A 117,194-nucleotide genomic window follows, 5' to 3' on the forward strand; every position below is an offset into this window, starting at 1 on the left:
TTGCGTGAGGAGGTCGTACTTTACGCAAAGAAGATGGTGCATGGCGTTTGAGGTGTCTACATTACGCGGTGAGGTAGCCGCTCTACTTGGATGGTAGCATCGTTGCAGAAGAGGTTCATACTCTACGCAACGAGGTAAGTTTAAGATTTTTCATACTCGTAATTCATTCGGTGTTGCCAATGTTTTTGTTAGTATTTGTTTTTGGTTTTGTTTTGTCTTTTGGTTGAAGTAATGCAATCCATTCAAGTTTCAATTTGCAGAAGAAGAATAGTTTACTTTCGCAACACGAAATGACTATCGCAACGCGGAAATGGCTATCGCAATGCGAAATGAAATCGCAACGACAAAATCGCAACGCGAAATGAAATCGCAACGACAAATCGCAACGCGAAATGAAAATCGCAATGCGATTTGTGTTTCGTGTTGCGATTTTGTCGTTGCGATTTCATTTCGCGTTGCGATTTTCATTTCGCATTGCGATAGCCATTTCCGCGTTGCGATAGTCATTTCGCGTTGCGATTTTAAGTTTGTGTTGCGAAAGTAAACTATTCTTCTTCTGGAATGTTTATATGTTGTCCTTTTAATGTTTATATAGTGCTTACTTCTGGAATGTTATCTGAGCATTTTGTGAACTATGATAGAATAATGATTTGGGTGAATACAATGCTAGTTGAAACATATTTGTCTTTGTTTAATATCATGTCTGTTTATTTACTGATTTATGTATTAATTTTTTTTAGGGCCCGATAAGGTGGATGCTTTACGTCGGGTTTTCCTTGCACAACGGAGTTCATGCATTAGACGGCGTGGACGTGCTATTACGTCTCGTTCACCCCCAATGTGCGAAGACTCCGCAAGAAGAAGCCCGACTCACCGGTCATCCCTCAAGAGTCCCCTCCAATCGTTCAAGAGGCCCCTATTCTCACTCAAGATTCCCCCCCCCACCGTTCAAGAGCCATTGTCATCGTTGAAGAGGTCCCTCCCACCATTCCAGAGCCCGATTCACATGGGGTAATATATCGAAGTATTAAGAAACCCCCACCAGTTCCGGACATGATGGATGAGAGTGGCTCTCGTATGAGTTACCGGCTAGTACCCTTCCGGTATCTGAAGTGGAGAGGAGACAACTACCGGAAACAATTGTGGATAATACCCTTTGGGCTAAGACCGCAGTTGATTTTTATCTACATGAGCGGAGCCAAGGGTGTTACACTGACATCAGTAAACTCAACGATGAAATATTTTTGTTGCTTGATCGGTCTTGGTGGGTGTGCTATTAGGGGTTGAAGACAGTGGCTATTTGGATGGGAGGTAAGACTATATTTGTCTTATATATGATTTTGATTAATTTGTTTAAAAATTAATGTAATTCACTAATATATGTATTTTTTGTAAAAAGCATATCGATGCGTGGGTGTCACGTCTACTAATAATAAGGAAGCTTAGGAAAAATAAAAAAAAATTCGCTATATACAATAATGCCGACGGCTTTTCACGCAGTTCACTTGAAGAATCAACGAGATGAATCATTTTTGTTGGGCAATGGACAAGCTAAACTTTATCCTGCATGGTGGGAGGTCGATAAGGTTAGTGTTTATTTTTTTAAATTTTTTAAAGGTGTTAATAAATAATGCGCAAATAAATGAATTATACTTATGATCGCAGGTGTTTATCCCTGTTTTGGAACGTCGTCACTGGCTTCTCGTCCAACTTCAGCTCTCATCCCTGAAGATAATAGTGTATGACAGCATGATCAATTACATATCACTGTCTGATTTGAGAGATATTTTCAAGGGATGGAGCCTCTCATTTGGCTAAATTCTTGGATGGATTAAGTATTGGAGTCATTCTGGACACAAGAAGCCAAAGAAGTTCAATGTCACAGTTGTCAGAGACGAGACCGCGCCACAGCAATCGCCGGGAGCCAAGGGGATTGTGGTCCTCTCGTATGCCTTTGCTTGGCGCGTTTGACGACGGAAGCACAGAGTTTTTACCTCCCCCACCGATAGAGATAAAGCTGCAGTAGGCTTGTGGTTTCGGCATTATATGGCTAGAGCAATATATCGAACGTTGCCTACCTGCATCCGCCTTATGAAAGTGTCCATTGTTAATTGGTAAGTCAAATGCAAGTTTTGTTAACATATATACTCCTTTTGGTTTGAAAATGTTTGGTTAAGTACCTAGAATTCAATAATTGCTGTTTGTAGGTTTTAGATGTGTAGGAAGTCTTGTTTGAGCAAATGTTTTTCTGCAGGTTAATCCTTAAGTGAGCTGCGTGAAATGGATGTACGGGGTCACAAAGTTGTTGATTCATTGATTCAATAATTGATGAAGAAATAAGAATAATATTATTTTTTGATTGTTTAATTGATTTGTAAAAGATGATTTGTAAATCTTGATTTGTTTAATGATGTGTACATATTTGTGTTGAAATGTAATAGTTGATTGTGATTTTCAATCTGCTTTATGTTGAAGGCAAAACAGACTATCGCAACGCGAAATGGAAATCGCAATGCGAAATGAAATCGCAATGCAAATGAAAATCGCAATGCGAAATGAAATCGCAACGAGAAAATCGCAATGCGATTTTCATTTCGCATTGCGATTTTCTCGTTGCGATAACCATTTCGCGTTGCGATAGCCATTTTCGCGTTGCGATAGTCAAATGAATGTCTAATGTGATGACAACTGAACAGATCATAGCAATGTTCAAACTCAAGTTACTAATACATGCCTAACTGAAAATGTTAAAAGTGCACACATAAATACACATAATGCAAGTTTTGTTAACATATATCTCCTTTTGGTTTGAAAATGTTTGGTTAAGTACCTAGAATTCAATAATAATTGTTAAAAGTTTATGCATGTTAATCCTCGTTGCCTTTTTCATTTCGCATTGCGATTCTATCGTTGCGATTTGCATTTCGCATTGCAATGGTCAAATGATTGCCTTCGCAACGCGATTCTGACTTTCGCAACGAGATAATACAGAATCGCAATGCGAGTTTCAAAGTTCGCAACAGTTTTAGTTTCGCAAGCCAAATTTTGAGTGTATATATACGCAGCAGCAACAACTCATAACCTAAATCCCTAAATCGCAACTCATTCCTCTCCATCTATCACTCTCTCCGGTGACATTCGTCAAATATCCAACGACATCCTTCCCCATCCGACAACAGGTCTAGTTTCGCATCTCGTTTGTTTAGTTACAACCATGAAATCATCTAATGTTGATCATGTTTGGATAGATTTGTGTTTTGGAGGGTCATGGAGAATGTTCATGGTGTTTTACAATATATGCCTTTACCCATGAATCTTCAACTAAAACTGTCATTAAAGAAGTTAACTTATGAAACCCTAATGTTACGTGTTTCAAAGAAATTGAATTTAGAGCCCCTAAGTGGATTTAGGCTATCTTATCAGAGAAATGGTAAAGTTTATTTGTTACCGACAATGAAGATATTGAACGATTCATTGCTTATATTAATGTTTCAAGTGATGATGTTACATTGTATGTTGTTGAACCTAGAAGTAGTATTGTTGGGTCAGTAGCGGGTAGTAATCAACTAAGTGGGTCAAAAAACCCACAGCCTTTCTCTAATCCAATCCAAATCAACTTTCAGCACCAAATTCCGTTTTCGTATTGACCAATTAGACGATGATGAGCCAAGAGAAAAAATTGTGAGTACTAGTCAGTATTCGAAATTTGATCTTGGTCAATACCCGGACTTTGATATTGGTCAATACACGGATTTTGATGATGTTTCAGAAGAAGAAACAGACCCTGCGTGTAATGATTTTGATATTGGTCAATACCCGAATTTTGATGATGAAACACCCGTTGCTGAGGAAGATGTTGTTGATGATAATGAGGAGAAGTTACGACTGTGAATGAACATGTTGAACATCCATTCTGTAATTCATATAATCCTGAAGAAGAAAGAAGAAGAAAAAGTCCCCGAAGAAAAAAATGCCACGGAGTATAACTGGAATATGCAAATTACTTCAGTTACCAGAAGAAGAGTTGGCAAAGAAAGCAGTTGATTGTTACACAAAGTTATTCGTATCAAGAAAGATGATTGTTTTGATACAAAGGAAGACTTGAAGATAGCTTTGTATACGAAATGTGTGGAAGATGGCTATCAACTAAAAGTTAACAAATCAAGCAAGATCGTTTCGAAACAAGGTGTACGATTGACAAAAACTGTACGTGTCGTATGATTGCAAAGAGGATAAAAGATTGCGCAATGTTTCAAGTTAGGACTTTTATTGATAAACATACATGTTCAAGAACCCCAGTTTTTCCTCACCATAGACGGCAAACAAAAAGGTGTTGGGTGGTTTTCTGGTTGAGTTAATGTTTTTGAATGGCAGGGTATATCGGGGACATGAAATTATGACTGACATGAATGCTCGTTCAAGATTAGTATATCATATTCTCAGCTTGGAGAGCCAAATGTTATGCCTTGGAATTGTTGAGGGGTCTCCAGAAGCATCGTTTGCCCACTGCCGGCTTATTGTCACAATTTAAAGCTGAAAAATCCTGGGTCGGTAACTCATATCAAAACAGATAGAGATGGACGCTTTGAGTTGCTGTTTATCGCCATTGGTGCTGCGGTTAGTAATCAATATAATTCTGTTGACTCATTTCTGTTAGTTACTGCATTTCACATTTAAATGATTATATTTCTTGTGTATATTATTTGTAGATTCGTTCGTTTATTACTTGCATGCGCCCAGTTATTATAGTTGACGGAGCACATTTGAAAGGTCGATACCTTGGAGTAAACTTATTAGCAGTAGCCATGGATGCTAACAATGGGATATTGCCAATAGCTTACGGGTTGGCAAATCTGAAACCTCTGATTCATGGACATGGTTTATGGGGCATCTTAGGGATTGCATAGGTCCTATTAGCAATCTGACAATCATATCCGATAGGGCAAACTCAAGTTAGATATACCAAAAATTACACTGTCAAGATATACCAAAAACAAAACAATAAACATAAATAGTAGTTTATTCTTGAAACTAAAATTTGCAACACTGTTTTTGTCTTTTGGTTGAAATGAAAATCGCAACGAGATAATGAGAATCGCAACGCGGAAATGACTATCGCAACGAGAGAATCGCAACGCGAAATGACTATCGCGACCAGACAATCGCAACGCGAAATGAAAATCGCAACCGCGAAATAAAATCGCAACGCGAAATGAAAATCGCAATGCGATTTTGGTTTCGCGTTGCGATTTTTATTTCGCGTTGCGATAGTTATTTCCGCGTTGCGATTTTCATTCTCGAAACTATTCTTCTTCTGCATTACTTCAACCAAAGACAAAGCAAAGACAAATACTAACTTCACAGGCTAAACAGTTTAGCATTATTGGCAGCAATCGAATAATTTAATAAGAAATCTAAGTGAAATGGTTAATCTATTATTGAAATTACCAGTAAACTTATCATCAATCTCAATAGAAAAACCTAAAATATGCAAAAATTTCAAAATAAAATAAATAAAAAAACTAACCCTCGGAGGTTGATTTTCCATTTCTGAATGATTGTGAGGGATTTTTGACTGTGAATGGTTGTGAGGGATTTCGCCGCGATGAGACGGAAATCTTCGGAGATGGGTACGGATTTCGCCGTAGAGTGAGAGATGGAGATGGGACTGAGTGTTGTTTTTGGGTTTGAGGTTATGAGTTGCGATTACTGTGGACGTTCATTTTTCGATTTATTAAGAAAAAATACGTGTTTGGAATTTGAAAAAAAAAATACGCGTTAATACGAATGGCGCTATGTAAATCGCGTTGCGAAAGTCAGTATCGCGTTGCGAAAGTAAGTATCTCGTTGCGATTTTTTATTATCGCATTGCGATAGTAAGTATCGCATTGCGATTTTTCCAATTCGCGTTGCGATTTACTTATTCGCATTGCGATTTTTCCAATTCGCGTTGCGATTTACTTATTCGCATTGCGAATTGGGAAAATCGCAACGATACTGTAGACCATCGCAACGCGATTTTCAACTATCGCATTGCGAAAATGCAACGCGAATTTGCGATAATGGAGATCGCGTTGCGAATTAGCGATCGCATTGCGATTTTGTTGGTCATTTTGGCAAATCCGGAAAAAGTTGGTTAAAATCGTATATTATATGGGATTTTTGGTCACTGAGGTTATTTTCTCTTTAAAGTATTCAATCTTTTTCATTTAAGTTCTAAAAAAGTTGACATGTAACATTGATTAAAGAATACTTTAGGTACTTATATGGAAAAATTGAATACTTTAGGTATTTATTTTGACCAAAAATATTTTAGGTACATATTTTGACCAAAAAGATAAGTTTAGATACTTGCTTTGATAAAAAAAATACTTTAAGTACTTAAATGAAAAAGATGATATATTTTAATTATCTGTTGTAAATGAAAAATAAGCCTTTTACAATGAAAAATAAATAAGATATATAATCCATGTAAAAATTTAGTAGTGAAAAAAATATTATTTTTGAATATACTGATAATGGAAATACAAGATATATGATTGTTAGTGCATCATATTTTAACTTTTACAATACACGAATTATTGCATAAATTTAAAAATAGTTTATCAATACATTAAAAAAAACGGGTACAACTGTAAACTCGATATTAGAAAAATAGTAAAAACTTAAGTAAATAATAATGCATATTCAAAATAAGCAATAATACTTACTCCACTTTGTTCAAACTAAACTATATCCATGTGTAGTATTAGTGGTGTATATCGATGTATGACATTTACGGTAAATTCATCCTTATTTTATGAGATAGAAAAGCAAAATATATTGCATTTCATGTAAATATTAGACCGAAAATATACACAATACACGTATCTTACGAATCTACATCTAATTAAATACATATAGTTCAGATCTACAAATTAAGAAAGGTCACACTCGGTGACTCGTGTTGCTAAACAGATTCAATGCCAAATCCTAGTTGAGAGCAATGACTCACATTGAGTGACGGGCATCTGCCCTCTCTTTTCTTGTTTGCTCCTCTTGAATCTCTTCGTGATCCTCCTCCTCTCCAATCCTACCAGCTTGCTCCTTCCAATATACAACCAACTTTTTCAATCGAGCCACCTCTTTCGAGCTAACATTCTTGCTTGCGTCGTTCACGATGGACCGGACTCTTGATGCATATCTAAAGTAACAAGAAAAACAAAATAAAGATAACAGTATGCACCTTTGAAACAGTACCTTATTATTAGCAACAACATAGCCAATTATTTCCGTTTAATATCATATAACTACTTGGAAACTCAAGTACTTTAATCTAGAGGAGTTGTGAAGAAAGCATACGTTAGAGAGTTGTATGTCTCATCCAAATTCGATTCAGATGGAGACACGTTAACAAACATGAGTGTTTTGGCATTTCCACCGAGGGAATCGCTCATTAACATCGTTAGCTTGTGATTCCTGTAAGGAATATGTTGGCCTCCAGAAGATAAAGCACTAATGACATCCCCAAGTGCAGAAAGTGACTTGTTAATACTCTGTGCTTCTTTAAGTTGACCACCAACAGAACCGGACTTTTTCACCCTCTCAGAACCAGCAAGATCCACAAAACTTAGCTGCACATGAGATCATTAGATTGTCCCTTATTTTATATCAAGCAATAACAAAAAACAAGAGTTGTTACTCGTGTTAATGTCCAAACACTCAAACGTGGCAAGATACTTGGAACTTCATAAGATTCAAATAAGTGCAAACTAATTATGTGCTTAAAATTAATAATACCTTTCCCCTGGCAACCGACTGTGTTTGAAGATTGGTACTCTCAATAACAACTGAAGTATTAGATGAGATCTTGAACTTTCCTCATTCATTTGTGTCCCAGATGTGTGTCTTCGTTCTGATCCTCTCTGAATAATGTTTTTTAACTCCTCGAAAGTTGAAATAGGCAAAACCGTTGCATTTTCCACAGCAACCATACCCTGAAAATCAAACCAAAAGAAATAAAAGCTATACAAACAGACATCATATTAAGCACACAATTAAACTAAACTAAACGAGATCAATAATCATAAAATATTATATAGCAAAAAATTGCATAAGATATATAAATTCTTCAATAATCATCATCACTGAAGTTAAACCCAGAGCCTATCCACTTTAAGCAATAATACCTTTGCATCTTTCTTTATATCAAGCTTCAGACGCTTAGCATTCTTTGGCAATAACAAGTCAACATGTATCCTGGTATAGCTCCACCATATACGCCTGTCATGTCATGATGAATGTTAATAGTTAGTTGATGGGATACAATATTTGTTGTTCAAAACTTATTAGCAGGAGAGGAAAAGACTGTATCTTGAAAGAATTGTGAGAGCAACCTTACAGTTTTAAACTATATGGATTGAATGTAATATCATATTCAGATTAGTCATCCAACCTCATAAAAGCTAGTAAAAAGGCTTGTGAATTACATATTTAGTACACAAGTTATTTGGGAAAAGAAAGACAGTCATGCATGTAAATTATTTTATCAAAATAATTACCTTTAATGAAATGAGAATTTGTTGCCATCACGTCTCAAAAATTTGAAAAGTTCTGCAATAGCTCGAGGTGTTAATCCAGGATTGTTATCTGATCCATATATAGTAAATGTCTTCCCAGAACCAGTTTGACCATAAGCAAATATGCAAACGTTGTACCCATCAACAGCTGATTGAACCAAGTACTGCATCATAAGAACCATGAACAGAAAAGTTGAAGGAGATATAGGAACCTAAACAAACTACAAAAGTCAAATGTCACATAACTAGTTAATTTGAAATAAACAACACCGTAGCTTACCTTTGTATCCTCAAAAACATCTTCTTGTGTAGCATTGTCTTCAAAGACACGATCATACATGTGTTGTTTTGCTTTATCATCCTTCCATGGATGTTCGACAGTGAATTCATCCAAGCCCATTAGCACTTTTCTTTCCTTTTCTACCATCTCTTTCTCATTTAAAGGCCTCACACGACAAAAAACTCTAATCTTGCCTTTCATATCTGAAGTTTAAACAAAGGTTAATCATGTATTGATCATTTAAAATAAAAATATAATGAAATAAACTGGAACTATGTTCCTCCTTATGTGGATTAAGGAACTATTTTTAAGTTCCGTTAACCACCAAGGGGGTTTTTTGAGGCCTTTTATTCCTATCAAAAAAAATAAACTGGAACTATGTTCTATATATGCTGACATATACAATGTCCTAAAACAGATTAAACATAATATCTCCAAAATAAATTGAATTTATCAGTCCTTTCAAACCTTCTATAGTATTAAAATAGCGCTTTCTTAAACTTGTTCTTCCTTATAAGCGCATCTAATTCAGCAAGTTGAGCCCCTTGCATCTTCAAGATAGCAGCAGTTTGCTCATTCTTTCTATCAATATCCTGAAAACACAACAAAACAAATAGTCTGTAATAAGATATAAATGTTGCATTTCAAAATTTTCAGACTAGAAAAGACAAGTACCTCTTTCATTTCCCTCAATTCCTCTAATTCTTTTAAGTTATTCTGCAGGGAAGAAATATCTGCATTTCTAATTGCAAGGGTTGACTCTGAAACAGCCAACTCATTGGTAACCACCTTCAACTTCTTTTCAAGTTCAGACACCTGAAGCTTTAAGGCTTTGCATTCTTGATCATAGCTCTTCGTCAGAATTTTCACCTATATTTTGACTCCACTCGATGGTCAATTCATCAATCCGATTACTATGTAAAATCAATTGCTTGTTTCTAATACTACAACATTACCTCTTCTTCTTTCTTCCTTTCTAGTTCAGTAATCCTCTGCTCCAAACTGACCTTCTCATTTGTTAATCTTTTTCCCTTTTCCTCAGACATATGCAACTCCTCATTACGAAGTTTCAACTCAGCTTGGAGCTTGTGCACTGACTGTACAACAAAGCATAGTGCAAAAGGGTTCATTAACTAAAACCAAACAATTATATCATTATTATATAAAATTGAAAGATGAAAAAGTTATTTAATAGCATCATACTTCTTTGTACAAGTCTTACCTCATTTACTGCTACAGTCTTGTTCCCTTTGGCATTGTTTTCTGAAGCTAGATTACTTAACGTAGCCAACCTAACTTCCACTGTATCCTTCTCTAATAGAGCAGCCTACAATATTCAAATGTAAAATCATGTAACGTACAATAAAATTTATATAAATACCAATTTTAAAAGATTAAATATACCACTAACCTGAAGAGAAGCATCTTTTTCTTCACATAATGATCTAATTCTATCCCGGTCCAACTTAACCTCCATTAAGTCTTCATTCTCTTTCCTCAAGGCATTTTTAAGACACTCCAATTCTTCTTGTGTTTTCAACTCTTGCTTTTGCTTCTCATGCAGTTCTCCCAACAACTAATTCAAGTACATAACTCATTAATTCCAAATGTAGTTTCCACGAAAAAGAAAGATGTGATAAGCACTTTAGAAAGTGGCGAGGAAATATTATGAATTCAATATCATCCAATAAATCTCCTTTCATGCTTACTTGATTTGTGTTCTTTTGAGATTCTTCAACAGCTTTTGATAAATCTTGAACACGTTTCTCATACATTTCTAGACTAGGAGGCTTAAAATTGTTAGAAACGTCTCCATTTACAGATCCATTATCAACAGACCGAGCTTTTGAGTAACGGCGTAACATGACATCGTTTATGTGAGTTTGAAGAGCAACACAAATTTCTTCACCCTGCATCAAATGAAAAAAAGAAATTTCTTATCAAAAAATACAAAATAAAAAAAATAAAAAGCATTATTGTGTCTTAGCACCTCATACTCCATTTCTTAGTAGAGATACTCATCACCCAACCACCTGAGTCTGAACCCAAGATCTACCAGTTAAACGCCTCAAAATTTACCCACTATAGTGTCTTCTTGAAGACTTGGACTACATATTATTCATCTATTTGATGGAATCTTAATTGCATTCGTCTAAAAACAAAAAGGAAAATAGATGACAGAGAGTTGTCTGAACCTGTTTAGTTTCAAATTGGAATATGTGAAGAACACCAGCAACTCGCATCTTGAAAAATACAGCAGTATTGCTGCTGCCAAACTGCATTATGTCTCTTAATTCAGCTGAATGTAAATACTCTTTGGGAACAGGACGAAAAAAGTGAACCTACATAAATAAGCGCATGCATTAATGTTTAACAATAAAAAACTGAAGAGTAAAAACAAAAAACATGACCCCGAACATTTTGCATTTGTGACAACAAATTTTAAAAAAGATAAAAATAAAAACTAACCCCACGTTTGTTTATGCCCAAAATTATCCGTCCAGGCAAAAGTCCAATTGGATCATCAATTTTATGAACAGTGAAGAAAATTGAACTCCCATAGGGAAGTGTCCTCAATATTCGTAGAAATTGTTGTCCTGCATCATCTTTGGTAAGATGTTCCTTGATTGTCAAAATAATTTATAATCAGACAAATTATACCACAACATCATGGATGTATGAATAAGGAATTTAAAACTGAGGTTCTGACCATTGAACGGTAACGAGAAAGAATATCCAATTCCCACTCTCGTCTTGCTCGAGTAATTGCAATTTGTCTAGGAAGGAATCTTTCTAGAAGAGTATTCCAATCACTAAAATGATATTACATCGGTCAGGAATTTTTTTCATAATGTTGATGGAACTAAGAACATTGGGGGATGAAAAGATTATGAATCATTATATGTATTGGAAGTTCAAAAGGTTAAACAGAAAGTAACCCGTATGAGAAAACTTACGTGCATGATTCAGGACTACCAACAAATCCAATCTCAGCCAAGATCTGTAATGCAGACAGTTGAACAGCATCATCTCTTCCAACAGGATAATTGCCCAAAATGTAATCATGTTGTAACTGTGTAAAGCATAAAAATTAAAAATCCGCCATTTTTTTAAAGCTGTTGAAGACAATTCAAACCAGATTACATACTTGAAAATAACAAAGCTGTACAAACATTGGATCCATCACAGCTTCATCAGACTCCCGAAATAGCTTCTTTTTAAATATGAGTTTGCAGTGTAATATTTCCCCTTTACTTCGCTCCTTAGCAGCCTTGACTTCCGCCAGCAGGTCCCCAATATACTTATTATCATCTAAGCCAATGTATTCCTCTATGTGACATCAAGTAAGCATTAGATTGTGTTAGAAATCTTTATGTAGGAAAATCATCAAAAACTAAAATAGATACCATTAGCAGGGTCAGGAGACTTGGAGCCAGTAACAACTTTACGACATTCAAACAGGCTGAAGCTAGAATATGCTGATAGCTTAATTATACTCGCAAGCTCCTGATAAAAAAAATGAGACAAACAATGAGCTGAAATTGAAGAAAAGCACACCCATGAACCACATCCAAATGAAGAAACCTTCTTAAGAAAATCATCTAGCATTCCAGGGAATGAAACACACAATCTAAATTCTAAGTAGGGAAACACACTGGAAGATTTAATAAGTGAATCTCCCATCCAACCATAAAATTCATACAACTAAACCTGGACTAAACAGATTCAGTTTTTTCAATCTGCTAGCAAATAGGCAAAACGACAGTAACAAATTTGTCTTTAACTTGTAAAACATTCGAAGCGAATTCCTTTTCCACTAAAAATAGATAGAAAATGTTTTTTTTTAATTCTTTCTCCCTAGCTCAATAAATACTCGATAATAAAGTGTATATGTTTGTCCTAAGTTTTAAGTAATGTATTCAGAATATGACAGCAAACTCTTTTGTCTTTAACCATCATATATGGTTAGTTGGCCTTTATAAATGATTGATCTTGACTAAAAAATGTGAAAATTTATTTTCTTATAACAAAACTACACCTATATTGATGATACAGATATCATTACCTCTACTGCATCAGACACAGTTGTTGCCATGTCGTATGTAATTTCTTCAAAAGTTTCATCCAAGAAAAACACGATATGTTTCATCTTTCGATTAGTTAAAACAGCTTCAATTTCCTCACGTGCTGGTATTGTATTGCGGGGGCCAGCTTTTACAGAACGCTTCAAAGCATTTAATGTATTTAATGCAAGGGTTTGGAGCGCAGAATCATTGCTTGCACTGTGAGCTACATTTTGGATGTACTCAGATAAATATCCACCAATGTCTTTGCTAGGAGGCATGGCGGATGCACATAAATACATTAGTTCCCAATCAAGTTTTGCAAATCCAAACCAATGACAAGCATATAAAGAAAAAAGGCATATCTTAGAAAGGAGAAGCATACCTATCAGGGTTGTTCCTTGTTTGTTTGGAAATCTGAACAAATAATTCATCTCGAAGCGCTGCACGTTTCAAAGTTTGCTTATATAATTTAGAAAGTAGCTCAATCTGCTCGTCGAAGCTGACTGAAGTTACTTGTTCAGATGAATCAACTCCCATGTACTTCAAAATCATATGGAACATTTTTGTTGCTCGGCTCACTAGATCACTATTAATTTTAAGTAACGAAGTTGGGATAGGTTCCTGTAATAGTAAATTCTTCTAATTTAAATGTTCTTGAGTTTAGTATACAGAGATATTTTTCTGGAAATAATTGTATTATTACCTTTTGAAAACACAACATATCCTCAAATGTAAATTTTTCTCGAACTTGAGTGGATACAGACTTTTTTGAGAAAAAACTACGCTTTCCAGAAGCATTAATCTGTTTCTGCATCATTCTTAAGAATGCCTCCACCTATGCAGTTGATTGCAAATTAGAATTTCAAAAAGCAATAATACAAAATTATAAACATGACATGAATTCTGATAACGTTTTTTATGCATAATCAACAAAATGCGATGTCTTTTGTATTGAATATATTCACTAGAAGATACAGTCGAATACCTGAAATCTATCAATCAAGGGTATTGCACCAGCAAGTTCTGGAGGAATTGACGCTGACAATGTACTTGGTGTACTGTTTTAAACAAGCAGCAAAATGAAAACAATTAGAAGTGAAAAATATCCATCACATGCAAAGAATATGCATAAATGTGTGTTTGATAGCGGTAAACAACAAAGGAAGATCTCCAATTGGGGGCAAAAAGAAATGAATACAACATTTTGTTAAGTTGGCAACTTGCTTAATGTGTGCATATTGGAGTATCAGATAAACTGATATGTCAATATTTAAGATAAAAAAAGGGTCAAAACCCGACCCAATAAATTGATTCATTGTAATATATAGTTTGGTATAAATATTAAAGAGGAAGGTATAATGTGAGGAGCTTACGGAGGTGCGAAGTTAGAGCCATCACTGTCGTAATCATCGCCATTTGAAACAGAAGCAGCGCCGGAATAATGAACCTCGTCATGCCCATTGCTAGAGCTAAAGGAAGACCTACTTGCTTTCATACTTTGGCTCATTGTTGGCAGCCAGCCAATGGGCATTTGACGGTATCTGCCCGACTAAAGCCAAGGATGCTCTGCTCCTTCCTTTGAGCTCCTCGATTATATAAGGACTACAGAAGAAGAAAAAGCTGACTTCCGAGTAGGGATTACACTAATCAGGCCTAACTACAATATTTTCCCAAATCAGCAATAGTCTGCTGCAAAACGATAAATGGGGTTTTAAAAAATATAAACAAAAAACAAAAATATCGGAGATCCGCCCATAAAAAGTGCATATAAATGAGGAATCTGCAAACTCCTACTGCAGTAAAAGCTTACACAGAACAATGAACTCTTGGATCGATTAAACAAATTCACTAAAAATGATTGATAACAACAATCGGATTCACAATGGGTAGAACAAATAGAATGGTAACTGGCAATGGCATTGCACTGCAACCGAAGGGAAAGGAGCAGACAACAGAAAAGGAGAAAGAGAGATCTACCGGTGAGCAGCACTGTGGTGAGCTGGGACAGGGCGGGGGAGGCCGAAGAAGAAGAAATGGGGAAGGAAGGACAAAGGTGAGAGTCACGAGAGTATTATAAATGGACAATTATGATATATAAATGAATAAATAAATATATACGGCCATAAATCTCCTAACAACAACCACTTTGAATGGGTGTAGAAGCTAACTAGTTTTCTTCTTTTTGCCGCTGCCGTCCTCAAAAATCAAATTTCAAATTTAACAAATCTATTTATTTTTTGTTTTGGTACTGAGATTACTGGGATGCTCTTATCACTCGCACAAATTAAACAAAAAAATAGATAACTTATACATCACCCAAACGAAACTAAATTAACCTAGAAATTATAATTAATATTACATAAATTTTAAAATTTATATTATAATTATTAACGTTATACACCGGTCTTAAAATAATCATTTCATTATTAATAAAAGATTAATATTTTAAAAATCATCTAAATTATTTATTTTTTTCCTTTTACAAATCAATGATTATATTTATCATATCTCTGGTAAGAGTACTATTCAGTTAAAATTTTACTATCAAATAAAAACTTATCCTTTTTTATACGTTTAATATATTATTGATATTTTCAAACTATGACTCATATTTTAAATTAATTTTAAAATTTTAAAATATTTTATATTATTATTTAAACTGTAATTTATTTTTAAATTAGTCATTAAATTTTAAATTGTTTCATATCAATCCTCGAACTAGTAATATCATTTCAAATTTATATTTCTATCCAATGTATCATTAATTCTATTGCTTAAAAAATATTATGTTCTTGAAAGTCTTAAGAATTGAACTCGCGGCCTTCTAAAAAAATTTAGAGCCCTTCAAAATTAGATTAATTTTTTTAGAAGGTTATGAATTCAATTTCCAAGATTTTCAAAAACTAGTAGAGTTGACAAATCGTTAACGAAATGATTAAAAGGAAATGATACTAATTGTTTGATGATTGATTTAGACTTTTTAAATTTTAGGGACGAAATTAAAATGAGGTTATAGTTTGGTGATCGATATAGAACATTTTAAAATTTAAGGATTAGTTTAAAATTAACATCATAATTTGGGGACATGTTGTACAATTAACTATTTAAAGTGGAACTCAGTGGTTCGTTATAATCTGTTTGTTGAATGTTGGAGTGATTTGAGTGAAAATAAACCAGCAGCAATGCCTCCTGTAATTTCGGGTAGTTCTTTTTAAGCAAATTCCAACAAATGCCTTTAGTACTTTTCTCCCCAAATGAATAGGGGTTAATTTTCGGGAAAAGTCGAAGAAAAGACAGTTAAATTTAAGGTTAAAATATAACGAAAACAAACAAACGTGATTAGAAATGTGATAAAAATATAATAAATTTGATTGAACGTGATCAGAAATATGATTTTATTTTTAATATTTTAGATTGCAACCATTAAAAAGAAAAAAGAATAGTAGAACCGAGAAACTCATAATATCGATAAGTATTTGATACTTAGTTACAAGTATTAATGTATTGATACTTGTTATGAAATAAGTATTAAATCATGTTGAGTTAATCGATCGACGAAATAACCAAGAGGGGGTGAATTGGCAATAAAAATTTTAGTGGAAGCTTTTGCAGAAAATTAAAAATATTTGCACAACGATTTAGAGTGGTTCGACTTTCTCAACCAAAGTCTACGTCCACTACCTTAGCTATCCACACTAAGGATTTTCCAACAAATTCACTAATTTGTTCTTTCTTTTGAGGACAAAGAGTAATCTTACAATTCCCTCAAGAATTATACCCCAAATTATTGAGAATACTCTCTCCCAAAGAGAAATACACAAATTTGCAAACTTACAGAAAAACCTCATAAGACAATATGTTTGCACAATTTTAGAACAAAAAAAAGAACACTCAAAAATGAATACAATTGAGCACAATAAGTGTTCTTGAAAGCAAAATGAAAATTGAATGAAAATTTGGCTTGAAATGCTCAAACTTGAGGTTTGATGCTTTCTCTTTGATTCTCTAGCTTCTATTCTTAATTGTTGTTGATCAATGACTCCTAAACTTGTTTAAATACACCTTGGATCACTTCTGAGCATTGGGGATCATTGGTGAAGTCAATAGAGTTGTTATTGTGTAATTATCATTTAAAAATCTGGTGGAAGCGTGGGGTGTATCGATGCATAGTCAAGGTGCATCGGTACACTATGTGTAAAATTCAAATATTTCGACCGTTAAAAGACTTAGTGCATCGGTACACTAGGGGTGCATCGATACACTAATTACATTCGATGTTTCAAAGAGCCAGGAGTGCATCGATGCATGGTTTGTGCATCGGTACACAAAATGCATTCGATGTTTCAAAATATTCAAGAGTGCATCGATGCATGGCTTGTGCATCGGTACACAAAATGCATTCGAAATGGGTGTGCATTGATGCATCATGTAGTGCATCGGTACATCACTTTGTAAATTTGATTTTTGGCTCGATTTTGGTTCGAAATACTTTGTAAAATTGTTTCAAAAAAATATTTTAAGTTTAAAACACAATTTTACACTTTCGTAAGGATTGAAATTGATCTTTGAAAAACTTGGAGTAATATTTTGATATTCGAGTAATTGAATCGAATATACTTTAAAAATGATTTATAAATCTTAAAATTCATTTATACTTAATTTGTTATATCGAAACATCAAAATGTTTTCAACAATCTCCCCTTTTTTTATATAACAAAACATTTGAGTAATTTTAAGATTTTCTTTGAAGAAAATATTTTGAAATCAATTTTGTAAAATTACTCCCTCATTACTCCCCCTTACTATAACATTTATTCTCCCCCTTTTTGTTAAATCAAAAAGACTCTATAAAATATTTGTTCAAAACAAGACTTTTGAAATTTAGTCAATTGATTTTAAATAAATATAGATTAAAATGCTAAGATCACAATCAAGAGAAAGGTTAGCCATTAGTTTCATAAATCAATATTCATAAATAATGTGTAATGGTAATTGGTCATATGTGTCTAAATGATGTAAATGATGCAAAATTAAAAAAAAATCATACAAACCATATATATATATATATATATATATATATATATTAAGTTCAATCATTCAAAGCATTCAAGTTTAAACATCTAACATCCATAACAAATTCAATCATCCAAAATAAAACAATCCAAAAACATCAAAATGTTTAACAATAGGTTCGAAATCCAATCCAAGAAAACTAAAGCAATGCAAGGTTTAGTCCATAGGAGGATCGGGAGGAGGAGTATAACGTGTTCGTATCTCGAGTGTGAGCGTATCTAAACGTTCGTTCATCTCTCGTTATTGAGTCCCCAAAGCAGTTAGATGGGACTCTATGAATGCGAACCTTAGATCAAATGACTCAAAAAAACGATCGAAAATATGGAGGCATTTGATCCTCTTGTTGTGCCGACTCATCCTCGGGTGCTTCATCGTTAATATCGTCGATATATTGCATAAGTTGCTGAAACTCTGGATCATCGTCCGCTGCCGGAGGAGGTGGAGGTCGTGAAGAACTTGCTCCCGGTGTTTTCTCAGAGGTTCGAACCCATTGATCAGTTTCATTATCCTTTTTCCATCCCGATTTCTTTAAGGATGTGAGATTGATTTGGTTCTGAAGAGGGATGAGAATATCAATCGAAACCTTAAGCCCTAGTTTGATAAACAGATAGAAAAAAAGACAACCATAAACTAAAGTTTCTATATTTTTGGATGGGATAACTATTACAATATCTACTAGCTCACCAAAAATAATCTGTGGCATATTTATTTTCTTGTTATGTTGGATACAATGTATCCACCATAAATCTATGACCCTAAGAGAGGAGTACCTTCCTCCGGATGGTCTAAACCACCAAGAGATCATTAAATGAAGGAATCACTCATGATGAGTTCGTAGGGCACTTACACTACCCTTAGATTGATAGGGTGTAGCCAAAATGTCTCTTTCATTATCTATATCGTCATTGCCTAAACCAAAGGCAATAGTTATTGTGTCTGAATTGATATAAATAAATTCACCTAATAGATAGGATCGAATACCTACGGTTTCGGTTCTACGCACGTTTTGGACACTGACTGCATTAGAGTAGAAAATGTGGACTAATTGGTGATAGACAATGGGCTTAATTTGACACAATTTATCAAACTTCCAGGTACGAAGGATATGAAGATATTCGAAGTTCATATCCACCATTGCTTGAATGGAAGGGATATGTACTTCCCGAATTTTGTATGATTGGAAAGAATTAACGAATCTATGATATAATTCATCTCGACGACGACCGGATTGGTTAAAGCAAGAATTAAGAATGGTTAATTCGGGTTCGTTTGGATTTGGATTTTGTGGTGGATGAGGAATGAGAGGTCGATTTTGACTCGAACGACTCGATGACGACGCGTTTAGGATTAGACATGGTTTAAGAAATCGAAATAAGATGGATAACCTGCAAATTTGAAACACATGTATGCAATATAATCAATCCCAAAACTCAATTGAGTCCACAATATTCAAGGTTCTCTAAACCGAATCGTAATGGGCAAAGTTTTGAAAACTATTTGGAAAACAAAGTTTGAAAATCCTAATACATATAGTTTTCATGAAAACAACATAATTGAATCAAAAACACATCAATTAAAAAATTCAAAAATCATTTTTTTTATTTCGAAATTTAATTTTTTAAAAAAAATTGTGTTTTTTTTTTATAAAAATGATTGTAAAAACTAATTTCTAAACATTAAACAATCAATGCCTAATATTTTGTTCAACCTAGAACTAATCAAAACTAGTCATAAGTTCAAAAATCAATAAAACATAGGTTTTTGAAATATTACCTTGAAAATTCGGATTTTATGAGAATGTGATGTTGTTTGCACGGATTTAATGAATGTAGCAGGTTTAGGAGATGAAAAATGAGTGGATTTTGACTTGAAATTGTTGATTTGAAGTAAAATAGAGATTATGGGTTAAGAGGAAGCGTATGGCGACTAAAGAGTTTGAAGATGGGTTTTGAGAAAATAAGAGAATTTTAGGGATTATATGCCTAAAACCCGATGGGTGTATCGATGTACAACAAAGTGCATCGATGCACATTCAAGGAATGCATCAGTGCACCTTCATGGTGTAATGATGCACATTCAAGGGATGCATCGATGCACTGTCTAGTGTATCGATGCATAGTGCACAAAAATGTTAAAAATCCGTTTTAAACACTTAAAATGTTAAATTAATTACCTCTAGTGGTATTGGAAACTCATATCACGAAAATTAGCAATATTCAAACAATCAAATCTATTCTTAAACATTATTTGAATATATAATTAATTTTCACTAAGAATCATAAACTCCCCCTAACTAATAGCAAATAATGCAATAAAAAAAATATTATTTTTATAAGCATTTTTCAATTTTAATTAAAAGTGTTAAACTTATTTTAAACACTAAGTGAAGATAAGTCAGTTAAACCTAATTCTCTCCTAAGTGTCCAAAATCTTTCTTTATCTAAAGGTTTTGTAAAAATATCCGCTAATTGATGCAAAGTATTAACAAATTCTAGAACTACATCTTCTTTAGCGACATGATATCTAATGAAATGGTGTCTAATTTCAATGTGTTTAGTTCTAGAGTGTTGGATGAGATTTTTAGTGAGACAAATAGCGCTAGTATTGTCACACTTGATAGGTATGATACCTACTTTAATTCCATAATCTAAAAGTTGTTGTTTCATCCATAAAACTTGTGCACAACAACTACCCGCTGGAATGTATTCCGCTTCAGTGGTAGATAATGCAACACAATTTTGTTTCTTTGAAAACCATTAAATCAACATATTTCCTAGGAATTGACAAGTACCGGAGGTGCTTTTCCTATCTATTTTGTATCCTCCATAATCCGCATCAGAGAAGGCATGCAAGATAAAGCTAGAGTCTCTAGGATACCAAAGTCATAAACTAGGAGTGTCCTTAAGGTATCTAAAGATTTTCTTAACAACTAGTAAATGGGATTCCTTAGGGCATGACTAAAATCTAGCACATAAGCAAACACTAAACATAATGTCTGGTCTACTTGTGGTTAGATAAAGCAAAGAGCCAATCATTAACCTATACAATTTAACATCCACACATTTACCTCTTTCATCTTTTTCAAGCTTTGTAGAAGAACTCATTGGAGTGGCATGAGGTTTCCCATTTTCCAGTCCAAAGTTCTTGAGCATATCCTTGACGTACTTAGCTTGATTGATGAAGATGCCATCTTTTCTTTGCTTGATTTGGAGTCCCAAGAAATATGAGAGCTCCTCCATCATGCTCATCTCGAATTCACTCTGCATTAGCTTAGAAAATTCTTGGCAAAAAACATCATTAGTAGAACCAAATATTATATCATCAACATAAATTTGAACTACTAATAAATCTTTACCTTTATGCTTTAAAAATAATGTAGTGTCAACTTTCCCTTTTGAAAAATCTTTTTCAATTAAAAAGTTTGACAATCTTTCATACCAAGCTCTAGGAGTTTGTTTTAAACCATAAAGTGTTTTTGTCAATTTAAAAGCATGATCTGGAAATTTTGAATCTTCAAACCATGAGTTTGCTCCACATACACTTCTTATTTTATAAAACCATTTAAAAATGTACTTTTAACATCCATTTGATATAATTTAAATTCATTGAAACATGCAAATGCTAATAACATTCTAATTGTTTCCATCCTAGCTATGGGAGCATATGTTTCATCATAGTCTATGCCCTATTCTTGAGTATAGCCTTGAGCAACAAGTCTAGCCTTGTTTCTCACTATATTACCACTTTCATCAAGCTTATTCCTAAATACACATCTAGTACCTACAATAGATTTATTACTAGGCCTATCAACTAATGTCCATACTTTACTTCTCTCAAATTGATTTAACTCTTCTTGCACAGCCATAATCCAATGTTCATCATTTAATGCTTCTTTAATATTCTTAGGCTCTATGCATGAGATAAATGCAACATAATTACATATATTTCTAAGATAATATCGAGTTATTACCCATTTTGATGGATCACCTATTATCTCACCATCCTTGACATAGTTGTATTCTCTTGGGTAAGAGACTTCCCTTTCTTCAATGATTGGATTCTCGAGAACATCATGAGTTTCTTTTTGTTTCTTCCTTTAATGATGGTTCACCAACGTCATGTCTAACGTCATTTGTGTTTACAATACCTACATCATCATTCACACAAGAATCCTTCCTCAGAAGGGGATTATCATCAAAAACAACATGTATAGACTCTTCTACAACTAAAGTTCTTTTATTAAATGCCCGATAAGCTTTAGAATTTAAGGAATAACCTAGAAAAATTCCTTCATCACTTTTAGCATCAAATTTGCCAAGGTTTTTTACCGTTGTTTAAAACAAAACATTTGCATCCAAAAGGATGAAAATAGCTAATGTTAGGCTTTTTATTTTTGAAAAGTTCATATGAAGTTTTCTTCAAAATTGGCCTAATCATTACTCGATTTATAACATAACAAGCGGTATTTGTGGCTTCAGCCCAAAAATATTTTGGCAAATTATTTTCACAAAGCATGGTTCTAACCATTTCTTCTAAAGTTTGATTTTTCCTCTCAACAACTCCATTTTGTTGAGAGGTTCTTGGTGCTGAAAAATTATGGTTAATACCATTAGAATTACAAAAATCATTAAATCCAAGATTTTCAAATTCAGTACCATGATCACTCCTAACGCTAGTTATAGAGTAACCTTTTTTATTTTGGATTACTTTTGAAAACGTTATGAATTTTTCTAATGCTTCATCCTTAGTACTTAAGAATAAAACCCAAGTATATCTAGAATAGTCATTTACCAATACAAAGCAATATTGTTTTCCACCCAAGATAATAGTTTTAATTGGCCCAAAAAGATCTATATGGATCAATTGTAATACTCTGCTAGTTGATACATCATTAATGAACGTAAACGAAACTCTTTGATGTTTTCCTTTAGGACAAGCATCACAGATTTCATCTTTATCAAATTTTAGCTTTGACAACCCTCTTACTAAATTTCCTTGAATTAGTCTTTGTAGAACGCTCATGCTAGTATGTCCTAGTCTCCTATGCCATAACCAACTATCATGCTCATCCTTACCAACTAGGCATAAATTAGTCATATTAATATAATCTAAATGCACCATATAAATGTTTCATATTCTATGACCAACAAGCATAATTTGATTAGATGCAATGTCAATGACTTTACAACCATTTGTTTCAAACAAGACATTGTATCCTTTATCACAAAATTGACTATTACTCAATATATTATGCTTTAACCCATTCACATATAAAACATTTTGAATTTGTATGGAAGAGGTATTACCTATAGTACCTATACCTTCAATGTGACCTTTTGAATTATCACCAAAAGTCATCTCTCCTCCATTTTTGTCATTAAGCTTGATGAACCGGCTCTTGTCTCCGGTCATATGTCTTGAGCATCCACTATCAAGGTACCATGAGTTTGAATTTGTTTCTCGTGCCTTGTAGCAATGCTCCTTTTCCTACAAACATAGATTAATTTTTTATTTTTGGTACCCAATTTCTTTTGGGTCCATATTCATTAGTCTCCAAAATTATAGTCCCATTGGGTATCCATTTGTGTAGGATATCCTTATCTTTAGGAACCCATATACTTCTAACGATTTTTCCATTAGAGGTTCTTCAGGGACCTCTATGATTGTAGTTTTTAAATTTTTTTCTAACAAAGTTGGATTTTGAACTTTCTTCATTTTCAAAACGTTTTATTCCAACTTTATCAAAAGAAGCTTTAAGATCATCAATTTTCTTTTTATGATCATCATTTACTCTTGAAAGTAAATTATGCAAATCAATATTTTTCTTTTCAAACTCGTCTAGTTTGATTTGCAAATCTTTGATTTTACTTTCAAGATCATTGTTGGTCTTGGATATGAGATTATTTTCATTTTTCAATTTTGAAATATCATTTTTGTATTTTAAAAATAATTTCTCATAATCCGAAGCCAACCCAGTATATTCATCTAATAGCTCATCAAAAGAATAATCTACGAAATTAAATGAGCTAGAGGTTACCTGAGAGCTTTCCCCGATGGTCATCAAGCACAAGTTTGCTACATCCCGTTCCTCTTAATCGGAACCTTCATCATCGCTCCATGTAGCCACGTGAACCTTGTGTTTTTTCTTCGATTGACCATTCTTCTTCAATTGTGGGCAATCGTATTTGACATGACCTGACTTTTTGCATTCGTATCAAATAATAAGGTCTTTTTTAATCGATTTGTTTTTGAAGCTTTCATTTCATTTAAATTTTCTTCATCGGTTGGGCCTCATCAATTTTCTGAACCGTTTGAAAAATAATGTTATTTCCTCATCATCGCCATCTTCATTTGAATCACTCTCATCTTTTGTGGATTTAAGAGCTATTCCAGAATTTTTCTTCTTCTCTGTCGCATTCTTTGGCTCGTCCCTTTTTTCGAGTTCTACCTCATCTTGAAGCATCATTTCATGCGTGAGGAGAGAACCAATAAGCTCATCGAGGGCTAAGGATTTTAAGTTTTTAGCCTCGATGATTGTTGTCTTCTTTGATTGCCAAGATTTTGGAAGAGAGTAAACTAACTTCTTTACAAGCTTTTCGTTTGGAATGATCTCTCTATATGATTTGAGACCATTAACAATCGTGAAAAATATATCCGTCATAGCTTTGATATCTTTATTCGGATTCATCCTGAAATTTTTATAGCTATGAGTTAGAAGACTAATTTTAGATTCTTTTACCTCATTTGTGCCTTCATGAGTGACTTGAAGTTTATCCCATATCTCATTGGCGGTTGTACAAGATGAAACTCTTCCGTATTCATCCGGTCCAATAGCACAAAAAATAATATGGATAACCTTTGAGTTGAGCTGGAACATTATTGTCTCTGCTTCATTCTACAATCTTGAATAAGTGGAAGGAATGAAGTATCCGTATTCTATGATATTGCATGCTCCCATGTCACTTGCTTGAATGAAGTATCTCATTCTATTCTTCTAATAAGCATAATTAACTCAATTGAAGAAAGGATGCTTGTTGAGTGACATTGAATGAAGACCAAGGTCGGAGTTTGAAGTGGAGGCCATTGATGACTTGAATATCGATATAACTCTTCCCGAATCGACTCAATGGGCTATTAAACCTACAAATGAGTGAGGCTCTGATACCAATTGTTGAGTTAATCGATCGATGAAATAGCCAAGAGGGGGTGAATTGGCAATAAAAATTTTGGTGGAAACTTTTGCAGAAAATTAAAAAAAATTACACAGTGATTTAGAGTGGTTCGATTTTCTCAACCAAAGTCTACGTCCACTACCTTAGCTATCTACACTAAGGATTTTCCAACAATTTCACTAATTTGTTCTTTCTTTTGAAAACAAAGAGTAACCTTACAATTCACTCAAGAGTTATACCCCGAATTTTTGAGAACACTCTCTCCCAAAGAGAAATACACAAATTTACAAATTTACAGAAAAACCTCATAAGGTAATATGTTTGCACAATTCTAGAACAAAGAAAGAACACTAAAAATGAATACAATTGAGCACAATAAGTGTTCTTGAAAGTAAAATGAATATTGAATGAAAATTTGGCTTGAAATGCTCAAACTTGAGGTTTGATGTTTTCTCTTTGATTTTCTAGCTTTTCTTCTTAATTGTTGTTGATCAATGGCTCATAAGCTTGTTTAAATACACCTTGGATCACTTTTTAACGTTGGGGATCATTGGTGAAGTCAATAGAGTTGTTATTGTGTAATTATCATTTAAAAATCTGGTGGGAGTATAGGGTGCATCGATGCATAGTCAAGGTGCATCGGTACATTATGTGTAAAATTTAAATATTTCGACCGTTATAAGACTTAGTGCATCGATACACTAATTGCATTCGATGTTTCAAAGAGCCAGGAGTGCATCGATGCATGGTCTGTGTATCGGTACCCAAAATGCATTCGATGTTTCAAAATATTCAAGAGTGCATCGATGCATGGCTTGTGCTTCGGTACACAAAATGCATTTGAAATAGGTATGCATCGATACATCATGTAGTGCATTGATACATCACTTTATAAATTTTATTTTTGGCTCAATTTTGGTTCGAAATACATTGTAAAATTGTTTCAAAAAAATATTTTAAGTTTAAAACACAATTTTACACTTTAGTAAGGATTGAAATTGATCTTTGAAAAACTTGGAGTAATATTTTGATATTCGAGTAACTAAATCGAATATACTTTAAAATGATTTATAAATCTTAAAATTGATTTATAGTTAATTTGTTATGTCAAAACATCAAAATGTTTTCAATAAACCATATTTAACGTTTTAGGTTATAATAAAAAATGTTACCAAATATATAACATTTTAGGTTGAACTGAATAACATTTTAGGTTGTAACTAAGTATTGATACTTATCGTGAAATAAGTACTGAACTACATTAAACATTTTAGGTTGCAATCGAAAATGTTACCAAAAATATAACATTTTATGTTGGACTGGATAACATTTTAGGACGTAACTAAGTATCGATACTTAGTTACAAGTATTAATACTTGTCGTGAAATAAGTATTATATAACATTTAACGTTGCAATCGAAAATGTTACCAAATATATAACATTTTATGTTTGACTCGATTACATTTTAGGTTATAAGTAAGTATCAATATTTAGTTACAAGTACCGATACTTATCGTGAAACGATAATTATCATATCACATTTAACATTTTAAGTTGCAACTTCATAAATATAGTTGTGAAAATATAGTCGATATGGAACGTTTAAACATAAAAATCTCATAATTTTCTTTTTTAATCTCCCAAAATCAGATTTTCACCCATCAACTTATTTTGTTACCGTATTTTGTTACCGTCTTATTATTTTCCTAAATCCATTTTCTAAACTTTTGTTACATTTTCGGTCGAGACCAGATTTGTTAAAGCAATTTATTACAACTTAATCTCAACCTAGTTTCTTATCGACCGCTAACATTAATGGGCGCAACCAAATTTCTTACCACAATTGATAACATTTTCAATTTTCAACTGATTTTGATGAACTCGTTTGTTAAACTTATGTAATATTTTCAGTCAAAACTGAAGTTGATAAAGCAACTTATAATAAACACGATCTCAACTTAATTTCTTATTAAACACTAATAATCATGAGTGTAATCGAATTTCTTACCATGTTTGATAACATTTCCATCTTTCAATTTATTTTGTTACCATCCTTGTTTTGATGAACCCATTTGGTAAAGTCTGGTATCATCTTCGGTCCAAACTGGATTTGTTAAAGCAACTTATAACAAACCCGATCTCAACTTACTTTCTTACTGAAAGCTAACAATCATGGGAGCAACCGGATTTCTTACCACAATTGATAACATTTTCAGCTTTCAATTTATTTTGTTATCGTCCGAATTTTGATGAACTCATTTGCTAAACTCTGGTAACATTTTTGGTCGAAATCAGATTTGTTAAAGCAACTTATGACAAACCCAATCTCAATTTACTTTCTTATCAAACACTAACAATTATTGGCGCAACTGGATTTCTCACCACGATTGATAACATTTTGAGCTTTCAACTTATTTGTCAACATATAACGTGTATATATGGGATATGATCTTGTTACACAACACAATGTATGTAACATCCTAAAAACTAGGTAGTGACTAGATTGTAAGATTCTATAAATTCGGGTCTAATTTTGAAAACTTTGGAAAGTTCAGGGATTTATTTGGAAATAAATTGAGTAGAATTGATTAGTAAATATTGGAAGTTGAAAGGGAATTATGGTCATTTAACAAGTAAATGAATTAAAAATTTATGTATGGTGTGTTATTTATCCACATGGATGTGAGGGGAAGAAAATATCAGACAACTCTAGATTTTTTTTTCATCTTTTCTTTCTTCTTCCCGAGAGCTCCATAGCAAGGTAAGAATTTTTCTAATGGATTGTTCCTTGCATTTTAGTAATATATTTTATCCTTGAGGTGTTAAGAAAGATTAAGGAAAGCTTAAAATGGTTTAAAACTAAAAAGATGGACAAATTATGAGTGATTTAGGAAAAGGAGTTTTTAAGTGAATTTGTGGAAAAAAATGAGTTAAGAAATTTTGAAGATATATTTGACTTGTCATAAGTTGAGATAAGAAGTATCAAGTGTTAGAAATGAATTTAGAACATGTTAAAAGTTTAGTAAAATTCTTAATTGCAAGAGTTATGTTGAGATATTGAAGATGATGTTGTATTATAGTGTTAAAGATAGTTTAAGTATGTATAGTTGAGTTTAATAGCATGAAGGGAGTTAAGTAAAGGGAGTTTAAGTGAAGTATTAGTAAATTTCATGTTTAAGAAATATATTATGGATTAGTAGTATCGGTGCTGGTTGAGTTAATACCAATACTATAAGGAAAATTATGTGATAATTATGTGTGGGGTATCGATATTGTATGAACAATATCGATACCATAAGGAAGAAAAGGGATAAATCTTCATGAGGTATCGATACTGAAGTGATAATATTGGTACCAGGGGTATCGATACCAATAGGGAGGTATCATTAGCATTTTTGCAAGAAAATTACAGAATCGAGAATGGGTATCGATACCGTGGAAGTATTTCAATACTACCAGCATAGAGGTATCTGTATTGTTCTTGTAGTATCGATACTACTTAAGTTGGAAATTAGAAATTTATGTTTTATTTAGTTTGCATTGGCAATAATCTTTTCTAGTAATTTGAATTCTGATATTCATTGGATTATATATTCGTGTAGATATCGATCGAAAGCAAAGTTTGAACAGGCTATCAGAGTAAGATTTACGAGAGAGAGATAAGAGATTTGTATTGGCAAGTAAGACCAAGGTGAGTACATGATATTAAGTACAAATTATGTTAGGGAATTAAGACTTGCGATGAGTCTAATTCTGATATTAGGTATACATGAGTATATGTAAATGTCTAGATGTTAAGTACATCTATATATTTAATCTATGTGAATGCATGTATGTGTGATAAAGTATGTGACTATGAGTTATATGATAATAAATTATATGATTATATGATCATAAAAGATAAGAAATATGAGTATCTGTTTATATGAATACAAGAATATGTGATATGAGATATATGATAATAAGATATGAGACTCCACGAGAACATTACATGATATATATGATAAAAATCCATGAGTTATATGCCTATGTGATATGAATGTGTGAATGTGTGATAAACATAAATGATAATGCTCATGTTATGTGATATGAGAGCTAGGGGTATAGTTGGCATGCCAAGAGTCGAGGGTTTTATGTGGTCTTTCGGGATATATATGTAATCCTTTGGAACATCTATGCGGTTCTTCAGGACACATATTTGGTCCTTTGGAATATATATGTGATCCTTAAAGAGTGGTCCTTCGGGATATATATGTGGTCATTCAGGATATTTCTACGTGGTCATTCGGGAAATTTCTACGTGGTCCTTCGGGACAAAATATGTGTGCCCCTAGTGGGAATTTATACGAGTTGTGGTGACAACATATGTGCACAACCTCAATGTACTCACATATCTTTAGTTCTCAAAAGTATACATGAGCTAATAAAGAAATAAAATAAATACACTGAATGTGATATATATATATATGTGTGTGTGTGTGTGTGTGTGTGTGTGTGTGATGTTGTGTGTATTACTTGGTTAATGTATAATATGATGATTACGTACGAATGTTATGTATAAGAGTATATAATTTTAAGTACTAATGATAATATTGGTAATAATGAAAATGATTGTACATGAGCATGTAAGAATGTGTATATGATTTAGTATGATATTATGGTATTTAATGTACATTCATTTTTAAATAGTGAGAGTTTCCATTATTCATTTATATGTATCACTAAGTCTATGACTTAGCGTGTGAGTGTTTCACACGTAGGATCCGAGAAGTTCCAAAGAGAAGATAGGCAGCGGAGATAACGTAACTTCTGCAAAGATCATATCAGAAGAATTAACAGTAGGTTTCCCTGTTGTGTTATATAGTGTTGGCATATATTTAAAGGATTAAATTGTATAAGCTCTGAACAGTTTTTGTAAACATTTTGAGTTGATATATGTAAATTATTCAGTATGTTTAAATATAATCTAATTTTTCCTCTATTTTATATAAGAAATGATTAGAAAAGTTGATGTGACATATCGAACTCCTATTTGGGTTGGATACGGGTTGGGGGTGTTACAGTGTAAAACTCTTTTAGTTTTACACAGATTTAGGACCGTTGTATGAATGCAAATAAAGTATTGAGATTAACAGTAAGAAATGAGAATATATTCATTGGAAAAAAGAGTTAATCTCAGTCATCTATTTTCACTCATCTAACAGTCTTAAATATGTGTAAAACTAAAGATTTTTTCATTGTGCAAGTGAATCATAACTATTATATATATATATATATATATATAATTAGGCTTAATACTCAAATGAGTGTCCAAACTATACCATTTTTGCCCGAATAAGTGCTTATAATATTTTTTGGATCATCCAGGTGCCTAATGTTACAAACGTGACCACTTTAGGTGCCCGAAACGTAACGACCGTTAGTTTTCTCCGTTAAGTGACACATGTCACAATCTGGTAATTTTGATTTTTTTTAAATTAAAAATATTATTATATTTATAAAAAACCCTAATTTCTTTTAAATTAAAAAAAAACCTTAAATCCCTAAAATCCCAAAATCATAACATTAACCCGTCGTTGCCGCCCTCTCTACCCATGACCACCGTCGCTGACGTAGTCTTTGCCATCATCCTAATTATATGCCGTCGTAGTTGCCGCCTATTAGTTGTCGGAATCGCGTGGTTTCACGATTTTCATCATAGAGTTCGTGGGGGTATAAAACGTTGATTCAGCGTCGATCGGTCACGATTTTATAGGGGTTTTGGTCATCGGAGGGAGGTGAGGTCGAGTGGAGCTTCGTCAACGGCAAAGGGTGGCAGTTGGCTGTTGGCGTGGGTTTAGGGTTTGAAATAAAGGTTTTTAAAGATTTGGGGTTATTTTGAAATTTGTGTTTTCTTTTTTTTTTAAATATATATCCTTTTATATTTTTAATTTTATATAATTTTTTAAAATTATTAGATTGTGACACGTGTCACTTAACAGAGGAAATTAACGCCGTTGACGTTCTGAGCACCTAAAGCATTAAAATTTGTAACATTAGGCACCTAAATGATCCAATATAAGCAACTATTCAGAAAAAAGGGTAAAGTTTGGACACTTATTTAGGTATTAAGCCATATAATTATCCAGATTCAAAAAAGAAAAAGAAAGAAAATATTACAGGAAAATTGGTCTTGTGGAAATAAAAAGAGAGATGTTTTATTTGGACGTGGGAGTGGGAACCAATTCAATTTTGGATGTATCTTTGCACTTTGAACTTAGATATTGTGGTCCTTACTTGTTGGTTAATTTACTTCTTTTTTAACTAAACCTTTATTCAGATACTTTGTTGAATATATATTTACGAGTTTTTCCAAACATTTGATATTAATCTTTGTTGGGCTGTTAGCTTGTGTGAAGAATGAAAGAAAAATAAGTTTTATTTGGTTGAAAAAAATAAATAAAAGGATAAAATATATCACTATGAGTCATTCAATTTGAAAACGTTATAAATAAGTCACTCAATTGATGGATTATTACAAATAGGTCACCGGACCATTAAAAATGAAATGGGCGTTAGAAGGCGTCGCTAGGAAATAACTTTTAATGACTTTTATAGGATAAATTACACCATAGGTCAACCAATTATTGGTAAGATTACAAATGGGTCACCTACTTTCCAAAAGTCACACACGAATCACTCAAATAAGCGGAAAAGAAGACACATTTTGGGTTTTAGGATTCTCTAAAATCAAGGGATTCAGTTGATGATGCAAACGGTGGAGATGTTATCATTGATAAGAGGAAGAACATATCCTAAGACAGGGCCTATTTGATTGTTGACAATATAGATCGAGATTTAAGAAGTTTGAAAGTTTTGGGGTGATTCCATGAGTTTTAAGAGAGATTTCATAGAATCTAATGTGATGAATTGAATGAGGAAATTAAGGTGAATGTTATGATAAATTTGTGATTCATTTGCCACCATATACAACGACCAACGACAGGTCGACATAGTGGCACATGACTTAATTATAACAATTAATTAATCGAGTGACTTGATTGTAAGTCTTTGAACTCTAATATTTTTAATGAATAAAATATTCCACGTCAAAAAGCCACCTAATGTTTAACAACTCAATGATCTAGTTGTAATAATCGATTAATTGAGAGACTTATCTCTAACTTTTAAAAACTGTGTGATATTTTTATAATGTTATCAATAATTGACATATGATAAAATATAATCTTAAAAATTATTAAAGGACCAAATTGGTGTTTTAGCTTATAGTTTAAGGATCAAATAAATATCAACATTTTTATTAATGTCATCAATTTAACGAAAACTGATAACAGGGTGATCATCTTGTAAATTTATATATTAATAAAAAAATATGAGGCAATTAAAGTTGAGATATCAGGAAATTATATTTAAAGGATTGTTCCATTAGACGAGACTACAAAGATATGCCCGACATAATACAAGAAAAATTGACGATCTCACGAAGAAATGGACCGATGAAGCAAATATGATCAGATATTAAGAAAATTTGTATTTACTATTTTCAGAAGTATTTTTCGAATCACATAATTAAAAATTACTTTTCAATTATGACGATAATGTTTTGCTTGCATTTGTCAATCGTGTGCCATCAATATCCATCAAAACTGAAACATTCAATGCAATTAAAGAATGGTAGCCGGCCAGGCCAGTCTCTTCTTTACGCTACACACCAGATAAACAATTTTCATAAAAAATAACAGAGCATGAGCAACAATGGACCTAAAATGATCTCAACATCTCCCCTACCTAGAAAAAATGTTCTTTCAATTCCACGGAAAAACTTAAAAAACAAAATTCACAAGGGGGGAAGGCTCCCCGAGCTATTGTTGTACCTAAGCTCTGATAGTGTTTTTATAATTCACTATTATTTAAAAATGTTTTTTCTATAAAAAAAAAAAGCCTATTTTAAGAAACTTTTACCCAAACTTCGTAACTTCTCCATGGCAGTTTGTATTTGCTCTGAAATAGTTGAGTAGAGGCATCTCTGTGCAGCTTCATCTAAAGCCAGTCCATGAGGGGAGATAGCAGGCCATCTTCTTGATGTTGTTTCTGTTGAAGAAAGTACTGGATCATCACGAGACTTTGAAATCGCTGACTGCATCATTTTATGAATATCAAATTCTAAAGGCTCTCCAATCATAATTCTTATTTTCTTATTGTATAATGGAAAAGGAGGCCTTCTGTTGAGAAAATACTTCTCCGGCATCACCTGTTGGAAACCCCCCAACCAAAACCAAACAACCAATCAATCAGGAATTAGTTTGGAATTTATTTCAACATGCAATGCAATCTAACTTTCAAAGAGCCACTACATGAAAACCACCAGTATCATGCTTCTGCTCATTGGTCTAACTATTGCATGTAAAAGACACCATCCACAAATCTGTTGCTTATTGATCTAAATGTAAAGACGTCATAGAACTGATTTCTACCGACATTCGCCCATTTTTGAATAAAATGATTATACTGGGTTGAATGAATCAAATGAATTTAGCACGGTCACTAACCATGTCTGTACTCTTCACTGATATTGGCATATGGACTGGCTTACAGTCTGCCTGTAGCATAGAGAATGTTTTATAGTACTTAATCAATTCTAGGATTCCAACTGTCAGAACGAGTGTTTCGTCTTCAGTGATGAGATTTTCCAAAAACAAGGACAATAACAGTACACAAGAACATCAATATGGTGCTTTCAACCAACAACTCTAGGCTCTATGCGGCTATGCCAAAATAAAAAACGTAAAAATGTAGCATTGGCATGAATTGAAAGAGAGAGAAAAACTGTTTTGTTTTATAAGGGGTAAACCTCAAATTTACACAAGCACTTTGATCCATATAAAATTTAATATGATCATTAATTTGGTGCAATCATACACGTGAAACTTTGATTGTGGTTCAAGTGTACACATTTAAAGAAATAAATACATCCCTTTATTTTCATATTAGATAAATGTAATTATTTGTGTATACAATTTGTAAAACATAAAATGGTGCTACGCTAGTAGTGGCATTAATGGTTTGTTTGTTTTTTTTATAGAATAGGGAGACCTCATTAAAAAAAAACCCTCATACTCAACGAAATATGAAAGTTTCGTCGAGCATTGGAAGGAGGAAAAGAGTGTCTCATAAATTTTATTGAACCATTGAAAATTACAACTTAGATTACATCAGAAGCTTACAACCACAAGAAACCAAACGATACAAAACCCCCCATATCTAAACCATAAGGCCTACACACAACCCCACTCATCCAATGCCTTCTTTAGCCAACTTATCTGCCTCCCAATTTGCCCCTCTAGGAATATGCCTGATCATCACATCTTTATCCCTAATAAACTCTAATATTCCATTCAACAACAAACACAACTGATTCGGACAACCCCCAAATTATTAATCCAATTAACCACAACAAGACAATCACACTCAACAATAAGTCTTCCTTTGCCACCCCACTGAGAATCAAAGAAAAGATTCAAACCCCATTGAGAATCAAAGAAAAGATTCAAACCCTTTATAATGCCCCTCTAGGCATTAGTGGTTTGTTAAAATAGAATGAAACCAAATTTTCAAGTATAAAATTACACAAAATCAAAGTTCATGTATCACCCACTGCAATTTTGAGATTTATCCCTTGTAATTAATATCTCATTGTTCTCGCCTACTAAGTTTCAATAAAATCCTTTTATTTTCGAGTCATGCTTTTGCAGTAAATTTCATTTGGTCGACAACTATAGTAACATATCAATAGATTAGGTAAAAGCCCTATCTTTTTTTATGCATAAAAGGATTTTATGAGAAAGAAAGAAATGTCCATAGACCCAGGAAATTAATCCTTTAATCTAATCTTGTTACTATGAATCTCCCAGTGCCTGCTATTACTGCATCAAAACAAGACCCAAATTAGGAAACCAATTTTCGGAGAGAGTTTTGGTCAAACTGGCAAATGTAGATCAGATATCACAGTTGGTTCATTTATGCAGAATATTCACAATCAAAGTCCAAACAATGTCCCTCCATAGGTTAGGTAAAGACATCTTTTTCATGCATAAAAAGAGTTCATGAGAAAGAAAGAAACGTCTACAACCCAGGAAACTAATTCTACAAGCTCCGCAAACAGAATTCATTCAGATGAAACTGAATCTGGAAGGCAAATGTCAACTTATGAACGATATCTAACCTCTTGAAAACCACTATGAACCATAGGAAGAACTATAGGAGTCACATGGGAACGAACAATCAGACTAGCAGTTCCCCATTTTAATCGTCTTATGGGTGCATCTTCTTGGCATACTTTACCTTCAGGAAATGTATGTAACTGCCAATTAATAATAGAAAAAAATTAGGAAGCTTAAAGCCATGATGTAGTCATATTTAAGAAAGGAATCTCAATACAGCAACACAAAACTATTTATAAGGTTTAAAACCACTCTTCAAACAAAATAGTGTACTCATCAATGAAGGTACAGAAGCTCAAGTAATTCTTGATCTCTTAGGAGTTTTCTGGTAACATACTTTAATTCAAGGGGTGAACACAGCAAAGTCAATCCAAGTTCAAACCGCATATGGAATCCAAACCTTAAACCACATCTGTAAGCCATCTAAAAATCAATCACTAAGAAGTTCTCAATTTCAAATGTTTAGATCTGAAGTAATATTTTATATCTTTCAACAGGTACTACTGCCTAATACTAACAGTATACCCAAAATGTAACAACTTACTGGCACTAGTACCATTTCAAGAACTACTTATATGCTTAAAAGTTAAAACTACCTTGAGCAAGAGATAGAGTAAAAACAAAATAAGGCACCGGGTCAAAATTGATCAGCAGAAAATGCAAGTTGCTTCCTTAACAGCTAGTCCGTTGTGCTACCACATCTAGAAAACCAAAACCAATGTTCTAAACAAACTGCAGTGAGACACTAAACAAGTCCCCCTTGTCTTTCAACTAAACAAACATACATAGTAATATCATTCATCACTTCAAGCTATATCCTTTGTCTATGGGTTCAGTTCCTTTTAAAGTTAACTTCTTGATTTATTCCCTTGTGAAAAGGCTCTATATCTTCTTCTGATCTCAACTATTAAAGAGCTGAGAAAAATTCAACAATCTCATGATATAAAAGATTGACCAAAATTTCAAAATAACAATAGTACAAATTTAGGTGAAATACCCAGGCTCCATTGTTTAAGCATTGAAGAGCTTCATTCATGTGTTCCTGATAAATTCCACCACCCCTTGTAATAGGTATGCATTTACCTGTACAATTTACTATTTCAGAGTAAACCCTTACTTTATAACTATCAGGTCTTTCAAAAACCAAACCAAGTTGACAGAAGATTTCTTCATGTGCATAAAAGAAGGTTTTAGTTAGTAGTATTAATGATGAAAATTCACAACTCAAAAGGAATTTCCAACAAGACCTAAGATAAGTAACTATAATATGTGAAAGAATGATTGCTAAACACGGATCAGTAAGTACAGCCAGACGAAAAAGTAAAATTTATGTGCAAGTGCTAGAATTGGTTATATTTTGAACAAGATCATACCCATGAAAGAGTAAATCAAACCAATATCTTTCGACCAAAGCCTGTCAAACTCGACTGTCCTGGAGGTGAACTGAGCATTCACTAAGTAAAGGGAATCTGCAGAGTGGTGGTAGACAGAGAACCTGAATTGTTGTCTTTCTTAGCTTATGCTAACTTATCTTTCCAGCCTAAATGGTAACTTACGAATCTAAATAATATTCTTGAACTTAAGATGGATTTATATGTAAATTCAATAATAATAACTAATTTGTAGTGTTATGATAAATGACAATAGATTTTCTTAAGAAGAAAGATAGATAAGTAGATGAGTTGCAACACCGGTGGGAAAGAAGGCATACCAAGTCTAAAAAAATAAGTGAATAAAGAATTCTTAAAACAAATGTCTTCAGCAGCAAGTGCCCATCGTGCCAATTTGGCATCCACGGAGGGGAAGCCTTTGAACCCCCAAAGAAGTGGATCATCCAAGCTGCAAACCAAAGCAAAACAGATGACAATATGATTGCTGATCCACATTAAAATAAAATAAAATCACATTCGTAAATGATGAAGAGAGAAGGATTTAAGGGTGGGTGCACCCACGTAGACATGTGATTGCTGACGGTGAGAAGTGGAATGCCAGGGGGTCGAGAGCGGACGAGACGAAGGAGCGTATCGACATTATGAACGGAGGTGGTGTTGAGAAGATTTGCAACCGCCTTGGCGAATGCACCCACCGCCAAAAACACCATCTTCCTTGGTATTCCTCCCATGTGCTTCTCCCTGCCCGCCCATTCCATTTTCCTTCCCATTAATTTCGGAGCAGACTGCAACCGCCACAGCAGCCGCAGTCGCAGGTCTTAGGTTTCCTTTTCGCTTACCTCTTCTAGAAGCCAATCTCTGTGGAAAAATTGTAGAAGAAAAGAACGGTCAGGTCGATTTTCATCTGGAAATCCAATTGCAAAGTAGGATTGGGCTTGCAGGCCCATAAGCTTATGGATTTCTTAATTGATATATGAATCAAGTTTAGGTTTACCGAGGAATAAGAATAATGGGTAAATTTGTTCTTTCATTTTCGTGTAAATCAAATTTACGTTTTCATCGAATAAAAATATTAATAGTTAAGCATTAAAAATTAAAAGTAATAATATAAAATTAAAATTACTAATATAAAAAATTAAAATATTTATTTAAACATAATATTCTAAGTAAAATATATTTTTAAATTTATAAAATATATAATTTAAATTAATTTAAAATCGCTTAGCATTACAATATGAAATAAAAAATCTAAGTAATTTTAAATTGTTAATATAAATTATTTATAATATTCAATTTGGATATATTTAACATATTTCAGATATTATAAAATAAATTTAAAAAATAAAATTATGGTATATCCAAATAAACATTACAATAACTTATATATTTTAACTTTGTAATTTAGAATAAATCATACTAGATTTTATCACACCTATAATATAGGTGAAACTATATTTGATGTAAAAATATATATTTTTTAAAATTTATTTAACGAATAATTATATATCGGGTAATAAAAAGTTTTATTTGTATTTTTAATAGTTTTGTGTTTAAATTTTAAGCAATAAATTTTAGTTATTTTATTTAAAAGTTAATTGTCTAAATTGTACTTACTTTTTATTTATATATATATATATATATATATATATATATATATATATATTTTATGTTAAATTAGATACCTAACGTTTTATTACGTAATAGTTCTCAGGTTAATTTGTTATGCTTATTAAAAATAATTGTTATCTCAACATGGGGAAAACTGACCCTCCAGCTCGGAACCTTTCGAAATACACCGTGGTTATTCTAAAGGTTGACGCAACAAATAACTCACCCCAATGTTTGATGATCCCTCAAAAGCCTCCTGATAGTGCCGGACGTACCCGTGACCACAATATGTCCGATTCACCTCTCTATCAAGTCATGCAGACCTCTGTGGTGGTTTTTCATCGTGCTTCAGAGCAGGTTGCTTCAACTGCAACCTTCTATGTTGTTGGACTGATTCTCAGGTCTGCTCTTTCATTTTATCTTTTAATGATTAAGTTTCTTGTATGGAATGTTCAGGGTTGTGGCGACCCTAAATTTCTGGCTACAGCTAAACAGTTTCTTCGTGACAATAAGCCTGATGTTGTTGGTTTTGTGGAGCCACGAATTAACGGTTTCAAAGCTGTTCCTGTTATTACTTCTCTGGGGTTTCCAAACTCTCATCGAATTGAAGCTTTAGGTTTCTCTGGTGGTAGATGGCTCTGTTGGCATAAAATGGTTTGCATTGATGTTCTTTCGAATCATTTCCAGTTCATTCATTTTCATGTTCTTCACAAAGGAAGTCAGCTTTCCTCTCTTGCCACTCTTGTTTATGGTAGCCCGTCTGCTTCTAAGAGGAAATTTCTCTGGCATCATCTTATTAGTTTGGCTTCCTCTATCAACTCCCATGGGTAGAGCAGCAGAAGAATGAACTGATATAATGAATCCGAGTGCACCACACCGAACCAGACTGCAGTCTTTATGATGGCAATGCCCAGAAATGGGAGGATAACATACCGGAAAACGATTACTCCGATCACCAGTGACTTGCTGATACCAGCTTGTCCTTTCAAACCTGATCGATATCACTCAAAATTTCAAGTTAAACTGCGATATCGATATAGACCAAGCCTAACATAAACACTTACCTCTTAAGGTTTCCTCCGACTATCAGGGTCACAATAGGGATGGCTGCGTCCCTGCGAATAGAACGTTCAAACCGAAACCGGATAAGGTGAATGTAATCGGCTTAGTGAATGATGGAAATTATAGATGATGGCATCATGAATACCCCAAGAGATAAGCAGATTCTTGAACCACATGGAGGGGAGCATTGCCACCGATTACTAGATTTCGAGTTTGGGGAACTAAACCTATAGCGAACCCGACAAACTGCACAAGGAAAGCAACAAGGCCGGTAAGTTAGTTGGTCACAAGTCGTAATGTTTATGTTTGTTGTTAGTAGCAATTAGCATGAACAAGTAATTAAAGCGTCCAAGGAGAATACCGCGGCGGTAGTTGAAGGTGCGAATACAGCCTTCAAATTGAGTTTTTGAGAAATTATCCTTTATACTGCCAGGCCTTGTCGAAATCTGATACCTGCAACAGAAACACACAAAGAAATCAAATTGTGATCCAAGATGAAGATGTGCAGCAAGGGAGATCTTCCAGATATATATATATATAGGAGCAAGCATGTAACCTTGACGGTTCCCTTTGATTTGGCGCATGCTAATGACAATTCATGTGTATACAAAGAGATGGAGCAATCTTTGGACGGAAGAAGCGTGTCAGAGTAATTCTATTGATCACGTGAAGTCGGCAACGGCGAGCCCCCAGGGCTATTAGACTTGATAACTCTAGTTGAATTGTCTCCGTTAACTCCATTGTTGATCTTTGCTGAGGAAACTCGGATTATGTTGTATACGAAGGACCATAAGTAAACAGCTCCAATCTGAAGTATCATCAGATGACAAGCTGTTTGAGACAATTAATGGCTTCGGCTATGGCCAAATTAGCTAAAGATGTTAATCAAAAGCAGGTAATTAAACATATATAATATGAAATAAATGATTTAGTTATTATACCGCCATTCCATACGTATGGCAAATGTCAGGAGCTCCAAAGGGGCCCTTCTCCGCACAGATTGCTGGAACTACAATTAAGGGTATGTGTCCCACGTTCCCTGTTTTAAGTAAAAAATTAACCCAAAAGATAGTTATTTGGGACTGACATTCCGTACATGTTCTGTTTGTATGACTTAATATGCATATACGGTATACCTGCTGCACAGCAACTCAATATAAGACCTCTTAGATGTTGAGGAGCTTTTGTGGTTTTTATTAGTACCCATCCTATTGCTGTGCCAAGAACAAACGTCATCAAGATATTGAATGGCATGAACCACCTGCATATTACGATATCGAATCGAAAGAAGAAAGATCACCCTAAACCCGAAACAGAACACTTATGCTACTAAAAAAAATGATTTGAGTGCTGATCAGAATGAACTCACAACATAACAATGCTGTCAAGGGTAACTGTTTTGGCCAAGTTGCTTGAGACCAATGCAGGATTGAACACGAAAAAAACAACCTGATCATCCAAAATTCTCAGTTATGAAGTTCCTCAGATTAACATAATCATTTCCATGTTAATTTTCTTACATTATTCAGTTGCTTCATTGCGTTCTCCCCCAAAACATCTATACAATCCAAGGCGAGAAATGAACCGAGTACTGTAACCAGGAGCACCTTCAGAATCGGCATAGAAGCAACCACGAACAAGTCTAGGATCCTCATCGTATCGAACGCCTTTCTTCTTCAGTCCTTCAAAATTTCATGGGAGACAACAAGAGTCGTAGGAACAATATTCGAAAGTAAAGTTAACGAGTTTGAAGGTGAAAGAGGAAGAGAATGGAGTCACCGGCAGCTGGTGTGGCCCAGTGGGGCAGTGGCTCAAGTACGAGAAAATGTAATGTTAGTTTATCTTCATCGATCCGTGTCGTTCAAAGATAATTAAGCCCTCCTTCCTGTCACCTTCCTCGTGTTTTAACTTTTTAAACTCTGCCTTGTACTGATCTGCTCATCTCTGGTCCACAGCTGCTCATTTCGCACTGCAATTTGCATGGAGATGGCATCTCTTAGTTCCTCACTTTCACGTGACAAACATATACTTTTCAGATTGTAATGTTTCAACTGTATTAGACCTTTTGTATAACCATCATATTCCTATTGCATGTATCAGCCAAACTTTTAAAATTTTAGAAGGGGACGGACTTGTATAATTTTAACGACGAATACAAAGAAAATATCAAAAATATATATTAATTTAAAAATGTTAAAGGAACGACTATCCTCACTCACCCTTCGATCTCATCCCTTTTGTATCTTTTTCTTCCTAAAGAAAAAGGAAAGTTCGCATTCCCGTCCCGGTTTCATGATCCACCCCCCTACTTGCAAAAATATCACATACTCAGTTACGGTATGTATAGCCATAACAGCATCCTGGCCGCCTTCAGAACAGTTAAGAAACCTCTACTTGATATATATCATTCGTCAGTTGATTGCCAGTTAGCCATTTGCCTGGTCTAATCATATAATGCTAAAAGTTGATTTCAAACCTTATCCATCTCACTTTCGTACAGGATGCATTATTTTATGTTAAATAATGAATTTATAAAATTTTAAGGGACGAAAACATATTATCAATAAAAAAGTTAAAATAAATTAAAATTATATAAAAAATTAAAAAATTTTTAAAAAAATACCGCCTCATCGATCCTCTCGGTCTATCCCCAGCTATGATAGAAATTGTCCATGGTTGTGAAAAAGATTTGTATGGGGATGGACAGATACATATCTATGTTATAGGTGGAAGGAGGCAAGAACCTCTCAAATTTTAATGGTTTAATTACCTCTTACGTCACTAGTATTTTTAAAATCACTATAATTAAATTTTTACTCCGCCTAGAGTTTTCTAATATAATTGTATTATAATAACTTTTAAGATCATAGTAATATTATAATACTACAATATAATAAAAAAAATTATATTACGATTTTTACAATTTAAAACTATTTGATAATATTGCAATATGTTATATATTGCACCGCAAACGCTACAACAAGCTTCTGAATAATTCAAAGCGTGAACTCTCATAAATAAACATTCAAATATTTTTAATATAGCAAAAACAAAAAATTGATGTTGAATATTAATAAACAATAAAGTGGTAGCATTTGATAATCTATAATATTAGTTTTTTTTAAATTAAATAAAACACATAAAAGAGTATATTAATATTAGAATATTAAAATATTATTGCAAAAATATAAAAGTGGTAATTTGAGGGTGTTACCGAAGCAAATAAATTGAGGGGGTATTATTGGGTTGGGGCTTAGGCCAATAGTTGCTTAAAGGTTCGATGCATGGACGTTGTTGTTTATTAATAATATTAATTTGATATTATTTTTATAAATTATTTTAGATTGTTTGGTTTAAAGTTTGAATATTTTGTTGTTAAAAATATATTATTAAAGAAATAAAATACTTATTTTAGATATTATTTTTAAAATATAAAGAATTGATGATATATATGAAGATAAAAGAATAATGTTATTTAAAGTTGTCTTTGTTAAAATTGAAAATTATTTATATATTTTTTAAAATAATTCTCACCCATTAACTGAAAAAAATTTCTTTAAAAAAGTCGCAGTAGAAGAGAGCATTAGAGAAGTTACAATCAACATGTATTAGTTTGCAATAGGAAAATCTAAAATCTATTTGAATAGTAACGTTTAATTTAATTTTGGTTCAATTTTATTAAACTCCTGATTTATTTTATTTTGTATACAAATAGAAAACGTTAATTTATTAAAAAAATAAATGTTTAAAATTATAATAAATATTTTTATTATAAGCGTAAATTAAACACATAAGTAGGACATATTTCTACAAGGATTGGCACAAAAAATTAACCACTTGATATCATACAAAGATTATTCAAAGAAAATGTTAAGAAGTCATTCAACAAATTCAAACAAACGATAAATATGAATAGATTTGATTGCATCGGTAAACGAATTGCAATAGAAGATTAAACTACTGAAAGATATCTACAATCATAAATCATAATCGATCATCAAGAGAAATTTATTTTCGAACACAAATCATGTATCTAAATCCAATCGAAGTTCTAAAATAGAAAATATCAACATGATAACAAATAAATATCATCTTGATCGATCGAAGAGATATCAAATCCAACCATGAGGGAAAATAATATTAAAAAAGTCAAATAATCGATAAAGGAGATCGAAAACGTAATAAAAAAGAAAAAGCGTGCATGAAGATAAAATTATTAAAAATTTTAAAAACAAATAAAAAGTAAAGATATAATATGAAATAATATAGGAAAAAATAAAGAACATAAACACGACTGGTAATTAACACTAAAATAGATACTACACTAAGGAGCAAGCGAAGAAAAAACTTCTTTAAGATTGTTGTAATGATTTATTTTAGTTTTTAGTTTACAAGTTAAGAGATTAAAATGGTAAAAATTTATTTTAATTTAATTTAAAAATATTTTTTATTTTTATGATATATAAATAAGTATTTGATATATTAAATCAATAAATTAACAGAATATTATATATTTAAAAAATAAAAAACATTGAACCAAACCGATATAGCTAATGAAATTAGATTTGAACCGAACCAATATGACTACATATGCTGTTGTGGCATTGGCATTGAATTGAATGCGGAAATTTTGAAGTCCAAAGTTCTAGGACCGAACGGAGCAAAGATAAAGGTCCTAAACATCACACGAAGAATAGAAAGAGGGGTTAGGGTGACTGAAGCTGTAGGAGTGCGTTTATGAAACCAATTTCTAATGGCAGTAGTAGTAGCAGCAGCTAAATCCAATAATCAACTCTTGGATTCTATTAAAAGACAATATAGTTAGGGTTTTTTAGATTAGGGTTCAGGATTCGTTCAAGCTACCAAGCAGGCAAGTCTTCGTTTCATCCTTCCTCGTTGCTCTTTTCTTATTTAATAATTGCATTATCTTTATGTAACTGCAATAATTTCGTAGATATTGGTCTTTTGTTATTGGGACTTGTCTTTCGAGTCGTTCTCCTTCTAATTTTTAAGGGAACCAAAACCCGATGCTAAATCTGGGGCTTTTTTTCTCTCCTTTTCGTTTAGCTGTCACTCTGATTCCTCATTCGCATTCAATTTTCTTATTACGATTTCGTTGTTCACCTCATCTATGGTTATGGTTTTCTAATCATAATTGATTCGCTTTCATTAAAAAAAGGACTGCTCAGTTGTTGACTCAAAACTGTTTTAAAAGTAAATGTAACATGGATGTGTAGGAAGAGTTTTCAACCTTTTATTGATGGAATCCGAGACATGCGATACCAAGGGAACTGAATACCAGGAGACCGAACTAGCTGTTCCTGTATCAGGTGCTTCTAACATGAATGATGGAGACAATCCCATTAATCCGCCACTTCAGCAAAATCCTTCTTCCACTTCCTCCGTGCCCTTGGAGGCTAACTCCATAACCGATCACACACCGCATTCAAATGCTGATAGCAACATACAACCACATTATACTCCGAGCTCACTTCCTGTTCCCGATGATCAATCTTCGCTGAAGCCTGCTATAGAAACCCCTAGCAGTATGATACCGGAGTCCTCTGCTATTTCTGATTTCAAGACCCACACTGATTCTAAAACTGACTCCCCTTCTTCCTCCAATCATATTCATGCTGCTGAAGCTATAACTGATGTCAAAACTGAAACCTCCTCAGTATCCCCTCCTAAACTCACAGAAAATGCCAAAACTGAAACTTCTGCATTACCTCAGAGTGAAATTAATCACGATAGTGACCCCACACCAACCAGCCTTAATGAACCTAAACCGCTTGCGCCTTCTCAATCATTTCCTGATAAGGAGAAAGCAGAAGACGTGAAGAATGGGGTTAATAAACTGGAGTTACCTACAACACCTGCTAATGGGAACACCAATTCTGAGCTCTCATTTTTCTTGGATGACAATGGCAATGAGTCAGGAACAGAAGAGGAGCAATCAGCCTTCATGATGCAACTGGAAATTTTCTTCAAACAGAGAGGCATGGAGTTTAAGCCCCCTAAATTTTATGGTGAAGGGCTGAATTGCCTTAAGTAAGTTTATTGGTACTTGCACTACTGTTTTCTTTTTGCAACTATGATGTGTTTGGAAATTTCTATTTGACTGACATTTATACACTTTTATGGGGATAAGGTTGTGGAGAGCTGTTATTAAATTGGGTGGCTATGACAAGGTATGCATATTTGCCATTGTTTCGTTTAAATTTATAGATTATCAGATGCATAGTACTATTCTACTTTATGAATTGTATATGGTTTTAGGGTAGCCAAGTTAAGGAATGCAGTCTGATTATACCTGGAAAATACCATATTTTAAGTAATTTCAAGTGTAATAAATCTAATTTACATTGAGCATGAAATATTCAGTCTTGTCTTCAATTCATTTCCTCCCGCAAACTTCTTTTCTGTTTGGATCTTTTTCCATTTTTTGTATACGAACTGTCTTTTCTTTAACATCACTTTATGCTAGGTCTTTGTTTGTTTATCTAAAATACAAAATTTCTACTCATATAAGCTTTTACCTTTTGAGAACTTAGAGTAGAAAAGTGAATGCAAATTTCAGCATGGTTTATTGTACAGCATATTCATTCTGAACTTTATTCTATTGTAAAACTCTTTCTCCCTCTCTCACAGACACACATACATACACTCTCATATTTTTAGAGAACTCTTAAACTATTTAGTATGTATATCATGCTACTGTTTGTTTTGTAGAACTATGTACTGCTCGGATGATTATATTCTGTAAATTTAACTCTTTATGTGCAATCTTTTTCTGTTGCAAACGTGGATTAAATGACCTTTTGACTCTGGGTAGGTAACTTCATGTAAATTGTGGCGGCAAGTTGGAGAGTCTTTCAAGCCCCCAAAGTAAGGAGTAAGATTAAAAGTTACTTTTAGTCTTGGGTTTTACTGGCTTATGTAAATATCCTTATTTAAGAGATTGATAATGTGGTTAAATTGGTTACTTTTGAAATAATTTATGAACTGTAGTTCTTAATATGTTGCTCATTTAAGAAGTGAAGATGTTGCATTTGCTATATTGATTTCTCTCTCTTCCTATCCCCAACCCTAAGGATCAATGATGTTTATATCTTTTCTGTTTCTATTTGGGCAGAACCTGTACCACTGTTTCATGGACATTTCGTGGTTTCTATGAGAAGGTATTTACATTGTGAATCATGCATGCTTGGAAAAACAGTATGGTGTCTCATTTTTTGTTTGTTATCGCTTGGGTCTGCAGTCTGCATCTTTAGTTACCTCCTGTGTTTAAAAAAGCGCCGCTTAAGCGCGATTAAAGTGCTAACCGACTCGAGCGAGGCCCCTGGCGCTTCAGCATAGCAAAAGCACTACGAATTCATTAAGCGGTAGTAATCGGCGCTTAATCGTGAGTTTAGAAGATACGATTTTGGGCTTTAGCAGATACGATTTTTGGGCTTGTTTAGGGTTTAGCGGGCTATTAGATTATCAGGCTTAGATCGGCTTTTAGTTTAGGCGGGCTAGGGTAAAAAATGCGATTGAAATAGGCGGTAATCGAAGAATTTACAGAGAACGATTGAGGTTGAGCGATTAAAAATTCATAGAGAGCGATCATCTTCCACGCCTGTCGCCTCTAGCCTCACGCTCACGACTCAAGTTTTGATCATCTCAATTTGATGAAGATGAGATGGAAAAAGATATTGGAGTGTCTAGTGATGAAGGAGATGGTGTTATCCGAGTTGATGACGATGACGATTTAGAGGATTTTTAGTTATAAGGAATTGAGGGTTTAGAAAAATACTTTTGTTCATCTCACTTTAGACTACTTTTGGTGTAGACCATCTTTTGAGATTAATATGATCGTGTAGTCGTATGGTTAATGGTATATAAGTATTTAAGTGTTTATAACTTATAAGTAAATTGAGAATTATATTTTGGTGTTTAAGTACTTATAAGTTTTGAATATATGCATTGACACTTTGATATTTAAGTATTTATAAGATAATTTATAAATATTTTGTATTTTTTTGTGAATTTCGGCCTTTCTGGCGCTTCGTGTAGATAAAGCGAGCACTTTCGCTTAGCGCTTCGGCGTCTAGGACCCTAGGCGCTTTACGCTTTTTAAAACCAAGGTTACCTCTATACTATGCAAATTGTGTTGCATAGAACAAAAGAAAAGGGGGCGGGGGGAACTCAACTTCCTGTCAATATCTTCCTGCCGCCATTACTGGCACTTCAAATGGTGGGCCTTTTTGGTAGCAGAGATTGCCGTGATATACCATGTCATAAGTGGCTGTGTAACTTTGTAATTTACTTTTTGTTCCCCCACATATTCCATGCAAAATTGGTGTGGTTTGTAACGTGTGTTTCCTTCATATGATAGGGACTAATCTATGCCTTATTTTTGTGTTTGTTCAGGCACTCCTTGATTATGAAAGGCATAAGATATCTGGAGGTGAGCTTAATATGCCTATTTCATCGCAATCAGAGGCTATGAATGTTGAGAATCAGGTAATATGGAACAATTTCAATTGTCAGATTTTTTTTATAGAAAAGCAAAGAATTTAAGATTGTGGTAAGTTTGTGTCTTTAAGAGTATTAACTTCACACAATCATGTTTCCCCAACCTTATCTTTTTAAAAGTTGTGTGGTGATATTCATAGTATCACAAGTTTGTTACGCTTTGCACCCCTAGTTAGAATGTGTGTAATGAGTTTTATCTTTTTTATTTCTTTCGAACATTCTTTTTGATGCTGTTTGTAATTAGGCTTCAGGATCTGGTAGAGCACGAAGGGATGCAGCTGCTCGTGCTATGAAGGGTTGGCACTCACGTCATTTCCGTAATGGTGAAGTCAGTGACCCAATAATTAAGGTGTGTATGAAAATCTAGTGAGCAATTTATCCTTATTTTTCCATCCTATTCATCTGTAATGTGGGAAAAAGACAAATGGAAGAGCTGTGCCTCTCCTAGTTATGTGCATTTTCAGGTGTAATCTTTTGATATTCTATTGCAATTTATCCTTCTTTTGTAGGATAAGAATTCTATTTCTCAACAAAAACGTGAAAAACAGCTTAAAAGCCTGGGTACATTATCTAAGTCCTTTAAACCAATTTTCTTTCTGGTTGCTTCAAAAGCTGATGAAGATCCATGAAGCAGGTTTGCTTAAACGAAAGAAACCATCATATTTGGATAGTGCTGTCAAGGCTTCACCTACCAAAGTATCGAAGGCACAGTTAAGATCCGTGTTATATTTTTTCTGGGATTTTACTATGAGCATTAACAATTTGTTTGACTTAATTCTTAATTGGCTAGTGTGGAGACAGCAGTGGTTGACATTGGATCCCCAGCAGATTGGGTTAAGATCAATGTGCAGAAAACTGTAAGTTTCTTTGCCCCTGATCTCCAGAAATGACATGATTTTTGGTTTTTTGAAAGTTTGACTTGTTTTGATTTTGCAGAAAGATTGTTTTGAGGTCTATGCTTTAGTTCCAGGCCTTCTTCGTGAGGAGGTCGGTGAACAATCTTGTAAAACTATGTATAGTTTTCATTTCCTTCTAGCATGCATGGTTCGAACCAATTTGCACAAAGGCGCCTTGCATTGAAATGATCATCAATCAAAATCGGCCTTAAAATGCAGCTTTAGTAAGCCTTAAAATCAACTGTCTATTGATGTTCTTATGTAGTTATTTGCAATTTTAGGTGCGTGTTCAATCTGATCCCGCGGGACGCCTAGTAATAAGCGGTGAACCTGAGCATCCAGATAATCCTTGGGGTGTCACACCATTCAAAAAGGTGCGGTACTAACTAGAATAAACTTTCGTTGTCTTTATCTAGATTTCATATGTTTTGTTCTTCTGTTAGTTTCACATCCATGATAATTATTTTTCTCCAAATAATGATTAAGTAAACGAGAAGACTTTAAAGTTGACTGATACCGTTAATTTCATATAAAGTTGCATTTTAAAGATGTCCTTGTTTCCTGTTTGCTTGTTCGATCCAGTAAAACTAATTTTAACTAATCCTTGAAATGCTTCTAATCTGAAAGATCCTTTGAACTTTCCAACAGCACTACTATATTTTGGTTCATCCGCATAACGGCATAAGCATCTTTGTCTCATTAAATAAGCTTTTATTTGAAATAATTTGATTGTATGTTCAGCTAGTAAAATGCCAGTTAAGAAATTAATCACTATTGTAGCAAATCTTAAGGAAGGGACAGTCTAGAACATTATTGCCAAATTCTTTTGGTCAGTTCACATTCTAATTCTCCGATGCACTACCCCAGTCATTCAGTACTGCTACTATTCTACCTGTAACTTGCATCAAACCATCCAACAATTGTTACTTTGCGGACCATAACCTAGCACCCTGATATTCTGTGTTTTCCACATCTTCGTTTCACTTTTTCTATTTGCCTCGTTTTTATGGTGTCATACTGAAAAGTGTGTTTTGGGGTGTTAGGTTGTCAGCTTGCCCTCAAGGATTGATCCGCATCAAACATCGGCGGTTGTAACCCTTCATGGACAGTTGTTTGTACGTGTTCCATTCGAGCAAAGCTGACCAGTGGATCGATTAAAACCCGGGGGCTAATCTTTGCTTCTGCCTTTAGTTATTCATTTCCACTAGTGGTCTATGTAGTGTTTAATTTTGGTTTTCAATTTAGTGCAGCAGTTTAACTTGTGCCGTCATTTAGTTGAAGCCCTTTCCTTTGACTGTATGCGAGATATGCATGGTATGATTTTGGGGGCTTTGATTCACGGAGTTGGACATGTGAAAATAAGATTAACCCTCACAAAGTTCCCGTCTAATCGACTGTAACTTAAATTTCACATTGGTCTAATTTATCTTTCGACGTTGAAATGGTTTTTAATATCAAACAATTTCTACATGTATGATTTATTTTTTTATTTTAACTAATAGGAGCAATTAGTTTTATAAAAGGAAATATAATAATATTACAAATTAAAAAAAAAAAGAAACACACACAAAAATGATAAAAGAAACCGTATCACAAGTGCTAGCAGGAGCAACGGGATGCTCAAAAGTCTCTTAAAAAACAACCGCGCTTTGGCGGGCTTGCCACCCCTTCCGTTGCTGTTAGCTATCCCACCTCACCATCCTTTTTCCAACTCTGCCTTTGCATCCATGGACTTTCCCGAGGACCAAGCTCTACATAATTGGACTGGTGACTAAATTTTTTTTAAAACAAGTTCGAGTTATAAAATAAGATTCATTAATTCAAATAACTCGAATTTTTTTTACTTGACTCGATTGAATGTTCACCCTTAGTTTGTTATAATTAATAATGTAATACATTTCTCAATTGGCTTAATTTACAATTTAGTATCTAAAGAATATATTTTTTTTCATTTTATACCTTACATTATTTTTATCCCAGTTTCTCCTTATACTATTATTGTCGTCATATTCTACTCTAAAAATTATCAGTGTCTAATAGTAATGTGCCATGTGTTGTTCTTGTTGGCGGCTTTTGATTTTAGGGTAAACTGAAATGAAAGTAATATTTTAGGGGTAAATTGGGACAAAGTTAGTTTCGGGTGTAAAGCAGAGATCATGGGCAAATTTGTGGATTAAACCTTTTCAGTTTTCCTATTTCTTCGGGTTTGGGCTGCTTTCCTTCTCTTGATCGACATTCTTTCAAAGCTCATAGAATGTTATCTTAAACCTGAAATCATTCCACGACACAGGTACTCTGATCTTACTCCTACTGATCTTATAGTCATAGCATAGTATTTGATTGATCAGCTAATCACCCAAAAGATAGTGCCTTTCAGTTGAATCTGTTTGTTAAATCTGTTCCATATCTTTATCTCTATAAAAGGGTTTTCGGGGTTTCCTTTTTTGTTCTTGCGTTTCTAATCAATGTCTTATTTGATTTTAGATGTAAATAACTATGTCTATGCGTTTAAACTTTAAGAGAATCGTTTTTTCAGTGATGGGTTTGTTTGCTTACTTGCTTTAGTTTTGTAGTTCTGAACAGCTGGAAAATTGTTAGTATAGTATTGAATAGTTCAGCAGTGAGCCTCATATAAGTTTCTAAGCCTTCATGTTTTTCTTCATGCCGCTTCCATGTTGTTTAAATAATCCTGTGTCTTCCAGGATAGCACTTTTACCAGCAAAAAAGTGGCTTGTCATATTCAGTTAATAAACAACTGGTTTTCTCAGATTTTGTGTAGTTCATATTTTTACCAGCAAAGAAGATGCTGCTTCCTTTTCGCAGTAAGTTATTTAAGTAACATTGAGTTCTATTTAATCAGCTTATCAGTTGCAACTGCACGATAAGAAATGTACTCAATTCGTCGGCCGTATTCATTTGCATTAGCAGCCAAACTTAATAGGATTGCAGCTGCCAAAAGGGGAAGGAACTTGCAAATTGTGTATCCATTGATGTTAATGACTGGTTTTTCCATTGTATTAGCTTATATGAATTTGTGTCTTTGAACAATCTTCTTGTGGTGTTTTGCGATCCATTCAAAGTTTGTGCCAATCAGAGGATTGTAGTTGATATATATTTGATTAGGACTATGGAAAAACAAGTTTATATATGCTCCAATTTTCTGACCATCAGCTTTTAGGCATGTAGGGGAAGGCTACTCTCTGTTAAGTTTAACAAGGATAAATTTAATCTTGAGTTTTCAATTATCTGAACTTTTATTCAATATCTGCTCTTGTATTTCATTTATGGTTCATTTGTTTTTCTTCTCTTTCAAGAAAGTGAGCATCATCTCATAAACACCCAACCTTGTTCGCTAAGCTCTTGTTATTTTGGTTATTTTATTTCCCCCTCAAGTTGTTTCTATATCACCTGTACTGATAGAAGAAGCACTAAATGCAGCCAAGAGTTGAAGCTGCCCTATGATATCTGCTTGTGTAGGTCATAACTCATGTGCTAATCTTCCGGTTTTGGAGGTCTCATGTTGCTTCCATATCTCAACAACTCGTGCAACCTCTCGTGTTATGTTTTAGCTCTTTTTCCTCTGAAGCCTAACTACAATTTGTCTAAACATGCATGTGCTGGCCCCCATACTACCTTCAGGTTTGGTAGATTGTACACATGCTTCTTAATGACATACTCCATAATTAAAGTTTTGTCGTTTAGGCCTGAAATGAATCAAATTACACTAGAACATAAAGAGTTGGCATGAAGCAATTGGATTGGTTGTTAAAATATGAATTGGACAAAATCTGAGAAAACCAGTTTTTAATTAACCGAATATATCAAGCCACCTTTTTTCAGGTAAGGTGCTATCTTGATGGAAGACTTGAGATTCTTTAAAAATTGCCTTTTATGCTGTGGCAAACATTTTGTTGATAATTACACTTGTGTTTAGGGTCATTTCTCTGTATTTCGTTTAGTTGCTTGTTCCAAGTCCGAGTATTTTTGTCTTTGAATTGAACTGAAGCTAGCTTTCTTTAGCCTCATCTTAATCTTTCTATTTTTATTTAGTCCTTTTATTGGGAATCTGTACCTATGTTTTTTGTAAATATAAATCTTTCACTGATAATAATGGAAAGGCCAAGACAAAGGCGGTTGGTTAGATTCAGGATTCGAGATGGAAAGAGTGAAAATATCAAATTAGGGTTTGTTATGTATAACTTTTATTTGCACAACAGATGGAAGAAAACAAGGAAGGTTCCATTAAAATGGAAGCATGGAATGAGACTAGGAAACGACCCTCCATTTTCATTGTTGGATGTCCCAATGTCGGCAAGCGCACACTAATCTCACGTAACTCCCATTTCCTCTTTCGATGCAATTGTTATATACTGTTATTATCATTGTTGTTGTTGTAACTAAAACATTTAAAATTCTGTCAAATACTACTAATTTTTATTTTGTTGGAAAAAATGAGTCATGGTTGCTCTGCTTTTATTAGAAGTTTTGGCATATTGATAAATCTTATTATTATTTAAAAATACAATGTAGGGCTTGCCTCTGTGGAGTTCGAAGAAGAAGAAGAAGAAGATAGCTCCCAAGTCGTTGTCAATGGGTCTGAATGCCTTCTTTCTACTCACTTTTAACGTATTTGTTTGTTTGAGTTAATTATAAAATAGATTGCCTTTCTTTTTGCTGTGTAAATAAGATCATACTCTGATGATTGATATCTTTACCATCAACAGCTGGACTATCAATACCAAATACTACTCTGCTGATGTTTCTCTGTGTATGGCTCATCTTCAAGATGAATTTCAGTTCAATCCCTTCCTATATTTGACCATTCAACTGCCTTGGTCATGGTTTTTGATATGTCTAATGTAAGCATCTTTTAGCTTTCCCAGTTCTTTTTTAACCCTTCGATTTCTGTATCAATATATATTTTTCCTTTTCTCAGCATATTTATAACTAGAGTACTATTTCTAAATAAATGTATATGTAGCTCTATAACCTCACCTTCCTTTTTACCTTTTTTTTCTTTCTCTCTCTTGCAGTTGTCAACGTTCGCTGGACTTCAGGATTGGGTGTCCTACACTGATATTCATAACTTTGATATTTTACTCTGTATTGGAAACAAAGTAGATCGAATTCCAGGTCATCCTGTCCATGCTGAATACACAAAACGCCTACTCAAACTTGCTGTTTCTTCTACTCATCCTTCATCTGACTTCACACCATATGGAATTTCTGAAGATGAAGGAAGCAGTTTATTGGGAGATGAAGACCCATCCTCAAACATTCGCAATAAATGCTTGGAATGGTGCATTGACCACAACATTGAGTTCGTGGAAGCTTGTGCTTCTAATGCTGATTATGACAAATGTAAGCCCTTGTTTAGCTTCTGCATCTCATATCCACTTTATTTGTACACTACCTATACACTGAATCAGTGATATGGAATAACATTCTTCAATGCCAAATTTCCAATAGCAATCATGATAAATTGTATTAATCATGTCATCTTGCTCTGTAAAATGTATTTTGTCTACAAACAAATCAAAACATATATAATTGTGAGAGGTTTTACTTGATATTACTCCACATGACCTACTGAATATTAATTTTTCTTTTGAAAGATAATGCTGTGACAATTACTCACAAGAATGAACCTTAAGTGGTCATGTACAGGTTAGATCTTCTTATGCTTATTTTTGGTAATGTTGAAAAAATAAAAAACTGGCCTTGGCAGGTTTGTCGGTTGATGGTGATTTACAAGGAGTTGAACGTCTGTTTGGTGCTCTTTCCGCTTATATGTGGCCTGGAATGGTTCTGAATTCTGGTGATAAGATAACTGAACCTACGCTACCTGAGAAAGAAGGTTATATGTGATATCTTGTTTTTTTTTAATAAAAGTTCTTCCTGATTAATTAATTTCTAAATATTATGATTGTCCCTATCCAGATTCATCGGAGGAAGAACCTGATTATCAGTTTGATTATGAAGTGCTATCTGCGGGTTCAGCTGAACCAGGGGATGATGTGTTTGAAGAATGGGTTTCTGCAAGTGGAGCCAACACATTTCTGGATATAGGGAAATCAGTTGATGATAGAAAGTGTGTTACAGAGTGTGTTAAAGGAAACATATCCCGATGCGAAAAGGAAGAGTCGCATGCTTCTCCAACAGTTTCTTCTTCAGGGGAGAAAATTGATAAAACGGAACCCAATGCTGGAGAACCCGATCGAGCTTCAGCCTCAGAATTAGAGGATTGCCTGCATTATGATTTTGAGGATTTGGAACAGTTGATGTCTGGGATTGGAAGTATTCGCAGCAACTTGAGGTTAATGCCTGATTTCCAAAGGAGAGAGAGGGCTGCCAAACTGGCTTTTAAAATGGCTGCCATGTTCGGAGGTGGCAGCGACGATGAAGAGAAGATATGAGTTACCAGTATGAGTATTACGCTTGGTCATAAGAACATTCAGATTGAGCATGATACATTCCTTAATCTGAATTTTGGAAGTTGCTGACATGTAATCGAAACACAAAGTTAATTAGCAAAAAGATCTTTATGTAATTGTAAGTTACTGATATGAGACTCAATGTACTTAATCTCTCTCTCTCTCTCTCTATATATATATATATATATATATATATTATAATTTATGTGTGCCAAAATTATTTTAGAAGTCTTTGCCACACTCGGCATCTGAATGCTACCCCACTTCGTTCATGGTCCTTATCTCAATGGAGCAGGCTTGACAAAGGAGAAATCTTCATTTTCACTTCTCTATGCTGAGATTCACTTGTTTCAGTTCTTTGCTCGTCGTAGTCTGCACTCATAATCAAATTGGAAGGCGACATGGGTGACAATGGTTCAGCTTCAACATCAGAAGGGGGATCTTCATAGGCGTACGAATAGTGACCAGTAGTTTTGCTTCGATGAAGTGTGCGTCCCGAAGCAGGTGCAGGAGAAACTGTGCTTGCATTTCCACCCAGGGTGATTCTAGTGGGAGACTTTCCTCCCTTCCGATGCCTGTTTTTTGCAGCCAAATGCCACCTCTTAAGCGCCTTGGTTGTTTGCTCATCAAAGATGGACTTTTTCATGCCGGAACCCATCTGCAAGCATCCATCATAAGCATCACTCGTGTCAAAGAAATAGAATCGGAACTAGCATTTGTTCGTAGAACGCTATTTTAATCGATTACGTCAGAAACAGAAACAGAAACAGCACTTGAGTTACTAGGGCGTATAGCGGAAGGGTGATGTAGCTGCACAAACATAAAACACCGACCCTGTAGAAACCTAGAAAAAGTTAATTCCAGGGAACAATCATCATATTTGCATCTGAGGTTGAGGTGATTAATGAATATTACTGAAGCTGAAGCTTACCCCAAAGAAACCTTTATTATGGCAAGCTTGATACTAGCATGAAAGCAAGATTTCAGCTCAAATGAGTACTGCATAATTACAAATGATAAAAAACAGTACACATTTAGAAATGATAGAAAACAGGGATAAAGGAATGGGAAGGAGGTTGATAAGTTGGCAGTGCTTAGTTAATTACCCATATCCACAAGAAATAAATTATTTGAAATGCATTCTGCCATAAAGAAAAGAAAAAAAGAGAGGTCATTAATACAAGGAGATCCATTTTCTATCGAAGGGTATAGCTAGTTTCATGTTCTGGAGTCAACTGAAGCACCTGGAACAATGCAAAATGAATCAGATGAAGAATTAATTCCGGTCGACCGAACCAAAAATATTTGTCAGAACCCTGTACGAGAGGTATTCCTTGCACAACAGCATGCCGTTCTGTAATTTCAAGAGCCATCTTTGTCAGGATTGCTTGAAGCTTCGTCCCGATAGCTAAGATAATCTGTCGTCAATGAAGCAATCAGGACATGGAAATACTCTAATAAAATTCTAAAGGAAGTGTTGTTATTAAGAAGTATTTCTTACAATGACAGGAATTACGGAACCCCAAAATAAAGCTTGCCACCCTGGAAGAGCATGCATGTGATGTGTTACATTAGCAAACGGAATTCTGGATTCTAATTCAGTTTGCATTTTTAAAGTTACTAAATTTTACACTGAGAGGATACCCTCAAGGAAAAAGTGGTTCACCTCTGACATTTATCAGCAAGAAGATCACAAAAGATGCCCACAGCACTGGACTGCCAACAGGATAAACCTTGGTTGAGCCACATTAAGAAAGAGCAAGGAATGCCATCCAATGTAATGCAGAGATATAACAGCAAGTACCTTACTCCTACAACAATCTTGAAGTCATCCTCTAAGGATCTTTTGATATATTTTTGGAAGTTAAACTTACTTCCGGGAGCTAAATGAACCTACAAGACTAGTGTAAATTAGTCGGGACAAAAACTACGAATCAACATCGAATACGGCTTTGCATTTAAAAGAAACTCACAGCGATGAATCCATTCCGTAATGTCAAGTAGTCTGCCCTCCCAACAGACCTAAAAAACTGTCGAAAGAAGCATCCCTGCAGTGAATGGCTAAAAAGTTCAAAATTGATAAAGATAGGATTCTCATTGATGTACATACTAAACTACTCCAAATCAACCAATGCAACATCTTCAAAAGGCTGTTATTTATAACATGAACCAGCTTTCTTCTTTTCGATGGCCGCAACGGTAACCGAAATGGATGGAATTGAATTTTCAGGTCAGTATTAGTCACTTGTATCTCTACTTATAGAAAAAAGGCTAACTATTTAAGTTACCAGGTACTTACAATGTAAAAGAAGAAGGGTATCCTAGTCCAAAAGCTGGTGTGGGCTTTCACGAAAGATGTCTCGTGAGTAAGCCTGAATCTGGAAGGATCTGCAATGTGCAGACATGCCGATGCATCCATGTCGGATTCCAAGAGGCAAGAAGCAAAGTTGGGAAATTAAGTTCAAGATTGATACTAGAAGATTTGATGCTATAACATAAAAAGCTGTTCTTAGTGGATAATCATAAACATACCATTGGAAAACTCATAGTCATGTGTCGAAGTTTCCTGCTCCCATACCTTCCAGCCACGGATCTGTTCGCAACAGCTTATTGTTTAATGACAATGTACTAATGATAGAAGCTTTGATAACGAAAAACGAGTATCTACATAGAGAATCAAGCAAAACACAAACAGAAATACAGGATTTAGTTACCTTTAGTCTCCCAAGCATCATAGTAACAAAGCTATACAAAACATGAAAGACTGCCAAAAAGAATATGAGGATGTGTAGCTCATGCAATCCTTCAGTGGATATAAGCGGTACATGATCCTGTAAAGGAAACCCAGTTTGTTGCAGTTCAGGAAAATTTATGGTTAAACTAATACTGCCATCCAAAAGCAAGCCACCATATTGGCAGTAATTTGAAATGCAACATCATGATGCAAGAAGATGAGTTACAAGAACCTTAAGGGCTTTGTTTTTAATTACAAAATTTCATCTATAATAACAATATGAATAAATGTTGGCCCAGGCTGACCTCCTTGCATTTTCTAACATTTGGCTCAGCACCACCTGACAAAATTCGATGCTCGAACGACAAGAGTCTTCGACGGTGTTCTTCTTCACTGCTCTCACTGGTGTCCTGCTTACCATCAGCTTTGCAAGGCAACATGGTATTCGCAAGGTTTGTAGGGATACATATTTTGGCAATGTAGATCTGGCTAAAAGTGAGGATCAGCGAAATGAAGCCAAGAACCATCAGCTCTGCATAATAGTGTGAAAGGTCAGAATTTTCAATTTCACAAACATTGACACCTATTTTTTTATTATTACAAATTTGATGAATGACACAGGACTCCAAGCCTGGTCTACGACGCAGATGAACTTGCCACTTTGACTGCGAATTCATAGTCTAAACAACGGTATCACAGAAAAGAACCATAAAAGCAGCGTGTAGGGAAACTGTAGATTAGTCTCACAAGCAACTTTTACAAACCAATTTCTGGCAATTAAAAGCAGAATGCTTAACATGATTAATCACAAAATTCTAGCCTTACCAGCTTTAACCTTGTCCAAGGCTTCGAACAGAGCTCTCTTGTGCCTTTCTGTGAACCACTGAATGCCACAAATAGAACATCTTTCAACGAAATGCCAACACAACCAAAATCCATTCTTTCCCGTAAAAATAGGGAATTGATTTACAGGAAAAGAATGAGGAATCAAAATGGAAGCAACAAAGTGAACTGAATAAGAAAAGCGAAAGAAGAATCACCGTTCCCAGTTTGTGAAGAACCATCTCCAACAGAATAGAAATGATGATGATGACAGCACAAACTCCGGCCACCGCCCATGTAGGTGTCTTGTCAAGATTTCTTTCATCTGAACTCTTATCGGTTGACCCCATTACTCTTTCTCCCACCATTAACCATCCCCACAACCAGCACCATAGTAAAAACCTCATCTTCTTCTCAGGACATCCAAGAAAAGGTCAGAGAGAACCACAGCAGCAAAACGAAATAGAGGGTACTGGGATAAGAGTGACTAGAGAGTAAATTACCAATCAGAAGAAAACAAAAATTTTAACTTTGTCGTGTAAAAGAAGAGTCGAATACAACACTAAATACATACAGAAGAGTAGGTTGTGGAAGCTTCACAAGGTGCAATGGCAGCCGTGGACTCCTCTGCTCCGCTTCACCACCTCAGACAAGTTGGTTTCACCTAATAAAACCAAATATGATGCTATGAATGCATATAATAAATACGCTGACAACTTTCACCTTCCTTATTTGAAATAGCCAGCTAGTCTTTAAGTCATTGCTTTTACTTTGATAAAAAAGAAAAGAAAAGGCATTGCTTCTACTTCCTTTGGAGTTCAGAAAAAGTCGAGTGGTCATTTAACGAGAGTATGGTAAGTTTAGAGTTGAGTTCTCACATTAGAAATGAGAAGAATTCGTCCATTGATTGAGGTAAACTATGGATGTCTGTCTATTTCGCGAGCTATGCAATTGCAATCCAAACCACCTCTGTCGACTATAACTTACCATTGATTGAGGTAAACTATGGAATTTTAAACGAGAATCTCTATTAGAAATGTAACATAACTTACCATTGCATCTATCATATATTATCTTTTTTTTTCTTTATTTTTTTTATATTAAAACATTATTATTATTTTGGATAAAGTATACAATTGGTCCCCGTTATAGTATATTGTTTTGTTGAGTCTTCATACTATTAAAAGTTATAAAATAGTTTTCAACTATAGGGTGTTGATTTATTGAGTCCCCCAACTATTCAAAGTTACAAAATAGTCACTGGACTATTCATATGTTTCAAACTCGTTCTTTTTCGTTAAAAAATTTACAGGCATCTGAATTGGACATTAGCCTACTGATTAGAATAAAATAAAATCATATTTTAATGATATCTACTAGTATCGTTGTTGTTTTTAAGCACTGACTCGACAACATAATGTTTCAAACACTAGGTCGACGACATAATTCAAACGGAGAGTTGATCCACAAAATAAAGCTCAACGATTTTGGGATAAGATTTATTATATCTCATTTAACAAGTTAACGTCCAGCTCAGATGGACGCCAATTTCTTAACAAAAAGGGACGAGTTTGGAATATATGAATAGTCAGGTAACCATTTTGTAACTTTTAATAGTCGAAGACTCAACAAAGCAGTGCTCTATAATTAGAGGACTATTTTATAACTTTTAATTGTCGAGAGACTCGACAAAGTAATATCCTATAATTAGAGGACCATTTGTGTACTTTAATTTTTTTAACTAGGCTAATTTACTTAAATATATCATTTTATTAAATTATATATTAAAATAACACTCGTCTCAAATTATTTACGAAAATAATATCTTTTTATTAAAATTTGAATAAAACGCAAAATAAAGAACAAGAAAACTAACATGAAACAACTTAAACAAATTAAATGGTAATGGGACATTATCTTTAATCACTCGATAAGATAAACATCATTGACCCATTAATTAATTAAGTAATGGAGTCACGTTTAGAATGTTAAACTAAATGTCCTATTGTACGTTGGTTGCTTCCCCCTCAAGGAATTTGGCTCGTTGCCTGCAATGCGACCACGTGAATCGTTTCGGTTTACAAACATTTCTTATGTTGTAAAATGCTTTCCACCTTCATGAATTCTAGATTAAAAAAAACACTTCTATTACGTGAGATCTAGAGGCACCAAAGTAACGACTCAAATAACAGATTCCAATCATCACTATACTTATTGTGTACGTTTAAAGACACTTGAACATATATCCTTTTGGCTTGGCAAAAAAGGAGTAAGAGTGAAGGTCCAGCATAATCACTATATGTCGGAATTTGGAATCTTTTGATAACGGGTGTACGCATGATTGACGACAGAGATGGGGTGTTGTAATCATTTTTAGTTAATATGATTTTCTTTTACCAAAAATATCTTGACTGGGTATCAATCATTTGAAAAAACATTATAACGATGTTTTCTTATATATATATGATTAAGATTTATTTATTTAATATAAAATTCTAAGTTTTGAATATTTCGATTAGTTGAGTTTAATAGATGATATTAAAATTTTAAATAAAGGATATTTCATTTTTATTAATTTTTTTATCTTTGATGTCAATCATCTATTTTTTTTTATTTATAAAAATCACTAATTTTATTTAAAATAGGAAATATCTTAAATTACAATAAGAATTTACAATTATAATTATAAAATAATCACATAATTAAGACAATTTCATATAATTATTGAAACAAAACTAGCAACTTAGGATCACATAAGGACTATACAAAGAAATATTAAAATCTAATCAAGTAAACTCGAACAATGATAAATACAAACATATCTGATTGCATCGGCAAACGAACCACAAAATGTGATCAAACTATTGAAAGACCACAGACAAGTCACAAATCAGAATCGGTGAAAAGCTATTCACGAATACATAACGGGTATCCAAATTCAACACGAGGGTCCAAAGTAGGGAAGATAAACAATATAATAGATAAGCGTTATCTTGATAAGTTGTGACGATGTCAAATCAATCCTTAAAAAATATAAGTGAAAATAACGACCACACGATAAAAAAATATTTCAAAAGGCATAAAAAAACGAGTTATATAGATAAACTTATTAAAATAAAAAAAGATGTAATATACACACAAAAAAAACAATAAAAGATACCAATGGTGGACAGCCAACATTAAAATTGGTTTCATCGCTGACCAACAAAGACAAAAAGAGAAAGGGATGAATGATTTACCTAAAGATTCATTTTTTTGTCGATCATCCATTTTTAATCATTCAACGAAAAAAAATATATGTATAACTTTTAAATTTTATATTATACTATATTAAAATCTTACGTTAGATATGAACGAAAAATGCAGGACAGGAGCAGTCCAGAAATGTGCCCAAAGGGTAAGGGGCTGGCTGAACATTGGCCCAATCTAATTGAGTTCCATCTAACAAATAATATTTATATAATTAAATTTTTTTATATTTTTTATAAAATTTTCAAAGGATTTCAATTCACCGTTAGAGGCTATTCCTTATGAAACTCAAACAAAGAATATTATTTTGCTTGTTTTTCAAAGTGTAACTTGATATTAGAGACGGCGGCGAAGGTCTTAATCCAAATTAAAAAAACATTAAGCCGCCGTCGTTTTTGAATTTTAAAATAATTTCCTACGCGACATAGATATCGACAATGACAACTGGGAACGAAGAGATTAGAGAGAGCCGTCTCCAATTTTGAAAGAAAGACGTTATAATATTAGATATACTATGTTTTTAAAATTGTCAGTTGAAATTGCCAAATTGTGAGGTAAGGGATTCCATCAGCACCAAGTTATTATAATTGCAATTTGCAACTTGCAAATTAAAGTTCAATAATTCCATGGATCAATTGGACGCGGAGACCTGCAAAATGCACGACACAGGTTCCTTTCAACAAATTATATCAAGGAAAAATCAATTGTAGGCTAGGCTAGGAGTAACATGGTCATAAAAAGTAAATTACATATACGAGTTAATCAACTTTTAAAGTATATTTTAGTGTTTCTATTAATTCATATATTTAATTTAATTTTATATTTAAATATAATGTGTTTTTGAGGAAGTGATATTTTAAAATAATGATATAATTAAAATTCGAGTATCAATTTAAGAATGAAACTTCTTTAAATATCAACTTAAAAAAACTTAATTCATATATCAAATATATATATTTAAACCTTAATTATCCATGCATTGGTCAGGTTTACAACTAATTATCCATGCACCTACGTCTACTTGAACAGTTGCGTAAAAACGAGTTGAAGGTAGATTAGAATGCGCATGACATGCCAGCTAGCCAAGCAAAAGATGTCCAACTCTGACTCGTCCTCTGACCCGGTCCTCCAACTTTGATTAATTTCGTCCTCTTTCTCTTCATATAGTTTCCAATATCCGAGAACACAGGAGAAGTGTCGAGAACTCTAAAACATGGGTTTCTGGAGATTGTTTGAGGTGGCTAGCATGCCAATCTTGCAAGTGCTTTTGATCAGTTTGTTGGGTGCTTTCTTGGCAACTGATTACTGCAAACTTCTCCCAGAAGACACCCGGCGATCCTTGAATAGGGTGCTGATTAGTTTAACTCTTCGTTTCCCTGAATGCACCATTTCTTTTTATTCTGCATATATGTTGCTGAAACTCTAATATCTTCTTTAACGCAGCTCGTGTTCGTCGTGTTTACACCCTCGCTCATGTTTGCTAGTCTTGCCAGGACTGTCACGTTTCAAGACATTATTTCATGGTAAGATCTGCATATATATACATATGTGTGTGTGTATAGCTTTGTTTGAACATGTTTGATTTGATCATCAAATTCACAGGTGGTTTATGCCTGTAAACATTGGGCTCACCTTTCTAGTGGGAGGAGTTCTTGGGTGGGTCATGGTTAAGATACTGAAACCGAAACCGTATCTGGAGGGTCTTATCATTGCTATGTGTTCATCTGGTGAGTTTGATTTTGACACACAGCTTTAATCTTTTAAGCCCCTCTGGTACTAAAAATAGATTCTTTTTGAATTAGGGAACTTGGGGAACCTTGTTCTCATAGTTGTCCCTGCAATCTGTAATGAGGATGGAAGCCCATTTGGGGATAGTAACGTGTGCCGCACGGTTGGACTTTCCTATGCATCTTTCTCCATGGCGGTAATGTAAAATAAAAGCATTTGGCTGCAGGAACTAGTGTAATTATTGTGATCAACTGTATTCATATATGATTCTGGATGCAGCTCGGTGGTTTCTACATTTGGACTATCAGTTTCCAGTTGATAAAATCATCATCTTTGAAATTTAGAGCACATGAAGAAGCTGAGGAATTCGCTTCGAAACAAGCCAACAAGAACTTGGATGCCACACCGAAACTCATCTTCTAAAAGGAGAAAGTGAAGAGGAAGTGGCCATTGTAGTGGTACGTGGTCCCTCAGAACAAAACAGTTTATGTTCTGGTTCTGTTTTATATGGTATACGATATACCACTAAATGGCTGACCTTACTGGCCTTTGAAATGACTGAAATTGCAGAATATACCCCAAGACAATAGCCCTAAGCCGAAAGGGAATGCATCGATATGGGTTAAAGTCGCAGGATTTCTTTATACGATTTTGGAAGAGCTCATGGCACCGCCAACGCTTGGTGCTGTAAGTTTTCCATATTTTTTGTGTTTCCTTTTTCATCCCATTTCCTAATGTAATACAATTTGGTCGACTTGATCAATCAGATTTCGGGTTTCATTTTCGGCACGATCGTCTGGCTGAGAAACCTCATAATTGGTCCCGGTGCTCCACTGCGGGTGATCCAAGACTCGGTTAAACTGCTAGGGTATGCGGTCTTGTCCCTTAATAATTTGCTCAGAATTAATTGGTACGTATGTTACCAAGTAGTAAAAGAACATTCATCCATGCAGGGACGCAACGATCCCCTGTATCATGCTCATTCTAGGAGCCAACTTGATACAAGGTCTGCGATCGTCCACGATCAAGCCGATGGTTATCGTGGGAGCGGTGTGTGTTCGATTCGTTATACTACCGGTTGTCGGTATCTGCGTTGTTAAAGCAGCAGGGGACCTTGGGTTCCTACCGTCCGACCCTCTCTTCCGCTTCGTGCTCATGGTTCAGTTCACTCTGCCACCTGCCATGAATATCGGCACCATGACCCAGCTCTTTAATATGGGTCAAGACGAGTGTTCGGTCCTCTTTCTTTGGACATACTTGGCATGTGCTTTAGCACTCACGTCTTGGTCAACAGTCTACCTGTGGATCTTGACCTGATGAAGAAGAGATTACACCCATTTATTCATATCATATAGTTGAAACTCTTATTCTTTTACATATATATATGGGGTAGTGAAGGGAGAGATGACAGATGGGTTAGCCTAGAATTAAGAATTTGTTTGATCAAGTAAAGCGAAGAAAGAAGCGGTGTTTGTATTTGTTGTGGCTCTGCAGGAGCATGAAATTTGTGTGTAAAATTAATGTAAAAGCTCCAGCAGCCTGATATTCATTTAAATGTCATCAGAGTTGGATTCTTCTCTTTTGGTCTTTCACTTCATTTCAATGTCATCAGAGTGAATGCTGCAAAAGAGAGAAAGGAATTATGTTGAAGTAATAAAGAGGTTAAGATCAGAAGTTGATGATGGTTGGGAAGGGATGAGACCAGAATTTTGGAGGTAAATTTGTTCAATTATCTCTGCATCTGGTGACCACTTCATGATAAAGCAACAACATTAATTAGGTCATTTTACACATGGTTAAAGTTTAGGGTAAAGTATATAAATAGTATCTGAACTTTTAGGGTGCTTGCATTTTAGTCACCCAACTTTTGAAACTTGCAAGACAAACATCGAACTTTTAGTTCATTTTCAATAAGGTCCCTGCCGTTATCTCGCGTTAGTTTTTGTGAAGTGGCATCTAACCCCGTCAACCCCCTTCTTCTTCTGCTCCTCCTCCTCTCACACCTCCGGTCAACTCTTTTTCAAACTCATTGATTTCATTCCAGTAAAATTATCATATCATTTTATGTGCTGCTCTTCCCCACTTCCATCAAATTATCTAAGCTTGTTAAGCAAAATAAATAAATTTATGTGTATACCCATTTTTTCTCCTTAAAATGACTATAATAATAATAAGGGAATGTTTTTTGAAAGCTTGAGTCGTCGGAGGCCAAATCATAAGATAAAGCTCTCACAAAACCCCATTCTCCCCTCACTTCATTTCGCGTAAGCCACGTCAAGGAGAAAGGTTAGAGAGCCCAAGGAGGAGAATAAAAGTAAAATATTTTTATCTTTTTATTATAGAAAATTTTATTTTAGTTTTTGAAAAAGTTATATTTTGGGTCAAAAGTGAGAAAAGTTGATATTTAAGTTCAAAAGGTTAGAGTTATCATTAGTTAGTTTTAATATTTTTATTTAAACACATTTTAGAACTCTTGCTAAGTTTAAAAATGAATAAATGGACGTTGTTATATTTTAATCTAAATTATAATTGATATTGGAATTAGATTTTGGTATAATTTTAATAGTTAATATTTAAATTTATTTAATAAGTAAATACTTATTTTTGGAAAGAAATCTTATAGAATAAGGTTTCTTGTTAACTAAGAATTTAATTCTATGAATATAGAGCAAGTCTTAAACTTAAAATTATAAGAACTATTTTAGAGATAAGTAATCTTTTGTGAGATTTTGGGATTTACATTGAAGAGATGTTATCTAAGGATATTGAGAGACTGATTTGGGATACCCAAGTTTTAGTATAGATATTGGATTTTATGATATATGTGATATCATATATTTTTACCATTTTTGATCTCTACGTGTATAATGAATTGTTATTCTACTTATACATAAAAGTAGATAAGGTTTAACCACATTAAATCTCGTCTCTTACGTGTCTATATTAATATCGTATTGTCTATTTTCGGCTTATAAATTTCTAATATCTCTGATATCTCATTTGCTGGTACTCTATAATCATGTAGAGAGAAAGCAAAGGAAAGCCTGTACGTGTACAACATAAGCTCTTAGCAATTACGTGTTGTGGCTGATCGATTCTTTACATATTTGCCTCCAGTGCTTTTACAGATTGATCTCAATATGTATTTACATCATATGAACATGAAAGACAAACATTGCCTAGACTTCACTACTAGCAGTAGGAGTTGCAATGTTTTTGTTCGAAGCAAATTCACCCATATTTCTTCTGATGGAGTAGCCAGTGCTGTTTGACCCATCATCAGTCCTATTAGAGTCCCTCTCCATTTGCCTTCTCTTGCACCTACTCTTGACCACCTCTTCCTTTTCATCGATGAACGAAAGGAACGTTTGAATGCGTGACGATTGGGAGCTTCGAAATTCAGATTCCCTGGAGTAGTGGCTGCTGAACTGCCGCACCATCTTCAGGAGATACAGAAAGAGAGCAATCAAGCAAGCTAATCCGCATATGAGAAATAGTCCCCAAAAGCTTTTAAGCTGAAGCCTGTCCACTTCCATCTTTGCACCTTGATAACTACATGGTTGTCTTAACAGCCATTTGTCATGGATCCTTTGCAGATCCCCGTTCTCTGAGAGTTTGAGAATGGCGGTCGACATGTCCACCGCAAGAGGAGAGTCCCGGGGAAAGGCCTGCTCCAAACAGTACCATTAGTTTTCTGTTAAGTAAAACGTACAACTTACAAGCACCAAAACAAAGGAGTAACTAACTTACAAATCCCCATCCGTTTTTGGTGAACTCTTGTCCCACAATGCTGAACTCGCATCTGGTCGAAAGAAAGAGCTCTATATAAGCACGGTCATCCACCATTGCAGCCACACCACCCTTGTGAGGCCCGTCTTTCAAAGCTTTAGTACATTCTTCCGGGGAGTTAAGAGCAACCAGTCGCGAAGGATCAATTTTTAGCTGGTCGGTTAAATAATTTCGGGCAAACGATCCCTGTTGGTAGCCAATGGGATCCTTAGATGCTACTAAAGTTTCAATGCCCTTAATGGGAGAAGTAAGTTGTTGCACTGTAAGGATTGAGGTAAGGCTTGCTGTGTAGCTAGAGTTGATTATGATAACCACAAATAGCCAGATAACAAGAACTATGCGACCAAGTACACTGACAGTATTTTCTCCTGAAGATAATAGAACAAAACCAAGTAGCACAAATTTTGCAAGTTAAACATATGGTATGTCCATGGCTAGTATGTATCGAAATCGAACACTGATCACAGTCATATGCATGGTATCACTTACTATGGGCGAAGAACCAAGTTGAAAAACTAAACCTGCAAAAGAAGTTCCAAATACGAAGTTATCAATCATGGTTTACTCGATTCAAAACCAAATGCGATGGAATACGATGCGAGCGGATGCCGCTCACCATAAAAGAGTAACTACTTGACGTCTCGGGGGGCCTTGAACTCATCATTCATCCTATGCTCCAAAATCCAAACTACAGTTCCGATCAGCAGGAAAAAGATTGCTGTCACTGCCCACATCCTTCGTGTGAATGGCCTCAGGAAGGCAAAAGCATTAGAGTTCTTCCTCCAAACTGGGGCCACCACGACTAATCCGGACTCGATATATGGCTGCGTGAAATCTGCCATCTTTGTTCTGTTAGTGATGATTGCAATGTCGCCTATTGCAGCATCAAACACCTGAATCATAATGAGAAGAAAACTTGATGATCAAAACTGATCAAAGGAAGTAATCAACCACCTAAAAAGAATTGGTTTATGTTACATACACCTGCTGTGATCAGACGCACCAGCTCGGTGCCACTCGGATTGGTACGGCCGTCCGAAGGGAACTAATTTGTATGGTACAGCATAGGGCAACAAATTGAGAGCAGCAGTGAATACATCAATGCAGTATCCTGTAATTGCATCAGGGCCTTTTACCGAGACAAATTCACGGTAACTAACACGATGAGGAACTCCAAACTTCAAATATCTACCACTATTCGGAAACACCCATCCACGGGGTTTCTGTGTGGTTTGTCCAGGCCAAAAAACATTGCGTAGCATTCGATTCGTGCTAGAACAATTAGGAGGTTTTCTCCAAAGGGTTTCCGGAGGTGCGATCGATAGGCCGGAATGATTGGACCAGTATCCGATTCTTCTATAGCCATTACCAATCACATTGATGAGTTCAAATGCAGGATTAATGAGATTCCGGTCATTAGTAAACCTGAAATCCCCTGTGACACCCTTCATCTTGATGCTCAAAATGTTGTCAAGTAACAAATTCCCCCCTTGAAACACGGTCAAAGCTTCAAGATGCAAGCTTCCTGCACCGAGCCCTGACGAGAAAGAAGCATTTAAAAACGAAATGTTTCCGCCCTGATCGAAGAATTCATCAATAGCACGAGCTATCAACCATACCGTGTCATAGGCATATAGACTATAAGCGTTGAGTCCAAAGTTGCTCCACCTCGAAACAAATCTCCTTGAATCGAATCCATAGCATCTTGTGATAGCGGAGAGTCTGTATCCAGGACGGTAGATAACCAATTAGTAGCAATCCAAACGTAGCCACTTCCCATCATTCCTAGATACTGAGCCACACTGAACACTTTGAGACCCCAACTACCAGCAACATGTACAACAAGAACCCTAGACTCCCTCAAAGCCACCTTTACAAGCACATCAGTGATTTCATCCTGCGTCGGATCTTGGCTTAAACGAGCTTTGTAGGTGATATGGCATCGTCTTTCGGCAAGTTCGTCCCCCAATGCAGCAATCCCATTTCTGCCGTGATCGTCATCCTTATAGATTGCTATCACCTCTCTCCACTCGTAATGGTCTATGATTTCGGCAATGGCGGCCATCTGATATACATCGTTATGAGAAGTCCTCACAAAGAATGGGAACTGAATTGGAGACAGGGTAGGATCCGTGGATGAGAATGACAGCAGAGGGACTTGCAGAACATTGGCAATATGGGAAATCACATGAGCCGCCACTGATGACTGGGGACCAATTATTGCAACTGTCTTTCTCCATGAATATTAAAGCTAAGATCAAACCGAACCAATGAATGACAAATTGTAAAACATAGAAAAAGTTTTCGCTTAATACTAATTATAATGACAATGAGAATGTTATTGGATTAAAATTCTTAATTTCATGTTATTATATAATATGATATGAAATTCAGTGATAAATGTTAAAAAAATTAGGTGTCATGAAAATAATATGTAGTATGATTGATTTATGTCATTTGATTATATGTAGTAATTGATGAGTTTAATTATGATTAATTTGACAAAGATTCTTTGATTGTATAGGAATATAGTTGAAATACAAGATTAATGTAGAATACATGTTAATATTGCCAATAAGAATTATTGGTGATAAATATTTGATTTTATAAAGAAAATATGTCTTTGTCTTTAGAATTATGAAAATAATTTATTTTGTGGACAAGTAATCCTTTTTATAGTTTTTATAACTTCTGGGATTTATGTTGCAAAGATGTGTTTTATAGGGAATTTAGAAGAGTGTTTTTGGATATACCGAATTTAGGATATATGAGATATCATAAAAATATATTCTTTGTGACCTCTACATTTATATTAAATTTATATTTTTTCATTCGTGGAGGTATGCAAAACCGAACCATGTTAAATATATTCTCTTATGCGTGTCTTATTTTATGTTGATTTCGTTTTAGTTATTTTTTCGCATACAAATTTCTAACAAAAGATACTAAAGCCATGGTTCAAGTTAACAAGTTTTGAAAGAATTTATTGTTACGAACTTTGTTAAGAAGACATGCAACATAGTTTTGTTGAAATTAATTTTTTAGTTGTGGGAGAGTAATTCCCAATCAATCTAACATTGCTTCAATGGATATTACGTAAGAATTGAAATTGGTGAAGAGTTGACTACTTCAATGAATATTTAGCTTGTGTAAGGACTGAATTGTTGAAGACTTGAAGTTTAATTTTTTAATGAAATTCAAGTCAAGGGGAGAGATTGTTAGATATTGACTAAATTTCTATTTAATTATTAAATTGGATTATGTTGTAATTCTACTTGTTGAAGTTGATTAAGTTTATTTGAATAAAAAATCCTATGATTAAGGATTTTTGGTGATAAAATATTTGACTATATAAATATAGAGTATGTCTTAACCTTTAGAATTATGCGAGATAATTATTTTAGAGAGATATTTTTTTTTTATAATTTTTATAGTTTTAAGGGTTTACTTTGCACAAATAGATTTTATAAAGATTTTGGAATCATATTTTGGAACATCAAGTTTATGATACATGAGATATCATGTAATAGTACTTTTCTTGATATATATATTTATAGTGGGTTTGTGAAAGTAATGTCGAACCACGTTAAATCTCATTTCTTATGTATACTTTATTTGTTTTTGATATCGCTTTGATTATTTTTTACTTACAAATTTCTAATATATGATAGAAAATTTTAAACTCATAAGGTTGTATATTTTATAAGGCAACACGTGTCTTAAGTGAGAGATTGTTAGATTAAATTTCTTAGTCATTAATGCACACACCAACATATGCAACTATTTGAACTCAAGATCTTTAAAGGAAATAATACTTACTGATGTCTCTTATTGGATTCTTAATTAAAATTTTTAATTATGGATATATATATATATATATATATATATAATTAGTATATTATAATGGAGAGATAATAGTCTCCCAAAATTAAATTGGTACCTATCATTGATCAAAGAGTTATCCGGAAAAATAGAAGATCAAAATGTTTTGGATAATCTCTAACACTGAGTTCAGGGTTATTAATGTTCATATCAACTGTATTTTGGTTCTATAAAACGTACCTTCCACTAACGCCATGAATCCACTGTAATTGGAGTCCTTCAACTGTACTTTTAATTGAGTTCCTTGAAGAATATCTGGGTGTGAATTTACATCGTCTATGGCTGCATCGATTGCAACTTTTGCAGCTTTTCCAATGACAGATTTTATTGCTAAAATAGCCCCGATATTCACAACTTTTGGCCTTCCCGTAACGTTTGTGCTCAGTCCAATTGCAGGAAGACCATTGAAGATGATCATGGACGCCAAAAGCCACACGATTATATTCATGGGAATTGCTGCTACTGCTGCTTCATTAGAGTTGCTCTGAATGAATGAAAGAAACGAGTCAATGAGCAGCGAAAAGGCAATCCAACAACAGAATTAACGAGAATTGAATGGTATAATCCTTGAAGATTGGAGGCATGATTAAGCTTCAAGAGTGGTGGGTATTTGACTGATAAGAGAAGCTAAACAAGATAATATGCGTCAGGTTCGGTTGTCGCCTACTGTAAACTCCCAAGGATGAGAGAGAGAGACATGATCCGAGGGAGAGGGCCTTTTGAGGTTGAAATTACTAATGACAAATGAGTGGCCCCTTAGTGGCGGTGTTGTGTTTTTCACCCATGGATATAATTATAAAAGCCAGATCCATCCATTTCAACAAAACTCAAGCCGAGTCGACACTATATCTTCACTCAACTTGGTGCAGAAAAATGACCCCTCAGAACCTACACCTCTTGTGAGTGCCCCCATGACCAATTCCAAACGCTGTTTTCACTCATTTTGATGGCTAATTGATTTAATTATGCATTTCTTACATCATATATGCGTTTGCAATTGCTGCGGGACTCAACTCGCCAAGTCGGGACAATTGAGGCTGGTTTCACTCTTTTTGTTGGCTCTGATATCTCCAAGACATTTGCTGTCCGGTGAGTCGCCTTTGCCTTTGCTTTGATATCAACGTGTGGATATAAAGAGTCAACCTTATAATGGATAATGATTATATCAACTCTCACAAACAGGCCCGGAAGCCTAAAATAAATCATCCATACAAATTTTACTAGCGAGCCAGCCCAATATACAAAGCTTTAGCTTCGTTTCTAATTAAGGATCCTCCTTTTATCTGAATTCGATCAATTTTGATGTAAAATGGAGTGCTTTTAAAAGGTATAATTATAAAAATCCCACAGTACGGTAGTTCTAGTTTGTTTTGTTTGGATGACTAAAAAAAATTAAAAACACGAGGTGAGAGAGGGGCCTAGATTGAAGAAATCCAAACCAGGGGAAAGGTCAGCGATGAGGAAGTGAAACACGTGTCAAAAGCCCAATCCCCTCTCAAGCTCTGCCTATAATATAGTGCGCAAAACTTGGAATCCCATAAATATATATAACAGACGCCGTGTTTCTTCTCTCTCTAACCGTCTCTGTTTTGAAAATCTGATCGGTTCAATCGGTTCAATCGGAAATCATTGCTTAGTCCGGTTCAATCTAAATCGGTTGAATCATTATTAGTGAACCAGTCAGAACCGCTGAACCGTTCGAATCAGACCGGCTGAAAATCAGAAAAATCGGGATTTTTGTTATTTTTTTTAAAAATTAAACCAAATAACGTTGTTTGTTAAACGAGCCAAGTCGAACTCGAGTATTGCTGAGCTCGACTCGAACTTGAAAACTTTAAAAGTAAGCTCAACTCAACTCAAACTCACAAGCTAAAAATTATCAAGTTCAACTCAAACTCGAAATATAATATTGAAACTTGAACTCAAAAAAGTTTGAACTCAAAAAAAATTAGAAGCTCGATTGAAGCCTAAAATTCGAGCTTGATTGAAGTGAAAGAATAATTCACTCAATGCTCACCAAAAGGCTCCATGATTTTGAATGTCAAATTACCTCTATTATTTATAGAAGTTAGTTGTGATGCGTTTCTATGTTTCTTAGCAATGTGAGATTGTTTTGTTCTCATATTTTTACTCTTTAAACTTTTGGGATGCTCTTCTATATTTCTTAATCATATAGGATTGTTTTAAAAAAAATAAACCAAACTTTCCAACTCGTGGCTTTTTTCTATCCCTTTTTTTCTTTATCTGATCATACTTTCTTCACAATCGGTAGGGTGTACCCAATAAAACTTTCCAACTCGTGGCTTTTTAAATACCATACGTCTCGGGTGGATTGAATCTCAATTTCAGTGCTTCACCGTTTTGGCAGTTGATTCCTCCAAAATATGGGTCAGTGTTCATTTTTTTGTTTGTTTTTTTGGTGGGTTGTGGAGAGAGATCAATGGCTCTAGCGACAGATGTACCGCCTGCAAGTGGAGGCTTCAAAGGAGGTTTCAATTCAATGGAGGATGAAAACGAAGACACATTGAGGAGTCTGAGCCAAACCAACGCTGCCAAACCTCCGAGAAGCCTCTCTGCTATGCGCCATTGCACAAGCTCTGCTTGGTTAATCGAAAGGGTTAGTCTTATGTGTTTCACAGTTGTTCGAAATCAATACTTTTGTTTTCATGGATTAATACTTATCGGTTTGGTGTAGGAATCAGTGATGGGTGCGGGGGGATTGAAGTCACCACCATCAAGAGAGGATTCAGGATTTCTGTCTGTATTTCGTTCGGGAAGCTGTTCTGAAAAGGGACCAAAACAGTATATGGAGGATGAGTAAATATGTATTGATAATCTCTTTCAACATCTTGGTTCGCCTGCAGACTTTCCTTACCTAGGAACATTCTATGGGGTGTGTAACTTCTGTTAGGTTAGAGTACTTAAATTCATGAACCATTTGCATAATTATTGAATTTATCCGGTATTAGACCAATTTTTTTTAAAGATAAACTATGTATTTGATCACCCACCTGTTATTTAATTTATGTTTATTATCATTTAACTATTATTTTTTTCAAAACAATACTTAAAATTATTTTGATTACCCGTCGCTAAATAATTAATAGTGATGCTCTTATGTCACAATAAGATAACGTCATATCAATATTGAAAAAAAATATATCATGTCAGTTTCACCGTTAATTTTTTAATGCTAGCCGACTAAAACAGAACCAAAACATAATGTTAGATATGATTTTGAGAAAAATTTAATGTAAAAAATACTCACAATGTTTGATTAAATAGTCATTTTAAGCCCTATTTTTTAGAATATTTTGACCATCAATATTTCATTTTAGGGTAAAAGGACCCTAATATTGAACAAATAGTTACTTTAACCCTTATTATTTATTTTTGGAATATTTTGACTCTCAATTTTTTATTTTAGGGTAAAAGAGCCCTAATATTTGAATAAATAATTACTTTAACCCTTATTAATTGTTTTTAGAACATTTTGACCCTAAATGTTCCATTTTAGGGGAAAATATCATTATTTGAATAAATAGTTATTTTAACCTTTTTTTTCCCTCAAAGTGAAACATTGGGAGTTGAAATGTTCCAAAAATGAATATAGGTGAAGATGATTATTTAGTCAAATATCATAAGTATATTTTATCATAAGCCTTTGGAAAAATAATAGTTGAGTGACCAAAACTGAAAATAATTAATAGATTGGTGATAAAATAACGAGTTTAACCTATTTTTTAATGTAGAACTAGTGTTATCGGGTTCTGTTCTTTTTCCCTATAGGTATTTGATGGACATGGCGGTCTCGATGCAGTATCTTTTACCCGAAAAAACATTCTCAACTTCATCGTCGAAGACAAAAATTTCGGGACCTGCACGAAAAAGGCGGTGAGGAGTGCATATGTGAAAGGTGATCATGCACTTGCAGATGCTAAAACTCTCGATAGTTCCTCCGGCACCACGGCTTTGACTTCTCTCATTTTGGAAAGGTAAGAAACCAAATGCTAACGTTGATTATTGTGATGTTCGACATTGATACAGACATATTCACTTGTGATTGTTTCTGTGTCAGACCATGACCGTCGCTAACACCGGCGATTCCCGAGCTGTATTGGGGAAACGAGGAAGGGCAATCGAGTTGTCTAAAGACCACAAACCCAACTGTACATTGGAAAGGTTAAGAATCAAGAAACTCGGCGGTGTGATATACGATGGATACCTGAATGGCCAGTTCTCTGTAGCACGTGCTCTAGGAGACTGACACATCAAGGGAGCTAAAGGTTCGAAGAGTCCCTTAAGCAGTGGGCCGGAGATGGAAGAAATATTGCTGACGGAAGAAGATGAGTTCCTAATAATGGGGTGTGATGGTCTTTGTGATGTATGGCTAACCAGGCTTCTTCAATAATGGAGAAGTTGGCAACCTTGTTGTTTCCCGATCTAGGAGAGACACCAAATGCTACACGTTGAATCAGAAGTAATCTGCAAAAATTAAAGAAAGAAATGATTAAAATAGAATATGAAAGAAGAAAGGAAATGATAAGAAATAAAATTGATAGAAATGTTATAAAAGATGGGTTGCGTAAGTGTTGAATAAATCTCCTTCAAGTGATGTTGACTTCGGCCTCCAATGGTGGTGATGAAGTATGCCTTGTTGATGAATGAATGATGATTTAATGGTGATGAAATGGTAATGGAATGTTGATGGAGTTGGCGTGTAAGTGATGATGAAAGGTGGTAATGAATAGATAGTATCTTATAAGACTAAGAAGGAACCAATGCTATAAAGGAGCAAAGACCCGTTTCTTATAAGTCGTCATAAGGGATGATATTAAGGACTTTGACCCTCTAGTTATAAAAACTAGGAACCAGAAGTATCAAGGTGAAGGAATGACGCCACAAGCTTTAGAAAGGCTTGTTTAATCGATATAGTTCTAAAAAGAACTTGAAGAGAGAATAATCTCACAAAGGATTTATAATTATCAAAGGGTTCTCTTACAAATGAAATATCCAAGCCTATTTATAGGCTAGCATAGGTTTGGCCGAATAAATAGGTGTCTATTCGGCTAAATACATGACTATTAAATAGAAATACATGATGTTTTAATGAATGAGATGTCCTTGGCCGAATGGTCTCCTTGTTCTTCATCTTGGTGCCAATTTTGAATCAAAATGATGCTTAGGTCGAATAGAGAGAACCCTCTTCATTTTGGCACCCATTTCATCCACACGCATGGCACATGTGTGGGCTGGTCATGAGGCACTCACATGGGTGGCTTGGGGTTTATGGTGTGTCTCCTACTTGGCGTGAAGTTGAGCAGCAAATTAGGTGTGACTTTACATCCAACTTGCTTCTAGATGACATGGCGTCAATGGGGCAGTAATTATTTATGAAAGGTCACATTTGTGGAAGGCAACCTTTCATCATTTGAGCTACTTCCAATGTGTTTGAGCTGAAGATGAGCTGGCCATAGATGCGATACATGACAATGAGTCTTAGGACAACTCCTTGTGAAAGGACACTTCTCGGATTGACAACTCTTCGCGAAAAGGTACGAATTTACAAAATTCTACCTAGACCATATTTGTAGTGCTCTGTGTGGTAAAGATGATGGTGCAACTCTCCAGCTGAAAAGAAGTCTCTAGCTAGCTCAAAAGTCCAGCTCAAGTGAGCTATGAGCTCAGAGGTCAGTTGACAACTTTTCATCATTTGTTCTTCATGATCTCCCGAGTCATCTTATGGAAGTTTTCCTAGCTCATTGACTCTCATGCTAGCTTTAAATCAGCTCCCAACATGTGGCCGAACATGTACCTACAAAAGAAAGCTTTTATAAGCTAAGTAATATAAAATATAAATATATAAATATGTGGTTCATAACAATAACTTCATACATTCATAATATTATCATCATAACTATAAATATAATGTATGTAAGCTATTGTCATAACTATGATATAAAGAAAGATTAAGTTGAACAAAATCCCCCTTTGATTATTGTGAAAGGTTGGAGATGCAAGTCCATTTTTGACACTGAATCGGATCACATCACTTTGGGATGTGATGAGTAGCCAATGTGCGGTGATGATGGTGCGGATGGAGCTAATGCAGCACAATGATCCAAGGAGGTGCTCGAGATCACTCGTGAAGGAGGCACTCCAACGCAACACGTGTGATAATCTAACCGTCTTCGTCGTCTGCTTCTCGCCGGATCCACCACCGAAGATTGAAATTCCAAGATCGTATAAGAGGAGGAGTATATCGGCGGAAGGGCTGGATCTCCTGAAGGGTGTTTTGAACAACGATTGATTGAGTGATGAAGAAGTGTGTGTATCTTGTACAAAAAGAGAAGAAGAAAACAATGGAGTTCTTCTCAATAACAACTGGTCCTTGTGGATAGAAATAGTAGATGATTTCTTCAATCCTGGATATCTGGTATACAATTTTGTTTTTCTTTTATTTAAATTATTTTGATTTTGATTTGTTTAACAAATTAAATAATTAAATATCACAAAATTTTGAAGTCTGTTGATTTCACGATTAAATATAAATATAACGTGATCAGTTTATTTATATTTATAAATCTTTGTATTTATTTAAAGTTTGTTTATTAAATTATTTAGTGTTTGATTAATATGTAAATGATATCGTCATTTTATGAGTTTATTTTATTTATTTATAATAATTAATATATTTATATCTTAAAAATAAAATGTCTACCTGTTTATAAAAGTGTAAAGTTCAAATAAACTATTAAAAGGGGATAAAAATACTCTTTATAGTTTTAAATTGACATATAAATATGAAATTTTTGTTATTTTATTTAAGTATAAACATAAATTATATCCTAAATTTAGTAACTTTGATTAAATTATCTTTTGAAACGTGACATAAAATTACCCTTAAAATTAATAATATTTTTTTCTAATACGACTAAGGTGATGACATTATCAACATACGAGAAGAGTTAGAACTTAATTTTTAATTTTGAAGTTAAATCTCGTGGTTATTTTGTATCATGATTTCAAAGTTCATTGAGATAATTTTATCCTGATATTTTTCAAATTACATGTGTTTATAATTAGAATTTTAATATTTAATTTTTGAATATGTCACGCATGTTATCCCCCTAACCAAAGGTGTTAAAATTATAAGTATGAATCAATAATAATCGAATATGCATAATTAATATTTGTTAGGTACCTAGTTGCATCAAAGAAAAAAATTTAGGTACCTAATTGAACCAATGAAAATGTGGCATCACATTGCACATAAATGCTGAAGGTAAGGGTTTTTTTTTAACCTAAATATCACTCTAAATAAAATTAGTTTCCGAATTAACATTCATTTCTCTTTATTTTATTTTGACCCTTACCGATGCAACCTTAAAAGACTTTGGTGGAATTCCCACCGGGTAAACAAAGACACTGAAAAGTTAAAGCATGTCTTTAGTTCGCACCTTTACCTAAAAGAGTGTCAATTTAAGAATCAATCTAAAACATGTGTTAATTTAGAAATTAATTTTTATGATGACATTTAAGTAAGAAAACCAAAATTAATTTTATAAATAAATGTTTAGAAAAATCTCTTAAAAGTTAAAGTCTAGTTTTTCTTTTTAGTAATTGCCTTCTATTTTTACAATGGAACATATACACACGCGTTCTAACTCACGCACCCATGTAAAGTAATTGCTAGTTATGAAAATATTTAATTTTAATTTTTTTAGGGCCACATAATTATTGTGATTATAAATACTCGCTTATGGGTTACTTTATTATATATATATGATTTGTATTTTTAGACAAAATCTTATAACTTGAGGAATTATATATTTTATAACTACTATGATCAAAATTTAAAGTTGTATATTTTACCGGGTAAATAACTTAATTTGTCATGTTAAAAAATAATTTTATAGTATCTACACACATGTGAATATATTATAATTTATCATTTTAATTATTTTTTGGACCAAAATTAATATTTAATATTCAAAACTTTATAAATGATAAAAATATATTGAAATTTTCATATTTTTAAATAAAATGTACGATAACATGGGAAGAATTAGTAAGTTCTGACCCAAAAAAATCATAAATGAAACTAAAATAATGATACATATTTTGGCAATTTTCCTAATAAATCACCGGTGATCGGTATATTTACCGATCTAACACCGGTCAGATTATATTTCTCGGTCTAACACCCGTAGCAGTAAAGCGCGCCCCCTGAACCACACTATACGCTGATTTGGCACCACGTGGGTATAATGCGCCCCCTGCCCCGTGATATACGTGGGTATAGAGCGCCCCTGATCCGCGCTATACCTGGGTATCTGACACGTGGGGTATAGCGCGATGCAGAGGGCGCGCTATACCCCTAAATACCCATCCCTTCACGTCCCCATCCTCCCTATAAATACCCTATCCTCAATCACTTTTATCACACCAAATTCTCTCAAAATCTCTAAATTTCTCTCAAATACTCTATCATTTTAAGGTATATTTTATAATATTTTTATTATTATGTATTTACTTTATTTAATATTTTACTTATATAATTCTTTTGCAGATATATAATGGAAGGCAGTCTACTTCGCTCGGATGGAAATCATATATCTCTACACTTTGCTGATACGGTAACATTTTAACGTTTTAATTTAATTTAAACTATTAGTAATATTTAGTTGATTTATTTAATGCATGATTATTATATTAAGAATTAAATATCTCGACACTTTGCTGATACGGTAATATTTTAACGTTTTAATTTAATTTAAATTATTAGTAATAATTAGTTGATTTATTTAATGCATGATTATTAGATTAAGAATTAAATATCTCGACACTTTGCTGATACGGTAACATTTTAACGTTTTAATTTAATTTAAATTATTAGTAATAATTAGTTGATTTATTTAATGCATGATTATTAGAGTAAGAATTATTTTTGTAATTATTTATTTTTAGGAGAATGACAATGTATTAGATCATTTTTATTAGGAATCTTAAGTTAGTGATACCCAACCTTGTCTTGCGTATTTAATAGAGGCTGGATTCGGTTACATAGGTAGATATCAGAGTCACTGTAAGATAGAGTCAGACCTGATTTCTACCTTAGTAGAGCGGTGGAGGCCGGAGACCCACGCATTCCATTTTCCGTGCGGAGAGTGCACGATCACGCTTGAGGATATTTCTATGCACTGGGGCTTCCGGTGGATGGAGATGTGATATCGGGGATAGCTTCCGGTTCTTGGACTACTTTGTGTCAGGATAGTCTAGGACGTGTCCCATAAAATTTTATCGGAGGTAGGATACCGTTAAATTGGTTAGATGCCAATTTTCGGGAGTTGAGCACATACGTCTCTAAGGATGAGGTTAAGATGTATGCACGGGCATGCATACTGCAGTTGATAGGAGGGTTGCTGATGCCGGACAAATTCTCGCAACCTAGTTCACTGCATGTGGTTGCGACATCTTAGCGACTTTCGTCTCGCCGGATCATTCAGTTGGGGCTCGACAGTTTTGGTTTTGCTATACAGGGAGATGTGTGGAGCCACTGACTACAGACGTAATGCTATCAGCGGATGTCTCTTGCAGCTGCAGTCTTGGACATGGTATCGATTGCCCTTTTTATGTCCTGTTGTGAAGAACCCATTCGTATTTCCACTACTTCTGAGGTAATTATAAAAATGATTTTGTATATTAATAATTTTATACAACATATAACAAATTTTTTTCCTTGAATAGGTGTTCTACTGATAGGAAAAATCATCAGGAGCTACCTGATGATTTAGAAAAATTAGGGTGCTAATCGATCAGAAGGCTGGCACACATGTATGAATTTTAATGTTTAAAAATCGATTTTAGATTATAGTTATATAATTAGATTATTATTTTGATAAAAAATTATATATTATTTGTTTTAGTTTGAATGGGTGTCATATTCTACTGATGATGTGAGGGTGGTGATCCCACATGAGTTGAGGGGTCCATCAGATGTTTGGATGGCGATGGTCCCTCTGATCTGTTATGCTACCATTGAGTGGCACTCCACTGATCGCGTGCTCCGGCAGTTTGGTTGTTTTCAACCAATTTCGGAAGCACCTCGCAATATGGACGAGTTGCATAGCTTTGATAGACGCAACAAGATAGATATAGATTGGCTGGTGAGGCATCATGAGTGGGTCGTGTTGTGGAAGGATCGACATCGGCGCCTTCCACGTAGAGAGCCCATTTTTACTGCTTATTGATGTATGCTGAGGATTATTATGACTGGTTCAACAGTAACGGGAAACCGTTTCTACTTTCCGAGGATGAACGAGGGCAGACCTTTCCACGACGTCGACAAAGACGTTCACCGACACATCACCATTGTCCCCCGACTCGTGGACGGAGAGCAGGTGCTTCCAGTTCATCCTCAGCTGCACCAGCAGGACCTTCCCAGCAGCCACCGTAGCCATATATGATACCACATCCATATATGATGTCGCAGCCATATATGATACCGCCATCGCCTTTCCATTACCAGATGCCGCCGCCGCCGCCTTCACCTGGTTTTATGACCCCGCCACCGCCACAGTCACAGATGACCCCTCCTGGAGGCTATTATGGGTCTATGTTTGCAGATTCGACTTAGGGTTCATATGCTGGATATTTGGCGGGTTCAGCCTCATCACCCATGGCCGCAGCACAGACACCTCCTGTACAGTTTTCACACTCAGCGATGTCTGGGTTTTCCCAGTTTTCTCAGTTTTTGCAGGCCGGTGGGATAGTCAGTCATACACCTCCAGGGTTCTTATTCTATGGAGGTGCTTCATTATCATCAGCTCCTCATCAACCTAATGTACTTGCTCAGGACGACGACGACGACGATGACGATGGTGACGACGACGATGACAGCGAGGAGTCAAAACCAGTGATACGAAGAAATCCTCCTCGAGACCGACAGCCACCGCCCTGCGGAACACATTCGCGACGCAGGCATCGATATATTTTTTTTATTATATTTGTATTTACTTTATTTTGTTTAATTGTAATTTTTTATTATTTCTCATTTAATACTTACTTTATTTTGTTAAATTTGTTGGACTTTTTTTTAATATATTTCAGTTAATTTTGTTATTACCATTTAATATCAGTTATTGTAATTTGGTTATCATTTACCATTTAATTATTATTGTAAGTTTGTTGTATTTAAATACCAAATTGTTATTAGTTTGATAAAATTTAATGATTGTGTTCGTTTTTTTAATCTTCATCAGCGATTATCGAATGACATTAACTTGAAGTAAATGCAAATTAAAATACAAGAATTATTATTTGATAAACAAATACATCATTTCCTCATCAATTATTACTTGATGACAACAGAAGTGAACATGTTTTTCTAGTGTGTCCTGGGTTTCTACAATGGCCACATCTTCTGTCTTGTCTAGATCTTTCTCGAATATCCATATCGCAATGAATTCAATTGGATTTTGGACGACCACGCTCCCTCAATAAACTCGGATTTGGTACAATCGGAAGCCAATCTTGAACCTCATCAGGGTCTTTGTCATTACCTATGGGGGAAAACTCAAATTCGTATACCTTAAAAACTTCAGATAGTAGGTATACGAGATCCACAAAATGGTTATAGTCTTGACGTGTATGCGAGCAAGCTGCTATCACATGAGAGCATGGATACTTCAGAGCTTGAAAAAACCCGCAGTCGCACATTCTGTCCCTTAGATTTACTCTTAACGACACATCTTCAATCCTTTGAAGAGGTCGCGACAACTCTGTGACACGAAACATTTCATGCCTTCTCGAGAAGCTTGTTACAGACATTCCATTTGATGCAACAATTTTTTTCTGTAGATCTGCAACTAATCTAGGGTGATAGACATGACCGCCTTGCATCCAGGTTTGAGCTTGTCCCCCGAGCTTCGCAAAAAGTGCCCCCAAACAAAAATATGTAGTTTTTACCAAAACCGCTACAGGTAAGTGACGTGCACCCTTTAAGGTTGAATTGATTGCCTCAGCCAAGTTGGTCGTCATGTGTCCATATCGATATCCACCATCATATGCGTTCGTCCACATTTCTTTATCGATGAGGCTGATGTAATCGTATCCTTCCTCGTTCTTCGCCCGCAAATCTTGAAGCATTGATTCAAACGTTCGAGGAAGTAGTTCGTAACCTGATCAAAAAATGTATAACTTACTAACTTGCTTTCACTTACCCATGCGCATAATTAATTGACGCTCATCATTCTTCTTGTACCTTCCATGATAGTTCGCAGCAATGTGTCGGAGACAATACCTATATTGGACAAAGGGTGGTTGCCACATTGGACCCAAAGACTTCATTACTGCTTTTATCCCAGCTCCGCGATCTGAAATGACACAGATTTTTTCCCTTGTGATAACATGTGCACGTAAATTTCGGAGGAAAAAGCCCAAGAATCTGTATCTTATCCTTCGACAAGAGCAAAAGCAACTGGAAGAATGTTGTGATTGCCATCTTGGACAACTGTCAATAATAAAACTTGCTTGTATTTTCCATACAAGAAAGTCTCGTCGATCTGGACCACAGGCTTGCAGTATTTGGCAACATTAATGCACTGTGGGTAACTCCAAAAAACCCGGTAGAATTGGCATCGATCACGAAGAACTCGATCATTATGGTATGCATAGGAGGTTTCGAAGTCCACAATTATCCCAGGATTCAACGTCCGCACCAGCCTAAACCAACCTGAAAGTTCGTTGTAAGATGCATCCCATTCGCCATGAAGTTTGACAATGGCATTTAGTTTTGCCAACCAAGATGAGGCATATCCGCAAATTCTGGCCCGTACATTGCACCAAATCAACTTCATACATGTGTGCAGGAGGGTTAGTTTGTGCCACATTTCCTGGAACTTCATCATCATCGGAGTTGAATTGCAGTGATTCTGAGTGAATGAATAGTCCAGTCTCAGCACTATCCGCACTAGGCTCACGAAGCGGTTCTTCTGGTGGAGATGATGGTTCCTCAATGCTCTCCACATTTAGGTCGAAGAACTTACTACTACTTGCACGCCTTCCCCTTGAACTGGAAGGCATATCGACATTGAGATCGAAAAAGCTCGCAGTCGAATGCCTCCCCCTGGAGCTTGAAGCCATCGTGTCAAATGGAAACTGCATAGATGGTTGCGTCGATGGCATCTCCATATGGTCAAAGAAATTTGCAGATGAATGCCTTCCCCTTGAACTGGACGCGGTGTTGCCATACGGATTGTTCGTGGACCCACCTCGGTACATATCATAAGGAGTTGCGGATGAATGTCTCCCCATTATGGTATTAAAATCATTACACATTACTGTAGTCGGGCTGTCAACTTGATCAACTTGTTCAGCCAGCCCATAGTGTGAGCTTAAAGATTGACCCCGAACAGCACGCACTTGAACAAAATATGCATACATCTCAATAGCGGTCTGAATAATTACTTTGAGCTTCAACCATCATTTGAACATCATCATTGTTCGAAAGTTCGAATGCTGTATAAGTTAATGGCAACAATGATGTTGGAAATCTGTACTGCAACGACGACATTATTTTGTTACTTCCAACATGAATCTTCCTCGAAATCTTCGTTATCAGCTCCTCAAGAGTTATGTTTCTCTTGAATGATATTTTAACATGCTCATTTGATACGAAAACAACGCCGGTTTCATCTTCTCGAATTTCACCATCATAATAAACAATAGCTGAAAGTCGCGTCATTCTTTGAGTTTAAAAGTGCGTCAATATTATATCTGCAAAAAAAATAACTTAAACAAACCTGATTAACTAAATTATATATGAACGAAAATATAACACAAAATTTTTTTACACATCAAAGTAAATAATTTAAATAATATAATTTTATATTATTACCTGCACCGTAAAACTATTTCGACGTATGCTCCCGCTTTTCAATTTTACAAACATAAAAATTAATTAAAAATAATTAGTATAATATTTTTTTAAATAATGATAATAAACAATAAGTATAATTAAAAATTATAACAAAATTACCTTATAACAAAAAATCGCACGAACTTCTAAATCAAATATAAGAAGATTGCCAGAATTATTATTCGTTGACGAATTGTTGTATTAATTTATAAGAGAGAGAGATGCGAGGAGATGTGAGGAGAGATACGAGAACGGGATGTATTTATAAACATATAAGGCGCGGTACCTGCACCGTGTTATATATAATTATTATATAGCGCGGATCAGGGACCGCGTTAAATATAATTTTGGTACGGCGTATAGCGCGGCTACTGATCCGCGCTATACCTCTACGTGGCGTATAGCGCGGAACAGGGGGCGCGCTATACCCCACGAGTAACCCAGTCAGCGTATAGCGCGGTACAGGGGGCACACTATACTCCACGTGGCGCCAAATCAACATATAGCGTGGTTTAGGGGGCGCGCTTTACTGCTACGGGTGTTAGATCGAAAAATATAATCTAACCGATATTATATCGATATATATACCGATCACCGGTGATTTTTGAAGAAAATCGCCACATATTTTATTCTTTTTTATTTTTAACTTTTAGTTTTACGATAAGAATACTTATTATTCATTCAATTACTACTCTTTGTAAAAATAAATTTTCTTAGACAATATACTCTGTTAAATAACCATATAATATAATAATTTGATTTTTTTATTCAAATATAATCAATTTAAAAATAATTTTTAATTTAACACCGATTCATTATTATTTTTAATTTAACATACTTTTTGTCACGTAGAACACGTGCACGTACTACAAGGATATGTTTTTATAAACGTGATATTTAAATTCTACATCTAAACAGGTAGATTTTCAAGTATTTAAATATAATATTTTAAAAATATATTTATTGAGTAATTGATCAGTTCTCTTATTTTTTATTATTAAAAAATTATATGGATAAATATTAAATTAAGACTCTAAATTTTAGTTTATTTTGATTTTGTTATCTCATTTTCTATGATTAATCATATTTTATCTTTCTCATTTTCTATGATTAATTATATTTCATTTTTCATATTAGAATCATGACTCTGTTCCTTAACATAAGACTAATACATGCGAATTATCGTGCAAACTAATTTATACAATTATATATCTTTAACGCATACATTTATTTTTTAAAACAAAATTCATATATATATATATAATTTCATATTTTTTACCCATCTTATATATTTCATATTTATTTTTTAAAACAAAATTCATATAGATATATATATATATTTCATATTTTTTACCCATCTTATCAAAAAAATAAAATAAAATAAATGCGGCAGATGAAACAACGTCCTCCTCCGAATCTAAGACACATCACTCCAACTACCTACCTAATAGATGTAGGCTTGGATAAAATAAATTACGAATTGGTAAAAGCCCAAACCCATGATGTCATCTTCATCCTATGTACGAGTGTATCGTACAGCTAGCTACAAGGTAACATGGCCACGCTCCTTCCTTGCAATTTGCATTAACAAAAACAAAATAAGCTATAGTTAGTGAAATATACCAACATAGTATGTTGAAGCGAGATAAGGGTGGGGAGGAGGAGGAGCACCACTGACGGCGGCACCACGGGACACCTGTTGCATACTCACCACGCTTTCTATTCAAAGCCACACACATTAACCCAAAATAGAAGACCATAAAAAAAGCAATAAAAATTCCCCCCAATAACAGTAAACCAGAAACACGAATTCCGTTTTCTCGTTGATTTCCCCCAAAACACACACCAGAGACATATCAGCGTTGTCTGAGATCAGATCATTCTACCGGGATGTCTTGTTCCTCGTCATCGGCCTCTGAGGAAGAAGACCAGGGAGTCGACTCTTACCGAAAAGGAGGATACCATGCCGTGCGGATCGGCGATCCTTTCGCCTCCGGTCGTTACATCGCCCAGAGGAAACTCGGATGGGGTCAGTTCTCCACTGTTTGGCTCGCTTACGATACTCAGACATCTGTATGTCCCTCTATTCTCCCGTTTTTATATATTTCTTTTATGTAGGTATTACTATCCGTTTCGCTTTTTATTCCCGGTTTCTTGGGATCGGCGATCGATGTTTAATTATTTTACTACAAGTATATATGATTATGATCAGATGAAGTATAAAATGATAATAAGGGTGATTAAACCTTAGAAAAAAGAAACCTGATCTGGATCTGGAATAGTGTTTTTATGTTTAAGTTGGCACAATCTTTGCTCTTGTAACCGTGTGCTGCCTCTTGATGAAAGATGTTTGGGTGTTGAAAGTTTCTTTTCTTTGAAGTGATCATCTAAACCGTTTTTTCTTTTAAACCCAGAAATATGTTGCTCTAAAGATTCAGAAGAGCGCGCAACAGTTTGCACAAGCTGCAGTTCATGAGATTGAAGTCCTTTGTGCTATTGCTGATGGAGACCCTTCAAACTCCAAGTGGGTGGTGCGCCTGATTGACCATTTTAAGCACTCTGGCCCGAACGGGCACCATCTTTGTATGGTCCTTGAATTCCTTGGTGATAGCTTACTTCAATTAATCAAGTTTAACCGTTACAAAGGACTTGAGTTGAATAAAGTTAGGGAGATCTGCAAATGTGTTCTCATAGCTCTGGATTATTTGCATAGGGAGCTTGGTATAATCCACACTGACCTAAAACCTGAAAATATTCTTCTCTTTTCCACCATTGATCCAGCCAAGGATCCAATTAGATCTGGTCTTGCTCCAATCCTTGAAAGGCCTGAGGGGGGCACCCTAAATGGAGGGTCTACCATGAACCTCATTGAGAAAAAATTGAAACGGAGGGCAAGACGGGCAGTTGCTAATATATCTGGTAGAAGAGTTTCAATGGGAGGAGAAACTCGAAAACCTGCAAGATGTCTTGATGGGATTGATATGAGGTGCAAGGTTGTGGACTTTGGAAATGCTTGTTGGGCTGACAAACGATTTGCAGAAGAAATTCAAACAAGGCAGTATAGAGCTCCTGAGGTTATACTTCAATCCGGGTATTCCTTTTCCGTTGATATGTGGTCATTTGCTTGCATCGCCTTTGAGCTTGCTACTGGTGACATGATGTTTGCTCCTAAAACTGGAGAGGGTTTTAGTGAAGATGAGGTACGACTGTTCTATGCATCACGGTTTTGGAATTGTCTTTCCTTGTCCTAATTTTGCAGGGTCTGTGCTTGGAAATAGGAATAGAGAGTAACGCAATAATGAAAACATTGTGTTCTATTTTGATGACATGATGCTTGGTTAGGATCATCAGAGTTCACCTATTTTCTTTGGGTATTCTACTTGCATTGCAACTGTTAATCTGTTATAGTAATGCTTTTATCCTCCTCCCTCTCTTATCCTGCTAGTATAGTGTTTCATTTATTTTGGTTGTCATACCAGAAAAGAGCTATAAACAAGAACTGTTCTGAGTAGAACGCAGGCCTGCATCATAACAATTATGTTGTTTTTATTTAAGTCAAATCAAATTAGATTTTCATTTGTTTTTTGAATAGTAGATTTTCATATATATCATGAAGTGTGTCCTGGTTCTGATCCAACAGATTTATAGATTTAGTTATTGTCTTTGATTAGCATATTATTATGAATATATTTGCCTACTATTTCATTATCATTATCATTATCATCCCCGTCATCTTCATCATTATCATCATTTGTTTTTTGGTTATGGGTTTTTAGTCATAATGACCTCTTAGATAGAAAAGTGATAAAGGACCACTGGAATACATTTTCGGTTTCTTCCAGGATCACCAGCTCTCTGATTAAATATTTGCCTACTATTTCATTATCATTATCATTATCATCCCCGTCATCTTCATCATTATCATCATTTGTTTTTTGGTTTATGGGTTTTTAGTCATAATGACCTCTTAGATAGAAAAGTGATAAAGGACCACTGGGAATAACATTTTCGATTTCTTCCAGGATCACCTAGCTCTCATGATGGAACTTCTTGGAAAGATGCCACGGAAGGTGAAATGATTTCTATACTAATGCCCTTTCCTATTTAGAAAGTTGTGATAAAAATGTTAATTTATGCTTGTGCAAGCAGATTGCCGTTGGAGGAGCTCGATCAAAGGATTTTTTTGACAGGCATGGGGATCTGAAGAGGATTCGAAGACTGAAGTTCTTGCCACTCGATCGATTGTTGGTGACTAAATACAAATTCGCCGAGACTGACGCTCGTGAATTCCTGGGGTTTCTTTCCCCTCTTCTTGATTTTTCACCAGAGAAGCGACCAACTGCCCAGCAGTGTTTGCATCACCCATGGCTGAATCTGAAGAGCTCAGATGATCAATCTAAGGTGGACGCTGGAAAGAGCAAACTCAAGATTTAAGGTGGGCAAGAGAAGAAGGGATTAAAGATCCCTCCCTCCACCTGTACGACTATTGTTTTGTGTTTTAATTGTTTCATTTTTTGGTTTGTGACATTTACAATAAGTTTCCTTTTTTTGGGGGGGGGTTAACAAAAAGTAATAACTGTTGTGAGGAAATGACGTGAGTGTTTAACTGCGGTTACTGAATGTGTTATGTTCTAAATGTTACTTTTAATACCAGTTACATATTAGGAAATTCTATTACAAGCTATTCTGCTGAAAGTTTTGAAATCACATATTTCTGCTGAAAGTTTTGAAATCACATATGTAAGCCTTTAAAGTGTTAGAATGAATCCTTTATTTCTTCATGTGTGCTTTGCCATTCTCATTGTAGTATAAAGGGGTGTGTAGACCCAACCTAGACGTCCCAACCTAGGCGGTCACATATCGTATTCAGAGATTCTTTTCATATTTAAACATATATGTATACATATGTCAGAAAGCTTATAAAACATACATATCAAAAACCGCAAAAAACCGCATAAAACATTTACAGAATAAATATCGATAATACATATATATCAAGACGGTAGAAAAACACATGTCACCAAAATATAACTAAAAGACATATAAAGATATACAATAGTACAAAAGTAGGAGCAGTCGGTCCTCCTGATGCCAAGCCTGCTAGTCTAGTATGTTATTCTCTGAAAATGTTAAAATTTATGGAATGAGCTAAAAAGCTCAGTGTGCTCCTACGGTGTATAAAAACATATAGATAAATATTTCAGAAAAATCAGTTTATCAAACAGGTTTTAAAAATATGAACACTACCCCCATTCGATCACCAGAATGTGTAGGTTTCTCATAACCATACACCCACCTGCACACCCAGTAAGGCTTACCCTGTGCACAAAGCAGAGGAGCGTGCAGTAAGGACTTACCCTGAGCACAAAGCCGAAGAGCCTACAGAAAGCTGTAAGGTATTACCCTTGTACATAACAAAGGAGCCTGCAGAAAAGGTAAGGTCTTACCCTGACACATAGCAGAGGAGCCTTTAGAAATGGTAAGGTCTTACCCTTGCACACAACAGAAGAGCCTTCAAAAATAGTAAGGTCTTACCCTTGCACACAACAGAAGAGCCTTCAAAAATAGTAAGGTCTTACCCTTGCACACAACAGATGAGCCTTCAGAAACTTCCTCCAACAATACCCCCAATGACAATAATAAACATGTATGTATTCGAGTGAAAATAATAATTAATTCATTAAACCATGAAAATGTTTCATGCTTAAAAATCATATACAAAAATACGATAATCAGAAATCATATCAGTAATATACGGTAAATCAGATGTCGGATAAGCAATATTCAGAAATCAGGTATCATGTCGTAAAAATATTCAGAATTATCACAAATCTGAAACAGTTATATTGAAAACGTTTTGATGTTTCAATATAACAAAATAAGTGTAATTGAATTTTAAGATTTTATAATAAATTTTTAATAGTATATTCGATTAAATTATTCGAATATCAAAATATTACTCCAAGTTTTTCAAAGATCAATTTCAATCATTACTAAAGTATAAAATTGTGTTTTAAACTTAAAATATTTTTGAAACAATTTTCACAAAGTATTTCGAACCAAAATCGAGCCAAAAATCAATTTTATAAAGGGATGTACCGATGCACTATTTGATGTATCGATGCACACCCTATTTCGAATGCATTTTGTATACCGATGCACAGCCATGCATCGATGCACTGTTGAATTTTTTGAAACATCGAATGTAATTAGTGTACCGATGCACCCTTAGTGTACAGATGCAATAAGTCTTATAATGGTCAAAATATTTAAATTTTACACAATGTATCGATGCACCCTGAGAGTGTACCGATGCATCCCACTCTCCCACCAGATTTTTAAATGATAATTATACAATAACGACTCTATTGACTTCACCAATGATCCTCAACGTTCAGAAGTGATCCAAGGTATATTTAAACAAGCTTAGGAGCCATTGATCAACAACAAGAAACAAGAATTGAGAGAGAATAAAAGAGAAAGCATCAAACCTCAAGTTTGAGCATTTCAAGCCAAATTTTCATTCAATATTCATTTTTTTCTTTCAAGAACACTTATTGTGCTTAACTGTATTATTCTTGAGTGTTCTTTCTTTGTTCTAGAATTGTGCAAACATCTTACCTTGTGAGGTTTTTCTGTAAGTTTGCAAATTTGTGTATTTCTCTTTGGGATAGAGTGTTCTCAAGAATTTGAGGTATAATTCTTGAGGCAGTTGTAAGGTTACTCTTTATCCTCAAAAGAAAGAACAAATTAGTGATTTTGTTGGAAAATCCTTAGTGTGGATAGCTAACGTAGTGGACGTAGACTTTGGTTGAGAAAGTCGAACCACTCTAAATCGATGTGCAATTATTTTATATTTTCTGCAAAAGCTTCCACTAAAATTTTAATTGTCAATTCACCCCCTCTTGGCTATTTCATCGATCGATTAACTCAACAATTGGTACCAGAGCCTCACTCATTTGAAGGTTTAATCACCTCTTGAGTCGATTCGGGAAGAGTTATATCGATATTCAAGTCATCAATGGCCTCTACTTCAAACTTCGACTTTGGTCTTGATTCAATGCCCGTCAACAAGTCTCATTTCTTCAATGGAGCTAATTATGCTTATTGGAAAAATAGAATGAGATACTTCATTCAAGCAAGTGACATGTGAACATGAATATCATAGAAGACGGATACTTCATTCCTTCCACTCATTCAAGGTTGTGGAGTGAAGCGGAGATAAGAATGTTCCAGCTCAACTCAAAGGCTATCCATATTATTTTTTGTGCTCTTGGACCAGATGAATACGGAAGAGTTTCATCTTGTACAACCACCAAGGAGATATGGGATAAACTTCAAGTTACTCATGAAGGCACATATGAGGTAAAAGAATATAAAATTAGTCTTCTAACTCATAGCTATGCAAATTTCAGGATGAAACCGGATGAAGATATCAAAGCTATGACGGATAGATTTTCCACGATTGTCAATGATCTCAAATCATATGGATAGATCATTCCAAACGAGAAGCATGTGAGGAAGTTAGTTTACTTTCTTCCAAAATCTTGGCAATCAAAGAAGACAGCGATCATCGAGGCTAAAAACTTAAAATCCTTGACCCTCGATGAGCTAATTGGTTCTCTCCTCACGCATGAAATGATGCTTCAAGATGAGGTAGACCTTGAAAAGACGGACGAGAAAAAGAAAGAGATGGAGAAGAAGAAGAACGTTGGAGTTGCTATCAAATCTATAAGAAATGAGAGTGATTTGGATGAAGATGATGAGGAAATGACATTATTTGCCAAACGGTTCAGAAAACTGATGAAACCCAATCGAGGAAGAAAATTCAAACGAAATGAATGCTTAAAAAATGAACCAAAGGAAAAAGACCCAATCATCTGCTACGAATGCAAAAAGTCGGGGCATGTCAAATATGATTGCCCATAATTAAAGAATAATGGTCAATCGAAGAAAAAGAACAAGGCTCACGTGGCTACATGGAGCGATGAATAACAATCTGATGAAGAGGAACAAGAAGTAGCAAACTTGTGCTTGATGGCTTTCAGGGAGGACTCTCAAGTAACCTCTAGCTAATTTAATTTCGAATATTATTCTTTTAATGAGCTGTTAGAGGAATATAATGGGTTGGCTTCGGATTATGAGAAATTGTTTTTAAAATACAAAAATGATATTTTAAAATTGAAAAACGAAAATAATCTCATATCCAAGACCAACATTGATCTTGAAAGTAAAATTAAGGATTTGCAAATTAAACTAGATGAGTTTGAAAAGAAAAATACTAATTTGCATAATTTACTTTCAAGAGTAAATGATGATCATCAAAAGAAAATTGATGATCTTAAAACTTCTTTTGATAAAGTTGGAACAACACGTTTTGAAAATGGAGAAAGTTCAAAATCCAATTTTGTTAGAAAAAGTTTTAAAAACTACAATCATAGAGGTCCCCAAAGAACCTCAAATGGAAAAATCGTTAGAAGTATATGGGTTCCTAAAGAACTCATTACTACTAAAGATAAGGATATCCTATACAAGTGGACCCAAGGGGACTAGGATTTTAGAGACTAATGAATATGGACCCAAAAGAAATTGGGTACCAAAAATAAAAAATTATCTATATTTGTAGGAAAATGAGCATTGCTACAAGGCGCAAAATACAAGTTCAAACTCATGGTACCTTGATAGTGGATGCTCAAGACATATGACTAGAGATAAAAGCCAGTTCATAGAGCTTAAAGACAAAAATAGAGAAGAGGTGACTTTTGGTGATAATTCAAAAGGTCACATTAAAGGTATAGGTACAATAGGTAATACCTCTTCCATACGAATTAAAAATATTTTATATGTGAATGGATTAAAGCATAATCTATTGAGTATTAGTCAATTATGCGATAAGGGATTCAATGTCATGTTTGAAACTAATGGTTGTAAAGTCATTGAGATTGCATCTATTCGGATTATGCTTGTTGGTCATAGAATAGGAAACATTTACATGGTGCATTTAGATTCAATAAATATGACTAACTTGTGCCTAGTTACTAAGGATGAACATGATAGTTGGTTATGGCATAGGAGACTAGGACATACTAGCATGAGTGTTTTACAACGACTAATTCAAGGAGATTTAGTAAGAGGGTTGCCAAAGCTAAAATTTGATAATGATAAAATCTATGATGCATGTGCTAAAGGAAAACATAGAAGAGCTTCCTTTAAGTCCATTAATGATGTATCAACTAGTAGAGTATTACAATTGATCTATATAGATCTTTTTGGGCCAATTGGAAAACAATATTGCTTTGTATTGGTAATTGACTATTCTATATATACTTGGGTTCTATTCTTAAGTACTAAAGATGAAGCATTAGAAAAATTCATCACGTTTTCAAAAGTAATCCAAAACGAAAAAGGTTACTCCATAACTAGTGTTAGGAGTGATCATGGTACTGAATTTGAAAATTTTGGATTTACTGATTTTTGTAATTCAAATGGTATTAGCCATAATTTTTCAGCACTTAGAACCCCTCAAAAAAATTTAGTTGTTGAGAGGAAAAATCGAACTTTAAAAGAAATGGTTAGAACCATGCTTTGTGAAAACAATTTGTCAAAATATTTTTGGGCAGAAGCCACAAATACCGCTTGTTATGTTATTAATCAAGTAATGATTAGGCCAAATTTAAAGAAAACTCCATATGAACTTTTCAAAAATAAAAATCCTAACATTAGTTATTTTTATCCTTTTGGATGTAAAATGTTTTGTTTTAAACAACGGTAAAGACAATCTCGGCAAATTTGATGCTAAAAGTGATGAAGAAATTTTTCTGGGTTATTCCTTAAATTCTAAAGCTTATCGAGTATTTAATAAAAGAACTTTAGTTGTAGAAGAGTCTATATATGTTGTTTTCGATGATAATCCCCTTCCGAGGAAGGATTCTTATGTGAATGATGATGTAGGAATTGTAAAAGCAAATTACGTTAGACATGACGTTGGAGAACCATCATCAAAGGAAGAAACAAAAGATGAGGAAACTCACGATGTTCTCGAGAATCCAACTATTGAAGAAAGGAAAATCTCTTACCCAAGAGAATACAACTATGTCAAGGATGGTAAATTATAGGTGATCCATCCAAAGGAGTAACAACTCGATCTTCTCTTAGAAATATATGTAATTATGTAGCATTTATTTCATGCATAGAGCCTAATAATGTCAAAGAAGCATTAGATGATAAAAATTGGATTATGGCTATGCAAGAAGAGTTAAATCAATTTGAGAGAAGTAAAGTATGAACTGTTGAAAACATTTTGATATTTCGATATAACAAACTAAGTTTAAATAAATTTTAAGATTTTACAAATGATTTTCTAAGTATATTCGATTCAATTAATCGAATATCAAATTATTACTCCAAGTCTTTCAAGATCAATTTTAAACCTTACTAAATGTGTAAATTTGGGTTTTATACTTAAACTATTTTTAAACAAATTTTCACAAAGTATTTTGATCCAAAATCAAGCCTAAAGTTGATTTTTCAAAGGCATGCACCAATGCACCAATCCATGCATCGATGCATCAATTAATTTCTTGAACATCGAATGCATTTTAGACATCGATGCACATACCATGCATCGATGCACTAAGTGCATTTGATGCATCGATGCACTCTTAGTACACCGATGTACTGAGAGTCCAACGGTCAAAATATTTGAATTTTACACTGATGCACCGATGCACCTAGGGTATGCATCGATGCACTGACGCTCTCATCTACTTTTATTAATTGTTTTCACACTTAAATGACTCTATTGACTCCACTAATCATCCCCAACGTTCAAAATCATTTGAAGGTGTATTTAAACAAGCTTAGAAGCCATTGATCAATAACAAGAAACAACAAGCAACTAGAATCAAGAGAGAATCAAAGATAAAGCATCAAACCTCAAGTTTGAGCATTTCAAGCCTATTTTTCATTCAATATTCATTTTGCTTTCAAGAACACTACTTGTACTCAATTGTATTCATTATTGAGTGTTCTTTTCTTTGTTCTAGATTTGTGCAAACAATCTACCTTGTGAGGATTTCCTTGTAAGTTTGCGAATTTGTAATCTTCTCTTTGAGAAAGAGTGTTCTTAAGAATTGAAGTATATTCTTGAGAGAGTTGTAAGTTTATCTCTTTGGCCTCAAAAGAAAGAACAAATTAGTGAATTTGTTGGAAAATCCTTAGTGTGGATAGCTAAGGTAGTGGACGTAGACTTTGATTGAGAAAGTCGAACCACTCTAAATCGATGTGCAATTACTTTCAATTTTCTGCAAAAGCTTCCAAAAAAATTTTAATTGCCAATTCACCCCCTCTTGGCTGATTCTGTCAATCGATTAACTCAACAATTAGCATCAGAGCTTAACTCATTTAAAGGTTTAACACCTCTTGAGTAGATCCGAGAATAGTTACATCGATAATCAAAGTCATCAATGGCCTCCACTTCAAACGTCAACTCTGGTCTCGATTCGATGCCTGTCAACAAGCCTCTTTCTTCAATGGAGCTAACTATGCCTATTGGAAGAATATGATGATGTATTTCATTCAATCCAGTGTCATGGGAGCATGGAATGTTGTAGAAGACGATATATCAAACCTCTCACTCATCCAAGATTGTGGAGTGAAGGAGAGACAAGAATGTTTCAGCTCAACTCCAAAGCTATCCATATCATATTTTGTGCTCTTGGACAAGATGAATATGGAAGAGTTTCATCTTGTACAACCTCCAAAGAAATATGGGATAAACTACAAGTCACTCATGAAGGCACCGACGAGGTAAAAGAATCTAAAATTAGTCTTCTAACACATAGCTATGAAAATTTCAGAATGAAACCAAATGAAGATATCAAAGCTATGACGGATAGATTCTCAACTATTGTCAATGGTCTCAAATCATATGGAGATATCATTTCTAACGAGAAGCTTGTGAGGAAGTTAGTTTACTCACTTCCAAAATCATGGTAATCCAAGAAGACGACAATCATCGAGGCTAAGAACCTAAAGTCCTTAACTCTTGAAGAGCTAATCGGTTCCCTCCTCACTCATGAAATGATGCTTGAAGATGAGGTGGACCTCGATAAGATTGAAGAGACACCAAAGGAGAAGGAGAAGAAGAAAAATATTGGAGTTGCTCTCAAATCCACAAAAGATGAGAGTGATTCGAATGAAGATGAAGATGATGATGACGAGGAAATAACATTGTTTGCCAAACGGTTCAGAAAAATGATGAGACCTTATCGAGGAAGAAAATTCAAATGAAATGAAGGCCTCAAAAATGAACCAAAAGAGAAGGACCCGATCATTTGTTATGAATGCAAAAAGCCGGGGCATGTCAAATATGATTTGTAACATCCGCAATACCGGGTTAATGACTAAATTGTAAGGTTTCAAAATTTGGTGATTTAAATTAGAATAATTGAGTGGTTTAAAGACTTATATGAGAAATGAGGTGTAAGATCAAATTGAAAAGAATGAAGAATTAAAGGATAGTATGGTCATTTGCAAAGAAAAGAAAAATATAATAATAATATATGGTATATATAGATACACGTGGAAGGAAGGAAACAAAGTTTAGAGGTTTCCAGAGTTCTCTTCTTTTTTCTTCTTCTTCTTCACGTGTGAAGCCAAGCAAAGGAGAGTTTTCTCTTGAGCTGATTATGTGCTGAAATTTAAGTTTAGTTTTGATTATTAGATGCTAAGTAAGATTAAGGAAAGATTAATTTGCTTTAAAACAACAAGATGAAGAGTTTATGAGGATTTAAATATTTGGAGTTTTGAATGAAATATCGAAATAAAGTTTATATTGAGAATTGGAAGTTGAATTTGACTTGTCCCTAACTTGATTAAGGGATATGAAGGGTTAGAATCAGAATTATATCATATGGGAATTTGAGTGAAATTCTTAAATTCTATGTGGAGGAATGGATTTTGAAGTGTAAGAGATATTGAATGGGTATTAATTAGTTTAAATAAGTGTATAAGAGTTAAGAACATGAAAGGGGATGAAATATGAAGCATTTGAGTTGTTTTGAGTAGATTTTCGGGATTTAAAATAAATTCTGAGCTATGTGCATCGATGCACATTCAAGGTGCACCGATGCATCAAGGGTAAATCTCTAGAAATTATTCAGTGTGTATCGTTGCACCTATTAAAATGGAAACATCGAATGCAATTGATGCATCGATGCATAAGGAGTGCATCGATGCATCCCCTTAAAATGAAAACATCGAAGGTGATTTGTGCATCGATGCACGTGTACTGCATCGATGTACATGCTAAAGAATGCATCGATGCACTGTTGAATGCATCGATGCACTTCAAGAGAAATATAAATAAACCTTTCTTTTGGTCTAAGAAATGATAGATTAGAGTATATTAATTGGATACTGATATGTATCAATGTATTATTATGTAGATATTGAATTGACTTTGCTTCAAAGTAATCGAAGGGTTAGAATAGATTCAATTCAAACAAGGCTAAGGTGAGTGCATATACATAACATGATTATGTTAGTATATTCAGTTCTAGACTTGCGATAAGTCTAGATTTAATATCTTGATACACGATTCATTTAATATTATTAAATATGATATGAATTCATACCATATGCATTATGGGATATACTATGTAGATTGTGGTAAGTCTATTTTCCAGATTAGAGCTTTTATATGAATGTATGTGTCATATGGGATTGAATGAGTTACGAGATATCTATATTTGGTATATGAAGTGTGTGTGATGTGTTTGTTATGGTTTATATGTATGAATGAGCATATGTATTGACATGTTACAGTATATATATATTATATGAGTTGTGTAAATAGGTAGATAAATGTGTTAAATATGTGAAATAGTTAAAATGATCAATATGATTTCATAAGAATATGAAATAAGAAGTATGGAAAGGACATAAGAAAGAATATGAAATATATAGCATATGAATATGAAATCATATGAGGGGTGACATGAATTATATAAAATAAACTACGTGATTATAAATATATGAAAATATGCTAGTGTGATGGGACCTAGGAACTAGTATACGTGATATATATACATTTATATAAGTTATTGGATGAAAAATGAATAAGAGATAAAAGTGATGAAGGATAATACTATAGGAGTATGATAAAAACATAAATGATGACATGTATGTATGTATGTAATGATTATATGAAAATGTATAGGTGATAAGATGATCATATGAACATGTGATAAAGAGCTATAGAAAAAGAAAAATGTGATATGATGTGTGAATATGTAATAAGGTAAAATACAATGCCTATGATATGAGTTATGAGAACTGTAGGTATAGTTGGCATGTCAAGAGTCAAAGAACTACCTATGTCTTTCGAGACATATGGACAATATACCTATGTTCTAAGGAACATATGGATAGTTTACCTAGGTTCTTCGGGACCTATAGACAGTTACCGAGGATCTTTATGACCTCTAGATAGTTACCGATGATCTTTATGACCTCTGGATAGTACCGAGGATCTTTATGACCTCTGGATAGTTACCAAGGATCTTTATGACCTCTGGATAGGTCCTTCGGAACATTCATTGAGCTGTGGTGACAGCATAAGTGTGCACAACCTCATAATACTTGTATACCTTGGGTTCTCAATAGTGTATTAAATAAGACATAACGAGGATGTATATAATTGTATCTTAATATGGTATTATTATGATTTATATTGGCTCATATGTGGTATAATAAATGATGGTATGATAGTATAATTGTGTTTGGATAGTAGACGACATGTTTATATTTTTAGTAATTCTTTATTATGTAATTATGCCTCACTAAGTCTATGACTTAGTGTGTAAGTGTTTTTACACGTAGGTTTCGAAGAGCAGGAGAATCAAGAATAGGAATTTGCATATCAACATATCTCTACTCAGCGATCAGATCAGAAGTAAAGTCACAGTAGGTATTTTGTTGTATGTAGTGTGTTGGCATGTAAGAAAAATGTTAGTTACAAATGCTCTGATTAGTTTTGTCTTGTTTTGGTTAACTCGTGTACAGTGACAATGTTATTTTAATAAAAGTTTTAAATTTCATTGGTTTTCGTTAAAAGTTAAAAGTTTGAAAAGTCAATGTGACACCTCAGACTTGTATCCGGGTCGGATACAGGTTGAGGGTGTTACATGATTGCCCATAATTGAAGAGAAATGGTCAATCAAAGAATAAGCACAAGGCTCATGTGGCTACATGGAGCGATGAAGAAGGTTCCGATGAAGAGGAACAAGAAGTAGCAAACTTGTGTTTGATGGCATTCGGGGAAGATTCTAAGGTAACCTCTAACTCATCTGAATTTGATGATTTATCTTATGATGAGCTATTAGAGGAATATAATGGGTTGGCTTCGGATTATGAGAAATTGTTTTTAAAATATAAAAATGATATTTCAAAATTGAAAATTGAAAATAAACTCATATTCAAAACCAACAACGATCTTGAAAGTAAAATCAAAGATTTGCAAATCAAACTAGAAGAGTTTGAAAAGAAAAATTCAGATTTACTTTCAAAGGTTAATGATGATCATCAAAAGAAAATTGATGATCTTAAAGCTTTTTTTGATAAAGTTGGAACAAAACGTTTTGAAAAAGGAGAAAATTCAAAATCCAACTTTGTTAGAAAAAGTTTTAAAAACTACAATCATAGAGGTCCCCGAAGAACCTCTAATGAAAAATCGTTAGAAGTATGTGGGTTCCTAAAGAACTCATTACTACTAAAGATAAAGATATCCTACACAAATGGATACCTAAGGAGACTAGGATTTTGGAAACTAATGAATATGGACCCAAAAGAATTTGGGTACCAAAAATAAAAAATTAATCTATGTTTGTAGGGAAAGGAGCATTGCTACAAGGCACGGGAAACAAATTCAAATTCATGGTACCTTTATAGTGGATGCTCAAGACACATGGCCGGAGACAAAAGCCGGTTCATAGAGCTTAACGCCAAAAATGGAGGAGAAGTGACTTTTGGTGATAATTCAAAAGGTCACATTGAAGGTATAGGTACAATAAGTAATACATCTTCCATACAAATTAAAAATGTGTTATATATGAATGGATTAAAGCATAATCTCTTGAGTATTAGTCAATTATGTGATAAGGGATTCAATGTCATATTTGAAACTAATGGTTGTAAAGTTATTGACATTGCATCTAATAGGATTATGCTTGTTGGTCATAGAATAGGAAACATATACATGGTGCATTTAGACTCTATAGAAATGACTAATTTATGCCTAGTTGCTAAGGATGAGCATGATAGTTGGTTATGGCATAGGAAACTAGGACATGCTAGTATGAGTGTTTTACAACTGTTAGTTCAAGGAGAATTGGTTCGAGGGTTGCCTAAACTAAAACTTGATAATGATAAAATTTGTGATGCTTGTGCTAAAGGAAAACAAAAGCGAATTTCTTTTAAATTCATTAATGATGTATCAACTAGTAGAGTATTGCAATTGATCCATTTAGATCTTTTTGGGCCATCTAGAACTACTAGCTTGGGTGGAAAACAATATGCTTTTGTCTTGGTAGATGACTATTCTAGATATACTTGGGTTCTATTCTTAGGTACTAAAGATGAAGCATTAGAAAAATTCATCATGTTTTCAAAAGTAATTCAAAACAAAAAAAGTTACTTTATAACTAGTGTTAGGAGTGATCATGGAACTGAATTTGAAAATCTTGGATTTACTGAGTTTTGTAATTCTAATGGTATTAGCAATAATTTTTCAGCACCTAGAACCCCTCAACAAAATGAAGTTGTTGAGAGGAAAAATCGAACTTTAGAAGAAATGGCTAGAACCATGCTTTGTGAAAACAATTTGCCAAAATATTTTTGGGCGGAAGCCACAAATACCGCTTGTTATGTTATTAATCGAGTAATGATTAGGCCTATTTTAAAGAAAACTCCATATGAACTTTTCAAAAATAGAAAGCCTAACATTAGTTATTTTCATCATTTTGGATGTAAGTGTTTTGTTTTAAACAACGGTAAATACAAGCTTGGCAAATTTGATGCTAAAAGTGATGAAGGAATTTTTCTGGGTTATTCCTTAAATTCTAAAGTTTTTCGAGTATTTAATAAAAGAACTTTAGTTGTAGAAGAGTCTATACATGTTGTTTTCGATGACAACCTCCTTCCGAGGAATGATTCTTGTGTGAATGATGATGTAGGTGTTATAAATACAAATGACGTTAGACATGACGTTGGAGAACCATCATCAAAGGAAGAAACGAAAGATGAGGAAACTCATGATCCTCTCGAGAATCCAACCATTGAAGAAAGGGAAGTATCTTATCCAATAGAGTACAACTATGTCAAGGATGGTGAGATTATAGGTGATCCATCCAAAGGGGCAACAACTCGATTTCTCTTAGAAATATTTGTAATTATGTTGCATTTATCTCATGAATAGAGCCTAATAATATTAAAGAAGCATTAAATGATGAACATTGGATTATGGCTATGCAAGAAGAGTTAAATCAATTTGAGAGAAGTAAAGTATGGACATTAGTTGAAAGGCCTAGTAATAAATCTACTGTAGGTACTAGATGAGTATTTAGGAATAAGTTTGATGAGAGTGATAATATAGTGAGAAACAAGGCTAGACTTATTGCTCAAGGCTATACTCAAGAAGAAGCATAGACTATGATGAAACATACGCTCCCGTAGCTAGGATGGAAACAATTAGAATGTTATTAGCATTTGCATGTTTTCATGAATTTAAATTATATCAAATGGATGTTAAAAGTGTATTTTTTAAATGGTTTTATAAAGGAAGAAGTATATGTGGAACAACCTCCTGGTTTTGAAGATTTAAAATTTCCAAATCATGTTCTTAAATTGACAAAAGTGTTTTATGGTTTAAAACAAGCTCCTAGAGCTTGGTATGAAAGATTGTCAAATTTTTTAATTGAAAAAGGTTTTTCAAAAGGAAAGGTTGACAGTACATTGTTTTTAAAACATAAAGGTAAAGATTTATTAGTTGTTCAAATTTATGTTGATGATATAATATTTGGTTCTACTAATGATGTTCTTTGCCAAGAATTTTCTAAGCTACTGCAAAGTGAATTTGAGATGAGCATGATGGGGGAGCTCTCATTCTTCTTGGGACTCCAAATCAAGCAAAGAAAAGATGACATCTTCATCAATCAAGCTAAGTACATCAAAGATATGCTCAAGAAGTTTGGACTGGAAAATGGGAAACCACATGACACTCCAATGAGTTCATCAACAAAGCTTGATATAGATGAAGGAGGTAAATGTGTGGATGTTAAATTATATAGGTCAATGATTGGTTCTTTGCTTTATCTAACTGCAAGTAGACCAGACATTATGTTTATTGTTTGCTTATGTGCTAGATTTCAATCATGCCATAAGGAATCACATTTACTAGCTGTTAAGAGAATCTTTAGATACCTTAAGGACACTCTTAGTTTAGGACTTTGATATCCTAGAGACTCTAGCTTTAGCTTGCATGCCTTTTCTGATGCGGATTATGGAGGATGCAAATTAGTTAGGAAAAGCACCTCCGGTACTTGCTAATTCCTTGGAAATATGCTGATTTCTTGGTTTTCAAAGAAACAAAATTGTGTTGCATTATCTACCACTGAAGCGGAATACATTTCAGCCGGTAGTTGTTGTACACAAGTTTTATGGATGAACAACAACTTTTTAATTATGGAATTGAAGTAGGTACCATTCCTATCAAGTGTGATAATACTAGTGCTATTTGTCTCACTAAAAATCCCATCCAATACTCTAGAACTAAGCATATTGAAATTAGACATCACTTCATTAGAGACCATGTCGCTAAGGAAGACGTAGTTCTAGAATTTGTTGATATTTTGCATCAATTAGCGGATATCTTTACAAAACCTTTAGATAAGGAAATATTTTGGACACTTAGTAGAGAATTAGGTTTAACTGACCTATCTTCTCTTAGTGTTGAAAATAGTTTTTAGCACTTTTAAGAATAAATGAAAAATGCTTATAATGGTAATTTTTTATTGCATTCATTGCTATTAGTTAGGGGAAGTTTATGTTATTTGTGAAAATTAATTTTATGTTCAAATGATGTTTAAAGATTAATTTGATTGATTGAACATGATTAATTTTCAATATAGGAGTTGCCAATACCACTAGAGCTTATTAATTTAGCATTTTAAGTGTTTAAAACAATTTTTGATATTTTCGTGCTTCATGCATTGATACACTTAACAGTGCATCGATGCATCCCTTTGAATGTGCATCGATTCATCATGTTGATGCATCGATGCACGGGGTCATGCATCGATGCATCCGTCGGGTTTTGGGTTTAAAAAGCTTATTTTCTTATTAGTTTCAAACCCTAAAACTATAACCTCATCAGCCATACATCCCTCTCACTCTCTAAATCCTCCATTTTTCTCAAATCAACAAAAACTTGTCAGAATTTTCGAGTTTTTCAACTCTTAATCCTGCATTTATCATCAAATCGTGCAAAACAACATCACATTCCTCTCAAATCCGAAATTTTCAAGGTAATATTTTAAAAACTCTATTTTATTGATTTTTAATCTTAGGACTAGTTTTAATTAGTTATAGGATGAATATTATATCGGGCATTGATAGTTTGATGATTACAAACTAGTTTTTATAACTAATTTCATCAAAAACTCACAAATTTTCAATGAATTTGTGAATTTTTGAAATAAAAAAATCGAAAATCTAAATTTAATTTCTAAATTTGATGTTTTTGATTTAATTATATTGTTTTCATGAAAAACTATACATATTATTTATAAATATTATTTTTCAAATAGTTTTTCAAAACCTTGCCCATTAGGATTCGGTTTAGAGAAACTTGAATTATTGCGGACTCAATTGAGTTTTGGGATTGATTATTGTGCATACATGTGTTTCAAATTGCAGGTTACAATCATTATTTCGTTTCCTTAGTCATGTCAATTCCTAAACACCCTAGGACTTCATCGAGTCATTCTCGTTCAAACCAACCTCCAAATCCCATTCCTCCTCCTCCTAATAGTCTTATAGGACTTTGTTTCAACATGCCTGAACGTCGTAGAGATGACATGTACCATAGGTATATGGAGTCTTTCCAATCCTATAGAATCCGGGAAGAGCGTATTCCTTCTCTTCAAGCCATGATTGACATTGATTTTGAATACCTCCCAATTCTTAAAACTTGGAAGTTTGATAAATCGTTTCTTCTCAAACCTGTCGTTTTTCATCAGTTAGTCTGCATTTTCTATTCTTATGCGGTGTGCATTCAAAATGATACTCAATGTGGGACTATTTCTATTAGATCCTATGTCTTAGGCCAATATATTAATATTGACCCCACGGCTATAGCCTCACGTTTTGGGTTAGATGATGATGGGTCATATAATGAAAATGAAAATGTGAATTATCCCTATATTCCAAACTCTAGTGTTAGTACCCTTATTCTCATCACGATCGTTTTCTTCATTTGATAATCTCGTGGTGGTTTCGACCATATGCTGGTAGGTACTCCACTCTTCATGCTAGGGATTTATGGTGGATGTATTGTATTAAGAACAAAATCAAAATAAATCTGCCTCACGTTATTTTCAGTCAACTAGTAGACATCATAAACATTGTTCCTTCAAAGCATGTAGAAACATTAGTTTATGGATGTCTTCTTAGTAACCTCTTTATCAAACTTGGTCTAGACGTCTCTCTCGATAATCCCATTCCTCTCTAAAATCTAATCAATCTAACCTCGTTAAAGAAGGCTGAGTGAAAACAAGACGAGGAAACCAGTCAATGAGTCTTTAGACCCGAAAAGCAAACTCCGAGAGCTAGTTCCTCACGAACTGCTCCTAGCTCCTCTCATGCTCCTCCTCCGGCTCCAGCTGTTGACGATGATCCTGAATTTCAACAGCTTATGCAAGACATCGACGATCACGTACCTGATGATGAGCCTGCTCCACAAGAGGATCAAGTGCCTCCTTACTTTCGTTCGTTTTTGGAGACATTTGATCTACGGTATGCTTCCATCGAATCCCACTTGACTGCTATTCACGAAGCAGTAAATCAATGCTTAGACACTTTGGAAGCTAGACAGATGGAGTTTCAAAGAGAGATGCTTGCACGCATGGATGCTCTCTCTCTTGAGATGCAAGCCTGATTTCCTCCTCCGCCTCCCGATCCCTCTATGGACTAGTAGACCTTGTTTTGTCTTGAATATTCTTTGAACTTTTCTTGTTAAAACATTTTGAATATTTTGGGATTATTGTTTTCTTTGAATTGTTTGAATTTGTTTGGAGATATGAATTGGATGCTTTATAGATTTTAAACTTAATATATATTTGTTTGGTTTGAATTTTTCATTTTGAGCTTAATGTTTATTAATTTTTGCATCATTTTCATATTAGTTGCATTATGACCAATTATTCCATTTCAAATTTGATTATGAATATTGATTATGAAACTAATGGCTAACATTTCTCTTGATTGTGATCTTAGTAGCTTAAGCTATATTAATAATAACTTGGCTAAATGTTTATCAAAACCTTGTTTAAATTTTCGAGTCTTTTTGATTTAAGAAAAAGGGGGAGAAGTGTTAAGTGTTAAAATGCTTTAAAGGGGAGAAGTGTTATAGTAAGGGGAGAAGTGTTATAGTAAGGGGGAGTAATTAGTGTTTTCAAAATTGATTTCAAAACTTATTTTTCAAAGAAAAATCTTAAAATCACTCAAGTGTTTTGTTATATCAAAAAGGGGGAGATTGTTGAAAACATTTTGATATTTCGATATAACAAACTAAGTTTAAATAAATTTTAAGATTTTACAAAAGATTTTCTAAGTATATTCGATTCAATTAATCGAATATCAAATTATTACTCCAATTCTTTCAAGATCAATTTTAAACCTTACTAAATGTGTAAATTTGTGTTTATACTTAAACTATTTTTAAACAAATTTTCACAAAGTATTTTGATCCAAAATCAAGCCTAAAATCAATTTTTCAAAGGCATGCACCGATGCACCAATCCATGCATCGATGCATCAATTAATTTCTTGAACATCGAATGCATTTATGCATCGATGCACATACCATGCATCGATGCACAAGACCATGCATCAATGCACTCAGGCTTTTTCCAAACATCGAATGCATTTTATGCATCGATGCACTCTTAGTGCACCTATGCACTGAGAGTCAACGGTCAAAATATTTGAATTTTACACTGATGCACCGATGCACCTAGGGTATGCCGATGCACTGACGCTCTCATCCACTTTCATTAATTGTTTTCACACTTAAACAACTCTATTGATTCCACTAATCATCCCCAACGTTCAGAATCATTTGAAGGTGTATTTAAACAAGCTTAGAAGCCATTGATCAATAACAAGAAACAACAAGCAACTAGAATCAAGAGAGAATCAAAGAGAAAACATCAAACCTCAAGTTTGAGCATTTCAAGCCTATTTTTCATTCAATATTCATTTTGCTTTCAAGAACACTACTTGTACTCAATTGTATTCATTCTTGAGTGTTCTTTTCTTTGTTCTAGAATTGTGCAAACAATCTACCTTGTGAGGATTTCCTTGTAAGTTTGCGAATTTGTAATCTTCTCTTTGAGAAAGAGTGTTCTCAAGAATTGGAGTATATTCTTGAGGGAGTTGTAAGGTTATCTCTTTGGCCTCAAAAGAAAGAACAAATTAATGAATTTGTTGGAAAATCCTTAGTGTGGATAGCTAAGGTAGTGGACGTGGACTTTGGTTGAGAAAGTCGAACCACTCTAAATCGCTGTGCAATTACTTTCAATTTTCTGCAAAAGCTTCCACAAAAATTTTAATTTCCAATTCACCCCCCTCTTGGTTGATTCCATCAATCGATTAACTCAACATGGACATTAGTTGAAAGGCCTAGTAATAAATCTACTGTAGGTACTAGATGGTATTTAGGAATAAGCTTGATGAAAGTGGTAATATAGTGAGAAACAAGGCTAGACTTGTTGCTCAAGGCTATACTCAAGAAGAAGGAATATATTTTGATGAAACATACGCTCCCGTAGCTAGGATGGAAGCAATTAGAATGTTATTAGCATTTACATGTTTCAATGAATTTAAATTATATCAAATGGATGTTAACAGTGTATTTTTAAATGGTTTTATAAAAGAAGAAGTGTATATGGAACAACCTCCTGGTTTTGAAGATTCAAAATTTCCATATCATGTTTTTAAATTAACAAAAATGTTTTATGGTTTAAAACAAGCTCCTAGAACTTGGTATGAAAGATTGTTAAACTTTCTAATAGAAAAAGGTTTTTCAAAAGGGAAGGTTGACACTACATTGTTTTTAAAGAGGAAAGGTAAAGATTTATTAGTAGTTCAAATTTATTTTGATGATATAATATTTGGTTCTACTAATGATGTTCTTTGCCAAGAATTTTCTAAGCTAATGCAAAGTGAATTCGAAATGAGCATGATGGGGGAGCTCTCATATTTCTTGGGACTCCAAATCAAGCAAAGAATATATGACATCTTCATCAATCAAGCTAAGTACGTCAAGGATATGCTCAAGAAGTTTGGATTGGAACATGGAAAACATCATGCCACTCCAATGATCTCTTCTACAAAACTTGGTAAGTGTTTGCTTATGTGTTAGATTTCAATCATGCCCTAAGGAATCACATTTACTAGCCGTTAAGATAATCTTTAGATACCTTAAAGACACTCCTAGTTTAGAACTTTGGTATCCTAGAGACTCTAGCTTTAGCTTGCATGCCTTCTCTGATGTGGATTATGGAGGATACAAAATAGATAGGAAAAACACCTCTGGTACTTGCCAATTCCTAGAAAATATGATGATTTCAAGGTTTTCAAAGAAACAAAATTGTGTTGCATTATCTACCACTGAAGCGGAATACATTTCAACCGGTAGCTATTGTGCACAAATTTTATGGATGAAACAACAACTTTTAGATTATGAAATTGAAGTAGGTACTATACCTATCAAGTGTGACAATACTAGTGCTATTTGTCTCACTAAAAATCATATCCAACACTCTAGAACTAAGCATATTGAAATTAGACATCACTTCATTAGAGATCATGTCACAAAAGGAGATATAGTTCTAGAATATGTTGATACTTTGCATCAATTAGCTGATATTATTGCAAAACCTTTAGATAAAGAAAGATTTTGGACACTTAGGAGAGAATTAGGTTTGGCTAACATACCTTGACTTAGTGTTTAAAATAATTGTAGCACTTTTAATTAGTTTTGAAAAATACTTATAAAAATAATATTTTTTGATTGCATTCTTTGCTAATAGTTAGGGGGAGTTTATGATCCTTAGTGAAAATTAATTGTATGTTCAAATAAAATTTAAGGATAGATTCGATAGATTGAACATTGTTAATTTTCGTGATATGAGTTGCCAATACCACTAGAGATAATTATTTTAGCATTTTGAATGTTTAAAAATGGATTTTAACATTTTTGTGCACTATGCATCGATACACTAGAAAGTGTACCGATGCATCCCTTGAATATGCATCGATACACTATAAAGGTGCACCGATACATTCTTTGAATGTGCATCAATACACTCTGTTGTGCATCGATACACTCGTTGGGTTTTGGGTATTAAATCCCTAAAATTTGATTTTATAAAAACCCACACTAAAAACTCTCCTCACGCCATCGTACCTCCTTCTCACCATACACTCAAATCTTGCTCAAATCTAACTTCTCAAGTCGAATTCAATTTGTTCTTCAACTTCTGATCATGCTAACATCATTAAATCAGTGCAAACAACATCTCATTCTCACAAAATCTAAAATTTTCAAAGTAATATTTCAAAAACCCCTGATTTATTGATTTTTGAACTTAGGACTAGTTTTGATTAGTTCTAGTTGAACTATATATCGGGTATTTATTATATAGTGTTTATAAACTAGATTTTACAACTAATTTCATAAAAAAAACACACAAAATTTCAAAAAAAAAAATCAAAATTTCGAAATAAAAATGTTTTGATTTTAAAATTTGATGTTTTTGATTTAATTATGTTGTTTTGAAAACTACAAATTGATTTTTCAAACATTGTTTTTTTCAAAATTAGTTTTCAAAATCTTGCCCATTAGGATTCGGTTTAGAGAACCTTGAATATTGCATACTCATATTGAGTTTTGGGATTGATTATATTGCATACATATGTTTTTAAATTGCATGTATCTATTCTATTCTGATTTCTTGAATCATGTCTAATCCTAAACGCCCTAGGTTATCCTCTAGTCGTTCAAGTAAAAATTGATCTCTCATTCATCCTCCACCTCAAAATCCAAACGAACCCGAAATGACCATTCTTAATTCTTGCTTCAACCAACCTGGTCGTCGTTGAGAAGAACTTTATCATAGGTTCGTTAATTCTTTCCAATCATACAAAATCGGGAAGAATGTATTCCCTCTATTCAAGCAATGATTGATATAAACTTCCGATATCTTCATATCTTCCGTTCTTGGAAGTTTAATAAACTTTTTCAAATTCAACCCATCGTTTATCACCAATTAGTCACCATTTCTACTCCAATGCAGTCTGTGTCCAAAATGAGCGTCAAACCAAAATCATAAGAATTCGATCCTATCTATTAGGTGAATTCATTTTTATTGACTCCGACACAATCGCTACCCATTTTGGACTAGATAACGAGGGTCTAGATAATGAACGAAAATGGTGGCTACTCCCTATAAAGCTAAGGATAGTGTTAGTACCTTAAGAACTCATCACGAGTGATTTTTCACTTGATGATCTCTTGGTGGTTTAAACGATCCGAAGGTAGGTACTCCTCCCTTAGAGTCTTAGATTTATGGTGGATACATTGTATCCAACATAACAAGAAAATAAATTTGCCACATATTATTTTTGGTGAGCTAGTAGATATCGTAAACGTTGTCATCCAAAAATGTAGAAACATTAGTTTATGGCTGTCTCCTTAGTAATCTGTTTATCAAACTCGGGCTTAAGGTTTCGGTTGATATTCTCATCCCTCTTAGAACCAAATCAACTTCACATCCTTAAAGAAATCGGGATGAAAAAAGGAAGGTGATCAATGGGTTCGAACCACTGAGAAAACACCGGGAGCTAGTTCTTCACGAGCTCCACCGACACGACAGCGGATGATGATCCAGAGCTTCAAGAGCTATTTCAATATATCGAAAATCACGTACCCGATGACGAGCCGACATAACAAGAGGATCAAATGCTTCCATACTTTCGATAGTTTTTGGAGTCATTTGATCTAAGGTTTAAATCCATAGATTCTATTTAAATGCTATGGGGGCTCAACAATTGGAATTTCAATGGGAGAAGCACGAATGTTTAGATGTGTTCATACTCGATATGCAAGCACATTATCCTCCTCCTCCCTGTAACATCCTCAATACCGGGTTAGTGATCAGATTGTAAAGTTTCAGAATTTGGTGACTAAAGTAGAAGAATGAAATAGTTCAATGATTTATTTAGGAATATTTTCAGAAAGTTGTTAGTAATTATTAAAGGAATTAAGGGCAAAGTGGTCATTTGTCATAAAAGATATTTTTTTATCTCTTTAAGAAGAGATAAACACGTGGGAGGGGAAGGAGTATCTGGAAAACTCTTATTCTTCTTGCTTTATTCTTCTCCAACGTGCTAAGCAAAGGTGAGTTTAATTTCAGCTGTTTAATTCTTGGATTTATACGTGATTTTGATTCTTTGAGTATTATATAAGCTTAAGGAAAGCTTATATAAGCTTTAAACATCAAGAATAGAGAATTAAAAAGGAAATTATATGAAGGGTATAGAAATGGACTTTTGTTATAGAAAGGTTTTTGAAGTTCTAAAGTTGGATTTGACTTGTCAAGGGTCTAATTAAGAAGTTAGAAGCAATTGAATGAAATTTGGAACATATTAGAAATTGAGTATGATTCTTGAATTTCATAAGGAATATAGGATTTTGAGATTAAAGATGATTTACATAGATATAAGTTGGTTTAAGTAATGGTAGTTGAGTTTAATGACATATTGGAGGCTTAAAATAGAAGAATTAAGGGAAGAGTTGATGATTTTCGTGCTAAAATGCAAATTCTGGGCAAGGTGTATCGATGTATATTCAATATGCATCGATGCACTCTTTAAACAATAAACATCGAATGCAATTGCTGCATCGATGCATAAGGAATGCATCGATACATCCCCTTAAAATGAAGACATCGAATGTAATTTGTGTATCGATGCATGGGTAGTGCATCTATGCACATGTTAAAGAATGCATCGATGCACTGTAGAATGCATCGATGCACTTCAAGGGGAAATTGAAATAGACATTTCTTTTAGTCTAAGAAATGATAGATTAGAGTATATCAATTGGATACTGATATGTATCAATATGTGATTATGTAGATATCGAACACGAACAAGTTCCAGAACGATCATCAAGTTAAGATTCAATCGAAAGAAAGAAAAAAAATCACAAAAGTGGATTGGAACTTAGTGAGGCTCAGGTGAGTGCATGTTAATTCGTTTATGGTGCTAAATGGAAACAAGATTTGTGACAAGTCTATTTCCTATGTTGAATGCATGAATATATGATTATACGTATATGCATGATATAAATTGTATGTATGTGATTATATGTATTAATATGCTTTTGAATGTAATGATATGAGAAGTAGGTGCTATGTGATGTATATATATGAGCCATATGACAGGATATATGTGAACATGAGAAAACAAAGTATAAGATATAAGATATATAATCTTATGAGAATATGAAAAGAAGCTATGTGACTACATGTATCTGTGAAAGAAGCTATGAGCTTATATGACGTGATATGAAAGTGTACATGTGAATATGTGACATGATAGATTGCTAATGACCATGTTATGTGTAAAGAGAGCTAGAGGTATAGTTGGCATGCCAAGAGTCAAGGGTTCTACGTGGTCTTTCGGGACATATATGTATTCTTTGGAACATTTACAGGGTATATGAGACACATATGTTATCCATTGAAATATGTATATGGTTCTTAAAGAGTGGTCCTTCGGGACAAATACAGTAAATAGGTCATTCGGGACAAATCTCATAGCCCCTAGTGGGACCCCATACGAGCTATGGTGACAACATAGTGCACAACCTCAATAGACTCACATATCTACAGTTCTCACATATGTACATGGGCTAACAAAGAGATAATAATAAACATATATATTACATGTAAAGTATATGCTTTTGTGATATGAATTGTATTATATGATTGATATGATGATGTGTATATGTGTACATTTGATTACATGAAATGCTATATTGTTTTGTATGATAGCATGATATGATATGTTCATGCATGATTAAGTAGTTAAAGTTACTTTAATGTGTTTAATGCCTCACTAAGTCATAGACTTAGCGTGTGAGTATTTCACACGTAGGTTCTGGAAAGCAAGAAGAGAAGTTTAGAGGAGCAAGATAGGTCAGCATTTTCCTTACAAAGTTTCAGATCAGAAAATAAATGATTTAAATGTGTTTGGTTAATCTGAACATAGTTGGCATGTACTAATTGATTGAGCTGAATATGCTCTGATCGATTTTGGTTATTTTGGTCAATTTATGTAAATAAACAGTTCTTATTTTAATGAAAGTTTTAAATTTTCTTTGAATTTTGTCAAGAGTCAAAGTTTGAAAAGTTAATGTGACACCCCAGACTCGTATTCGGGTCGGATACAGGTTGAGGGTGTTACATTTAATGGTATCAGAGCTACGGTTTAGCCGATTCTTGGCATAAACTAAAGTCCAAAGTGTCATAAAATGTGTACATGCCAACATAGAGTGAAAAAAAATTTGATCTGCTAGTGTAAGGAGTATGTTGTCTTGCTAATAGAATAAGATTAGTTTAATATAGTAGAAATCTGATTATGAGAATTTCAAAGAAAGCGAGGGGGTGAATCTGATGGTTGTAGCAATTCACCTGCCCTGGCCAGGCAGGAGGAAGAGCGGACACCTCAGGAAGTGTCTCATAAGATCAAAGGTTGATTTCAGAAAGTTGAAATCATATTAGAATAGTGAAAGAAGATCATTATTGTTTTGAATAGGAAAAGCGATAAGGATTAGTTTTGTTAGTATGTGGATAAGATAGAATATGGTGAACAAGTGTCACCATAAAAATGTTAAAAAGATCGAATGACGTGGTGAGTACTTATAGAAGAACTCAAAGATAAGTGCATTAGTGACAAGTGTATAAGATGTATAAAGTCAGAGCTTATGAGTTGAAACGAAGTGATAATATTGAGCATAAACAAGAGTATGTTTATGATAAGAGTTTGCAGTTAAGATAGAAAGAGTTAGCGTTGGCTAACCAGAGTATGTGATAAAAATGTACTGGAATTATAAGATTATAAGATATTGTCAGGATATGATAACCAAATATGAAATGGATATGGATACAGTTGTATATTTGGATCATAGTAATGTGGTATAGTAAAGGAAATAAGGATTTGTATATTTGAGTAAAGTTGAGGATTGATAAGAAAGTTTGAGAATGTGTATATCGATGATCAGTTTATAAGACAAAGGAAGTCATAATGTTGAGTTGAACAACGGAAATTTCAGGATGTATGAGAATGAGGTGAAATTGACAAGTTAAGTAAATGAATTTTGAGATAATTTCGATTGAAAAGGATGTATGTGATTGGTTGACTAGGGTTTGTGCCCTAGATTGGACAGATGTTATTGATTAATTGTCAGAGTAAAGGTTATAAGATTGGAAGAAAAGGTAAAATTGAGTTAATCAATTATGATGTGAAACTCAATATAATTATGTATTCTGATCAGATAGCTATGATGTAGAAAAGAAGATAAGTATTTGCATGGAACCTTAAGGAAAGAAAATACAAGTATAAGAAATGATAAAGAATGAAGTTCGATATAAGTAAATGGGTTATCAAACTTATGAGGATGCAATGACGATTTGTACATAGAGATGAGTGTAGATGATAAGACAAGAGTATATGAACATGAAAGGAAATATATGATTTGGGTATAAGGAATAAATAAAGGAATAATGGAATAAAGAAATGAAAGGGATGAGTTAAAGGATCAGATACGATAAATGTTATATGGAAGTGTAGATGATAATTTTGGATATAGAATTAAGAAAAGTGTGTAAGGTGATGTGAAAAGATTCTTTAAAGTGTTTGTTGAATCGTATTTAAAGAAGATTTAAGGTCGTGTTCTTGGTTAAATGATGATGGAAAACGAATTTGGTTATTATAAGGTAGTTAGAGATGGATTTATGATGTTGAGTGATGAAAATGAATGTTACTATCTATATAATGAGTGACATTATATGGATTTTAGAAAGGTCAAAGGAAAATGCAGAATCGAAAGAGATAAAAGACATAAATGGATTAAAGTTACTAGTTACTGTTTATATGATAAGTGACAGTAGATGAATATATAAGGGAAAAAGGTAGTTGAAGAATTAAAGGAATGAAAGATTAAGTAAAGGAGGTAACATGAGAATAATAGAAGATATGTTCTTATTGATTTGTTCAATGAAAATTCGATGATGAATTTTCTTTAAAGGAGGGGAGATTTGTAATATCCTCAATACCGAGTTAGTGATCAGATTGTAAAGTTTCAGAATTTGGTGACTAAAGTAGAAGAATGAAATAGTTCAATGATTTATTTGGGAATATTTTCAGAAAGTTGTTAGTAATTATTAAAGGAATTAAGGGCAAAGTGGTCATTTGTCATAAAAGATATTTTTTTTATCTCTTTAAGAAGAGATAAACACGTGGGAGGGGAAGGAGTATCTGGAAAACTCTTCTTCTTCTTGCTTTCTTCTTCTCCAACGTGCTGAGCAAAGGTGAGTTTAATTTCAGCTGTTTAATTCTTGGATTTATAAGTGATTTTGATTCTTTGAGTATTATATAAGCTTAAGGAAAGCTTATATAAGCTTTAAACATCAAGAATAGAGAATTAAAAAGGAAATTATATGAAGGGTATAGAAATGGACTTTTGTTATAGAAAGGTTTTTGAAGTTCTAAAGTTGGATTTGACTTGTCAAGGGTCTAATTAAGAAGTTAGAAGTAATTGAATGGAATTTGGAACATGTTAGAAATTGAGTATGATTCTTGAATTTCATAAGAAATATAGGATTTTGAGGTTAAAGATGATTTACATGGATATAAGTTGGTTTAAGTAATGGTAGTTGAGTTTAATGACATATTAGAGGCTTAAAATAGAAGAATTAAGGGAAGAGTTGATGATTTTCGTGCTAAAATGAAAATTCTGGGCAAGGTGTATCGATGCATATTCAATGTGCATCGATGCACTCTTTAAAGAAGAAACATTGAATGCAATTGGTGCATCGATGCATAAGGAGTGCATCGATGCATCCCCTTAAAATGAAGACATCGTAGGTAATTTGTGTATAGATGCATGGTAGTGCATCGATGCACATGTTAAAGAATGCATCGATGCACTGTAGAATGCATCGATGCACTTCAAGGGGAAATTGAAATAGATATTTCTTTTAGTCTAAGAAATGATAGATTAGAGTATATCAATTGGATACTGATATGTATCAATATGTGATTATGTAGATATCGAACACGAACAAGTTTCAGAACGATCATCAAGTTAAGATTCGATCGAAAGAAAGAAAAAAATCACAAAAGTGGATTGGAACTTAGTTAGGCTCAGGTGAGTGCAT

At 34.2% G+C, this 117,194-nt stretch overlaps 5 protein-coding genes, 1 long non-coding RNA gene and 5 pseudogenes across 8 annotated transcripts; 5 read left to right on the top strand and 6 right to left on the bottom strand.

The window, feature by feature from the left end:
- Positions 1-6,797: 6,797 nt before the first annotated feature.
- On the bottom strand, positions 6,798-14,594 carry LOC120205743 (annotated as a pseudogene).
- An 18,492-nt stretch (positions 14,595-33,086) lies between these two features.
- On the bottom strand, positions 33,087-37,678 carry LOC120205744 (N-acylphosphatidylethanolamine synthase-like). 3 transcript variants are annotated; one of them, XM_039205571.1, is made up of 5 exons: positions 37,324-37,677; positions 37,083-37,210; positions 36,369-36,454; positions 35,374-35,511; positions 33,087-33,242 (listed from the first exon to the last, which is right to left on the bottom strand). In XM_039205571.1, the coding sequence occupies exons 1-5, from the start codon at positions 37,530-37,532 to the stop codon at positions 33,192-33,194; spliced, it is 612 nt and encodes a 203-aa protein (XP_039061502.1). In that variant the 5' UTR covers positions 37,533-37,677; the 3' UTR covers positions 33,087-33,191. The 3 variants fall into 3 exon arrangements, with proteins under 3 accessions (XP_039061502.1, XP_039061500.1, XP_039061501.1); XM_039205569.1 differs by having other exon boundaries at positions 33,087-33,402; positions 37,324-37,676; XM_039205570.1 differs by lacking the exon at positions 36,369-36,454 and having other exon boundaries at positions 33,087-33,402; positions 35,374-35,492; positions 37,324-37,678.
- Positions 37,679-38,982: 1,304 nt separating this feature from the next.
- LOC120205739 lies at positions 38,983-40,379 on the bottom strand (annotated as a pseudogene).
- A 26-nt stretch (positions 40,380-40,405) lies between these two features.
- Positions 40,406-40,852, bottom strand: LOC120205753. The gene is made up of 3 exons (XR_005524048.1): positions 40,802-40,852; positions 40,569-40,693; positions 40,406-40,471 (listed from the first exon to the last, which is right to left on the bottom strand). It is a non-coding gene; the product is annotated as an uncharacterized LOC120205753 (long non-coding RNA).
- Positions 40,853-44,104: 3,252 nt separating this feature from the next.
- On the top strand, positions 44,105-50,220 carry LOC120205747 (AT-rich interactive domain-containing protein 3-like). Its single transcript, XM_039205574.1, has 13 exons — positions 44,105-44,302; positions 44,670-45,483; positions 45,584-45,623; positions 46,268-46,320; positions 46,568-46,613; positions 47,848-47,940; positions 48,197-48,301; positions 48,462-48,513; positions 48,587-48,662; positions 48,743-48,809; positions 48,889-48,939; positions 49,130-49,222; positions 49,892-50,220. The coding sequence occupies exons 2-13, from the start codon at positions 44,693-44,695 to the stop codon at positions 49,988-49,990; spliced, it is 1,566 nt and encodes a 521-aa protein (XP_039061505.1). The 5' UTR covers positions 44,105-44,302; positions 44,670-44,692; the 3' UTR covers positions 49,991-50,220.
- Positions 50,221-51,046: 826 nt separating this feature from the next.
- Positions 51,047-55,308, top strand: LOC120205749 (annotated as a pseudogene).
- Positions 55,309-55,497: 189 nt separating this feature from the next.
- LOC120205746 (MLO-like protein 8) lies at positions 55,498-59,404 on the bottom strand. The gene is made up of 15 exons (XM_039205573.1): positions 59,057-59,404; positions 58,842-58,899; positions 58,322-58,548; positions 57,997-58,113; positions 57,815-57,875; positions 57,582-57,670; positions 57,256-57,330; positions 57,087-57,175; positions 56,949-56,998; positions 56,784-56,824; positions 56,527-56,700; positions 56,389-56,424; positions 56,214-56,281; positions 56,056-56,116; positions 55,498-55,940 (listed from the first exon to the last, which is right to left on the bottom strand). The coding sequence occupies exons 1-15, from the start codon at positions 59,243-59,245 to the stop codon at positions 55,566-55,568; spliced, it is 1,710 nt and encodes a 569-aa protein (XP_039061504.1). The 5' UTR covers positions 59,246-59,404; the 3' UTR covers positions 55,498-55,565.
- A 3,851-nt stretch (positions 59,405-63,255) lies between these two features.
- On the top strand, positions 63,256-78,413 carry LOC120205750 (protein PIN-LIKES 5-like). The gene is given in 10 exon segments (XM_039205576.1): positions 63,256-63,435; positions 63,531-63,610; positions 63,690-63,814; positions 63,890-64,011; positions 64,095-64,218; positions 64,221-64,273; positions 64,386-64,502; positions 64,583-64,683; positions 64,769-65,176; positions 78,390-78,413. Coding segments are annotated over 9 exon segments (1,221 nt in total). The 5' UTR covers positions 63,256-63,300; the 3' UTR covers positions 65,133-65,176; positions 78,390-78,413.
- On the bottom strand, positions 66,833-72,219 carry LOC120205745 (annotated as a pseudogene).
- LOC120205751 lies at positions 73,983-77,851 on the top strand (annotated as a pseudogene).
- An 8,702-nt stretch (positions 78,414-87,115) lies between the features above and the next one.
- Positions 87,116-90,009, top strand: LOC120205748 (SRSF protein kinase 1-like). Its single transcript, XM_039205575.1, has 4 exons — positions 87,116-87,480; positions 87,822-88,607; positions 89,430-89,477; positions 89,557-90,009. Exons 1-4 carry the CDS (start codon positions 87,298-87,300, stop codon positions 89,839-89,841), a joined length of 1,302 nt encoding a protein of 433 aa, XP_039061506.1. The 5' UTR covers positions 87,116-87,297; the 3' UTR covers positions 89,842-90,009.
- Positions 90,010-117,194: the final 27,185 nt, after the last annotated feature.

This window comes from Hibiscus syriacus, unplaced genomic scaffold, assembly GCF_006381635.1.
Source record: "Hibiscus syriacus cultivar Baekdansim isolate YM2019G1 unplaced genomic scaffold, ASM638163v2 tig00012936_pilon, whole genome shotgun sequence".
Classification (NCBI taxonomy): Eukaryota; Viridiplantae; Streptophyta; class Magnoliopsida; order Malvales; family Malvaceae; genus Hibiscus; species Hibiscus syriacus.

What these genes read in the sequence shown, in the direction of transcription:
- LOC120205746 (XM_039205573.1), bottom strand. Translation starts at nt 59,245, where the DNA reads ATGAGGTTTTTACTATGGTGCTGGTTGTGGGGATGGTTAATGGTGGGA. An exon ending in CTTGGACAAGGTTAAAGCTG is followed by an intron (nt 58,549 to 58,841) that starts GTAAGGCTAGAA and finishes ACTATTATGCAG; the next exon opens with AGCTGATGGTTCTTGGCTTC. An exon ending in ATGTTAGAAAATGCAAGGAG is followed by an intron (nt 58,114 to 58,321) that starts GTCAGCCTGGGC and finishes TTTCCTTTACAG; the next exon opens with GATCATGTACCGCTTATATC.
- LOC120205748 (XM_039205575.1), top strand. Translation starts at nt 87,298, where the DNA reads ATGTCTTGTTCCTCGTCATCGGCCTCTGAGGAAGAAGACCAGGGAGTC. An exon ending in CTTACGATACTCAGACATCT is followed by an intron (nt 87,481 to 87,821) that starts GTATGTCCCTCT and finishes TTTTAAACCCAG; the next exon opens with AAATATGTTGCTCTAAAGAT. An exon ending in AGGGTTTTAGTGAAGATGAG is followed by an intron (nt 88,608 to 89,429) that starts GTACGACTGTTC and finishes GATTTCTTCCAG; the next exon opens with GATCACCTAGCTCTCATGAT.
- LOC120205744 (XM_039205569.1), bottom strand. Translation starts at nt 37,532, where the DNA reads ATGGGAAGGAAAATGGAATGGGCGGGCAGGGAGAAGCACATGGGAGGA. An exon ending in GTCAGCAATCACATGTCTAC is followed by an intron (nt 37,211 to 37,323) that starts GTGGGTGCACCC and finishes TTTGGTTTGCAG; the next exon opens with CTTGGATGATCCACTTCTTT. An exon ending in TTCATAGTGGTTTTCAAGAG is followed by an intron (nt 33,403 to 35,373) that starts GTTAGATATCGT and finishes GGTTTCCAACAG; the next exon opens with GTGATGCCGGAGAAGTATTT.
- LOC120205747 (XM_039205574.1), top strand. Translation starts at nt 44,693, where the DNA reads ATGGAATCCGAGACATGCGATACCAAGGGAACTGAATACCAGGAGACC. An exon ending in GAGTCTTTCAAGCCCCCAAA is followed by an intron (nt 46,321 to 46,567) that starts GTAAGGAGTAAG and finishes CTATTTGGGCAG; the next exon opens with AACCTGTACCACTGTTTCAT. An exon ending in TCAGTGACCCAATAATTAAG is followed by an intron (nt 48,302 to 48,461) that starts GTGTGTATGAAA and finishes CTTCTTTTGTAG; the next exon opens with GATAAGAATTCTATTTCTCA.